The 144,179-nt window shown below is 35.3% G+C and overlaps 1 protein-coding gene and 1 pseudogene across 1 annotated transcript; one reads left to right on the top strand and one right to left on the bottom strand.

The window, feature by feature from the left end:
- Window positions 1-31,683: 31,683 nt before the first annotated feature.
- Window positions 31,684-108,639, bottom strand: Deup1 (deuterosome assembly protein 1). Its single transcript, XM_076843878.2, has 13 exons — window positions 108,602-108,639; window positions 96,824-96,995; window positions 95,321-95,416; window positions 87,860-87,991; window positions 74,598-74,711; window positions 73,596-73,838; window positions 65,204-65,349; window positions 60,038-60,143; window positions 54,519-54,716; window positions 52,801-52,887; window positions 41,692-41,888; window positions 36,886-37,000; window positions 31,684-31,860 (listed from the first exon to the last, which is right to left on the bottom strand). The coding sequence occupies exons 1-13, from the start codon at window positions 108,628-108,630 to the stop codon at window positions 31,684-31,686; spliced, it is 1,812 nt and encodes a 603-aa protein (XP_076699993.1). The 5' UTR covers window positions 108,631-108,639.
- LOC143392096 (fatty acid-binding protein 5 pseudogene) lies at window positions 101,098-101,529 on the top strand (annotated as a pseudogene).
- Window positions 108,640-144,179: the final 35,540 nt, after the last annotated feature.

Consider the following 144,179-nt stretch of genomic DNA (forward strand, 5'->3'; position numbering starts at 1 on the left):
ATATGCACCCAGACTCATCTATAAATCGGAGATGGCAGCACTTGAAATCTGTTGCTGGGAAAATCAAACAGATGATTGTCCCTCTCCGCCCAAAGGATTCATCATCATTTACTTATTAGAGGTAGAAAAATAAGTAAATCTCTTAAAATTGTGGCTCTTAGACTTCTTTGGAGAAATCTACCGTCATATTTATGTGCATTTTCTACAACTCTGCCTTGACACATGTGGTGTGTCTCCTGATCATACGCCTAAGAATAAATGAGGTTTTTTTTTTTTTTCAGGAGCCATGTCTAATTCTGTGTTCTCAGCAGTCTTTGCCACAGACTATTGCTTAAACATTAGAAACAAGATACAGAATCTTTGGATCAAGGAAATATATGAGTAGCTTCTTCTAAATCCTTCTAGAATATAAGCACTAGAATTGAAGAAGGGTTTACACGTCCTTTGGGTTCTTGTCCCTTTACACCTTGCTTTAAATATCAGGCAGAGCAGTTGTGTACGTGAAGCTTGCCTCACCCATTTCTGTTGGGCCCTAGTTTGTTTTTTTTTTTCCTTTATGGGTCTTTGTGTAGTTCAGTAGGCAGTCTATTCTGAGTATTTCCTCATTACTGTTCACGGCAAGTGTCTCTGATTTTAGTGTACTTTAGTGGGATCATCTGTGTTATCTTCCTACCTGCCTGTTCTTTGGAAAAGAACCCGTTCTCTTCAAAAAGCTTTTAATCCCTTTAGCTGTTGAGTAATGGTTTGAGGAACATAGAGCCAAGTAATGTCATGGTTAAGGCTTTCCCCGACCTTGGCATTTATTTCCCCTGGTTTCATGAAGGTTGTCTGTGTTTGAACTCTCCCTGGTAGAAAACTTTTCTCCAATTTTTGAATATCTGTTTTCAAATTGAAACAGAACACAGCTGGTCACATGCTCATCACTTGAGCTCTTTTGGAAAGCATATTAAGTCTTTTGGGATCAGACCTAACTCCCAAGGCACCAACTGGTTTAGAATGGAATAAATTAAGAAAGACCACTCTGAACTCCTTTTGCAAAACCCTCCACCTTGAAGTACTTCTGCCTCCAACTGTATTACTGGCTCCTTTGAAGTCCTGCCCAAGTCTGTTTCATTCATCTGGATTCTAAAGACATTGAAATTTCTGCCTCACACAGTCTTCCCAGATTGGATTTTAAAAGACACAGCAATTGTTTACAAAGACATATTTAAAGCAAAGGTGTACAAAGATTGAAAATAAAAGATGGAAAAAATTATGGCAGGCAAATATGAACAAAAGCCATGGCATCAATTTTAACATTACAAAACAAGGTACAAAGGATGACATACACTAGTAATACAATTTTAAAAATCTATGACTGTGGTTAAGTAGGTTGACAATATGGTAGGTTGTTTATATATATAATATATATACTATATATATAAAATATATAAAGTATATAATATATAAAATATATAAAGTATATAATATATATATATAATATATAAAGTGAAAGACTATTGGCAGAACTATGGGGAAAGTACATTAAGTTTAGTCGGAGTTTGTATGATATACCTTTCAGAAGTTGATAGATCGAGCCAGCTGAAAGGAATAAAGATGCCAAACAATTGAATAATAAAAATTAGCAAGCTTGAACTGGTAGATAAATATAGATCTGTTTCACTTAACTGAGAATGTATATTTTTAAAGAACTCACATGGAACATTAATAAAAGTTGGCTTAATTTTCAAATTTGATGAAAAATATAAATACACAGATCAAGAAATTCAGTAAGCTGTAAGAAGGATGAACAAAGAAAACCACATGTAGGTATCTCAGAGTCACATTTTTAAAAACCAAAAATAAACTGGTAGGTATGGAAATCCAACAGGCTTCAAGCAACACCTACCACATACTGAGGAGAAAAGGCCCAGCTCAACAGCTCTCTTGTGTTTTTCTGTGTTATATTGTTTACTTCAGAGATATTTATGGTGCAGTAATATGTGCCAGGTACTGTTCTTGGCACTGGCATACACCAATGAGAAAACATACAGCATTCCTCTCCTTATGTAGTGTGCATACTAGCAGGGGAAGCGAACACACTAGAAGGTAACACAAGCATTTCTAAATATGGAAAAATTAGGGACTACATTTTTTTGAGTATTTTTTGAAGAAACTAAGAGTATAGAGCCAAATGAGATAAATGGAGCAACAGCCAAAGAATGTGCGTAGCGTTTAGAATGAACCTTTTTATGGTCATATTTCTGAAGTTATGGTTTCAGAAACACTATCACAAGTTGGAGGTGACAAAAGATGGTAGAAGGTGGCATAAATATGCTGATTTCTTACCTTTTTATTACCATCATGTAAAATGTCTAATTTTGGTTTCAACAATTGTATTGAACATATTCAATATCAGTAATCATCGGAGGCATGCAAATTAAACCACAATACATCGTCATACCTGTTACAATAGATATTGTCAAATATTGATAACCATAAGGATAAGACACAATAAAGGAAGCACAAGTTCTGCACAGTCATACATACAAGTCATATGTGTGTGTGCTATAAGTGTGTGTTTTATATATATATATATACATATATATATATATATCTCACAAGCTATATATAGTCATGTGTTGCTTAACAAGGGGATGTGTTCTGAGAAATGTGTCATTAGGTCATTTTGTCCTTGTACAAGCCTTATAAAGTAAACTTACACAATCTAGAAGGACTATGATGTCATGAAGGCAATGTAATCTTATGAGACCACTGTTATACATGGCCCTTTCTTGACCAGACAAATGACAGAAACATCATTATGCAACCCATGAACCTTATAATTTATTTTAAACTATTGATGGAAATAGTATAATGTAACATGATGGAAGAAACAAGATCAAACATAGCTGTCATACTTGTAAGGGTAAATACCCTGTATATACTTATTTAAAGAAAAAGTCAAATTGAATTATAAAAGAAAACCCAGTATATGCATTATTAGAAAGATACACCTTAATGTGAATTGAAAATGAAAGAATGGGCAAAAGTATATCTGTGATGATCTAAGAGGAAAATACCATTAAAGGAGAGCTCAGAAGAAAGTTTACAGCTTTAAATACTTAAATCTGTAAACATGAAAAAATGAAGTTGTCAGGAAAACAAAAAAGCACATGTCATGACCTATCAGATAAAGTTGAATGGGAGCAAAAAGCATAGAAGAGATAAAGGGTGCATTACGATGATAAAGTTATAATGCAGATCTAAACATTTTGAATGTGCACCAGTGAAAAATTTGTTTCTAATAGAGATTACAGGAAATACAAGGAGTGACAGAAACATATTAGTAATGGAGACTTTATATCACCATTTTCAGTCCATGACAGGGCAAGTGAATAAAACATAAGTGTTTAGAAGACGCAAACAATGTAATAAAACACATATGACTCACGTATCAAATTCTGTCCCTTAAAGAAAAGTCTGTGAATTTTTTCAAGTTCCAGAAACATCTACAAAAATTATGGTATTTGTATACTATTTAAAATTATTTTTTATTCTAATTTGTTATATATGACAGCAGAATGCATTACAATTCATATTCCACATGTAGAACACAATTTTTTGTATCTCTGATTATACACAAAGTATACTCACACCATTTGTGTCTTTATACATGTACCTAGGGCAATGATGTCTATCTCATTCCACCATCATTTCTACCCCCATGCTCCCTTCCTTCTCCCCCAACCCCATTATGAATCAGCCTTGTTATAACAGAAAACATTTGGCATTTGTTTTTTTGGAATTGGCTAACAAAGCACTATATTGTCTAACTCCATCCATTTACCTGCAAATGCCATGATTTTATTCTCTTTAATGCTGAATAATATTCCATTGTGTATATATAACACATTTTCTGTATCCATTCATCTACTGAAAGGCATCTAGTTTGGTTCCACAGTTTAGCTTGTATACTTTTTTGATATTAGTCTACTTCCTCTAAATTGTGAGCTCCATGAGATGGGAAGGTCTGTCTTGTGAACTATATTTGTCCAGGAACTGAAAGAAATGTTCAATAAATATTTTTGAATAAGCAAATGAATGGATAAATTAACAAAGGAAAAATATGAATGACCAGTAAGCTCTTGAAAAAAAGCACAACTATATAAACAAAGTTATTCTTGTTCAAATAATAATAGACTACCATTTTGCCCATTAACTTGGCAAAAGTCTTAAGTAACAACATGCTTCAATACCTTTTATACAATTCTTGTATAAAAGAATACCTAGATTGTCAACTCTGAAAGGTGTAGAGAGGAAGAGGAAATGCAAATACTTCTTCCCCCTTCTCATTTCCCTTCTGCAAACATGCAAGGTAAGTTACAGCCTATAAGGAATGACACTACTTCATGTTATGTCAAGTTCTTAACTTCTGTATTTCCCTGGGTGGCATTTCCCCAGGCAGACTGGCATACTCTCTTAATAGACCCACACAGAGGTCAATTGACTCCTGAACTGGGTTCACGGGGCATCTGCTTAACTGCTCTTGTCCATGACTGTCAGTCTGCCTGCCCCACTCTGCTGCTATCCCCCAAGAGACTGTCTCCCCAAGGCTGGTATTTAACTTATTGCTGACAAGTAAATTTGGGACAAGGAACCCAGAGCATATTTTCATTTAAAAATGAAGGTGTATATTTTGTGGTTAGATTTTCAGACTATTCTACAAAAACCTATTCAAATTTTGAAAAGATCCATAGAGAGAACCTGGTTTAGTCTCCTACCTCTTCCTTTAGCACTTGGATAGATTCAGATTATGTATCTAACATCAGGAGAGTCTACAACTGAAGGAGGTAGGCTCCATGTGCTGTGTTAAAAGAACAAAACAGAACAAATAAATGAACCAAAAAAGAATAAAAAGGATTTGAAGATTCTATATCTAAATATGGATATCTTATTCACTGTTTTTTCACCTTCAAGTTATGCTTGAGATTCAAACACTGTCTGATATTCTTTCACCTGAAGTATTGAAATGCACTAATCTCAGCTTCAATCAAAATGGTGATATGCATCCATGCGCAAGAAGTATCCATGAGAGAGGAACCCATAGTCCAGCTCTTAACTGGCTAGGAAGAATGACAAACCCGCATGTCATGTTGAACCCTCATTGCCCCATTAATTCCTGATGCCTTGGTTCAGATTATCATTATTTAATATAAAGACTGAATAAATGTGCTTAATGATGATGACTTGAATACATGCTCCCTCCTAATGATAACAACAGTAAGAGGAGAAAGAGACATAAATTCTCACACTAAAGAGAAAGGAAGCTGAAGAAAGAGCTAAATCATTTGGGAAGATGGAAAGCAAATGGGTGAGTGATAGTTGGCTGAGCAGACCTGAGAACACTGAATTATGAGCTGCAGTGGGAGCACCCACCAATCAACCCAACTTCACTGCAGATCCTCACAAGGCTCAGAAATTGACAGAAGCAGATTCTTTTGGAAGTGATTGTGAAGATGGAGCTAGAAGAAAGAAGATTGATGGAAAGTCCATCTAAAACCTCATTAGAATCCCAGATTCTTTCTCCAACCTTGGCAGAAGGCAGGTGTTCATTTGCAGAAGGTAACACAGGGTCACAGGGTCTTCTGACAGGGCACGAGGTATAGTTGAAGGAGGCAGACTTGTACTAAAATGTGAGGCTTAAATGATGTACATATCAAATACTGAGATTCCTAACCTTTTTTTTTTTTTTTTTTTTTTTCCTTACACCTGGCTCTCAGAATGTGGCTAGAAGTCTTATAGCCTTAGATGGAAAAGTAGAGGCATCTCCTCTGGGGAATTTAACATGCCCAAGAAAAAGGACATAAAGACACTGAAGCTAACCAAAGAAATGATCTGTTTGGGTTAACCTATAGTAATGCCTCTGGTCAGTAAGTTCGGTCAGGCTCACCTGTGAATACAGAGCCTGTCAGTGCCCTAAAAATCAAGCAGACCTCGAGGATAACAATACACTTTTTAAACAACATAAGCAAAATAAGCAAACTAAACAGCAGGAAAAAGGAAATAGAGACCATAATGAATGACTGAATCATGATTGCTGTGTTGGATCAAAGTAGATTTCCTAATGTGAATGTAAATGTATTTTAATATGGTTTTAAAATTATGTTTCTGCTACACAGTGGACAAAACAGGTTGTGAATGGAAGGGCTGAGAAAGTTAAAACTCAATATATACAATTCAAATAGAATTCCTGTTCAAAGGACAATCATAATTACCTAGCCCATTACAGACTGAATAAAACAAGCACCAGCTTCCATGATGTAGTGGGACCCCGGATGCTGGAAAGCAGTGTAGGAGAGGCAAGCAACTGGAGATGAGCTTGCAATGCTGATGCTAAAGCAATGGCATGATCCAGAGGACTGAAGATTCCAATCCCAAAGGAGGTTAGACAGCCACTGCTTTTATCCCCTCCAAGTTAGGCTTGGGAGTGGACACCAGCCCTCCAGAGCACCACAGTAATTCTAAGAACGAGTGACTGTGCATGCATTTTAAGAACTCCGATCATGGTTAGACTTCTGCATTTTTTTAAGTATCTAAAACACCCCATTGAATGAACACATAATGTTTCTTGTTTGCACTAAACGCTGTAATTTAAACTACTACTGCCTGTGGGCCAAATCCAGCCTGCCACCTGCTTTTGAACAGATGGGGAGCTAAGAATAGTTATTTCTTTAAAATTAAACTTTTTATTTTGAAATAACTGTAGATTTACATGAAGTAGTAGGGAATAACACAGAGATGCTATGCACCTCTCCCCTAGTTCCCCCCTTCCCCAAGATTAGCCTCTTTGAACCTATAGTGCAATATCCTAGAATCCCCAGAACATTGGCGCTGATGCAGTTAAGATGCACAGCTAATCATGCAGGGTCTCTCCTGGTTCCCCAGAGCTCCTGATACCCACTAATCTGGAATTTATTTCTACAATGGTGTCATTTGAAGTACATTATTCCAGTGGAATAGTATAGAATGTAACCTTTGGGATGGACTATTTTTTTGTTCAGCATAATTCTTTGGACAGTCCCCCAGGTCTTGCTCATCAGAAGTTTGGGAGTTTTCTATTGCTGAATAGTACTCTATTGTATAGCCATAACACTTTGTTTTTTAATTAATCTCCCATTGAAGGATATCTATATTGTTTTTAGTTTTTGACTGTATTCAATAAAGCTGCTGTGAACATTCACATAAATCCTTCTTTGTGAATGTAAGTCTTCACCTCTCTGGGATAAATGATGAGGGGTACAAACGTTGAGTCATGTGGCAGTTGCATATTTAGTTTTAAGAATTTGACAAGCTACTTTTCAGAGTAGTGGTAGCATTGTACATTCTATCAGCAATGGGATTCCATTTCTCTGTGTTCTTGCCAGCATTTGGTATCATTATTTTTTAAAATTTTAGTTATCCTGGTAATGTGTAGTGATATCTTGGATTATAGTTTAATTTGCATTTCCCTAATGGCTAATAATATTGGACATCTTTCCTTGTGCTTATTTGCCACCTGTATATTTATTCTCTTCAGTGAAATGGGTCTTTACATTCCCTAACCATGTTCTAATTGGATTTATTTATTTATTCCAGGTTTATTCATTATTATTTATTTATTACTGAGTTTTGAGAGATCTTTGTACATTCTAGATGCTAGTCCTTTGTCAGATATGTGGTTTTGCAAACATTTTCTCCCAGTAGTTTTCTTATCATTCTGTTATCAGGGACGTTAGCAAAAAAAAAACCATTTTTTTTTAATTTTGATAGCTTCCAGTTTATCACTTTGCCTTTTTATGGGTTGTGAATTTTTCCCTTGACATCTCAGAACTCTTTGCCTAGCTCTGGACCTCACAGCTTTTATCCTATGTTATTGTCCTAAAATTTTCATAGTGTTTTATATTTACTGTGTAATATATAGTGATAAAATGATTCATTTTATATAACTAGCTAATCTTGTGACTTGTAAGTTATATGAATGTTAATTTTTATATGAAGTATGAGACTTAAGTCAAGATTCACATTTTTGCCTACAGATGTTCAACTGCTCCAGCACAATTGATATTATTCTTTCATTGAATTGTTTGTACTTTTGTAAAAAATCAGTTTGGTATATTTGTGTGCTTCTGTTTCTTAGTCCTTCATCAGTACCACACAGTCTTGATTGCCCTCCTTAAACAGATGGTCCCTGTCTTACCATGATTCAAGTGATGATATTTCAACATTATGATGGCATGAAAACATACTGTACCACTATTGTTTTTTATTTTTGGTAGAGTATCTAATAACTTACATATAGGTCATGTTAGGTGACTTTATTCAACTGTAGGTCATATGTTTTGAGCATATATAAGTTAGGCTATTAAGCTATGAAGTTTGGTAGGTTAGTGTATTACATGCATTTTCAATTTAGGGTATTTCATCTGATCATGGATTAGAACAGAATCCCATCATAAGTAAAGGAGCATCTGTATATTAAGTCTCAAAATTGGGTAGATTAGATCCTTTCATATTACTTCTTTTTTTTCAAAATTGTTGTGACTATTTTAGTTTCTTTAACTTTCTATATAATCTTTAGAATAATCTTATCTGTGTCAATCAAAAATTTTGCTGGTATTATGATAGGAATTGTGTTAAACTGATATATCAATTTTGGGAGAACTGAGATTGTTACTATGTTGAGTTTTCCAGTCCTTGATATGTCTTTATTTTTTCATCAGTTTTTAACAGTTTTATAATATATGAGTACTGCACATGTTTGTTAGGCTTACACCTGGGTGTTTCATTTATTTGAGTGGTTACAAATGGATTATATTTTTAATTTCAATATTCACATATCTGTTACTGATATATAGAAATATAATTGATTTTGTATGATTTTCTTGTATCACGTGGGCTTGTAAGTTTATTTACTAGTTTTAGGAATTTATAAAAATAGATTATTTGTGACTTTCTATGAGACAATCACATCATCTACAAATAGGAAAATTTTTGTTTCTTCCTTTCTGGGCTATGTATCTTTTATTGTTTTTATTCTTCACTTATCACACTGGCTAAAACTTTTAACACTGTGTTGAATAAGGGGTGAGAATGTATACCCTTGCCTTGTTTTTTATTTTAGGGGGTTTCACCATTAAGCAAAATGTTAACCATAAGTTCTTTGTAAATATTCTTTATGAAATTGAGGGAGTTCCCTTCTGTTCCTATATTTTATGAGCGTTTTTATCATGAACAAGTTTAGTTTTATAAAATGCTTTTTCTGAATTAAATGATATAACCATATGATTTTTCTTTTATAGTCTTTTCACATCTTTTGGTGGATTACATTGATTTTTTGTAGTATTGAACCAGCCTTGCAGCTCTGGAATAAATCCTACCTAATCCTGGGATATAATCCTTTTTATATATTACTGAATTGTGTTTGTTAATATTTGTGTTAAGGATTTTTCATCATATTACACTTTATCTTAGCCAAAAGGCCAGGAAGCAAGCAATGGTTTTTGCATACACATGAGGAATTTTGGTTTTTCTCTCTCTCTCTTTCTCTCTCTCTCTTCCCTTATTGTCTTTGTCTGGTTTTGGTATCATGTTAATATTTTTTTTTCATGAATGAATTGGTAAGTTATTCTCCACTATTTTCTGGAAGAGGGTATGTAGAATGTATGTTAATTCTTTTTAAGATTTTGTTAGAATTTTCTTGTGAAACTATTTGGACCTAGGGATTTCTTTTTTGGTAATTTAAGTTTATGAATTTAGTTTCCTCAATATTTTTGGGACTTTTCAAGTTTTCTGTTTCATATTGATTGAGTTGTAGTTATTTGTGTTTTTCAAGGAGTTAGTCCATCTAAACTAAGTTTCCAAATAGGTATTTGTGTTTGGAGCATTCCCTCATCCTTTGCCCTCTGCAGGATCTGCAGTGAGAGTACCTGTTTCACTCCTGACACTGGTAATTTGTGCGGCCTCCTTTTTTCTTTGTCAGTCTTGCTAGAAATTTGTCAATATTATTGATTTTTTTAAAGAGACAGCTCTTTGTTTCATTGATTTTCTCTAGTTTTTCTGCTTTCAATTTCATTGATTTCTACTCTTCATTATTTCCTTCCTTCTGCTTCCTTTAAGTTTATTTTGGTCTTTTTCACCCCTAGATTCTTGAGATGTGAGCTTAAATGATTGGCTTGAGACTTTTCCCATCTTTTTCATATATGCAATTAGGGCATAAATTTCCCTCTTAATACTAGAGGTAGGGTGGGAGGGTCCTCACCACTAAGCCTAAAGGGGACACCTTACCCTTCACTAGGCTTCCTCTGACCCCAACTGGTGGAGAGGGGTAAGGTTCCCTGTTACTCTCCCATGGTCTCCCGCAGGCTGCTGAGGTGGATGCCTCTTCAGTGCCGTGCTGGCCCCTCTCTGATATTTCTGGTGGGTTGGGGAGAGAGTGGAAGTCCAGGTTCCACCTTAGCCTTTGAGGGTTTGTGCATGGCCACAGCTTTTCTGGTGGAGTTTGTCTGTGTTGCAGTGATTCTTATCTAATAGTTTCCTGTCTTTCTTGGTTTTGCCTAGAAAGAAGAATTTTCCTGAGGCTTTTTTGTTTGCTCCTGTTGCCAGCTTTATCAGCTCCAATTCTGGGATGTTTGGGTGTGTTAGTTGCTAGGGCTGCTATAGTAGAGCACCAAAAACTGGGTGGCTTAAGCAACATAAATTTATTGTTCTACCTTAGCCTTTGAGAGTTTTGGAGGTTAGAAGTCTAAAATCAAGGTGTTGGCAGGGTTGGTTCTTTTTGAGTGCTGTGAGGAAGAGTCTACTTCAGATCTCTCTCCTTGCTGCTGATAGTTTGCTGGCAATACTTGGTCTTGCTTGCCTTGTAGTAGCGTCACCTTGATCTCTGTCCTCATCCTCTCATGATACTCTCCTGATGTGCATTTGTGTCCAAATATTCCCTGGTTAGTAAGGACACAATCATTTTGGTTCAGAGGACCATTGTATTTCAATATGATCTCATCTTAACTAATTACATCTATAATGACCCTGTTTCCATGTAAGGTCACATTCCAAGGGACTTGGAGTTAACACTTCAACATATAATTCAATTTATGAATTTTAATCCATAATTATGAAGCAAAAAGAAAATCCAGGAAACTCACTCTCTTCCTGTTTCCTATGTCCTGAGGACTCCAACCGGTCTGCCTTCTTTTTTTTCTACCCTTTGGTCATCTTGAGTGTATTTTTTATATATGTCCAGGGGTTTTTCATTGTACTTAGCAGGTAGAATACATGTGAGGGAAAAGCACAACTTGAGAATGTGTGGCCTAAGATGGAACTCAGAAACACAAGACAAAGGCACTCCTATTAAGAGTCCCATGACCTCTACACATGGCTTCATTCATCTGGAAGATGGCCTGCTTCCCAATCTCACCCTATCCTCAGGAGTAGATACATGACCTTCAGGGGTCAGTACAAGATGAAAATGCAGTGTACTTTCTTCAAAAATTTTTAGGAAGCCTAAGAAAGCAATAGTAGAACATTATACCAAGCATACGCCTTTCTGAGCACCAGCTCTATGTGACTCCATGGTCACATACTTGTAAAGCCATCCCTGCCTGTCCTTCTGGTTGCTGCTAACTCTTACTCATCCTGGAAAACTCAGCTGAGATATTGCTTCCTTTCAGAGGCTTTTGTGCATGCATACCTCCCAAGTAGTGTTATATATCTTCCTTTGGGTTTCCATAATACTGTGCACATGCCTCTAACATTGCATGTATTTTTAAATGATCTGCTTAGGTGTCTGCTATGCATTTGAGAGCTCCTTGAGTGCAGGAAGATTTCTTCCTTACTCAACTTCTTATCTCCCAAATCTAGTTTTAAGATGGATCATTTTATCCGTCAATCTGTAAATGCTTCTGACCTGACTGCTGAACTGAATGAAAGGAATGGCAAACTAGTGAGCTAGCTCAGTTCTCCCGTCTCCTATCTCCTCCACTTCCACCTGGGTGAAAGTGTTCCTTCAATCTATGTGAAAACCTGATAACTCAGGAAAGTCTTTAAAATTTATTTAAAAGTATTTCTTTCCAAGTAAAAGGAAGTCTATAGAGGGGAGGCAAGGGGAGAGGGGAGGGAGGAAAAGAGGGAAAAGGGGGGATCATGAACCAAAGTTGATTTCCATACGTATCTGAGGATGAACCCAATTACTATTTATAAACATAATGCTCCAAAATTTTTTTTAAAAAAAATATTTGTAAAAATAGAGAACAACCATGTTCACTGGTGTGTCAACCAATGAACATAAAATTGAAAAATGCTATCCATGTATATTATTCAGGATTGTGGTCTACTGTCTATTATCTGAGCCAGTGTCTAACCCTGGCAGGGTCTCAGTAAGTGTCTGAAATGAAACACAAATCAGGTAAAAACACATGCAAGCATCTGCATACTTCTCTCCTTCTGATACACCTCTTTCCCAAGTCATGATGGGGACTGGTGAAGGTGGAACTCTAGGTTCTACCTTAGTCTTTGAGAGTGTGAGTTGTTGTGGGTGTGGCCACACCTTTTTAGTGGTGTATGGTCTAGTTGAAATACTGGCTTCTGGGTTAATCTTATCTCATTCAAAACATTCTAATCCCATTGGTTTTTGTGGCACTTTTATCAGTTCTACCTGGTAGTATTCTAATTTATTTTTATCTTTTGGTTGTTCTCCTAGACTTCACTCTCCAATATATTTTATAAATCTTCATGTAGATAAAATTTTATTTCCACAACATTTGGGGTGCATTATAACATTCAGTTTGTCTTCAATAAAATATATAAATTTTCTCCAAAATGAGGATAAACTTGGGACAGTAAGTCTTTTCTTTAGTACTTGTACTTTCAGCATTAAAGACAGTGACTGAACTATGTATGTTTTCCAAGATCTGATATTGTACTTGATTTTTTTCTTTCTTTTTTCTTTTTTTTTTTTAGAAGTGGGTACCAGGGATTGAACTCAGAGGCCCTTGATCCCTGAACCACATCCCCAGCCCTATGAACTCAAGATCCTCCTGCCTCAGCTTCCCAAGCTGATGGGATTACAGGCATGTGCCACTGCACCTGGCTCCTTTCTTATTATAATTATTTTCAGAGTTTTGTGTGTATATGTATACAGGATTACATATATGTATACATAATGTAATGAATATACATGTACTCACACATATAGAGTTATGTATTTGCTCTTCCTAAGTTATTGGGTACAATGCTTGTTAGTATAAAAATCTGTTTGTAAAGTAAGCTTTGTATATAGCAAATATATTTGAAGCCAAAGAACTGTTTTGGTTTGATTACTCATAATTTTAAACATCAAAATTACTTGGGAGTGATTCATCAGATAATTTATTTCAGACAAGAGATATGTTTGGGATTAGAAGAGGTTTTAGATCAATCAATACTGACTTTTGGAAGATTTTCCTCAAGCATGAAAAGGAGGAATTTCAAAGCTGTAATATTCTTGTTTTCAAAAACAAAACAAAAAAAATCAAACCAAATGGGAAGAGTAATAGCTCAATACTTTTCTGTGTTGTCATTTTAATTGTATAAAAATTTGGAACTAAGAGAGATTTGTTGTGCATATTTCAAATACAACATAAGGTATACTTAATATGGGTCCCTTGATTATATCTTATATAATAATTTTAGAGAGGTGCTATCATCAGAATATTTGTGTCCCCCTCTAAGTTCACCCACTGAATTCCAGTCTCCAATGTAATAGTATTAAGAGTTGGAGTGGTTAAGAGATTAGGTGACATAATTAGAAGGGATTTGTGCCTTTACAGAAGAGCCCCAAGGGCCTCTACTATGTGAAAACACGTAATTGGTGCCATCTAAGAGGAATAGGTCCTCATTAGACACCTAACCTGCTGGTTCCTTGATTGTGGATTTCTCAGCTTCTGGGGCTGAGAAAGTACATTTGAGTCATTTATAAGTAATCTGATCTAAGGTATTTTGTTTTTATTTGTTTTTTTTCAGGTATATATGACAGGTATATATTTTGACACATTATACATATATGGACTATAACTTATTCTAATTAGGACCCCATTATTGTGATTGTTCATGATGTGGAGTATTATGGTTTGGATGTGAGGTGTTCCCCAAAAGTTCATGTGTGAGACAATGCAAGTGGTTTAAGGGAGAAACAATTAGGTTCTGAGAGAGTCTTAACCCAATTAATGAATTAATCCCCTGATGGAATTAACCGAATGGTAACTGAAGGCAGGTTGGGTGGGACTGGAGTAGGTAAGTCTCTGGAGGCATGCCTTTGCAATAGGTATTTGGTGTCTGGTGAGTGGAGTCGTTCTCTCTGCTTTCTGATCATCATGTGAGCTGCTTCCCTACACTGCTGTCTTCTGCCCTTATGTTAAACTGCTACAACATTTGATTAAATCAATCAGGGTCACTCCAGGTGAATTTGGGTTGGCACAAAAATAATTACATACATACAGAAAAATACCTTTTTCTTTGGGTTCTATGATGGCTCTTTACCTTAGGGGTTTTTTGGAAAGAGAGAGCACCACCTGAATTCTTTATTCTTATATAGGGGGGACACACAAAGGGAGGTTCCACAGGATGTTCTTTCCAAAAAGGGACAAGGGTAGTATTACAAAGGAATAAGAAAGCAGCCCCCTCCATTAGGTAACACCCACTCCCAAAGCTTTGCTCCTCTGGTAAGTGGAGTTGGGGATCCACCTGCTTCCTGGTCAGGGAAGCAGTTTCCATATTTCCATTGCTCCAAGCCAGGGGGTGCTCAGCTCCTATGTGTCAGCTCCCAACATACTCCCCCTTTCTTAATATATACAGGCAATTGCAGAATTATATCTTCCAGTCACTGAATTCTTGGTCCGAGGTCATCATGACCTACTATTGAGACACAAAAGGAATTAGTAGAAAACATGTCATTCTAATAACAAACCATATAGAATGTTTTAACATATTTTTAATATTAAAGTCATTTAATTAACTTCAAAAGATCCAACTTATTATTATTACTCCGCTAAATACCCATTAGAAGATTTTTAATCTTTTCCCAATATTATTGGGAAGCATTGTGTTTGGTCATAGTAACAGAGACATATTTAATTGGCACAACATTAAGCCTTTCTTCAAACCATAGAGCAGAGGGCTCGTTTATGTTATTCATTACAGTGGCTTCTAGAGTGTTCAACTTAGTTCCAATCCTCCCATCAGCACTTATCTCACTATGGAGGATCTTGGAAGTAATTTAAGTCAAATTATTAAGAAAATTCACATGTTGTAAGTTTTGAGACATAGTCACAAAGGCTGTAATAGTAGAAACAATAAATAATATTTTAAGTAGTCACTTCACAGATCATGAGATCAAGAGCTTGCCTAGGTCTGGTTAATTAGCATGCACCTGTTTCAAAGCCTGGATGTTAATTTCAGCATGCCATAGTTCCAAAATGCTAGCTGACAATAGGACAGTGGAATGTTGATGAAGGATCAATGTCCTTTTCTTCTATTATAATTAGTAATACAATTAGGCAAGTTGCATTTTTTATAGGCTACAGGATATTTATTATCCTTTCTCTCAATTCTCACATTTAAGGAGTGTCTTAGGTCTGTCAGTAATGCAAAAATTCTGGAGGCAGAAGTTAAGCATCAGACATTCTTTTGGATGCCATCTCACTGAGGGTTAAGGCTTGTGCAGTTGTCCTTGTCAATTCTAGGAGATCAGTCTGCAAATAACTGGCCTATAAAGAAAAATTATATTTTAACAATCTTTCTGTTTTGATAATTACACAGATATATAAATATAGTCTTAGTTTCTAAGGACCAGCATAATTGCCTGGTTTAGATTTCTCATATGCTGTCCTTTTTTTTTTTTAAAAAAAAGATACTCCCAGACAGCCTGTTTACATAGGATCAACATATAGGTATAACTGACCATTATAGTCAATTAATCTAGTCACATGGATGGATTTCCAGTCCACATTGTAATGTACATTAAAAGTGGACTTGAAAAATGGGTCCACAGAAGTCTCTTCATAATTTTTACTTACATGACAAGCTCGTGAAGTTTACATGGCTGTAAACTCTGCAGCTGAGAGATCTATCTTCCTGTGTCAGGGTTTTTAGCCTTTCCACGATGACTGGTTTAAACTCTAGCTTTTGAAATTTAATTTAACTTACTAAATCATGTTCAGCAGTAGTAAGACTTTTAATATCACAATTGAAGAAAAATTTTCGAAATATATGTAAGACCTAGTATGTGCATATGGGGTCCTGTTTTCCCCCTTTCTTTATTAAATTTAGTTTAAGTTATAGAAAATAGTACAAGTATTTAAATGATAATAAAAGATTTATCATCTTTAGTTGGTCATGATATTTGACAAAAGTCATTATTGTTAGTTATGTTAACATTAATGATTGGAAAGGGGCCATGTTAAATAGAAACTGAGCCTTTACTAAATGTATGGCTTGATTTTGACTTTAACAGAATTACCAATAATGAAAAATATAATGTTGTATATAAAAATTTGTACTTTAAAATTAGCCCTAGATGAATTTTAAATAATTATCTTAATTTGGAAAGAAGAGAGAGACAGAGTTCTTAATTGGTGCATGCCAATTAACCAGACCTAGAAACCTATTCATTGTTTCTACAGAGCTATAACCTTTACTAAGGACATGAGAAATATGTGTCTAGAGACTCTTTCCAGAATAGAAAATACAAGTTTAATAAGAATAGGAAAGATATTTTGTTTTTTTTACAATTAACAAAAAAAAAGAACTAGAAAAATGAATAGCCTTTATTTACCAAGCTTTGAAAAGCTCTTATTATTGTTATCAAGCTTAATGTTGACCTAAGTATGGGGAATTAGTATCTCAAATATTAATGGGTCAACAGTATTGTTTAAGATAGTGATCTAATTTATATGACATTGAGTTAGTAATGACATTTTGAGGGATTCATGTCAAAATAATCTTTATGTATATAGAAGTGGTTGTATGAACATCTTTAATAACTTAATGTAGCAAGATTAGTTTTAATAATTATGTATAATTTATGACTTTGCTAATTTTTAAAATACCAACATTTGATGTAGGGCATTCCCTTGTTTTTAGTTAAGGTTGAGAATGGACTTATTACATTTTAAGCTTTTTTTTTTTTTTTTAGTTAAACTGTTGGCTGTTGAACCTATTTATTTATGGCTGTCTGGTATTTTAAGGGTAACTATTTTAAGAGTTATTTTCTCAGTGATAAACTGTTGACAGGGGCTTGAAGTAATGCACTGTTTCAATGTTTAGAGGCTTCCAAAATCTGTTTATAACTTAGAAGAGGAGTAAAATTTTTACACAGGAAGCTTATTTTTCTTGGAGCTAGGATTAGCATTTTAATCTCTTTCTGTTTGTATGGGTTTTAATTTTTTTTTTCTATTTGATCTCTGTACAAATTGTGGGGTAACAGCTAAATTTGGTTAGGATCATACCAATTTCTGTAATCCTTTAAAATTGGGTGACCCTCTATAAATTTAGGGTGCTGTGTAATGTCTTTTTCAGTCTCTCTATGAAAATAGTAGGATTTTTCTAAAGTCTTACTAAAATTATTTTTTAGGTATTTTTGTTTATCTGTTGGATATTAATCTGTTTTGGGGAGTTGTCTGTGCTCCAGAGAGACTATTAGTTTTGTCCCTATTCTGTGTTATTGGGACATGATTAAGATAAATCTTTTAAAAATTGTTTTTAGGATGGCCTCTCATTTTAAAGTTTAGCTAAGTAATAGCATAATATCCTTCCAGGTGAGGTGAGACATCTGGCATAAATTTTGAAATATTACAATACACGAATTTGGATCTCTTGAAAATCTCCCTGAATTTGTTCTGGTCTATATCAAGTCTGAGAGGTTCCCTTTGATCTTTCTTTTTAGTAGGCAATTTTTAAGGCCTTCTCTGATAGTAATTGAGGCTAGATATAAAAATTGAGACACATTTTATTAAACCTTGTGATTTCCCAGTATATAGACTAGCTGATATATTTTGATATTATGTGTAAAACCAACCAATTAAAGGAACTTGTAATCCCCTCCTAAGAGAAGGTCTCAAAATATCCTTATACGAGGCTGGGGATTGGCTCAAGCAGTAGTGCGCTCGCCTGGCATGCGTGCGGCCCGGGTTCGATCCTCAGCACCACGTACAAACAAAGATGTTGTGTCCGCCAAGTACTAAAAAAAAATAAATGTTAAAAAATTCTCTCTCTCTCCCTCTCTCTTAAAAAAAAAATCCTTATACTTCAGAATATTATTTTTAAAATGGGTTAGTGTCTCTCAGTTGTCTTTAAAAATGTGATTAAGGCTATCTCCTAGTGTAGTGAGTATCATACAAGTCTTATCATAAAACTGATAGAATAAATCTAATCAGAGAACCCTATATAAGTGAATTTCCAATGAAGTTTACAATTTTATTATTCAACACTAACATATGCAAGAATTAGCAGGAATTATTGGAATCAATTAAATCTTAGTCTTAAGAAGTTTCAAAATTGGAACTCAAGGTAATATTGAAAAACATTTATTGTTTAATCAAGGATGTGAGAATTTTATTCACTAAAAATTTCGTCCTTGTTCAAATAGCAAAAATCATTAGGTAAAATTGTAATGTTTAATAAGCTCTATCATATCAGAAAATGGACAAAAATCTTTGCTTACATGAGGATATTAGTATCAGGGGAATAGCCTGAAATAGCCTAGAATTGATCAGCTTATATAGTTAATCCAGTCATATATAAATGGGTTTCCTAATTATCTCAGTTTTCTATATCACTGTCTAGACAGTAATATAAGGATTTTCTCATTTAGGAAAATGCTTTCATTATTAAAATTTAGAATATATAGACCTTTTCTTTTTACCCAGGGATGGTTTCTTTCTTCCACTTAGGACTCTTCCAATTTTTTTCTCCACAGAAGCATTTCCTTCTGTCTCCTTTTTTTTTTTAATATTTATTTTTTAAGTGTAAATGGACACAACACAATGCCTTTATTTTTATGCGGTGCTGAGGATTGACCCTGGGTCCTGCCCATGCTAGGCTATACTGCTGAGCCACCATCCCAGCCTCTTCTGTCTCCTTATAGAATTTTTTTGGTTATATTTTTAAATAATTCCTGTAAATCTCAGAATCTAAACAATTCTTATAATTTATTAAGAAGAGATAATTTAAAAGAAATTAAAATTTTGACTTCTCTGTTTACAAAATTATGTCTGTCATTTATAGAAGCATAAACAATGATTTAGGAATTAGAGATCATTTGATGGCTATATTTCAACTTTATAATCTAGTGAGTTTCTCTTATCATAAATGTCTCTAATTATAAAAGGCAGAGCATCAGATAAACGTATGTATAGAAAATATAAATTATGTGTTTTGTGTTGAAGGAAAATGATTAGAAGAAAATAGACACATTAATTAAACAAATAGACATATATGTCAATTATCCTATGAATTAAAGAATATAGATTACTTAAGCAACTGGAAAAATATGAATTAAGAATAAAGGTATAGCTTATAATTATGTAAATTTTATGAAACCACATGGTTCTTGAAATATTTGAATCCATTTCAATTTGTTTTCAACTGTGAGAGCACTCTTACATGTGACTTCACGTATGTAGCTAAAATATGATTCTTGTGTACACATATATTTATTTTCTGTATTTATATAATCAGAAATGAGAAGAATAAGAATTTCTTGGTCAACATTGTTAGAAAATCGTCTCAGGTTGCTGGCTTTTGTTCCTGTGACTAGCAAAATGCATCCTCATAATCTCCAAAAATAAAAGGGAAACACAAAGAAGCATATGTATGACACCTCTCATCAATGAAACATTATTTAGTAACACAACCATAGAGAGGAAAAGGAAGGATCTCAAAGGAACCTGTTGAGGGATTAAAAAAATCAGGTTATTTAGATTTGAGCACACATCAGGATTAGAGCGGCAGCATAGAAGCCTATTAAACCCAATTCTGCCTGAAAAAGAAATATCTTTCTTAGTGGGAATGTATTAAAATCATGAAGGAATTTTCTAACAGCTGTGTACAGGTCCTGTAACTGCTGTTGTCAGCCTGTGTGAGAAAGAAGGATATGTTAGTTGCTGGTAGGCAGAGGCCTGCTTGAGTGACAGTTGGAAGGACCAATGGGGAGCCTATGAAGAATGCAGGAAGTGGGACTCATAGCCTTGTTGCTGCCTCCACGTGGCTAGAGAACTCCCTTGTGTAGAAGTATAGAACTAGAACATAACCCAAGGTTTTGTTTGAAATTTTAGGATTTTTACCCCATGCACTGTCTGTTCTGGTTGAGGTTCTACCATGCCCAGCAACACACATCTGTGGTTTGGCACTGTCCAATTTGTGTACCCCCCCCCTCCAACTGAGCAGTTACCATGGTTACAAGAAATTGTCATTGTAGTGGCCCAGGTTTGCTTAGCATTTAGTTGCTGTTTTGGCCACGAGTAACAAAGGACCCTTTGGTTGGCTTCAGCCTGCCTGTCCCACGGAACACAGTTCCCTGTGGAGTCTAGCTCCCAGGCGAGATGGAAAACCGTACTTCCAATTCAAATCTCCTGTGACTGCATTGAGTGGGCATTTTGCCAGTCCTTTGGGGTCTCAAAGGTAGAGAGGGTGGCTCTGTGTTCCCCTGACCTATGGGCCAGCCTACAGGAGGTAGAAGCAAGAAGCCAGTCTGGGTGTCGCAAGTTGCAGTGCCCTCTGTCTTGCTGGGACTGCCCAGGGCCAGCACTCCTGGGATGTCCCCTCAGAACCTCAAATCCAAAGGTGGGCCAACGATCCTGCTTGCATCCCTGCAGGCGGCCATCCAGCGCCTTGCTGCTTCCCACTGCATTGAGTTCCAATTCTGGAGGCTCGGGCAGCTCTAGCTGCACTTCTGACTCTGTGGGCAGGGGCAAGACAGTCAGCTTGGCCTGAGTCTCTTCCAGTTGTGGCCAGCACTTTTGGAGCGGTGGGGTGGAGCAGTCGCACTCCTGTCCCCTCACTGTGTGTGTGTTCCTGTCTCCCACAGCATCTCTCTTCTGAAGCATGTGGACATTTAAAAATTTTTTTCAAACCCAGAAATGGTTTCAGTGGCAGATGCTGGTGCCATTACTAGGTCTTAAGGTGGTTTGTGTTTGGCATTTAGACTGGGTTTTCCAAGGAGTAAAAATATTGCTTGTGTGGACAGTGTCATAGGGAATAGTGGTCAAAGCGTTTCCCTGTCCCAGAAGAGCTAGGTCACAGTCATTTTGATACCAGTAAGACAAAAATGCAGTGAAAAGGTTTAGTATAAATTGTCTGAGTATTTTCAAAAAACAATAGAAAAATAAAATTCACCACTCTATAGGTAAAGAATCCCCAATATCAAGTCTCACCACAAAAAAAAAAAAAAAAAAAAATCTTTCCTTCTTTTTTCTCATTCTCCAAGCAGAGTCCTACCATATAAACCTAAAAAATCTTTACCTAATATTTCAAAATACAAAAAAAAAACAAAAAAACCCATAATCCATAAAAACATCCAAAAAAATCCACAAAAGTGCTTTTCCCATGGGAGAGGACTGAACTTATTTTATCAATCACCTTAATAATCTCTGTGGTACATTCAATTCTCTGATTTTTTGAATTTCAAAAGATAAATTTTTTTCTCTTTCTAAAGACGAAAAATTCCCAGATGTTATCACTTTAGCGTTATAAATATTTCTTCTAATTCAGTTACTTTCCACAAATAAACCCACAATACTCTGAAATCTTAAGTATGCTTAACTTCTGGAGATAAATTCCAAACCCATTAAATTTCTAAAAATCATGCTAGGGTCCCTGTTCAGGCGCCACCTGCCACAACACACAACTAAGTCAGTCAGGGTCACTCCAGGTGAATTTGGGTTGACACAAAATCATTACACATATATAGAAAATACCTTTTTCTTTGGGTTCTGTGATGGCTCTTTACCTTAGGGGTTCATTGGAAAGAGAGAGCACCACCTGCATTCTTTATTCGTATATGGGGGGACACACAAAGGGAGGTTCCATGGAATGTTCTTTCCAAAAAAGGTTAGGGGTAGTATTACAAAGGAATAAGAAAGTAGCCCACTCCATTGGGTAACACCCCCTCCCAATGATTTGTTCCTCTGCTGAGCAGAGATGGGGATCCACCTGCTTCCTGGTCAGGGAAGCCAGTTTCCCCATTTTCATTGCTCTGAGTTTGGGGGTTCTCAGCTCCACTGTGGCAACTCCTGACATTGAACCTCATGTAGAGCCCTGAGGAAGGGAGCCTTCTGTCAATGGACTGAGACTTCTGAAACCGTGAGCCTCCAAATAAACTTTCCCTCCACTATAATTGTTCTGGTCAGGAACAACAGCAAAAAAGCTGACAAAAACAAGGAGTTTTACTGTATATTCATATATGAACATACATAGGAAAGTTATGTCTGATTCATTCTATTCTCTTTCCTATTCTCATTCCCCTTCCCTAACCATCACTCCCCTTTGTGAACATCTATTCTTTCCTCTTGTGCCCCTTATTTTGTGTTAGCATTCACATGTAAGAGAGAACATTCGGCCTTTGGTGTTTTGGGATTGCCTTATTTCACTTAGCATGATAGTCTCCAGTTCCATCCACTTATTGGCAAATGCCATAATTTCATTCTTCTTAGGGGTTTAGTTTCATTTTGTTACATAAAGATTTCCGGTTTTCCCAGCATCATTTGTTGAAGAGGCTATCTTTTCTCCAATGTATGTTTATGGTGCCCTTGTATGGTATGAGATAACTGTAATTATGTGTGTTTGGCTCTGTGTCTTCTATTCTGTACCATTGGTCTACATGTCTGTTTTTGTGCCAATACTATGCTGTTTTGTTACTATGGCTCTGTAGTATAGTTTAAGCTTGGTATTGTGATGTCTCCTGCTTTATTCATCTTGCTAAAGATTGTTTTGGCTATTTTGGGTCTTTTATTTCTCCAAATGAATTTTATGACTGCTTTTTCTATTTTTGTGAAGAATGTCATTGGAATTTTAATAAGAATTGCATTAAATCTGTATAACGCTTTTGGTAGTATGGCCATTTTGACAATATTAATTCTGCCTATCCAGGAGCATGGGAAACCTTTCCATCTTCCAAGGTATTCTTCAATTTCTTTCTTTAGTGTTCTCTAGTTTTCACTGTAGAGGTTTTTCACCTTTTGTCAGATTGATTTCCAAATATTTTTTGAGGCTATTGTGAATGGTATTGTTTTCCTAATTTCTTATTCAGTGGATTCATTGCTGATGTATAGGAATACAGTTGACTTATGAGTGTTGACTTTATATCCTGCTACTTTGCTAAATTCATCTATTGGTTCTAGAAGTTTTCTGGTGGATTTTTAAAAATCTTCTAAATATAGAATTATGTCTTCAGCAAATAATGATAGTTTGAGTTCTTATTTTCCTATTCATATCCCTTTAATTCCTTTCTTCTGTCTAATTGCTCTGGGTGGAGTTTCAAGGACAATGTTGAATAGAAGTGGTGAAAGAGGGCATCTTTGTCTTGTTCCAGTTTTAAGAGGGAATGCTTTAAATTTTTCTCTGTTTAGAATGATGTTGGCCTTGGGTTTAGCATAGATAGCTTTTACAATGTTGAAGTATGTTCCTACTAGCCCTTGTTTTTTCTAGTGTTTTGAACATGAAGGGGTGTTGTATTTTGTCAAATGCTTTTTTCTGCATCTATTGAGATAATCATATGATTCTTATCTATAAGTCTATTGATGTGATGAATTATGTTTATTGATTTCTGTGTGTTGAAACAACCTTGCATCTCTTGGATGGACCTCACTTGATCTTTAAAACACGTTTTTGTATGTTATTTGCCTGAATTTTATTGAGAATATTTGCATCTATACTCATCAGGGATATTGGTGTGATTTTTTTCTTTCCTTGATGTATCTTTATTTTTGCTATTAGGGTGATACTAGCTTTATAGAATGAGTTTGGAAGAGTTCCCTCCTTTTCTATTTCATGGAATAATTAGAGAAATTAATTCTTCTTTGATGGTCTTGTAGAATTAAGCTGAGAATCCATCTAGTCCTCACCTTTTCTTAATTATGTAGGCTTTTGATGGAATCTTTTAATTTCATTGCTTGAAATTGATCTGTTTAAATTGTGATTCAGTTTGGGTAAGTCATGTCTCTAGAAATTTGTTGATGCCTTCAAGATTTTCTATTTTATTGAAGTATAAATTTTCAAAATTATTTGTGATTATCTTCTGTATTTCAGTAGTGTCCATGCTGATATTTCCTTTTTCATCACAAATTTTAGCAATTTGATTTTTCTTTCTCTTCACTTGCTTGGCTAATAGTTTATTGATTTTATTTATTTTTTCAAAGAACCAACTTTTTGTTTTGTCAATTTTTGAATTGAATTGTTTCTTTTGTTTCATTGATTTGAGTTTTGATTTTAATTATTTCCTGTCTTCTGCTTTTGATATTGTTTTTCTTTTTCTATGGCTTTGAGATATAATGTTAGGTTATTTATTTGTTGATTTTCTATTTTTTTAATGAATGAGCTCAATGCAGTGAACTTTCCTCTGAGCACTGCCTTCACAGTATCCCAGAGATTTTGATATGTTTCATTGCTATTCTCATTTACCTCTAAGTATTTTTTTAAAAATTTTATTCCTGGTTTCTTCTGCTATCTATTCATCATTCAATAGCATATTATTTAGTCTCCAGGTATTAGAGTAACTTTTATTCTTTATTTTATCATTGAATTCTAATTTCATTCCATTACAGTCTGATAGAATGTAGAGTAGTATCTCTATTTTTGTGTGTATTGGCTAAGAATTGCTTTGTGGCATAAGATATGTTCTATTTTTAGAGAAGGATCTATGTGCTCCTGAGAAGAAAGTGTATTCACTCATTGATGGATGAAATATTCTATACATGTCTGTTAAGTCTCAATTATTGCATTTTTTAATTATATAGTTTCTTTATTTAGTTTTTGTTTTGAGGATCTATCCAGCAGTGAAAGAGGCATGTTAAAGGCACCATTGTGTTATGGTCTATTTGATTCTTGAAATTTGAGAAGGGTTTATTTGATTTATGTAGTTGCTCTATTGTTTGGGGCATAAATATTTACATTTGTTAGGTCTTGTTGATATATAATTCCCTTAAGCATATGAAATGTCCTTCTCTGTCCCTCTGATTAACTTTGGCTTGAAGTCCACTTTATCTGATATGAGAATAGAAACCCCTGCTTATTTACTTGATCCATGTGAGTGATATATATTTTTTTTCCATCCTTTCACCTTCAATCTGTGGACATCTTTGCCTATGAGGTGAGTCTCTTAGAGACAGAATATTGTTGGGTCTTGGATTTTAATCCAATATGCCAGTCTATTTCTTTTAATTGATGCATTTAACCATTTGCATTCAAGGTTTATTTTGGGATTCCACTAGTATTTTAAAAGTAATAATGCTAGTTCTGTACAGCTTCTCCAGAAATACAGGAATAGAGAAGATTCCCAAATCCATTCTATGAGGCAAGAATTGCCCTGATACCCAAGCAAAGATATGACAAAAAAAGACCAATATTTCTCATGAATACATGTAATTCCTAGTAAAATATTAGCAAGCCAAATCTAGCAATATATAGGAAGAACTATATATCATTGCTGTGGTTTGAGTGTGTCTCCAAGGGTTCATTTGTTGGAAGCTTTGTTTTCAATGCAGCAGAATTAAGAGGTGGTGAAACCTTGAAGGGGGAGCATCTAGTGCAAGATAATTAGGCCAGTGGATGCATTACCCTTCTTAATGACTAATGCTGGACTCAGGGTAAGTTAGTTCTTGTGAGAACAGGTTATTAAAAAAGAGCAAGGCTGACCTCTGAATCCCTCCAGCTTCCTGTCTTGTTATGTAACTTCTCCCTCTTGCTCCTGTTGTGATGCCACCCATCATGTCATGCAACACCCAAAGGGGCCCTCAGGAGAGCCAAGCAGATGTGGGCATCATGCTTTTGAATTCTCCAAACCATAGGTTGAATAAAGTATTTCTGTATAATGTATTCAGCTTCAGGTATTTTGTTATAGTGACAGAAAATGGATTGATGAAATGGTCAAGTAAGATTTATCCCCAAGAATGCAAGATAGGTTTGCCATTTTTAAAAGTTAATATAAAAGTTAATATAAATACCATATTCATAAAGACAAATTCTTGATAGATGCAAAAAAAAAAGCATTAGACAAAGGCATTTAACACCCAATCATAAAAACTTTCAACAAACTAGGAATAGGTGGGAACTTCCTCAACCTGGCAAAAAGCATCTTCAAAAAAATCTATAATTAACATCATACTTAAGTAAAGGATTAAAAGTAAAATCTTAAAAGTAAAATCTTCCTTTTAAGATCAGGAACATGGCAAACACTTCTCACCATTCCTTTTAACATTGTAATATTGTTTCTAGCTAGTGTAATCAGGTGTGAAAAAGAAATACAGTGTACCCACAAATTAAAAAAAAAACCCTGTCTTTATTTAAAGAGAACATGATCTAATATGTAGACAATTATAAAGAACACAAAGAGACAGACATATACACACATACCTACTAAAATAAATGAGCTTAACAAGATCACAGAATATAAGACCAATATACAAAAATCTATTGTTTTGAAATTAATTCCATTTGTAATAGCACTAGATAGAATAAAATACTCAGCAATAAATTTAACAAAAGAAACATAAGACTTGTAACTTGAAGAGCATAAAACATTTCTAAGAAAAATTTAAAAATCTGAATTAATGCAGAAATTTACAGATTCAAAGACAATATTGTTGATATGGCAACTCACCCCAAATTGAGATTCACTATAGATCACTTTGGAAATAATTAATCCCCATTAAAAATCCCATCAGGCAATTTTTTTTTTTTGCAAAAAAAACCCTGACAAGCTAATAAACTGACCCTAAATCTTACATCAAAATGCAAAGCATCCAAAAACCCAAAAAAACCAAATCATCTTGAAATATGGAGGATTTGCATTTCTCAATATCAGAACTTACTGTAAAGCTATGGTAATTAAGATTGTGTGGCAATGGATAAGGAATAACATAAATCAATGGAGAAGATATGAGTGTAAAAATAAATATTCTTGAAGTTGATTTTCAACAAAGATGACAAGACAATTCAAAGAAGGAAAGAAAAGTTTTTTTTTCAACAGATGGCGCTGAGATGATTAAAAAGTTGAATCCAGATGTTTATACCCCGCAAAAGCATTAACTAAAAACGGTTATAGACCTAATTTAAAACCTAGAACTAAAAAAGTTTTAGAAGAAAATAAATGGTAAAATCTTCATAACCTTTGGTCAGACAAATATTTCTTAGATATGAAGCCAAAAGCATAATCCATAAAAGAAAAATATTGATGAATTGCATTTCATCAAAATTAAAAATGTATGTGCTTCAAAAGACAAGATTAAGAAAGTGAAAGAAGCCACAAACTGGGAGAAATTATATTAAATAATATATCCAATAAAGAACTTTTATATGAAAGTTTTATGAAAAAATAAGTTTATATGAAAAATTCTTCAAGTTGAAAAGAGTATTCAATTATAAAATGGGCAAAAGATTTTAATGGATATTTCACCAGAGAATGTATGTGAATGGTTCAAAAACCACACAAAAAGATACTCAACATCATTAGTCATTTGAGAAATGCAAGTTAAGATTGTGATGAAATACCAGTGCACACACACACACACACTGAAATAGCTATAGTAAAAAAAAATTCAAGCTGGGTGTGATGGTGAGCACCTGTAATCCAGTCACTTGGGAGGTTCAGGCAGGGGGATGGCAAGTTTGAGGCCAGTCTCTGCAACTTAGCAAGACCCTGTTTTGAAATAAAAACTAAAAAGGATTGCGGGTGTGGCTCAGTGGTAAAGTGTCCTGAGGTCCAACCCCAGTATTGTAGCAAAGGGGGAAGACTAACAAGTGAGGAAGAGGATTTGGAGAAACTGGAACTCTTACCATAAATGCTGCAGCTACTTTAGAAAGAGTTGGATAGTTTTCTTATGAAACTTAAGCATGAATATACCATGTGACTCAAATTCCATTTCAAGGAAACTATTCAATAGAAATGAAAACATACATTTATACAGAGATTTGTATGTCAATGTTCACAGCAGTTTTATTTGTAATATCCCTAAACTGAAAACAAAGTCCATCAACTATTGAAATGGATAAAAGAAATGTGGTTTATTCATGCAGTGGAATACTATTGAACAATAAGAACAAAATACTGCTATAATATATGAACCACAAAAACATTATGGTGAGAGAAGCCAAATACAAAAAGCCACTTATCATATGAATCCATTTACATGAAATGTCCAGTAAATTTCTATAGCAGTTCAGTGGCTGCCTGAGTTTGGGTGTGGGAATAGTGAGAATGAAAATGGGCCCTAGAGATCTTTTGGGGGTGATGGGAACACTGTAAAAGTGATTTGTGGCAATGATTACACAACTCTTTAAACTTAGTAAAAATCATTAAATTGTACCCCTGAAATGGGTGAATTTTATAATATGTAAAATAGTTCTTAATAACACTATTAATGATTAAAGAAGTTTAACATATAGTGGCATATTGTCCTCAAAAAAATGATAGTATTTTTTAAGGACATTTATATCTTCTGGGCTCAGACCTAATGCTTCAGAAGGAAGGTGGGCACGGGCTCACAGTCGGCCTGTGCTGAACACGAGGCACTCTGTGCATACTATGGCCTTTCATCCTCCTAGACCTCTGACATGGGTAGAGGTATTCCTATTTAAAGATGAAGATATGGAAGCTCTATTAAGGTCACAGGGGCACGGCATGGGAAGCCTGTCTCTAACACATCTAACCTGTGGTACTGATAGCCTTAAAGACCTAAACATTACTGGTCTGGCCCTGGAATCAGTGGTTTGCTCTCAGAATCTCTTTAGTTCTGTGTGTTGCCTTTCTGAAGCCTTCCCTCTTTGAAAACAGGCTGACTTGGCTTTTAAAGTATGTGGGGAGTTGTAACATTATCCATGAAATGGTTTCTGTGGGAAAATGTGTTCTGTGTAAGGTAATGACAGTATCCCTGTTAGTTCCTTCCGTGATAGCATCCATGGAATCCCTTTGGCATACAGAGGGCAGGAGGCTAGAAGAGCTAAGAAGGGCAGGGATAGATAGCAGGGAGCCCTACTCTCTTCCTGTTTTAAAAGCTCAACTAGAAGTCCTTGTTTTTGATCTTGGTTATGTATATGTTGGACTAGGGCATATGATTCATTTTGAACACTGAATCTTGCTGTTGAAGCAAAAGTCATGCAAACCACTGTTTTAAGAAAGCAGGTATTGAGTGGAATGTTGAACTGGTGACTTAAAACAAGTTTTCCTTTGGTCTTCAAGTAATAATCCACAAGGGCAAACTCAACATTAGTCCTGAACACACTCCACATTCGTGCTGTCTTGACCCTACTAACTTCTAAGACCTCTGTAGCCTAAAAGTTTATTTCAGAATTTTCAGCCACGTCTTTATCCTGAAGAGACTGCTTAGATATAGAGGATTACAAAGATACATAGTATAGATATATTTTGCACTTTTTCATTGTTTCAGTTTGCATGAGGGAAACAAAAATTATATCATTTGTTAGAGGAGTGCTGTTTTCCTAAATATACTTTTTCTTCTCATCTTCTTAAGATGACATTGAAAAATGTTTGGTTTTCTTTACATCCAGACTGGAAGAAATTACTAAATTATTTAAAAGTACTACAAGATCCTATTCTTTTCCTCATGTGGGGTTTTTATGGGAATATTAGTGAATTTGTATCCCTGAGATTTTGTCGTCAAACCTGGCTTTGTGTACATAGCTTTGTTCACCGATGCTTGTTTATAAGTAGTAGTACTGACAAGTAATAGAGCTAGGGTCAGGAACCAGAAAGCCAGCATTTCCTTTCTGAGCTTCTTTCTTACCATGATCGAGAGTACTTAATAGTTCTGGTTCACAGGGGCAAGGATAATAGCCTTATTGACTCCACAGGCTTGTTTTAAATTTAAATGAAAAATGCTATATGAAGTTTTATGGGCCCAGTGTTGGTGTCCCCTCAAATTCGTGTGTTAAATACTAACCTTTGATGTGATGGTATTAGGGAATGGGGCCTTTAGGAATTAGTTAGTTCATGAGGGTGGCACCCCATGAATAGAATGGATTAGTGCTCTTATAAGAAGAGACATGATGGCTGGGGTTGTGGCTTAGTGGTAGAGCCCTTGCCTAGCATGCATGAGGCACTGAGTTCAATCCCTGGCACCACATAAAAATAAAACAAATGAAATAAAGGTATTTTTTAAAAGGGCATATTAAAAAAAAAGAGGAGACATGAAAGAGATGATTTTTTTCCCTTCATCATGTGAGATTATAGCAAGTGAGTGGCTGTCCCTAAAAAAGAAACTGGGCTCTCACTGGACATCAGCTCATCTGGTACCTTGACCTTGAACTTTACAGCCTCCAGAGCTATGAGAAATAAATATTTGTTGTTTAAGCCACAGACACCTTGTAGTGTTTTTTGTTATAGCAGCCTGAACTAAGGAGACTGTTTCAAACACCAAGAGCTATACAAATACACGTGGTCATGTCACCTAAAGTGAATAATGCTCTGCATTTTTAACATGAAAATGACATTTGTTATCTATGGACATTTTGACTTCTCATTCAGTATGTTGAGATTGTTTCTTTGAAAAGAAGGAAAACCATAAAAGCTGTAGGACTTAACTTGAATTTTCTTTCTATGTATAGTAGGATATAGAAAGATAAGCTAGAACAGATAATATAACCCATTTTTTTAAGAAAAAAATAGAATATTGGATTATCATTCTTGTATATTTTATTGTTCACTACCATGCTATTACTGTCCAGCATAAACTTGGCATTTGTGTTTTAAGTCCACTGAATTTGAATTTCTTTATTAATTAAAAACAGGCGATTACAAAGGAGAATGTAGAAACAGTATTGATTTATATTTGTTTTTTTTCTTATTCATGTTTATGAAGTAACAGGAAAGCACTGATCTCTGACATATATTTTAAGTGTGTATACTGCACATTCTATGTCCTTTATGGTATTAAACCAGACATTACAAAGGTAAGTGTAAAAACAAAACAGCTATATCTTTTTTTCCCCTAAAAGAAGTCTTACGATGTTTACATAGTTCAAAATATTTACATATTTTTCATTTTTAAAAATCCTTGAGTTCATACCTAGTACAACTGAGCTGCACTTGATTCACTGATATTTGAAATATAGCACTTCCTTTTCTCTCATTTTATGTTGTTAAAGAGGAAATGGGTTTTTAGTATACATGATTCAGGTGGGAAAAATTGAATTTTTAACTCCAAACTATTCCTCAGACTAGAAAAAAATTCTCTTTTGGAGTAGTCATGTTTATTTTATAGCAATTCTATAGCAGAACAATTTAGTATGTTAATGCAGAAATACAAACAGCTTTATCAAACAAAATGCTATTTTCTAGCTGCCTTACAGAAATTATTTACTCAAGAAAATAGAACAAAATTTCTTAGCTCCAATACTCAGCTTTGTAAATATTTTGCCAGAGCTTTTTTTCTTGGGGTTGGGGAGCAAATAAAAAAGTTTAAAAGCTCATATATGTCTATTTTGTTTTAGTTTGGTGTATTTATTAAGAGTAAATTCTGTATGTCTTTGCAGTTCATCAATATGTGTATTTAGAAGTTTTTCAAGTTCTTTTGCTCGCTTCTCTTCTTCCATAAGGAAATGCTGTGCAGCCAAAGAAGCAGGGAAGGAGATATCTGGGGGAGACTAAGGAGAGAAAGAAAGAAAAGTGAGATGAGGAATACAGAGCCTTTTAAAATCTTCATTTTTCTAGGCATGCTCCATTTCTGACATGTTGTCAAATGCTGCAGCAGGTAATGAAATAATACATGTTGGGTTAAAATCCTACTAGTGTAACATTGTCACCATTCATGAATCCTCATGGAACTAGGACACACATCACAGTACCATTACCTTAAAAACTCTAGAAATGTTATAGTGGCCAATTGCAAATGCAGGGGCAATGTAATCACCAGGGAACTGCTTAAAACTTGTTCTACTCATTTAGAAAGCCAATGACTCCCATCTGAAAATAGGCAACTCCAAAAACCTGAAGATTATAACAGAACTGGATAAAGGTTTATGTAGAAAAATAAAAAGGATTAGTATAACACAGGAGCCAACTGATACTTGGGACATCCGGCTGCATGGCATATCTCAGGGGTAAGAGTGGTCCCATGTTAGGGAGGGCCATAGTGCTGAAATGCATCTTATCTGTTCTATTGCAGTTGAGATGCCCCAATTCCATGTTTCTTATTAATGTGGAAATTCTATTTAGGGGCTTGTGATTTGTTTAGTGCTTATTTACATAAAAGAGAAAAAAATCTGTTTATTAAATAAAGGACAATATTAGATACTTTTACACTCCTTCATTATTAAAAAAAAGTTGGAGAAATTTGAACTTTAATTTTCCAATCCTGTGGTTCCTTCACTGGTCTTAGTTTTTATTTTATTAGAAAGAATGAGATATTATGAAAGTGTTTGAAGAGTCAACAATCTGTATGGAGTTGAACCTTTTTATAAGGGGATTTAGTTTATCAATCTGGTCCCTGCCAAAACTAGGGACCTTTGCAGATGGTAGTGGAGTCCTAAAAAATTATCCAAGTGGCTGTTGCAATTATAACTGCTAGTACAGTATCTTTACTAGAGCAGCACATCACAGCCTTGGGTACAAGGCTGCTGTTGATCTGGCAAATGAATTCTTTCTAATATTAAATTTAAAGGAGGATCAGAAGCAATCAGCATTTGTATGGGATAGACAACAGTATACATCCATGGCCTTTGCCCAAACTATGTTAATGATGTTGTCACAGTAAATTCTGAAGGGACCTGGACCATCTGGACCATTCCAAAGACTATCACATATAACTTAGGATATTAACACTAACATCATAAGGATGAGGCCTAATAAGCAAGAAGTGGCAAGTTTGTCAAAGACATGTATACTCCAGATGGTGAAAGATAAATCCAATAAAAAATTCAAGGCCATGACATTGTTTTTAGGTGTCTAGCAGTATGGGGCATGTCAGCACATTTAAGTTAAAGTACAAGTGAATCCATTGTGAAAACGCTCTACTTTCGGGTGGAATAATCTGACCCATTTATTGAGTGACACAGAAGGCCGGTTCTTGTTTTTTGAGCACTCCTAGAACAAGAAAGAGCTCAACAATAGTTTCAGCATAGAGTACAGAAATCCTGCTACTTGTGTCTTGGCAGTTCCCATAATAGAAAAACAATCTCTAGTAGAAAAAATGCCATATGTCTGGTAAGTTTCAGTGGAAAAGTTGTTCCTGCCATTCTATTACGTTGTGACTGAGATAGAGCGCTAGCAAGTGGACAGGATGGCTTGATCTTATTTTGTCCTTGGCCACTCCAATGAAAATCATTTATGGGTCCAACAGCAAGGATTCCCTTTCACCAAAAGTCACCTAACTTCTGTTGCTGTTGAACATCTGAATCTGCTCATAGTAGAAAATGCAGCTGAGCTCCTGAGATGCAGTACTCTTTAAGGGTACCAACCTGCCTCTTGGTGGCAATTTTATCGCATCAAGTACCTTACACCTTGGAAAGAGCAATGTTTTCTCTTTACCAAAACTAATGTGCATTCTATGAGTCTGTCTTTTGCCTTTGCCAGCACCACTATCTGAGAGCTCATAGACTGATGAATATGCTGACGTTGTGATCTGCTTAGTGGTAAAGGAACCCACTGTGCAGAAAACTGATGATCTTCAAATCCTAAATAAACTCACTGGATATTAGAATAATGAAGTAGTTAGCAGCTTATTACTTTTTCCCCCTATTGCTGACCAGATACAAGATTTCTTTAAGTCATTAAAGATCAAAGTTTTTGCACAAGACCCTGGGTTTAATCCCTAGCACCACACACACACACACACACACATACATACACACACACACACACACACACACAAAAGATCAAAATTTTTATTGGTATAGATATTACAAAGTTTTCTTAGAGATTCCCATAATAAGTAAGGAAGTTTGTTTAGTTTATTAGTATGAAAGTCTATTCTTTTTTAAAAGTTGACATTTTATGTTTTTATGAACAAAATATGATGAGGCTTTAGAAATCTCTAAATTTTCAAAAGTTAATAGTTTAAAGCCTTCTCTTTCTACTATAATTGCTTAATTCTCACTTCCAGTCTCTACCAATATGAGGTGACATATTCCAAAAAAAAAAAAAAATAGAAAAATACTCATGGCACACCCTATTCAATTTAAATATTTTCTGTTGTATATTAATTTTTTTGTAATTTGTATGCTATATTAGGATATCATGGAGAGAACTCAACATTTACATAATATACTTTGAATACAAGGGAAGGTGATTGCTAAAAGTACTATTATTTCAGTACTTTATGTACATATATTAAAACAAAAAGTATAAAAATTTCAGTGGAGAATTATAAACTATAAAAAAGTATCAAATAAAAATTCAAGAACCACAAAAAATGTTAAAACTAAAATTAAGGACACTTTCCTCCTACTTGCTTTATGAGGTCAGCATAATATGACACTTGAACCTGATCAGGACAACAAAGGAAATTACAGGTCAATCTGTCTTGTGAACACCAAATAAAAATTCTAAACCAAATATTAAGAGACCAAATTTAGTGACTGAGTTAGGTTTATTCCAAGAACACAAAGCTGGATTAATCTAAAATCAAGATAAAATATAATATAATAAAATACTATATTTTCATAGCAAAGGAGAAAAATTCTATGTTCATTTTAACAGAGATAAAAAAGGCATTTGATAAAATCTTGTATCATGAAAAAGTTAGCAATACAGGAATAAAAGGGAATTTCCCTAATCGTTTAAAAGGGATCTACCACATATCTACAAGAAATGTCATACACAATGGTGAAATGTTGAGAGCTTTCTTCTTGTAATGAGGCACAGGTAAAGGATGTTGGTAATATCATTTCTCAATATTTACTGGAGATACAAGTCAGTACAAGGGAAGGAAAAGGAAAAAATGTATAAAACTGGCATTATTTTGAGTGAATATAGAAAATCCAAAAGAATTGACAGGACTGGAATAAGTGTTTAGGGTTAATTGAACATTTCCAAAAGAAAAAGAGGCTGAGAATTTCCTTTGCATCATATGCAAAAATTAATTACAGTTAGATTATTTATCTAAATTTGAAACATAAATAAAATTTCTAAAAGATAACACTATTTTATAACCTTCTGACAGGTTTAAATAGGAATCTTCAGAAAATGAAAAATAAACTATCAAATATATTAACTACAAAGGACAAGATTCATAAATTTGAGTATATTAAAATTAAGACTTCTGCTCATCAAAATAGAAGAGGCATGTAAGAGTAGAAGAAGGTATTTGCAATATATATGACCAATAAAGGACTTATATTCAGAATATGTTTAAAAAATCCTACTAGCCAACAAGAATAAAGATAATCCAAAAGAAAATTGGGCAAGGACATTTAACAGACATGCCACAAAGGAAGATATAAAAATTACCAGTAAATATATAACAAGATGCTCAACCTCATTTTTAGTAGAGAAATATTTATTAAAACAATCCAGTATTAACTATTGCACAGACCATAATGGTCCAAATACAAAAGACTAATAACTGCAAGTGTTTGAAAAGATATAGAACAAGGAAAGTTCTCATATGCTACTTTATGAGGTATTCATTGGTTCAAATAGTAAACAGTCTGGCAATGTCTCCTATAGCTGACCATAACCATATCATATGATCTAATGATTCTAGATGCATCTTCAATAGAAACAATAGAAATGTGTACACATGTGCATCAAAAGGTATTGTTTTAGCAGCATTATTTGTAATAACCCCAAACTAGAAATAAATGCCCATCAAATGAATGCAGAATTAATTATAGCATCATTGTGTATTTATATACAATGGCATTATATAGAAAAAAATCTATAAACTAAAGTTATATAAAACAATATGGATAATAATTTTGAATCTCAGAAACAATGTTGAGCAAAAGAAGCCAGACCACTTAAAAGGCTTAAGCAACCTAGTGAGACCCTGTCTCAAAATAAAAAATAAAAACAGCTAGGGATGGTTAAATGCCCTTGGATTCAATCCTGTGTGTGTGTGTGTGTGTGTGTGTGTGTGTGTGTGTGTGTGTTTGTATCATACAGTATGATACACTTTCCATAAAATTTAAAAATGGGCAAAACTGATGATGTTAAAAGTCAGGATAGTGGTTATTTTGGAAGAGATACAGGTGGGGCTTCTGAAGTTAATAATACTCTGTATTACCTGGGAGAGTTATATCATATGTTTCATTGCATGATTCAAGCTTCCCGTTTATGATTGGTACATGTATTTGCAAGTGTGCCAGAGTCTGTAAAAATATGCTTTTAAAAAGGAACAAAAGATCACTTACAGTTCTTAAAATATACAGATCTTTGAGGACTCATAGAATACCGAGGATGAATTCCAAACACTTGCATTTTAAAAGAGCATCACCAGTAATTCTGTTCTACACTAGAGGTTAAAAACCACTGACTGAAATACTCAATTAAATATTATGGGTCTCTTTTCCTTCCATATATAGGTATGGCTGAGTGACTCACAGACTCATCTTGGAGTCTATTCAAGAAGTGACATTTTTTTAAACTACTACATATATTAGTATATGGGTATCAGTACAAAAGTAATCACCCCTTAAAGGAAAAAAAAAATCCAGTAACCAGCAACTCACCAGTGGGAATACTTCATCATCACTAACCAAAGGACTTGCCATTTCTTTGGTTCGAAATGTCAAAGGTGGCATTGGAGGCGTGGTACTTCTATTTGGTTCATGATCTTGGCTAAGTCTACAAGAAAAAGAATAGTTGTCCTTATTGCTACCAAGGGTACGTGTTTGTTTATATTGTCAAGGATTTTAATATTCTGATGTCCAGCTAGGGGAAAACATAGCAAAATGTTTATAACTGGGTATTTCTTTGAAAACAATTTTTCTGAATAACAAAACAATTTCTACTTTACATAAAAGACTATGATTGGGGTTAGGAGGATGGGAATCAGTGGTAGAGAGCTTGTCAAAAAAAGACTTAGAAGTACTAATAATCATGCAGAAAACCGAATAATTCCTAAAGACATAATTCCTAATTCTGCTGTCCTTGTCACCTAAATTGCTCTACTCTCTGTGTTCTACTTTTGTATCTCTTGGTCATTTAAATAACTGAAGCTATTTGAAAGAAATCTCAAACAACAACTGCCTTTGACATTTCTAAACAGACACACTTTTTTTATTCTGTTACTTTGATCTTATTGGCTATCTTAATAGAACTATATATATATTTTTAATGTTAAAACAAGTCTTTGTATAATGATAACTCTAATCTCAATAGGGTTTAATAATTTATAGCATGTTTTCAATTTACATATTTCCTAAGTTCCTCCATTTACTAGTTTTGTGTTTTTGAGGAAATGGCTTTATCTTGCTGTGACTTTAATTTTATCACTTATAAGAAAGGGTTGCTATGAGAGTTAGATGATTAATATATGTAAAACATTTAGAACACAATGCCTGACACATACTAAATGCTCATTAAAGATTGGGTGTTTTTATTTTAAACACATTTGATCTTCAAAATAATCCTAACTAGTGAACATTATCCACAGAAGAGGAAAGTAAAATTAAAAACTATATTTTTTTATACAATCATTTATTTTAAAACCAGGTTACATTGCTAGGAAGTGATGATTCTGAATCTTTGACTAATTTCCAGGTTCACCTGATATTAAACTCCACAATTTTGATAAAAAACATAGTATGAAATGTATGGTTTATGCCAAAATACAGGTAGAAGATGAGACTGAAAAAATACTAATAGGTTTTAAATTTTGGTCAGCTAACCAGATAAATGAGTAATAAAACAAAGAAACAAATCAGTTTACCCTAAAAATTTTATTTTAAGAGTCCCAACAATATGGGCTATTTAGGATTAAATTGCTATATTCCATAATAATTTTTGTGGTTTACATTTAATCATCAAAAACAATGAAAATATAAAAATCTATCCAATTTGGAATTATTTATTTTTACTAACATCCAAATTTCCCACAGGTATTAAGCATTTTCAAAGCCTTCATATTTTAATTTGACAAAGTTTAAAAAATCCACATTATATTTCTCTGTTCTTATCCAAAGACCAATTCTACCTAGGCTTGTTTCTTATTATGCAAACATTTTCAAAGCTATGCATACAAATAGCAATAAAAGTTAAGTGAAGCATCTGTAAATTAGTACATAAAAACAAATACAACACGTTTCCCATTTTTACTTATCTTGAAATAAATCTTTCCCCCCATTCTTCCAAACCATAATTACCATGGAAACAGAACAGCAAATTAACTGAAATAACATGGTTTATGATGTGCACAATAAGATGGAACATCTCACAATTCAAACAGAATGATAACAGTTGCATAGTACATCTGCATTTAATCTTAGGCCAGACCTTTTAATTTGAGTGGCTGCCATCTATACTTCAGAGCAGAGTGGAAAAAACAAGATAATCATAGAAGTGATTCAAGAAACCTATATACATATATCTGTATTCTCAATTATACAGAGATTTCAGGCAAAGTATTATTTGTTCTAAATTATCTAAATAATTATCTCAATTATCCATTTTGCTATGGATGTATAGATACAGTTTTATGATGTTAATTACTAAAATTTATATAGGAACATTCTTTTTATAGTAAGATCAATAAAATGTAGAGATTGAAAGGAAAGACTACATTATGAACTAAAGTGTTTCTGTTTTAAATCATCTTTATATCTGACAAGCTCTTCTTCTAGAATATAGCTATTCAAATACTTCATAAAACCACCTTGCATAAAATGCTACATATATCAATTTAAAAGCTATCTTTAAAATTATTTCAGAAGGCTCCTAATATCCCTTCACAAGCTGATCTGTTCAATTAGCTTTCCCATGGATCCTATTCCAAGGCCACAGTCCAATTTTGATAGGACCCAGTTGCTGTGCTAGGGAGCAGAACTCTATCTACTGGAGTTTTGAGTCAGCTTTGCAGTTTTCTGTCCTCTACATGTACAGGCAACCCTGGCTCCAGTGCTTTCCCTTTAGAATATGGGATCATCTCCTAAGCATAAAACAAGATCCCATCACAAACTACGCCAGTGTTTTCCAGCCTCACATAAAACTCCACATGAGCTCCTGATTCTGTGAACTGTTCATTGTTGCCTGGCCTACAACCATTCAGCTGTGTTGCTTCTTTTTGAGCAATAGCATGGTATAAAATTTTCTCAACTTAGTTTTGGCTTCTAAGTGACTATTCATTCCTTGACAGGGAAACATGCAAGTGGTTATGACAAACCTATTGACTTTGTGGCTTTTTAGTATTAGAAACTTTTAATTTATTAGCTAGACTTGAAGCCATTTTAATGATTAATGTTTGTGATACTGAAATATTTCCAGTATATGCTACAACTTTTAAAACCATAAATTCACTTTTAAGTATATATCTCATAGATAGACAAGTTCCGTTTATTATAAAATTGAGTTATTAAAATTAGTTGAAAATTAATAGTTCTGGATACCACTATGCCAAATTTGCTTATAAGTCATTGAAACTTTAAAACTTTTAATTATTACGGACAATACTCAGAACATCCTAACCAAATTCAACTAATTTGATAATTTTTTAAAAAAGTGCTGAGTAACTATCATATTAGAAAGTAAATGCTTTGGACTAGTGAGTGAACATTAAAAACATCACTTTGAAGAAAGTGAAAACCACCAAAGTTGGGTTAAGTATGAATAAAAGATTACTTAATATACATTTTTTTTTTCAGTTAAAAGCAAGGATTTCCCTACACTAAACTTTAAATTTTTTTGGAGCATTATCTTCATAAACCTTTGTCTAAAAGGTTTTTCTTTCCTAAAATAATTCAATAAAAATAGTTCAATAGCATTAACTATTGATATATAATCATGACTTGTATATTTTCTGATCAATTTATGCCTAACAAATATATATCTATAGCATCGACTATCTGACTTCACCAAGCTGTGTTTTGAGGAAAAGAAATATTTCATTTTTTACTTGCTAAAATTAATACAGAGGTTTCTGCTTTACAGTTCTCCACTGGTGAGTTCACAGTGTCCTTGCATCTCAACAACTCTTCCCCATACTGGGTTCTACATGTAATAATTTATTCAGAACATTTGAAATGCTGCTTCTTTTAAAAACGAGGTCACTGGAGAACACTGAAATCAGATGAGGCATTAAAACAAATTTAATGAAACTTTCAACAAATGAAACTGGCAGGACACAAGGCTTTACAGCAGGAACAGTCGTCCAAACTGCTTATTAAGATAATCTCCTGCTGAGCATTTTACCTCTTATGTTACTTTCTCTGTCCCCTACTGTCTTGTTTTTGTTAGGCACTTTTAACACATTCTGTACTGTCTGACAAAGAGAAAGAAAGGGGTACTGAAACAAGAAAAATACTTTTTAGAAATAATAAAAGGCATAGTAACTGTCTTTTTTTCTAAACAACAACACCTGGACCCCTTATCTAAGGCTTTCAAAGTTATTTCCACAAGAAACTATAGGCAGCAGCGTGCTGCACCCAATGGGTGATCAGTACTAGACAGGTGACTAATGGTCACACAGGAAGACCCTTTATGGTATTTTTAGGGGCCTGTCTCTCTTACCTGGAAGTCATCATTTGACCTGAAGAGAACTAAAAGTAGGGTAGCACTTTGAAAAGTGTTTATTTAATATTAGAAAATATATTCTTGTACCCAAATCAAGATTAGCGCCTTTGGATGGGTTTTCAGATAATGCTGGGCAATACACATTAGTATGGTAATACACATGAGCAGTTCTCATCAGAGAAGTGGTCTATGGCTGTGGCCAGTGAGTGGCCTCTTCCATCCTCTCTCTACTGCTTTTATACTGCTGCTGCCACCTTGCCACCACAGCACCCCACCACTGAGAACTCTTTTGGGATAGTGGTCAATCTTCATCACCAGAAGAGGGTTATTAATTTGGCACTTTTGAACAGTTTTATTTCATGTAGCAGACGAATGTCTTTCCTTCTAATACATACATAGGGCTGGCATGGTGAAAAGAGAGAACTGTGCTACACCGATAACAATCTTGAACAGACTTTGTTTTTTTAAAATGTCCCATTAACTTTTGAATTTATCTCCTGTAGATATGTTTAGTTAACAACATGAGCCAAGCATACCTATCCCCCACAGGAGTATATTTGAGGAAATAACAGATCCGGCTATTAGTTTATTCACCAAAATATACAGTTTAGGTCCTGTGTGTTGTTAGAGAAGCACTACTATTATTATAAATACAATTTTGTTAGTAATAATATCAGTAATAACAGCTAACAACTTTTCTTTATCTTAGCCCAAAGACCGAGAAGCAATAATGACTAAACACCTAAATGAATTAAAGACAAATGCCAATGTTTTTAAACTTATGTCCTTATATAATGGAGCTGGCATACCTATCTTCATTTTTTTCCATTTTTATTTGGTTTTGATAGGAGTATCTTCCTGTTTCTTCATAGGTATTTTGATTAGACCATGCTGATTTTCCATTGATTTGAAGTTTTGCAAGATCACTTCGAAGCCTTTCGTTCTCATATTCCAGTTTGTTAATGGATGTATGCCTTGAATATTCCCTGTTAGTGAAGTCCACACTCTAGAGAATGAAATAAACTATCATTGAATAAATTGGTCCTTATAAATGATGCATATTTTCTGTGTTTGGACACATGTGCTTTAAGGGCCTTTCATTTGAGCCAAGTAATGCAGTTTTATTTTGCTCACTTCCTAAATGCTCCTCCTTCCTCTCCTCTCAAGAAGCAGATACTCAGTGAAAATAGCTGCTGAACACATTCGCAATGAAAGCAGGGCACACAGTACTGTCTGTGCTTCAATAGTGACAAGGTTTACTCTGTGCATTATCATTCTCTACAACAAATTGGCCAGAGTTAAAACTTATGTGTTTATAGGCATACCTCCTAGTGTTGATAAATAATGGAAACAAAATATAAAATTCAACTTTAAAGGAATATTTTTTCTGATTAAAATAACTCACATCCTTATATAAAATATGGATGATATTAAGAATAAATGTTCCATACTACCACCACTCAGTGATAACTGGTAATATTATATCTTTCTGCCAACAGAAAATACATATACTCAACAAAAAAGTCAATATAATAATAATGTATGGATACTTATAAAATTATAATAATAATTACAAAATTATAATGTACAAAGAGCAATAAAGTTTTGGAGACTGTTTTTTCCCCATTGAAAATTATATATACTTTAAAAATAAGATTTTTAATGACTGCATCAAAGAGGTATACATGAATTCATTTAATCATTTCTATTACGGAAGATTTAGTTTGCCTTCAAAATTATAAATAACACTCTTTGATTTTCTTATGCATGAATCTTGGTATTTCTTTAGATAGATTCCAAGAGTGGGGATCACTAGGAAAAATTGTTAGAATGTTTCTGAGGAACTTGATTAAGAAGTATGACTTTTTCCCCTATAAATTGGAGAAACCCAAGTATCATAATTTCACACCAGTAATGTATTAGGGGCCTATTTTATCACACTAACAATAATTTAATATTACTAATTTTTAAAATGTGCTACTTTGATACATTAAATAGTAATTTATTAGTGAAGTTGGTTATATTTTCACACTTTTCTGGCAATATCCACTCCATCTTTAGTTGGTTGTCTATTTGTGTTCTTTGCTCAATTTTCCATTAGAGTGTTTATGTTTTTCTAATCTGAAATAATTTTCTAATATTAGGGATAATAATTCATTGTTTAATTGGTGATTTTTTAGTGTATGATGTGTTTTATCTAGAAAGTTTTTTTTAAGTGAAATCTATTGTTTTTTTCCTTTGTGACTTCTTCACTTTTAAATTACAATTTTCTTTTTATCATAAAAGCAATTGTACTATCTTCTATTTGTTCATAATTTAATTCTTTTAATTATTTAGTATACTTGTAATTAATTTGGTATGAGATTAAAAATAAAAAATTATTCTAATTATTCAAACATCCATTTAATCATTAATGGATTATACTAAATCTATATAGAGTGGGGTCTGATTCAGGATTATTATATCCTGCTGATCCTACAGATGTGATTATGCCAGCACCACATCTGGTAGGGGATATTCAATTTTAATGCATCCTCAAGATAGAAAGTGAAGCATGTTTAAATCACAGAAATGCATTTTAGAGTAAGAATAGAGATTTCTGAGGCTTTTAAGTTAAATACTATAAGAAATTTCCTAGTGTCTAAACTTCTCAAAAAGTTTTAAAAGATAGTTTATATTTCAAAACAAAAACTCATAACATGCTTTACATGAAGCTATGTCATCCTCCTTATCCTATGATTTGCATGAGTAGCACAGCTGCTGATAAAATAATTGTTTTCTGATTTCAGAGGTAATATTCTTCCACAAAAAGCATAACTTAAGAAAGCATCTTTTTTGATATTTCAAAGTCTGTAAGACTATAAATGATTAGAGCTTACACCTTTCTTTTTGAAGTTCCTAAGTATAAAGTTTTGAGTGCCGTTCATATAGGCTGCCACCCTGTAAAGTCATTCTAAATTTTCTAAATTTTTGACTAATTGCACATTGAAAATTATCCATATAATCTCATATTAATATCAAGGCTGATAAATATGTGTAGAAATACATACATAGTATATTATGTATTAAATATGTTTGCCTGTTTATCTTTTTATTCAAAGGCCAAGTCTGCTTACTACACTTTCTTTTACTGCCTATTGCATTATGGAACTTTAGTAAATATGTAAGAAGATCTCATTATTGAATGGAAGACGATGTTCCAGGAGAGCAAACTGTAAAATTTTTTTATTAGTCTATTATAGTTCTATATAATATTGTTGTTCATTTTGTCATAATCATACATGCCTGGAATATGATTTGCTCCACTTCAGACCCTAATACTTCCCCTTTCCCGCTCCTCTTCTCTCCCCTGAGCCTCTTCCTCTACTCCACTTGTCTTCTATTTATTTATAGTTTTTGGAAAAAAAATGGTGCTTTATATATAAATGAAGGTGAAATTCACTGTGGTATATTCACATATGTACACAGCATAATTTGGTCAATTTCATTTCATCCTTCTTCCCTTTTCCTTTCTGTCCCTCCTTCCTCTCCTTCTTAATCTATTCCATTGATCTCCCTTCTATTTCACAAAACAATCCTGGGTGGGTTACATGCTTCTTAATCTTCAAACAAGGTAATCTTTGAGAAAAGAGGGGCTTTCTGTTAGGTATTTCTGTTAGGCCTTTGCCTTTAGAATTTTTCAATATTTATTTACTCTTCTGAGATAACAGTGTAGATAAAAGAACCATCTATAATCTTTTGCTTTAAAGGAAGGATTGCTCATTTTAAAATTAGAGTAGATTTGCAGTAAACATAAAGAGGCAGAGTCTTATAAAATTTTGTCCTCCAAGGGGAAAAATTCATAAAGGCAAATCTGATTGAAAAGGTAGACCACAAACTTATCTTTGGATGAGATTAAAAATATGACTCCAGATAAGACGTCTGTCAGTCAAAATATATAATTATTAATGGTTTGTTGCTCAATTGAAACTGTATTCAAGATTTTTCTATAAAATTAGATTTTATCTATGACTATTTTGGGTTCAGTATTGATTTAAAGCAATTAAGAATAATAGCAATGATTTTTAAATACCCTCCAATTTTCTAAATGTACCATAATTAGATAAATGTTATGAACCTAATCTAAAAGAATCAAACAGGTAATATATTTATGTTTTATATTTAAGAACATATTCCATTTTTCTTAACAAGGTTTTCTGAGCTCTCGTTTTGTGTTTTCCTTAATTTTTTTGTAATTTCAGAAATATATCCCCACTAGGTGGTTATCATTTGAAAACACACTTTAATTAAATTACATCTATTTCTTTCTCCACCCTCCCCTCCAAGCCCATTCTCTACCCCCGCTTTTTTGGTAGTGCTGGGGATCTAACCCAGGACCTCATGCATGAAAGACAACTGAGTCAAGTGTTCTCCCACTGAGCCCCACAGGGCTACCTATGTATTTCTGATGGGTTCTTTTATTTAGACCTATTATTCAATTCTCATTTTTTTTTCAAAAATTTAGAGTTCTATAATTTTAATTCATTTCTTTGTTTTTAGAAGGGTTAAACGACCTGGTGCCTATCTATTGGGAAAGGTTAGAATGAGGCAATTGAATTATTGAAATGCCTGAATTTTAGTGTTTTGCATGTACGTTTTTTCTTTTTAGTTATGTATATTTGTTCTGGTTTGGAAGTAAGGTGTCCCTCAAAGTTCATGTGTGAGATAACAAGAAAGTTCAGAGGAGAAATTATTGGGTTGTGAGAGCCCTAACCCAAACAGTGAATCAATCCCCTGATGGGATTCACTGAGTGGTGACTAAAGGCAGGCAGAGTGTGGCTTGAGGAGGTAGGTTATTGTCGTGACTCTGGGGTATATATTTTATATCTTTTAAGTAGAGTCTCTCTCTGCCTTCTGATCATCATGTGAGCTGCTTCCCTCCACATAATCTTCCACCATGACGTCCTGCCTCACCTTAAGCCCCAAGGAGGAATGGAGCCAGCTGTCTATGGACTGAGATCTCTGAAACTGAGAGCCCCTAAGTAAACTTTCCTCCTCTCCAGTTATTCTGGTCAGATCTTTTAGTCACAGCAACAAAATAACTGACTAAAACAATATTCAACAATAATAATTAGGCTCACCAAATATTTCTACAGAAAGAAAGATTTTAGTATACTTTACGGTTAGCATGTTAGTTTACAGTACGTAAATGTATATTTAATCATTAGGAGGGTGCTGATTTTTTTTTATTGGTTGTTCAAAACCTTACAAAGCTCTTGACATATCATATTTCATACATTAGCATACATTAGCTTCAAGTGAGTTATGAACTAAGAGGATGCTAATTTTTATGCTACTACTTTATTTAGCTAACTTATGGATACTGAAAAGCAAACTAGTTTTCTTGTTTTCTTTAAAATTACCATAAATTCTAAGGTCTGATTAATTCAGTAAAACTTAATACAGTTTCCTTAAATCAAAAATTAATAATTACAATGACTGGACCAAGTAAATATAGAATCAAAGAAAATTATCAAGATAAACTTGATTATTTGTTAGCAATTGAGGAGAAGAATAAAAGAAAACCCCTGTTTTTTCTATGCAGTCGAATTTTAACATAAACTCAATGAAAACATCTCTTGCCAAGCCAGGAGCCTCTTGCTAGTTCTCAGATTCTCTTAAGCATCTCACTGAGACCCAAGGGAACTTAAGACACCAGCTGGTTTTCCCAGCAGAACATTCTCTGCCTAAAAACAGGAACTGCATAGCCCTGTCCATACACTGGTGACAACTGAGTGCAGACCACCTGCTCCTTCCACTGGGTGGGGTCCTTTTGATAAACTGTCCCCCCCCCCAAGTGAAAATGAGCAGGGAGCTTCACAGTTAGTAATGTAGAAATATTCTCGAAGCTATAGCTATTTAAATATGACCAATTAGAAGATCAGTAATTTCCCTGTCTAGAAAGGAAAAGGGAATTATTATTTTAATGTTATCCAAATATCACAAGCGTTGAAGGCTTAAAAATAATCATGTAAATATTTTGTTTCTTATTACCTGAGGTGAAATTTCAGTACCAGTTGTTTAAACCCATGTTTATTTTTCCTTTCCGATTATTTCAGAAATAACTACCTTGATATAAATTGTTTATATCAAGTCAGCCCTGCTGACTCCTTAATTTTGGACTTCAAGCCTCCAGAATTCTGAAAAAATAAATATTCTGTTGTTTGAAAGCCACCCTGTTCATGGCCCTTTGTTATGGCAATCCTTATCAAATTAATACAATGACTGAAGATTTACTCCAGGATTCTAATTTGGGTCAATATCAACCATAGTTTATTACGCATTAACCATAGTTATTACACATCAACAAATAAAAGAACAAAACCCATGATGTCATCCATGCTGATAAAAACTAGCAGCAATTCTTAATTAAAATTCTAAGTAAAACAGGAATAGGAGGATTTAATTATCAAATGAGGAAGTAATGTTATACTAAGCAAAAATGTAAATTTAAAATCAGAAACAAGAAAATTTGCCAGCACACACTTTATTACTTAACATTTTCTTGTAAGTTTTAGCAAATGCAGTGTAACACACACACACACACCAAAAAACAAAACAAAACAAAAAAAAAACCTGTTATAAATAGCGGGAAAGAAGTGATACAACCATTTTTGTTAAGATTATATATCTTAAAAACATAAATACCTCTAGTAAAAATGTTATTAGAATTAATAAAATAATTTGGATTTTTTGTATATTGGAATAGGTTTCTAGATATGGAAAAGGGAAAATATTTCCATTTATAATAATAACAAGAATTGTGAAATACCTGGGAAATTTTTTTAAAAGGCACAGAACCAACATAAAGAAAAACTATAAAATATTTTTAAAAACTATATGAAGAAACACAAAACCATGCTCTACTCTTAGATGGAAAAACTAACTATAATAAAATTTCTAGCTGAGCACAGTGGTACACATCTGTAATCCCAGCAACTTGGGAGGCTGAGGCAAAATGATCTCAAGTTTGAGACCAGCCACAGCAACTTAGATCCTAAGCAACTTAGCATACCATATTTCAAAATAAAAGAGGATAAATAAAGGACTAGAGATATGCCTCAGCGGTTAATCACCCCTGGGTTCAATCCGAAAGGAAGGAAGGAAGGAAGGGAGGGAGGGAGGGAGGGAGGGAGGAAGAAAATTAAAATGCCAGATCTTTTAAAATTAATATATAAATATAATTCAATTCCAAATGTAATACAATAGGAAGTTACGAGAATAAACTGGATAAACTGAACACAATGTTGATATAAACAATTAAATTTTGCTATTTTTTATCAATTCAAAATTATAACTCAAATAGATTTAAGAGTTGGATAAAAAAATATAAAAATCTTTGAAAAAACTCTAAAAGGTTATATATTCATGTAGAGGTTGGGAAAACCCTGTTGTTCAAGAAAAGAAACTCCAAAGCAAGAAATTTTGGACAAATAAAAGTTTAAAACTGCATGATGGCAAAAACATATCATAAGCAAAGTTTCAATCAATCAATAGATTTATAAAATTGCTGTTATAAATAAGGAATAAAAAACAAATAACCCAAAATAAAAATGAGAAAAGACTATATTCTCATTCATATAATACAAATTGCCAATAAATGAATAAAACTATGCTCAACTATTCTCAGAGAAGTGAAAATTAAAGTCTATTGAGAAATTATCTTATAACCATCATATTGACTGTGTTAGTCAGCTTTTTATCCCTGTGGCTAATACACCTGACAACAACAACTTAGAGGAGGGAAATTTTATTTTAGATAATTTTTGGAGTTTAGCCAATGGTTAGCCTACTACATTGCTCTAGGCTCAAGATGAGGCAGAACATCATGGTAGAAGGGTATGGTGGAGAGCAGCTTCTCACCTCATGGCAGGCAAGAAGTAGAAAGAGAAAGGGGAAGGGGCTACAGGGAAGATGAACCCTTCCAGAACACAACCCCAATAGCTACACCCCACCTACCTACAGTTATCACCCAGTTAGTCCATTAAAACTAGGTTGTATGAGATTAGGTCACAACTCTCATAATCTAATTTTTCCTCTCAATATTTCTGCATCAACACAGAAGCTTTGAGGAAGAACTCAAAACCATTCCAAGACCGTGTGTGTGTGCGCGTGCGTGTGTGTGTGTGTGTGTATACATATATATGTACATATAAACACATATGTATATACATGTATATATATATACAAATATACACACACATACATGGATTTTTATATTATTCACTTAGGCAAAAAACTGAAAGCAGAGTTAAAATTATTATGAAAAATGTTTAATAAATTTTGATACATTTATATCATGGAATGTTATAAAATATAAATAATGAAAGACTTGAACCAGTTGATTTGGAAGGATTCCAAGGGATATACCTTTTTTCATTAGTGCGTAATAATTGTATAGAATATTGGGTTTGATTGTGGTGCATTCATATATGTCTATAACATACTTTGATCAATTTCATTCCCTAGTCCCTCCCTTACCCATCCTTCCTCCATTATCCTGCTCTCCTTTCCCTACCCTACTGTTGTCTCTTCTGTTTTTTATCAAATCCTTCCCACCAAGACCTTTTTTTTTCTTTCTTTCTAAATTCCACATAGAAGAAAAAAGGTATGACCCTTGACTTTCTGAGTCTGGCTTATTTCACTTAACATGATGTTCCATTAGTTGAGCGAACAAAAACAAGACATACAGAAGTATGTAATTCTTATTTTTGAAAATGATAAAATACATAAATAGGCCCATGACTACACACACACACACATGCATGCACACACACGAAAAAGTACAAAATGATAACATATTTTAACTGGTGAATGGGGTATGATGTGAGTAGAGGAATGAAGGAAAGGGAAAGGGCTAAAGCAAGCAAAAAAATTACTTCTGAAATTACTAGTATGTAAGTTATGAATCAGTTTATAAAAATTATGTGTATTTTACATGAGTATATTTTTTCCTAGAAAATTAGGAAAAATGAAAACATGTTTACTGACTTTTACAAATGTCTATGTAGGGCTGGGGTTGTGTGGCTCAGTGGTAGAGCACTTGCCTAGCATGTGTGAGGCACTGGGTTTAAACCTCAGCACACATAAAAATAAATAAATAAATGTATTGTGTCCATCTACAACTAAAAAAAAAATTTAAATGTCTTTGTATATAGTCAAAGGCAGTTTTGGATAATGCATATATAATATATTTATATCTGTAAAAGAACATCCAACTCACCTTTCTATATGTGTAAGAGAAAAGTGATTGAATACTACACACTGCTTTGTTAGTATTGGATATCTCTGAAGTTCCAGTTGGGATTAGGGATAGAGATATAGATAATTAGCTTCTTCTTTATATACTGTTTGTATGTTTTATTTCTTTTTTTAAATTAAATTATTTATTCTAATTTGTTATACATGATGGCAGAATGCAATTCATTTCATATTACACATATAGAGCACAATTTCTCAAGTCACTGTACACAAAGTATTTTCACGCCATTTGTGCCTTCATACATGTACTTAGGGTATATCCACATCATTCCTACCCTCTGCCCCCTCCTTTTCCCTCCCTCCCCTTTGCCCTATCTAAAGTTCCTCCATTCCTCCCATGCTCCCCTCCCATCGCCATTTTGAGTCAGCATCCTCATAACAAAGAAAACATTTGGCCTTTGGGGGTTTTTTTTTGGATTTGCTTGCTTCACTTAGCATTATATTTTCCAACTCCATCCATTTTCCTGCAAATGCCATGATTTTATTCTCTTTTAATGCTGAGTAATGTTCCACTGTGTATATACACCAAAGTTTCCCTATCCATTCATCTATGGAAGGGTATCTAGGTTGGTTCCATAATTTAGCTATTATTAATTGTGTTGCTATACTCAACTCAAAGTGGATCAAGGACCTAGGAATTGAACCAGAGACCTTGCTTCCACCTAATGGAAGAAACAGTAGGCCCTAACCTACATCATGTTGAATTTGGCACCAATGTTCTTAATAAGACTCCCGTAGAACAAGAATTAAAACCAAGAATCAATAAATCGGAATGGATTCAAACTGAAAAGCTTCTTCTTAGCAAAAGAAACAATCAGTGAGGTAAATAGAGAGCCTACAGAATGGGAGCAAATCTTTACTACAAGCACATCAGATAGAGCACTAATCTCTAGGATATATAAAGAACTCAAAAGTCTTAACATCAAAAAAAAAAAAAAAAAAACAAAAACAAAAACAAATAACCCAATCAATAAATGGGCCAAGGAACTGAACAGACACTTATCAGAAGAGGATATACAATTAATCAACAAACATATGGAAAAATGTTCAACATCTCTAACAATTAGAAAAATACAAATCAAAACTACTCTAAGATATCATCTCACTCCAGTCAGAATGGCAGCTATTATGAAGACAAACAACAATAAGTGTTGGCGAGGATGTGGGGAGAAAGGTATACTCATACACTGCTGGTGGGTCTGCAAATTGGTGTAGCCAAAATTGAAAGCAGTAGGGAGATTCCTTGGAAAACTTGGAATGGAACCACCATTCGACCCAGCTCTCTCTTTCCTCGATTTATATCCAAAGGACTTAAAAACAGCATTCTACAGGGACTCAGCCATATCAATATTCTATGTTTTATTTATTTAAAAAAATGTTCAAAACAAATAAATAAACAAAACAAAATACCTACAGGTGCCAGAATGAAGCAAACTCAGAGAGGGCTGTGATGACCTTGAAAAAACATCTAAAAACATTCAGATTGAATCTTCAAAATAATACAAATACTATTTTAATGATTTAAAAAAATACACCCATAGAGCCAGGACCTTACTTAATTTTTTGTGTGGCTAGAGTTTAGAAATGAAACATCTTAGGTGACAAGCAGCATTTTTCATGTAGCAGATAAAGAAAACATACATGTTTTACTTTTTACCCATTTATACTCCAATTACAGGATCCATAACCATATTCAGAGAAGGTGGCAGAATGTTTCTAGATGCTTCTACTCTGCTAGAATATGGACTATTTTGAGAACAAGAATATCACAGAAATATAGACCCATGGCTTGAGAAGGCAGTGTGGAGAATGCCTAATCCAACTTCCTCACTTTATCACTGAAGAAACTGAGGCCAGGTTAAGCAATTATAATCTCATATCTTATCCTCTTCATTCTTGACTGGCAGAAAAATCATTTTAAAACTTCTCTCAGAGTAAATAAATGATAAACATGGAACACTGCTATATTAGTTCAACGAATTAAAAATTCTCGCATAAAAATCAACCATCAACTGTTAAACAATGGAATTGAGACACAGAACCTGCTTAGGTTGCCTTGTGCAAACCTGTAAAGCCATCAGTTCATTCATTCATTTATTCATGCCTCTTTGTATTCAACCAACATATATCAAAGTCTTACTCTATGCCTGATATTGTGAGGTGCTGCTGATACAAACAATTGAACATGATCCCTGATTGTCATCCAGTGACAGGCTACAAAACAAGTCAGACCAAAACAGAAACCAAATGCTGATGAAATAATTCATTCTAACTGGGTTTTGGGGAGTGGCTTCATTGAGGGGAAGGTTGACACTTAAATCAGGCATGTAGGATGTAGGACTTCAAGGCAACAACAAGAGCAAAACGAGGAAACAGCATGTTTGGTATGTTTTGGGAAATTATCAGAATTGAGCCCAATCCAGGAAAAGAAGAAGGGAGAAAACTAGAAATTAAAATGTTCCAGCCTGAAGATAAAAGTGAATTCAACTGAAGAGTAAGACAATTTGCCACTCCAACTCCTGCATGCCTGATACATAGCAAGTGGTCAATAAACGGTATCTGGGTAAATCCACTGTGTAAACTCTTGTTCAATTTATTGAATGAATTCAGTATATTACCATATATTGCCCAGGGTCTAAATCTCCCATCATTCCTTTTAGATGTGTGTTTTCTGTTCTGATAGCTTTATATCTCATATCTGAGACCTGAAAAATGAGTAAATAAAAGGAAACGTAAAATTCACAGTGAAAACTTGTAATCTTATTAAAATTAAGGATGCACAGAAATATTTTCTAATTGCAGTGAAGGGAAACACGTCTCTTTAGGTTTATCTACTGGGTACTCTTATTCAGCTCTTCTATCTTTGGCCAGCCCCACTGTAACCTCCTCTTATAAATTAAAAGCACATACTTATGATAATGATTCACTTACTTTTCCCTCTTCTAGCCCCAAAATTTCATTTCTCATTGCTATTTTCTATTGTATACAAATTATCACCACAAAAATAGTTTAAAAATCACACTTAAAGTAACACCATCTATTACATTTCTTTAACACCTGATTAAGTTTTCCAATATGTTACACATTTCTTTCATATTTAATTTTGTTCTTTCTGGTATTTCTACCAAGTTTCCTTCCTTGTTTGTAACTCCTTCATTTTGTCTTCTAATTTTTTTTCTTTCCCTGATATTTTCTACTTGAAAATACTTGGATGTGGTACCTGTTCTTTTATTTATTTAGGGATCATTTCTATATAAAACACATGCTTTAAAGATTTACTTTTGTAAATTACTAAGTATATGTGCTCATTGACAACATCTAGAAAATATTTAAGAGTAAAAAGTGAAAGTAAGAATCATTCATAATCCAACTACCCAGATCACTAAACCCAGCTTTAACTATTCCTTTCCCACACAGCTACCACTGATGCTATTATCTTGTTGTTGCTGTTTTCTTGTGTGTTGTATATGTTAATCACAGTTTAAGGCTTATGATTGGGAAAAGGCTGAGTCTCTTCTGTTTCTGTAATATGCAGGACTATTTAATAGTCACTATTTGTGAAGTGATCTTCGTATGCTTAGAAAGTTATTGAATTTTTTTCAATAAATGTTTTGAGCTCTGAAAACATCTAGATTTGGAGTAAAAAAGGCAGATAAATACTGTGTTCTCAATAAGCAGGTTACCAATTTGATTATGAATAAAAGATTGGGAGAATTTAAAAAATAAATAGGAAGGAAGGAGGAAAGCTAGGCAGGCCTGGCAGAGAGGGAGGGAGAGAGAGAATAGAAGTTACTTGTGATATTTCAGTATTGAGGTACTATTGCTGTTTTTCCTCAAGCACTAGGCTATTTACTGAGTGAATGTTCAGTAAATATGAACTGATTTTCATGTTAAAGCACACATTTTTAAAATCCTAAAGGAATTCTTATACATGAAATGATGGGTAGGAAATGTCCCAGAAAAACTGAATAGTTTTTTTTTTTAATAAAAATGTTAGTGAACAGGACATACAGAAAACAACTGAGAAAGAAAAGTTTAATTAGCACGTATGTGGGAGGTGCTCAAAATATGGTTATAGGAAAATGGTAGGATGAGATTTAATGACATTACCTTGCACTGTTGCTTATTTCCCTAATTCTTTATTTTAGGAAACTTTATCTCACAATGGTTTTGTGATTCTACAAAGCATTTCTATGACAACACAGGAATTTCTGTGATGCCAAGTTCCAGAAACAATACCAAGCAATGCAATGCTTTTATGAGTCAATAACAAAGCCCTCCGTGAGCACTGAACAAGAGTGTGCCCTGGAAAAGAGCTTTCTTCTTGCTTGCATACCTGTTGTTTTGCTAACATTTTTTCTTTTATTTCTAACTCCATCTTTAGCTGTCTTTCCAAAAGGGCAGCTTTCTTCATGACAGTTGCTATAGTGATCTCCTTCTGATGAAGCTCCTCTGTTAAGTCAGAGATTTCATTCCTCATTCTTTCCTGCTCAGAGCTGTGGAACTCTTCCTCTGGATAGAGCTGGCTTCTTATCTGCAGCACAGATACCAGAAAACATGAGCAAATCCATTTATTTGTAGAGTAGCTCAAAGCTTTTCTTGGCCGTGTTCAGTTCTCCTATCCTAAAACTTGAAGAGGACCCACTGTATCTTCCTTTTCTGATCCAAGCAAAATTAAAAACAGGTACTTAGGGCTGGGGTTGTAGCTCAGTGATAGAGCTCTTGCGTAGCATGTGTGAGGCACCAGATTTGATTCTCAGCACCACATATAAATAAATAATAAATATCCATTGACCACTAAAAAATATTTTAAAAAAGGTACTTACATGATTCATCTACTTTTTTCCTTCCTATTTCAACATTTCATTTATCATTTCTATTTCCTACTATATACAAATCATTATCTACTACTGACATTACTTTGGAAGGAACAGAAAGAATTATCAAGTGCTTTTTTATGGAAAAAAAATTGGCTTAAAGAGGTTAAATGACTTGCTTAAAATCATAAAACTAGTAACTGATAGAGTTGGGACTGGAACTTACAGCTTTTGGCTTTTAATTTGTTGTTTTTTTTTTAAACTAAATTATGCTGTACTATTTGTCACTAAATGCTGAGATTTTCAGAACCAATTTATAAAACATTTTAAGCTTAATGTGTTCATGAAAATGCATTACCTCCTCCCTGTGAACTCCGTTATATCCTTAATCTTGGCTATCTTTCTAAGCTCATCTGGAACTTCTCTTGTCCTTCCAAACCCAAGCAGGCAGCAAATTCTATCTATTCTATTTCAAGCTCTCCTAAATCTTGCCTCTGCTCTCCATTCCTATTGCTACTATCTTGACCCAGCCTCCTAGCGTCTTTCTAGAAACTACTCATGGTTTCTAATTCTTGAGATTCAGAGATAAAATAAATGATCATCAATCTCAAAAAAAAAAAAAAATCGTCCATGGGGGAAACAGAAAAATAGACAATTCCAGCAGAGTGAAATAATCAATTTCAGTATGTAGTGGATAGTGCTTAACAGCCTGGGGATGGATTCAGGACAGGATTCCCAGAGGAGAGGGCTTCGGACCAAATACTGATGAATGAATGAAAACCAGTCAGAAGACGGAGATGGAGAAGGACTCCCAGAAAACAATGAAGTGAAAACATGGGCGTAAATGAGTAATGCACACTTAGTGGACTAAAAGGAGTTTGGAGTGGCCTAGACCAAGTACATTATGAGGAATAAGGCTGCAGAGGCTAAGTGGAGTTGAGTCACAAGGAGATTTGTAGGAATTTACCCCAAGGCATTTACTAAGAGGTTTTTTTTTTTTTATTTAATATTGAAACTTTTTAGTCTATAATCTCTAAAAGAATAGAAACTCTTGTTTCTCTCTTAACATAGCTAGAAAACATAATAACATATAAAACTTAATTCCTTTACATCATTCACATCATCAAATATCCATGAAGAATTCAAATTTAAAATTGTATTAAAAATGTATCAAGTGTTCTTTAAGTTTTATTTAATTGACTTAGGCTCTAAATATGGTCCACCCCTTGAAACTGGTGCATACATCTTTTTAAATCCTCTCTTTATGTGTGTTCTAAACACTTTTCATGCTTCATTTTTGTTTTCAATTTCCACAATCTTTTTCTGGTTTGTAGATCAAACCAGATAAGGTGCATGACTTTTTAATCACATTCCTGGTGAAAGACAGTTGATACCCAGACCTGTTGTTGTCTTGCCTGTTGTGCTCAGCAGCATGAAAGGGGCTTTTAAGATGGTTCACATGTTGGAAAAAGCTGGGTTCTAGGGAATGATACCTAGAATAGAACGACCTGACATGGAAAGTACACATGTCCAGAGGCAAATCTAATACATCACCAGGTTTTATACCATCCATCTTGTTTTAGTCAGCTTTTGTACTGCTGTGACTAAAAAGAACTGACAAGAACAATTTTTGAAGAGGAAAGTTTTTTGGGGGCTCACAATTTCAGAAGTCTCAGTCCATAGACAGCTGGTTCTATTCCTTGGGGCAATAGGTGAGGCAGAACACCATGGTGGAAGAGTGTGGTAGAGGAAAGTGGCTCAGTAAGTTACCAGGAAGCAGAGATAAGCCAACAGAGAGACCATATGGGCTGCAATCAGCAAAGCCATAGAGGCAGAACTAATTACACAAGCCCTTTGGAGAGAGCATCATGATGCCATGTGCCCACATGCTGGACATGGAGCTACAAGGTTTGTTTGCCTAGCTATACTTAGGTCTTGCTTTAGTTCCATTCCTTCTTTCTATGCCCTAATTTCTCCTTTATGAGATGGAAATGTTTACTCTGTACCTGTACATATTGGATATATGCAACTTGTTTTTGACTTTTACAGGGGCTCACACTTAAAAGAGTTTGCCTTGAGTCTCAGTGGAGGTTTTGGACTTGTACTTTTGCATTGTGAGATAAGCATGAGGTTTTGTGTATCAGGGACAAATATTATGGTTTGGACGTTAGCTGTCCCCTACAAATTTATGTGTAAGACAATGCAAGAAGGTTTAGAGGTGAAATGATTGGGTTATGAGAGCCTTAACCCAATCAGTGAATTTATCCCCTGAAAGGGATTAAGTGAGTGGTGACTGAAGGCAGGTAGGGGGTGTGGCTGGAAGAGGTGGGTCATTAGTGGGGGGTGTCTTGGGGGTATATATTTTTATCTGTTGAGTAATCTCTCTCTGCTTCCTGATCTTCATGTCTTGATCCACTTCCCTCCACCACACCATTCCACCAGGATGATCTGCCTCACCTGGAGCCCTGAGGAAAAGAGGCAGCTGTCTAGGGACTGAGACCTCTGAAGCCTTAAGCCCCCAAATAAATTTTTCCTCTTCTAAAATTGCTCTTGTCAAGTCTTTTAGTCTCAGCAGTGAAAAAGCTGATGAAAACACCTCACTTGTCAGATTCCATTCTTATTAATAACATTTTTAGAGTTTCAAAGTTGGACATGACCTTAGAAATCACATGGCCTTAACCATAACATTTAACAGAAGGTAAAGAAAAAAAGACTGAAAGGGAAGAAAACTGACTGGGCCTAATTCACGCAGCTCCTGAAAGCAAGTGAGGAGAGTAGGAGACTGGACTACAAACATGCTAACCCCAGGACAATGTAACAAATCTCCTTTCATTTCTTCTGTCTTCAGTTTTCTCCCCTTATAGTTTATTTGATAAAACAACAGCATTATTCTGGTGTTTGTCCCCATTTGGATTTTGCTGAGTACATTCCTGTGGTATAGTTTAACATGTTCTCCTTAAAATGGAATTTTGAAAATGGAAAAAATTAACACATTATGAAAAAGCAGTGAACACTTTTTATTATTTTTACAATGTTTAGATATTAAAACAACATGCAATACTGCAAAGCTTCCTTATAAATAAGATTAATTTACCTGAGCTTCAAACGACTTTTGGTTTATTAAAAATGTGAATTTTATCACAAAACAAATGGCTAAAAATAGTTTTGTATTGGAAAAAGAAAACACTTGCAGGATTCATAATACATGGCTCTTGTTGGTTTTATTGCAAGAGAATGAAAATGCTCTCCTCAAACACTTCCTGGAAGCTATAGCTATTTATATACAATTCATTTTATCTTTTCAGTATAGTATTGAACTATCTATTGGTCTCCAAGAGCTCATAGAGACCTGAGCCTTATATTCTCTTCCTCCATGTCAAAACTGTGTGAAATCAGTAGGTTCTTCATATTATTAAAAATTTCATTACTACCAAATAATCTATAATGCTAAGAAGGGTATATCTATACAAGGCTTTAATCAATTTTTTATCATAATGCATTAACTAGAGACACATCAGTAAAGAACAGTTTCCTAAAGTTATATTCTTAAAATAAACAAAATCAGTTTCATGGGATTATATGTCATTACATATGAAAAATATAACAGAAATGATCATTAAGTTTTGGGCTAGGGTTGTGGTTCAGGGATAGAGTGCTTGCCTAGCATGTGTGAGGCATTGGGTTCAATTCTCAGCACCACATATAAATAAATAAAAAATAAAGATTCATTGACAACTAATAAATGTGTTAACAAAAAAGAGAAATGATAATTAATTTGTAACTTTTCCTACATTGAACTTATATTTGTTCTCTGATAGTCAACTCTGTCATATAAGATCTTTCACATAATTTTATTTTCTATGGAAATTAACAGAATAGTTATAGTCCTACTAGATACTCAAAAAATGTTGACTTTACACAAAGAGCAACTGAATTTATGGCTTTATGCATTTACAGGATAACTTAGTCTTAATTCATTCTCTAAATGTTTATTTTCATTTACTATGTGTCAAGCCATGTGCAGATGCTAACATTTGTTTAACTTTTAACAGTTGTTTAGATTTTATAGTATTGTGTATTCTGTCTGATCCTCAAACCTAAAGACAAGAGAAATGAATAGCAGCTATGATAAATTCATGGAAAGAAAGACACTACTAAATCTTACTAGAAAACAGAAGAGAAGAACATGCTTTTTGTAGGAGACTAGAGAATGACAGACGACTCTTTAAGAACAATGCCCAGGCCTTCCTCATTTTGTGAAAGAGTGCTTGACACACATCATGCACTCAATGGAAAATGTGGTGTAACCCAAAATACTAACAGCCAACATTTACTAGGTGCTTACTCTTAGCTAGGCCCTTGTTCTAAGCACTTCCCAGGCATTATCTCACGGATTTTAACTTAAGGTAAGAGTATGGAGTCTGGATGCAGGTTGACTAGATTCAAATTGAGCCTCACCTACTGATTAGTTGTGTAAATTTGGGGAAAGTTACCTCGCTGTTCTTAGTTTCCTCACATGTACAAAAGAGATAATTTTAGGACCTATCATATAAGATGGATGTGAAGAATAAATGAATTAGGATTTGTTAAATCCTCAGAACAGTTGCTGGCACATGGTAAGGGCAATAAGTAGTAGTTGTTATTGGCTTTTTCTGTCCCCATCACGTACATCTCCTTATGAGTAGGTACAGATCATTCCCATTCTAGAAATGAGGATCTTGAGCAGTGTGCATAGGCAACCTTCCAAGGCTTGTACACATGGCCAAGCCCCAGAGTCTGTGCTACCAATCTTCTTGCTATAAACCATGTCTCACTGAGCCACTAGTCCTCCATATTTCATGGGCAATCTCCCACTGGCAGAGTGACAATCCAAGGTTTGTGTACATACAGAACAATGTCAGAATTATCAGATTGACAGATTTTTAATTTAGGAAAAAATACAGAAGAAAAAAGAAAGGAGTTAGAAGGAAGTTGTTGTTTTAACTGTTCATATTCAAAGACTTCTTCCTGGAAGAATAGAGCTCAATAGTTTCCATACCTTAGTTAATTCTTTTTCATGATTTGATTGATCTGGGACCACTGGAAACATCTCTTTCCTTTTCCTTTCTGGTTCTTTAGTAGAAGGTGAATAAGATGGTTCAAGTCTACAAATTAAAAATAATAGGCTAAAATTAAGCTTAACTGGCCGAGCATGGAGGCAGATGCCTTTACTCCCAAGAATCAGGAGGCTGAGACAGGAGGATTGCAAGTCTAAGGCCATCTTCAGCAATTTAGCAAGGCCCTGTCTCAAAAATAAAAAATAAAAAGGATTGGGAGATGTAGCTTAGTACTAAAGCACGCATGGGTCCAATCCCCAGACCTCCCCTCAAAAAAATTAAGCTCAACTTAATAAATTGTTTTGATTATGTTATTAATTTAGACCATTGTAGGCTGCTTAGATAGATAGATCATTACTTTGTTGGAAACATTTCTAGTTATATAAATTGCAAGTGCTAATACATTCAGATCCCATAAGTATTTACATCTTTAACCGAGTACAAATAGTTTTAATGGGGAACAAGTGTAGTAATTAGTATGAAATTTCAATTATTCATTAGAATTGCCAGAATACTGGAATTGCATTGGTAGATACGATTTTTGGATAAGAAGAAAAGCCTGCTTCCTGTGATAAAACAGCCCAGAAACCCATGCCCCCAAAAAGGAAACAACCCAACTTGCTAATGCATTGCAGGGAGCATCTATATCATGAGTAGTATGAGGGAAACAACTACTCCATAAATATGCTTAAAAATGATTACATATGGCAGTCTAGTCAGAAAAAAGGCAATTACCCTTTGATGACTCATTTATAAAACGGAATTGTAACCATGTATTAATACTAGAGAGGAGAAGCTGAGACTAGTATAAAAAGCACAATACCCAAAAAGAAGGTTGGAGAAGTATAAGCAAATAACGATCACTTCCATGTAAGGCAGGTTTATAAGATAAAAATTAGTAAAAAAAAAAAAAATTAAAAAATAAAGATACCAGGTGGCAAAAACATCAGCGTTCTTTTAGAAGTCAGGCTTGATTATGCCTGTGGAGTCTGGTGTTTGAGGAATACACCCATATGTAAGTAAAATTTTATATTGCCCAGAGTTTTTGGAAAGGTTCCACACATCAAAAACACAAACCACACAAATAAAACAAGAAACCAACATCTGAGTAATGATGTAGAAATAACTAATTAAAAGATTAAAAATAAAGGATCTCTCAAAAGGTAAAAATTATTAGTGATATTCCTGAAGTATAGATCAATTCTTTCTGATTATTGAGTATGTGTGTGTGTGTGTGTATGCGTGCGTGTGTGTGCATGTGTATTCATTCCACACAGTGTAGAAAACAGAGCATATGAGAATATCACAGAAAGTTATCATCCAAGAAAAACTGTTGCTAACATTTTTGTGTATATTGCCTTTTTCCTTATGCATATGTGTGAATAAATAATATACATTTCCCCTATAATTAAAATACACTGTACACATTGATTTTCAATTTCTTTATTTTACACTTAATAATATTTTGTGAGCATTTTTCATTTTGTCTGATGTTCTTCTAAAAGATCATTTCAGGATTAGTTTTAAAATTTTCTTATTTGGTATGATTTGTAAAAAGTGAAAAATGAAATTTCCTATTTTTCAATTCTTCCTGTGTGATTTCAGGGGGAGCAATGCTGAACTGAATGCTAAAATCCTCATGGTAAACTTGCAAAGTTTATTGAGTGAGGGGAAAAAATATCAAACTCCAATTTAGAAAGGTGATAAAAAACCAATAATTATGCTAATATAAGATGCTAATATGAATATGTAAAAAAGGATGTGGGAAAAGGATATTTGAATTATTTTATGAATTCAAAATATGTCCATGCAAGGTGCTTCTACATCTAAGAAAAGAAAAGGAAAAGCTAATGAAAATCAGCATTATTGACTAAGGTTTTGAAAAAGAAATGAAGACATTAGTGTACTATTTATATAAAGCTAGTGTGCATCTGCTCTCAGTAATCTGGGCTGCTTCACCTTAATACAAACACAAAAAGGAAACAAAGTCCAAATAAGAAACCAAAACAACAAAACAGAACAACATTTATATGAGAATAAACTAGAAGGATTCAAAAACTTGCAGTGGGAAGGATGGAGACTGAGAAGTCTAAAAGACAATGGAAACTGGAAATTTACATATATACCATTTCATCAAATCTCAGAATACTACAACTGAGGGATGCCCTCCAAATGAGAAAGAATTGACTTGAAGACCAAAATAAATACCAAATGACATGAAGGATGGCAAGGCAGAGCAAAAGTTTGTACTGACCAAATATGTGCATAAGTACAAGACTTTGGATCCAATTATTTGAAGGAAAGCGGGCAACATTTACAGTTTAGCATTGGCCCTGCAAGAGTGCCACAGAAACTGCCTACAATATTCTTCACAAAACCAGAGGTAGACACTCGTTGAATGGTGTGCTTTTCTACAATTTTTTTTTTTTTAATGTTTCTGGGTACATACATTTGTTTCTTTGTGTGAAGACATTTCTCACTGACTCACCACACTGGAACAGCAGCTTATACATAATAAATAGCCAAAAGATTTATTAGTCATCAGGGATGATGATGTATAGCTTGTATACAGAGCACTCAATAATGCTGACTGGCTAATAGGCAGTCTGCCATCCTTGGTGAGGCATACAATAGGTCACTTTGGGGGATCTTAATTTGCCATTAGTTGTTAAGGATAGACCTCAAAGAAGTGCTAACATAACCCACAACTTTGAAGAAATTGAAACAATAATTATATTTCAATAAAATATCCCTCACCATTTGGCTATTCAATTTTTTTTTTATTGGTTGTTCAAAACATTACAAAGCTCATGGCATATCATCTTCCATACATTTGATTCAAATGGGTTATCAGCTCCCATTTTTACCCCAATTACAAGTTGCAGAATGACATCGGTTACACATCCACATTTTTACATAATGCCATAATAGTAACTGTTGTATTCTGCTACCTTTTCTATCCTCTACTATCCCCCCTCCCCTCCCCTCCCATCTTCTCTCTCTAACCCTTCTACTTTAATTCATTTCTCTCCTTATTTTTTTCCCTTCCCCCTCAAATTCTCTTATATGTAATTTTGCATATCAATGAGGGTCTCCTTCCATTTCCATGCAATTTCCCTTTTCTCTCCCTTTCCCTCCCACCTCATGACTCTATTTAATGTTAATCTTTTCCTCCTGCTCTTCCTCCCTGCTCTGTTCTTGGTTGCTCTCATTATATCAAAGAAGACATTTGGCATTTGTTTTTTAGGGATTGGCTAGCTTCACTTAGCATTATCTGCTCTAATGTCATCCATTTCCCTGCAAATTCCATGATTTTGTCATTTTTTAGTGCTGTGTAGTACTCCATTGTGTATAAATGCCACATTTTTTTTATCCATTCATCTATTGAGGGGCATCGGGGCTGGTTCCACAGTCTAGCTATTGTGAATTGTGCTGCTATGAACATCGATGTGGCAGTATCCCTGTAGTACGCTCTTTTAAGGTCTTCAGGGAATAGTCCGAGAAGGGCAATAGCTGGGTCAAATGGTGGTTCCATTCCCAGCTTTCCCAGGAATCTCCATACTGCTTTCCATATTGGCCGCACCAATTTGCAGTCCCACCAGCAATGTACAAGAGTACCCTTTTCCCCACATCCTCACCAGCACTTCTTGTTGTTTGACTTCATAATGGCTGCCAATCTTACTGGAGTGAGATGGTATCTTAGGGTGGTTTTGATTTGCATTTCTCTGACTGCTAGAGATGGTGAGCATTTTTTCATGTACTTGTTGATTGACTGTATGTCCTCCTCTGAGAAATATCTGTTCAGGTCTTTGGCCCATTTGTTAGTTGGGTTATTTGTTTTCTTATTGTTTAATTTTTTGAGTTCTTTGTATACTCTGGTTATTAGGGCTCTATCTGAAGTGTGAGGAGTAAACATTTGTTCCCATGATGTAGGCTCCCTGTTTACCTCTCTTATTGTTTCTCTTGCTGAGAAAAAACTTTTTAGTTTAAGTAAGTCCCATTTGTTGATTCTAGTTATTAACTCTTGTGCTATGGGTGTCCTATTAAGGAATTTGGAGCCTGACCCCACTATATGTAGATCGGAGCCAACTTTTTCTTCTATCAGACGCAGAGTCTCTGATTTGATATCAAGGTCCTTGATCCAATTTTTAAAATCCTATCTCTGGTCTAGCATTAGTTTTTTGATCATGAGGAATAAAGTTCTATGCCAATGAACTATTAAAGCATTCAAACTGTCTATTCATAAGCAAAAACACTTAATGATCCTCAGCAGTCCCATTTTCTTTGTGGTTATGGAGTACACAATATCTGATTTCAAAGTGGAAAAATTTCTGTTTAAAAAAAACCTTAATGGAATTGACAAGGTGGTGAGTAAGGAGGCAAAATTACTACATTTACAAGTGAGAAAGCTAACATCAGGCTTATGGGCAATAGAAACGAAAAGCATTTGGAAAAATCTTATTCTTTGCAAATATGTAATTGAATACCAGCTCTATACTATTGTTTTTTTAATCAGTGCATTTTAATTACATGGAGTAATGGGCTTTATTGTGGCATATTCATACATGTATATAAACATACTGTAATCATATTTACCCCTCCCCATATGTTCTCTTATGTACTATTGTTTTTATAATATGTATACTTTTTTCTTGGATTGAACCCAGGGTCACTTAACCACTGAGCCACATCCCTATCCCTTTTTATTTTTTATTTTGAGACAGGGTCTCACTAACTTGCTTAGGGCCTCACTAAATTGCTGAGGCTGACTTTGAACTTGCAATTCTCCTGCCTCAAGCCTCCCACGTTGCTGGGATTATAGGCGGGTGTCATGATGCCCAGCTATGATATGTTGAAGAACAAAAGTTCTAAGAAAATTTCTGACTCAATGTCACAAATGCATCCACAGATCAGAATATGATATATGTTTCTTGGTAAATATTGAAAGGTAAAATAGCCATTATTTTTGTTTTAATATTTAATACTATCTACTAATAAATAGCATGTTAATTTTTTATTATTTTACTAGAAAATATGAAACTCTTAAAAATATACAAACATCATGTTTTAAATAGTTTCTCTTAGAGTATCAAATATTAAAACTGTACCTTTTTTTATTTTCTTGAGCATTTTGGCATTCTCCTATTTTTAATAATTCTCTGTGTAACTGCAATCGTTCCATTTCTATAATCCTCAAGAGATCATCACGTGACTGTAACTCATTTTTCACTTCTGAGAGTCCTGCTTCCATGGCCTGAATAAAAACATAAAAATTTTTGATGCCTACTTTTTACTGGTGCACTATGGTTATACATGATAGTGGAGTTAATTTTGACATGCTCATAAATGCATATAACATAGTTTGTTCCATTTCAATCCTCAATACTTCCTCTTTCCCTCCTCTCCTCTCTCCCCCTGCTCCTCTTCCTCTGGTCTATTGATCTTCCTTTAATTTATTTATAATTGGTTCATTATAGTTATATATAAAATTAAAATACATCGTGATATATTCATACAAGCACATAGCATAATTTGGTCAACTTAATTCCCCAGTTTTTCACCTTTCTCCCCCTTCCTTCTTCCCCATTGGTTCCCTTTTTTTTTACTCTACCAATCTCTCTTCTATTTTTTCGAAATTCTCTTTTTTTATTCTTTTTTTTTTCTCCAGTTTCTATGTAGAAGAATAAACATTTGACCTTTTACTTTTTGAGTCTGGCTTATTTCTCTTAGCATGATGTTCTCCAGTTCCATCCATTTACCAGCAAGTGCCATAATTTCATTCTTCTTTATCAATGAGTAGAACTACATTGTGTAAATATATCACATTTACTTTATCTGTTCTGCTTTTGATGAATTCCATAACTTGACTCTTATGGGTTGTTCTGCTATAAACATTGGTGTGTATGTATTAAAATAACATGCTATTTTAGTTCTTTTGGAAAAAAAAACAATGAGTGGGATAGATGGGTCTTATTGTGTTTCCATTCCTGTAATTCCAGTTACTCGGGAGACGGAGGCAGGAGGATCACAAGTTCAAGGCCAGCCTCAGCAACTTAATTAGACCTTCAGCAATTTAGTGAGACCCTGTCTCAAAATAATAAAAAAAAAAAAATAGAAAGGACTAGGGATGTAGCTCAGTGGTAAAGTACCCCTGGGTTCAATGTCCAGTACCAAAAACCAAACAAGAAACATAACTGATCTTTAGAGAGTAGGCTGTATAGTCTCCATATCCAGTCCTCGATGTTAATTTTTATATCATAATATAAATATTTAAAAATATTTAACATATGTAAACAGCCTACTTTTAAAAAAACTGATATTTAGTCTTTGTTTGGTCTTATAGAATTCCATTCCATCATTTATTTATTCAATAAATATTTAGAGAGCTCTTATTATTTGCTCTTGGGATGCAGATACAAACTGTCCTTTATGAGCTTACTGTCTAATGATAAAGACAATAGTAATCATACTTCTAATCAGTAACCAGAAATAACAGCAATCCTGTGGGTCCAATATTTTATATTGTTAAAGGGAGAGCCTTTCAAAAGTGCAAAAGCTATTGGGAAGGATCCAGTTAGGAACAAAGGCAGAGGTGGGGCAGTAAGAGTGGTGTTAAATTCCTGAGCAGGTAGTGGGATGAGCCCCAAAGCTCATCAGGCAAATAGAAGAAATGCCTGAAGCAAAGGAGAATCCTTCCTCTCTTGTAACAAAAAGGAAGGAAAATGTAATATAAACAGGTTTATGCATTTGGATATGGGAGATTAAGACTGGCTATCTGTTGGCTTCTATTTTTTTCTGTGAAACAAAAGGTGACATGATGTGCTGCCAGTGGAAGGGAGGTGGAGGTCAGGTGTGGAAGTGATTCAGAGTGAAGGTTTGAAATGGTTTACAGTGGAAATGGGAGCATTTGAATGGAGCAGCAGTAGGATAGCCAGGCAGTGCTGAATACCTATTTCAGGTTTATGGTCATAGCCTAATAATGTTTCTGAGAAGTGTTTGGCTATTCTTTAGGAGAAAACAAATGGTATCATTCAATATATGGCTTCTGTGGCTGCTTTCACTTAGCATGTTTTCAAGGTTCATACATATTATAGAATATATCAGTGAATATATACAATAATATGGACCCATCATATTCATCACTTGATGGATATTTGAGTTGTTCTTACTTTTGTATATAATGAATAATTCTGCTATGAAAATTAATGTACAGGCTTTTAATAGACATATTTTCTTATTCAGTAATTCTTATCCAAAAATTCACAATGTCTGGAAGAATAATTATGTAGGTGGTATAGCACATCTGAGTTCCCAGACAATTTCTCCCCCAAACCTCGAGTATACACTGTTTCCCAGGAGTCCTAGAAGCTTGGGTCCAGTGAAGGGTCTAATGGCAATCAACACTTAAGCCCCAGAAATTACTGGTTGACTTGAAAATAAACATAAAAACAGATTCAAAATGCTGATTTAAGAGACTTGTTTGGAGAAGTCTGTTTTGAACAATAGGTATTTTTCAGAAGGGGCTAAAATTCGAAAAATAAGAAAAGAGACGTGAAACAACAGATTATGTAGTAAACAAGCAATTCAATTTGTTGTCAGTGTTGAGTTGAAGAAGGCATGATCTGGACTCCCTGGTTTACAAATTTGCCACCAGGAAATAGGAAACTGTGTATAAAAAGTGGGCTTACTTTACTTGGGGGGGAGAGGTACATGAATAGCTCTAATTCCAGGCCAATAAAATGTAGTGTCATCACAGGCCATAGTTACCTTAAACTCTGAAATGTCATCATAAAAGAGTATTTGTTTGTTGTTAGTAGTATATAATATCTACGAGTCATCATGTTTAGAAAATAATATTTATGATGAAGGCATCATTGAGGAGGGCAAAACTCCTTGATGACTTAAATATACAGGTACAATAATGTATATGTTGAAATTAAAACTTTTTGTAATACAAATTGATAATAATGATTTGACAGATGAATGAATATTCAAGAAATTTTGATTATAATGGATTATATTATGTAAATTGACTGTGAAAGCATAAGAAAAATTTGAAGGATTTGTCAATATTGGTATATTTAGGTGGTTGGGATTGTGGTAGTGTTTGCCTAGCACTGTGAGGCACTGGGTTTGATCCTCAGCACCGCATAAAAATAAAGTTTCTGTGTCCATCTACAATTATATTTATTCATATACACACAAATACACACACACACACACACACACACATTTATTTGTTTGCTGTTTTTGTCATTGTTGGTGCTAGGGATTGAACACAGAGGCACTTTACCACTGAGCTATAACCCCAGGCCTTTTTATTTTTGAAAATTATTGCTTGGTACTTGATTCAGTTATTGGAATACTTCAACTTAGCTTGCAACAACTAAAGTATATAAATCTATTTTTTTTTTTTTTTTGGTGCTGGGATTGAACCCAGGAGTGCTTTGCCACTAGCTACATCCCCGGACATTTTTATTTTTTGAGACACATCTTGCTAAGTTGTTGAGGCTGGCCTCAAACTTACGATCCTCCTGCCTCAACCTCCTGAGTAGCTGGGATTACAAGCATGCACCACCATTCCCAGCTGTAAATCTTTCTAACTGTAAAATTTTATGAAATTTAGATGTCAATCAGATATTTCCAATGAATATTTAGCAACTAGATTTAAATAAGTTGTAAGTATAAAGTATACACCAGATTTGAAAGAATATATGAAAATGTCAATATATGATTAACAATTTTTATATGTTGATTACATGTTGAAAAAATAACAGTTTGGATCTATATATTGGAGTGAATAATGTATATCACTATTATATTAATTTTACTTATTTTTCTTTACTTCCTTAATGTGACTGATAGTAAAATTTAAAATTATTTTTGTGGCTTGCATTATACTTTTTTTGGACAGTGTTGTTTTCATACCTTAATGACACATTAACTATTAACAAGCAAACAAACAAACAAAAAAAAAGATTGACTGATTTGGCATGGACATTTGATAAATGCAGAAAATTTATTTTTTGTCATTAACCTCCAATGAGAAGTACTACATGTTAACAAACATGAATGTTGTGTAGCACAGAAAATAAATATACACAATTGAATTAATATGTATTTTGACACATTTCAAGGTTGTAGAAAAAAAGAGGAGATGTGATTTATATGACCATTCAGATGCATCTGACATTGAAATGTGTTGTAAACTAAAGAGAACTTGATATATAATAAATGATAATAATTCAAATTGAAATGGTTGTGTTTTTGCATTTATATGTAAGATGCTGAATATTCTGTCATGACAGTTTTGCAAAAGAGAAGATAAATTTCTTTCCAAATACATATCCTGGTTGTAGTATTATTTACCTCTAATCATTCCCGTTTGGTGAAATATAAATTTTGTAAAACAAGTTTAAGGCCCATCTATTTAGTTAGGAATCTGCCTAATGATTTGAGAGGAGCAGTGATCTTAAACCTTCAAATTAACTAACAAATATAAATAACTGATATCTTCTCATTTAGTATTTATCCTAAAGCCAAAAAATGAAACATTAGTAAAATTTGGGAATAAAACAGGGGAAAAGGCTAAATAAAAACATTATTTTCAGCATCTTTTCCCATATGGATAAAAAATACTTAGTATTTTCCTGAGAGCAAAAATCTTTTCTTTTAGAAATCTTGAATTTTTTGAACTGAATTACTTTTCGAAATTCTTTTCATTAGAACTATAAGCAATAGTCCTGATATTTTATTTTTATATATATACCATGCTCCAGAATAATATAGTTTGCTTTTTAATATGTGCGATTATTTTGAAAAAATGTAAAATGGAGATTCTGTGTTTAAATTTAGTAGTGTCCCCATACCCAAAGATAAATTATTTTTAAATGAATAAAAATTTATAAAAATATAATATGGAAAAACTTCCTCATAAATCAGTATAGATATCAGTCACAATAAATTTTATGGAAAACATCACAACAAGTAACATTAGAGAAAAAAATAAGAAAAATAATTTTTTCAGAATTTGAAGAAGCATGTTTCAACCTCAGCACTATTGACAGTCTGGGCTGGGGAATTCCTTGTGGTGGAGCTGTCTTATACACTGTAGGATGTTTGGAAGCATCTCTGGCCTCTACCCACTAGACACTGATAGCTCCCTTCCCTTTGTTCTAGCAAGCAAAATATTTCCAGGCATGGCCAAATATCATCTGGGGAGCAAATAAATACAAATACCAATCAAGAGCCACTCTGACTTACAGGGAAGTCATACTAATTAGGCAAAAAATACTAACTTTGAGATAATGTTAATAAAAACTCTAATATTAATAAAACTTTTTATAAACTTTGGGATAATATTAATAAAAATATTCATAATTACATTGACTTCCATGGATAGCTGGGTTTGAATCCTGTTCATGTATATTTAAGAATATTAATAAATTATTAAGAACATTAAGATACGCATACATAAGGAAAAATCAACGTGGTTTGCGTGGACTTTCTTTTGTGCAACCTAGAGACAGTTTTCAGGAGTGTGTGTAAGTCACTTGACGTTTATAAAATTTTGGGTCAGGAAGGCTAATAAGTGAAGTCCTGTTGGACTGAGTCAGGATAAGCCAGATACAGTAAAGGACAGGCTGACAGGCCAGCAGCTGGCTCACATATCCTGGCTTCCTGCTACACCTCCGGACTCACAGGTTTCATGCTTGCTCTCTTCTTGCCAGCAGGAGTGTTGATGTGAAAAGTGTCAGAAACGCAAACTGAGACATTTATGTGAGAGAGGGTAGAAATGGTGATTTGAACTAGGAAGGTTAATTTATTAATTGTTCCTTAATGTATACTCTTCCTCTATTTGCAAGTTTTTTTCTCTTTTAACAGAATTGTCCATCCTGCTTAGATAAAGTCCTGAGAAGGAGAAAGGTGGGTTTGTCAAGGAAAGAATTTTGGAAAATCAGCCATCTGTCAAGAAAGGGAAACAGGTTCTTTTTGACCTAGAATGTAGGTGCAAGACTAGCCATTAAGTATGTCACATGTGAGCCCAAGACAAAGGCTGAACTTCAGCTCATAGAAGATGGTACTCTTGGACACTGTAAATAGAGACCCAAACAGAATTCTTTGGGGGAAGATTAAAAATAATTCAGGATGGCGAAGAAACCAAATCTCACTGAAGGATGAAACCAGACTTGATGGCTGGACTTGTGGGGCACACCTGTAATCCCAGTGGCTCAGAGGCAGAGGCAAGAGGATCATGAGTTCAAAGCCAGCCTCAGCAAATTAGCGAGGTGCTAAGCAACTCAGTGAGACCCTGTCTCTAATAAAATACAAAACAGGGCTCAGGATGTGGCTCAGTGGTTGGTTGAGTGCCTCTGAGTTCAATCCCTGGTAACCCCCCGCCCCCACCTAAAAAAAAAATCAAAGTAAACAGAACAGAGAAAGAAGACCTTCACAGAGTAGATTTATAGGGACCAGAGCCAAAAATAACTCAAAAAGGATCAGAGCCATCTGTACAGGATAAATTGAAGCCCACAGAAGAATATTTGAGAAGTATCTAGAAAAATAGTCTCGTTATTCACTGAATGCGAGTCTCCAGCAACACCAAGACAGCTGTAACATGTAAGTTTAAGTTGTCTTTAATCAGAAGACAGGGCCAGTTGTTCTATACCCAGGGAATGAATGGGGAGCAGCCACTAAGAAAAGAAAACAGCGCAAACAGAATAGGTGGTCTGAGGAGCAAACTAAACTCTAGAAGCTCTCCCTGGACAACCTCAGAGCAGAAAAGTAAGGGCTATGTTCATTTAGGTTGTAATGGAGGCAGAGGAAACAGTATTAATACCTCTTCTGTTTCAAGAAAATTTCTGGCTTCCTCAGTGTTAAGTATTGGCAGTTTATCTTGGTTTGTTTGTTTACATCTGTATTTTAATTTGTATTAGAATAACACCATCCTTCTCAAATAATGCTGGGTTTGAGATGGGGAACATATCACTAAAAGAAGCTGGGAGCCTTGTGTTTCCATCCCCTCCCAAACGTGGGGAAAGAGGCGCACAGGAGAAGAGCAGAGGCTGGCAGACAAAGAAGTCACAGGACTAATGCAACATATGACCCCACATACAATGTGGCAGGTAGAGGGATGAGCAGTTGGCCCAGGACTATAAAATGATTCTGGAATTTGAAGTGGCAGAAAATACTGGCATGCAATATCTTAGGGAAGAAGTAGTTTGCTCAGATAGTGACTTCAAAAAGTGTATTTTAGGATGGGAAAGGAATAGAGAGGAGCATAGAGGTAGACCAATTAATTGCATGGAGGAAATGGTAAAAAGCAGCTGAATGTTTACAGTGAGAGAGAAAAAAAAACATAAAATGTTTCACTAGATGGATATTTGTGAATAAGAAATGCACATTTAGTAAGAAACTCAGTAATAACCAATTTTGATGAATGCTATTTAATAACAATTACAAGAAGAAAAGACAAAAGGTTCAAGATTGTTGGATTAAGAAAAAACGCTTGAATAAATAAATCATCAATCACATCTAATAAAATACAAAATAGGGCTTGGAAGTTACTTCTTTGGTAAATGGTTATGATAAGGTACGATGGTTTGGGTGTTTAAAATCCCACACACAAGTTTGGTCCCTCAGCTTTCTGTCACTGTAACAAAATACCTGAGACAATCAACTTATAAAGGACAAGGTTTATTTTGGCTCTTAGTTTTGGAGGTTCCAGTCCAAAATTGGTTGGCCCTCACCTGGGGGCACTACTGGGAGGTAGTTAAACCTTCAAAAGGTGGTACCTGTGAGAGACTTTAAAGTCATAGGAGGTATGCCCTGGAAGGGTATTGTGGGATCCAACCCTTTCCTCATTCTCTCTTTTGCTCCCTGGCCATGAAATGAGTGGTTTTGCTCTACCATGCAGTCCTACCATTATGTTCCACCTAACCACAGGCCCAAAGTGAGGGTCAACCAATTATGGTCTGGAACCTCCAAAACTATGAGCCAAAATAAACCTTGTCTCTTTATAAGTTGATTGTCTCAGATATTTTGGCATAGTGACAGAAAGCTAATACTTCAAGTCACCAGTGATAAATCTCAAGACTAACCCCCATGTCTCATACTGAGGTTACCAAATCATTTAATCTTTCATGATCTCCCATGTTTCTCATCCAGGATTTCTGTTAATTAAAGAGGCACAGGTTCAGAGAAAATAATGAGGACAGAGGATGGTAGGTAACTAATAGGCCATGATTTTTAGGCACAGAGGTCTTTAAGTGACACTGTTATATGCACTGGTAATATATTCTTGTCAGAACCAAAGTGCACTCCAGTGGGGTAAGGCACCTCTAGGATTACTCATCAAGTAATAATTAATTACTAGAAAGAAATATTAATTGAATTTCATATATAATAGAAAACTAGATTTCTAGAGCCTATTCCCGTTCAATCGACATGTATACAATTCAAAGGCAATATCAGTTGGAAAATGAAAAAATAAACCTTCACCTGGCACTGTCTTTGGTACATTTTCAGTTCTTGTAAGAGCTTCTGATTTTCATCTTGTAATTTATTCCTGCTTAATGCTATTTCACTCACAGCTGATTTTAGTTTTTCAATAATGAATTCATCTCTTTCAGTGGTCTCACAACTGGTATCTGATTCACATAACAAGTCAGGAATTTCAGAGCTGCTGCCTTCTATGCCCTGTTTTTTACCATTTAGTTGAGTTTGGTAATTTTGTGCCTGTTTCTGAAAAATATGAAAACTGAGTAAATTAAGTGAAGAATATTATATTTAAGTTTACATAAAGTTAAAGAGTGAAAGAGAAGAACTAGTAAAATATCTGTAAATACATTACTAGACAGTGATGCTTGACTTGTATAATGCAGTATTTAAGGTTGTTCTAAAATCTTAATTTCAGATGGTATACACAGAAAGTAGATTTGTATAAACTTGAGACAAAATTGTAGAGTAGAAAAGGAGCTAGAGTAGAGAATTCTTAAGCATGAAAAACACTAAATAAAACAAAAATGGGATAATAGAATAAAATTATCAATGCCTATAACAAAGTTTAATGATCTCTAATATATAAAATTCTACACATATTGATAAGGAAAAGACAACATTAAAAAAATGAACCAAGCAAGAATAGGTATTCCAGAAGAGAAAGTTTTAAAACCTATGATATAAATGAAGAGATGCTCATCCTTACACGTATCTAGGGAAATGCTAAACAAATCAAACAGTCTTAGATACTCTTAAGTACCTGCCCATATGCATTTGAGATATGCCATTTTATGATATAATTAAATGGAATTTTTATTAGCATCATTCTTTCAGACATGTAGACTAAACTCACCATTATAACTAGTTCATGTACTGTTGCTATAGTCACTATTAGATTTAATCTGGTTATATCTCTTTGGTTCTATATGTAAATAGATCACATGCTGAGTGGCACAGGTACCAATATTTAGTCTCAAATATCTTCTAATTTAGATAATTTACCTGAAATTGATTACACTTCTCAGATAATAATTTTTGTTGAGCATCTAAAGAAACCAGATGAGTCTGATACAATATCTCTTGCTTGTCCCATTCTCTTGACTTTGCTCTGAATTCCTTTAAAAAAAGGTAAGAGAAAAATCATAAATTGAAGAATATGATTCATTTATAGCACAAAAATGAGTAGAACTTCTTTCATTTGTACATCTTAATTCTGAGAAAAAAAAAGTTAAGTCTGCTCTTTATCTATTAGAAATGGAGGAGGAGGAGGAGGAGGAGGAGGAGGAGAAACAGTAACAAATCACTGATGATGTTGGATTTATTATTACAGGTTAAGTATTCCTTATCTGAAAATGCTTGGGTCCATAGTGTTTCAGATTTAAGATTTTGGAATATTTGTATATATTTAAAGAGATATATTGGGGATGAGACCCAAGTTGAAACACCAAATTCATTTGTTTCATATATACCTTATCTAAATAGCCTGAGGGTAATTTAATACCCTTGGTATGCCTGTGCTCTGACTGCAACTTATCATAAGACATCAGGCATGGAATTTTCCACTTGTGGTATCATGACGGTGCTCATGAAGTTTTGGGTTTTAGAGCACTGGAGATTTAAGATTTTCAGATTAGGGATGCTCAACCTTTATCTCATAATTTTTGCTAAGAAAATATGGAATCTGTAACAATCCTTGTATAAAAACATTAAACATTTTATTTATTAAAATATAAATCTCTCTGACATGATGATTTTTAATAAGGAAGTTTCCAACAACTTTTTGCATCAACTAGTACTTTCTGACACAGTAAGTTTTTTCCTTCTTTCATCCCCTAAACTCAGTCCCTGAATGGACCTTGTTGTTTAATAGTGTGCAGCTTGGGCTTAGTGACTGCCATGGACTGAATATTTGTGTCCTCAAATCTATATGTTAAAACCTAATGTGCACACTGTAATGAAATATGGAGGTGGGGGCTTATGGAGGTAATTAAGTTATGATGTTGAAGTCAACATGAATGGGATTAATTTCCTTGTAATAAGAGATATGAAAAACTGCCTTTCTTTCTTCTACACCAGTAGAGAGCCATTTCTGAGCCAGAAGGAGGGTCCTTACCAGAATTTGACCATGCTAGCACTTAGCAAATTAGGATTGTTACAAATTCCATACTTTCTTAGCAAATTTGACCATGACCTTGGGCTTCTAGTTTTCAAGAACTGTGAGATACAGGTTTGTTGTTTAAACAATCTAGTGTATGGGATTCTTTTATAGCAGCCTGAACTTAGACTGTGACTTTATCCCTTTATAACTTCCAAATCTACTGTTCAAGGTGAAGCCAAAATCAACTCATTCTTGGGGACAGAAAAACCATTTCAGGCCTTAGACAATACCAACTGGGCTACCTGGAAAAGTAATAGTGGAACTAGTTTGATAAACAAAAAGTAATGCATAATTATCTGTTCACAACATGAGCAAAGGATAAGACTTTGGAACTGCCATGACTTTTCAACTTTACCTAGGACTGGCCATTATATCTTATCTTTCTTTCTGGCTTTTAGACAACTTAAGGCTAAGGACTGTGTATTTTATTACTTTTGTGCTTCTCACAGTGCCAGGTATCATTTATATTTCATAATGTACAAACAAAAGCATAGTAGTAACATTTCCTAGAACTAAACATTTCTCACTAAGAGTTGCAAAGAAAATAAGATGGTTGAAAACAAACTCTAGAACTACTAAGGCCATGGCTATATATTTTTGCATGTATACCTGGCATGAGTGTGTATTAATGTTCCCAACCATCGATATTTGTTAACAAATATCAGTAATATTTGTTAAGCACCTAACATCTATCTACCAGGTACTATGGAGAGAAGAGAATTGAAACTATTTTATGATTAAATTTTTTTTGAAGAAAAAAGACAAGAAATGGTAAGGTAAGAAAATGTACACTTAAGCAAGTGATTTTACAGTATGACAAGTACAATTAATATTGTCACATAAAAGCTATCCCTTAATATGTAAAATTGGAACATAGCTCATTTAGGCATAGTAATCTGTACTGTTCTAAAGATGGCTGAATTTATTGGATTGGCTATGCTGGAAAATAAACATGCTAATTCTGAGAATGAGAGCTATATCTTACTGAAAATAAAAATATGGCAATTCGTATTTTTCTACATAGAAATTATTTAAAAGAACATTTGAGGACATTTTTATTTTATAAATTCATAAGCCCCAAAATAATCAGTTAAAGAAACCTACAAGTTAAGAAGCTTTTACAATAGTTAAAGGTGATCTGAAATTAAGTGATGGTATAAGGCCTGAGAAATATGAATAGATACCCCCTCCTAAATATGTAGAAATGCCTTATGAGCATAGACTGTCTTACTAGGTTAAAGGGAGAAAGTTTATTTAGAGCTTTTGACTTTGATTCTGATACTCAACAATATAAAAATTCAGTCCAGGAAAACAAGAGTCTTCAGTAATAGTGACCGATTTCCAAAATTAGGTGCTAGTAGAATATAGGTAACATTTTCAAATCAATGCAATCTAGGTTTTAAATTTTTTTCTTGGTTTTAACTTAAAAAGGCATCTTTGGGGTAACCATTGATCAAGGTTGACTTAAGCAGGTTGACTTTAAGATAATATAAAGACTTAACATGGCCTACCCAATCTCAAGTAATGTTGAGAATAAAGATTCCCAACATGCTTGAGGGAGAGGCAGGGGCATTAATTTTAATTCCTTATGAATGGTACAAAATGCAAAAATTGAGCCTAAGAATGGCTATAAAAGTATGTTACTGATGTATGAGCGGGTTCCTTCGTCATACAGATGTGTTGCTTTCAGCCAACAATATAAACAATGGTGTAAAATCATGCAGAGCCCTAGAGAACTTTCCTCAGGTTTTTGTAGAGATGGGAGATGCTGCTGTCGGCTTAAAAACATCTGTAGCCTTGCCTAGACATTCATGGTCAGTTTTCCATGGGTCTTTATGGTTGAAGATGGGTCAGGGTCATTAAATTAGTTTCTAGAGATAGCTATGTTATTACATTTTTAAAAGCCCTCTATGAGATGGTTAATAGTGATTACTACTTGTCAGGGACTTTATAAACCTCCATCTGTAAGATGGTTTTTACCTTTTATTAGAATTTTTTTTGTACTGGGGGTTGAATATAGGGGCACTTAACCACCAAGTCACATCCCAGCCCTTTTTAAAATGGTTTATTTTGAGACAGGGTCTCACCAAGTTGTTTATGGCCTTGCTAAGTTACTAAGGCTGGCTTTGAACTCATAATCATCCTGCCTCAGCCTCCAAAGCCACTGGAATTATAGGCATGTGCCCCAACTCCAGGCAAAGGAAAATTTTCATGTTCACATAAAAGTAGAGAGTAAAACAAACTGCTCTGTAGTCTTCACCCAGTTTAACTACCACCGACATGCTCTATATTTCTACAATTTCTCCACCTTTTCCTTGTGAGTGTTTTAAGGCAACTTTATAACCTCATGTATTTTAACTCCTAAAAGCTTCAGTGTACATCTAAATATATATGCGGATGTATATTTATATTTATATGTGTGTATATATGCATATACATATATATATATTTATATTTATATTTACAATGACCATAATATCACCTATCATGTATTTTTAAGCCTCATTTGTTGATGAAACAATAGAATCTCCATGAGGCTAATAACTTGTGAACTCATAGGTGAATAAATGAGTTGGTCTGGCATGATTTAAGTTATAAACTAACATATTCCTCCACTAGTACATGCTGCTCTCTATTGATATTACTATAGCAATGTATAAATCTTTATCCTAAAGGAATAACAGGCTTACTATAGACTAAAACTGAAATAGCCCATATCCTACCTGTTAATTTTTCAAATGGCTACTAGTAAAAGCATCTATATGAATTGTTTTTGTAATTATGTAAGTTAAACTATATCTACATAGTATGCTTAAAATTTTTATATAAGTATAAACATATCAAAAGATATTTTGCTATTAATTTCCACTATAATTTCATGAGATTTAGTTTATTATATAATCTAGTAAATATAAAATGAGTGTACAAAAAGTACTTGATATTAATGTAATGCTTTTTTTTGTCAAAATGGATAAGAATGTAGTTCTCTACCAAAGCCCATGAAAAGTCAGTCAAATGCATAATCAGTGACTTGATCTCCATTTTCAGTGAAAGAACATATGTATTAAAGAGCATATCTTTGGGTATCTTCTATGAGACCATCTGGCTATACCTGTATTAGAGCCATAGAATAAGTATTACATTGTACTTTTTCCTAGAGGGATAACTCACTTAGTGATAGTAATTTTATATTTGAAGAACTGTATATTATCCAATAAGATATGAAATTTGCAGGAATTTTAAGGACGAAATCCAGAACTTTCTACAAAGTTCTTGCAACAGGCAAAGCTTTTAGGCTGTGATCACAGACCTTATTTTTCTTTGCTCTTGAAGCTATGCTGGCGATTTAGAGGAAGGCTGTATTTATACTTGTTCCATGACTTAGGATTCAAGTAGCAGGAGTAATGCTCCTTGGTAGGTAGGTGAAAGAGGGATTTCATGAAAATTCAATATTAGAGTATCTGAGAGAATCCAAATTTTGTTTACATTATACAAAAAAGAAAGAGTACACTGGAGCCGAGCTGATTACAGCACTGGCAGCTGTAGCAGTGCTGGTTCACCACAGAGGGAGGGTAAACAGACAGAAAATAAGATTTGGTACAGAAAAATCTGACACCAGAAAAGAGGTTGAACTTAACAGACTCAGAGGCTACACCGTGCACTGGTGCCTTAAAAGTGTTCTCTTTCCCAAGTGACCATGGAGAGTGAGGTGGGAGACACCTTGAAGCAGCCACACTGCACCTGCTGCTGCTGTCGGGCCAGGGCAATCATAGCAAACACTATCATATTGTCCTGGCAAGTACCTAACATGTGGCCTAGGGTGTACCTAACAAAAGCAGGAGTCAAATAGGCACAGAGATTGTACCCAAGGGAGATTCTAGTTAGAAAGTTGAAAGGGAGCCCAACTGGCTTCTCCTTTGAGTTCGGCGGTTCACATGACTGGATGAAGTAGGTTGAGACTCTGAACAGGTGGGTTTGAATACTCTCAGGAACTAAGTTCAGGAAGGCTACATTCCTGGGCAGAAGAGTATATGGAAGATTGGTGTCCCTTCTGTAAGAGCAGAATTCTTGAGAGGCTCCTAAGATTCAGACTCCAGACAGATCTGCAACTGCCAGGCCCTAGGGGTGTATTGATTTAATCTCTCCAGAGCAGATACTACCTAACAACCTGCCTAAGGTCTGATTAGACCTAAGCCCCACCCACTGGAACTCCCTCTTAGAACTCTGCAGCAGCTCCACCCTGGGAATGTACCAATCTGGTCTGTGCAGACAAAACTCCAACTGACAAAACATTCCACTCCATTCTACCTCATACTGGTGAGAAGGGAAGCTGAGAATTATTCAACCAGTTTCAAGCTTAGGCCACTCCAACTAGCAGCTCAGAGAGCAAAACAGAAAGAGGAAAGTGTTAACAACCCCCAGCCCTTGCTTTTACTCTCATAGCTCAAGAAGAAACAGAAAGAGAATTGGTCCATCCATTCTCATGCACTATGGTGGCCATCTCAGTGGAAATAATTCTATCATTTTTCATTAAGAATCTTTTTCTTCCTTTCTTCTTGTATTTTTTTCTTTGTTTTGTTTGTGTGTGTGTGTGTGTGTGTGTGTGTGAGAGAGAGAGAGAGAGAGAGAGAGAGAGAGAGAGAGAGAGAGAGAGTTGATGTTCTGATTGGTTCAGGGACATGTATACATATATGTATTTCTTTTTCTCATTTTAGCAGTTTTTAATGTAGTTATTTTTCCTTGCATTGTCTTTTGAGGGTTAGGGTTTTGGGTTTGTACATTTTGGTTTAGTTTTGTATTGTCTTCATTTGTTTGCTTCTCTTGTTTCTCTTTCTCTCTTCTAATGTTAACAACCAAATTCTATTGTTCTCTATCTCTCTCTCCCTTCACTTTGTTTCTCCTATTTTTTCTCCTCCTTCCTTATAACCATCACCAGATACATCTCTTCTGCATCCTCTCTGTTCACTTTTTGAAATTCTAAGCTCTTTCATGCCATGATAGAACATGTTCTTTTCCCTTAATTAACTATATTTTTATCATCTTTTAAAATTGGTTTATATTACTCCTGCCCCTACCATTAATGCTGATTAACTTATTATTACTGTGGATGACATAGCTGACACCTGCCATTTGCTTTAAAGCAAGATAAATTCATAGTTATTGTTTTTACTGTTGACAACTGCTGACCCCACCATTCCTGTTTTCTGTGGTGATTAATATTGATGTCATAATAGGAAGTGGTTGTTTATTTTAATGTTATATATTGTTTGCATCTGTTGTTGCTACTATTTGTTTTCACACTATTCTGTGAGGTGCTGGGAACCTACTGGGACAAGTTCACAGGGTAGAGACTCTGTTGTTGAACCAAACTCAACCAAAAGACAGTGCACCCTGATCCACACACAAATTAATGACACTTAATCTTCAGGTATACGTTAAAACAAAGAATTCAAGACACAAAAATCCAAACTAATGACTAGGCCCAATTAGAAACATATAGGGATGGATACACGGGTTATATCTATACAGACATCCACTGCCATAGCAAAAACAGAATTAAAACAAAGGCTTGAGGATACCATACATATGAGGGATATCTCAATCTAGATCACTCTGGGACAAGTAAAGACTGTGCTCTAAAATGGCCCATATATAGAAGCATATGAGAAATACCTCCAAAAAGATGCATAAAACCCAACACAGAAATACAAGAAACATGAAAAAAGATACCTATGATACTACCCCAAGGTAGGAGCCAGCAACTGACCCCAAAGATATTGAAGTGGCTGAAATATCAGATAAAGAACTCAAAAGAATAATAATAAAAATGATCAATGAATTTCAAGAGAACACAGAAAAGCACAATAAATCAATTAAATATTCAGTTGAAAGATAGTAGGCCATGAAGACAGAATTTCAGAAATCTAAGACAAAGTAGCCAGTCTTGAACAATTATACAACATGAAAGAAAATAAAATAAGTAACCATGGTCAGAATATACAAGAATTCTGGTACATTAAGAGACCAAATTTAAGAATCATTGGAATTGAGGAGGGTTGTGAGATGCAGACCAAGGAAATTGATAACTTCTTCAAGGAAAAAAATTACAAAAATTTCCAAAAATTAGAATAAGATGAACATCCAGTTTCAGGAGGCACTCAGAACCCTAAATAGACAAGATCAAAAAAGAACCTCTCCATGACACATTACAATTAAAATACCTAATATACAGAAAGGGATAGAATTTCAAAAGCCTAAAGAGAAAAATGTCAGGTCACATTTAGAGGTAAAGTGATTGACTTAAAGGTTAAGTGATTCCTATCAGAATCATTTCCAATTTCTTAGCACAAACTCTAAAAGCCAGAAGGACTTGTAATTATGTGTTCCAAGAGTCCTGAAAGAAAATAACTGTCAACGAAGACTGCTATTTCCAGCAAAGTTATCCTTCAAAATTAAAAAGGAAATACAAACCTTCAAAGATAAGCAGAAACTGTAAGAATTCAAGACAAACTTACACCACAGAACTTCCTTAACAAAATACTCCACACAGAAGCATTCAAAACAAACCTCAGAATTCACAAATGAACAAATCTCACATAAGACTAGCTAAGCAAATGAGGAGCATGACCAAATTAAACATCAAAAGTAAATCTAAAAGGCAGGAATTAATAAACATCTCTTGGTAATACCATTGAATCTAAATGGTCTCAACTCTACAGTTGAGACATAGGCTGGCAGAATGGATTTAAAAACAAAACACAACTACATGTTGTTTGCATGTAGGCTGAATGGATAGAAATTGATATACAATGTGATTAGAACATGAAAACAAGCAGGAATAGCTACTCTCATATCTGAAAAAGCAGACTTCAAACCAAAATTAATCAGAAGAGACAAATAATTACATATAAGAGAAACTACTCCAATGGAAGCCTCAGATAGACCCAAGTACAATAATACTGGGTGATTTCAACACACCTCTTTCACCATTACATAAGTCATCCAGACAGACCCTCAATAAAGACTCTTTGGACTGGAAAATATTATAAATCAAATGGGATCTAAGAGAAATCTATAGACTATTTCATCCCAAACAGTTGAATACACATTCTTCTCAGTGACTCATGGTACCTTTTCCAAACTTTAGCCAAACTAACAAAATACAACATATTTTAGGTCATTAACATGACAAAACCCTACTTTAAAAAATTATTCTTTTTAGATATACATGAGAGTGGAATATATTTTGACATATACATACATGGAGGATAACTTATTCTAATTAGGATCTCATTCTTATGATTATATATGATATGGGGTTTAACTGGTCATGTATTATTAATAAGTGAACATAAGAAAGTTATGGACATGACTTATTCTGTCTTTCCTATTTTCATCCCTCTTCCCTTCCCTTCTGTCTAATCCAACAAACTTGTATTCTTCCCCGCCTTGCCCCTTATTGTGTGTCAGAGAACATTTGGCCTTTGTTTTTTTGGGATAGCCTTATTTCACTTAGAATGATAGTCTCCAGTTCCATCCATTTACCAGCAAATTCCACAATTTCATTCTTCCTTTATGCCTGAGTAATATTCCATTGTGTATATACCATATTTTCTTTACCCATTCATCTGTTGAGGGGCATCTACTTTGGTTCCATAGCTTGGCTATTGTGAATTTAGCTGCTATAAACACTGATGTGGCTGCATCATTATAGTATGCTGATTTTAAATCCTTTGGGTATAAGCCAAGTAGTGGGATAACTGGGTCAAATGGTGGTTCTATTTCAAGTTATCTGAGGAATCTCCATACTACTTTCCAAAAGTGGTTGCACCATTTGCAGTCCCACCAGCAATGTATGAGTGTACCTTTTCCCCCACATCCTTGCCTACATTTATGGTTTTTTGTGAACAATACACCTTTGAATGATAAATGAGTGATAGAAGAAATCAAGGGAGAAATTCAACAATTCTTCAACTAAAAGGAGAATAGTGATACAACATACCAGAACCTCTGGGACACTATGAACACAGTTCTAAGAGGCAGGTTTATAGCTATGAGTGCCTATGTAAGAAAATCAGAAAAATTCCAAATGATCAACCTAATGATGCATCTCAAGGCCCTTGAAAAAGAGAAACAAACCAATTCCAAACCCCATAGAAGAAAGGAAATAATTAAAATTGGAGACACAATAAATGAAATTGAAAATTTAAAAAAGGATTGATAAACAAAGAGTTGTTTTTTTAAAAGATAAACAAAATGAACAAAAGAAAAAGAGAGAAAACCCAAATTAATAAAATTAGAGATAAAAAAGAGAAATCACCACAGATATCACAGAATCTAGTGGGACCCTAGGGAATATTTTGAAAATTTATATTCCAATAAACTGGAACGCCTAGAGGAAATGTATACATTTCTAGACAAATCTGATCTGCCAAAACTGAATCAAGATGACATAGAAACCTAAACAGATCAATAATTAATAATGAGGTAGAAACAGCAATAAAAAGCTTTCCAACACAGAAAATCCCCGGATCAGATGGATTCTCAGGTGAATGCTTCCAAACTTTTAAAGAAATGATGCCAATACTCCTCAAATTATTCTATGAAATAGAAAAGGATGGAACACTTCCAGATTCATTCTCTGAAGCCAATATCACACTCATACCAAACCAGATAAGGACATCAAGAAAATTATAGACCAATATCCCTGATAAACTTAGATGAAAAAAGTACTTAATAAAATATTAGCAACAACATATTAAGAAGATTACATACCACGGCCAAGTTGGTTTTATTCCAGAGATGCAAGAATGGTATAATAAATGCAAATTAATAAATGTAATTAATCACATAAATAGAATTTAGGACAAAAAATCACTTAGTCATCTCAATAAATACAAAGAAAGCCTTTGACAAAATTCAGCACCCATTCATGATAAAAAACACTGAAGAAATTAGGGATAGAAGGAACCTACCTCAACATCATAGAGGCTACATGAAAAACCCAAAGAAGACCTCATAGTAAATGAGGGAAAATTGAAAGCTTTTCCTTTAAAATATAGGACAAGACAAGAATGCTTACTCTCACTACTTCTACTTAATATAGTGCTAGAAATTCTAGCAGCACAATTAGGTAAGAGGAGGAAGTGAAAGGAATAAAAATAGGAAAGGAAGATGTCAAATTTCACTATTTTAGACAATATGGTCTTGTATCTAGAAGATCAAAAAACTTCACCAAAATACTGCTAGAGCTAATAAACAAATTTGTTAAAAACAGCAGTTTACAAAATCAATATGTAAAAATCATTAGCTTCCTACATACCAACAATGAAGCTGCTGAGAAAGAAATCCAGAAAATAATTTCATTCACAATAGCATCAAACCAACCAACCAACAAACAAAAACCAACCCAAGAATAAATCTAACCAAGGAGGTAAAAGACCTCTACAATAAAAACCATAGAACATTGAAGAATGAAATTGAAAAAGACCTCAGAAGATGAGAAGACCTACCATGTTCATAGACAGGCAGAATTAACATTGTTAAAATGGCCAGACTACCAAAAACAATATACAGATTCAGTGCAATTCTCATCAAAATACCAATTACATTCTTCAAAAAACTAGAAAAAACAGTTCTAAAATTTATTTGGAAGAATAAAAGACCCAGAATTGCCAATACAATTCTAAGCCAAAAAGATAATGTTGGAGGCATCACAATATCTGACTTCAAATTATCCTACAGAGCTATAGTAACAAAAACTGCATGGTACTGGCATAAAAATAGACACATAGACCAATAGTACAGAATAGAAGACACAGAGACAAACCCACACATCTTTAGTCATCTTGTCTTTGACAAAAACATACATTGGAGAAAAGACAGCCTTTTAAACAAATGGTGCTGAGAAAACAGGTTATCCATATGTAGAAGAATAAAACTAGACTCTTATCTCTCACCCTACATAAAAATCAACTCAAAATGGATTAAAGACCTAGGAATTAGAGCAGAAGCTATACAATTCTTAGAAGAAAGCATAGAGTCAACACTCTAGCATGTAGGCACAGGCAACATTTTCTAAATAGGACCCTTAAATCTCAGGAAATATTGCCAAGAGTTAATAAATGGGATGGCATCAAATTCAAAAACTTCTGCACAGCAAAGGAAACAATAAGGAATATGAATAGAGAACGTAAATAATGGGAGAAAAATCTTTTCTAGCTACTCTCTGACATAGGATTAATATATAGAATATATAAAGAACTTAAAAAACCTTACACCAAAAATCAAATAACTCAATTAATAAATGGACAACATGAATAAATGAGATACTTATCAAAAAAACTACAAATAATAGTCAACAAATACAAGAAAAATCTCAGCATTATTAGCAATTAGTGAAATTCAAATAAAAACTACACTGAAATTGCATGTGACATCAGTCAGAATGTTAGTCATCAAGAAAACATATAATAAAAAATACTAGAGATAATCTGGAGAAAAAGGAACACCTTTTTACACTGTTATTGGATTATAAATTAGTAAAACCACTATGGAAATCAGTATGAAGTTTCCTCAAAAGGCTAGCATCAAACTATCATATGACCCAGCAGTACCACTCCTCAGTATTTATCCTAGAATTAAAGTCGTTGTATCTCTACAGTGATACATGCATCCCCGAGTTTATAGCAGCACAATTCACAATACCCAAACTATGGAACCAATCTAGATATCCATCAGCAGATGAATGGATAAAGAAATTGTTTCATGTATACACAATGACATTTTATTCATCCATAAAGAAAAATGAATTGATGTCATTTTCAGGAAAATGGAACTAGAGATCATTATGTTAAGCAAAATAAGTCAACCTCAGAAGGTTAACGGTTGTATGTTTTCTCTCATGTGTAGAAGCAAGAAAGGGAAAGTAAAAAAAAAAATGGGGGGGGGGGTCTCATGGAAATCAAAGGGAGAAGGGTAGTGGAAAGGGACCAAGGGGTGGAAGGTGGGGACAGAAGGGAAAAGTGCTGGGGGTGATATTGGCCAGAACATTGTTATATTGGTACTGAGTGTATATACAAATGTGTAACAACAAATCCCATCAGTATGTACAACTACAATGCACCAATAAAAATATGGGGGAAGAAATCTTGGAGCAGAAGGATTGTTAATTCAAGGGTAAGATGATGGCTTATGAAAGAGGGCAATGACAACCAGATAGGAAGAAAGGCAAGGGGGGCAAATATGGGCTAAAGTATGAAGAATAAATTAAAAAAAAAAAAAGAGATTCCACAAAGTTATCTAACCTTGATGTTTGGGAGGTTCAGGATTATCATCAATCAATGAGTTGGAAAATGAGATCATTGGCTAGGGGTGGGGATGCTGAGGTTTAGGACTTGGGAAAAATGAAATAAACTGAGTGAGATAATGTGAGGGTCAGCTTGAGGCCATTAAAAATAATTGAGCAGCACTGGGAACATAGCTCATGTCATGTGATAGAAATGTACAGTAGAATCTACGGGCTCTTACATTACTTGTAGCAGGAACACTCAAGAGCATAAAGAAACAAAATAACTGGTTTGTGTTTTTAAGGTTGGAAAGCGCAAAGAGGGAGAACGAGTACAACTGTAGCCTGAGTCATTTTAGAGACTGAGAGTTTAGAAGTCCTGGGTGATGTGGGGTGACTTAATTAGAGTGGTGCTTTACCTTTAAGGAAAAAACCCTGAAACTTCAAGCCCTGCTCTGAAACTGTTTTGAGGTTTCATTGGGATTTAAGTACCTAATAGTTAAATGGCCACTAAAAGATTTATTAGATATTCGCTTTAACTGACCCCAGGGGTGTCCTTCAATTTCATTCAACAGCTGCAGTTTCTTTGAACTTTTTTCTTTTTTTGGCTCTCCCACAATGCTGATCTATATAAATGATACATAAATCAAAGTGATGTTTTAATTCACTAAGTGCTTGAGGGGAAGGTGCACTGGAAATACAGATATTCCTCGAGAGTTGATTTGTTACCCCAGCTGTACATGCCACTCTGTGCTCTACACACAGCCACATGGAAACCAATCCTAATACACACAAAGAAACTAAGGAAAGATCTCTTACCTCTAATTTTTGGTTTAAATTGCTCAGTTCAAAGGGCACTTCTTCTTTATGAGGTATTTCTTTTCGGTGGACTTTGTTTTGTTTCATCTGATGTAATCTCAGTTTCTCAAAGCTATTTGTTAGTTTGGAAAACTGTAAATTATAGAAAACACTAACATTTTACTATTCACAGTTATTTCTAGCTTGATTTCACAATATTTCTTTTCTTGTGTACCTCTTCAAAAATTTAAGTCATGATTTGAAAGTGCAGTAAAGCTTAAATGTTCCAATTAGTGGAGATAGAACCAGTTATTAAAACTCAATTATTGAAGCTGAACATGATTCATCTTTGATGTAAATTTGGGAATTAATTAACTGCACAATTAAACAATGATTCATTTGATAAATGTTTTGTTCAGATTTGTTTTAACCATATGTAGTAAAGCCCACAATTTTGAAAAACTAAGTTTTTTCTTACTTTTATTTAGTGCCATCTTGTGTTGACAGTTTTAATTTCAGTAACTCAATCTACAAAATAAACAGCTTATGCTTCATTCATAAAAATCTAATATTTAATTTAAAATAATACTTCCTATAGGCAGCATCAACTTCTGGGAGGAAATTTCTATTTTTTTTAGTGAAATAATTACAGGTTCACAGGAAGTTGCAAAGTTATTACAGAGAGGTTCTGGTTTTAAAAAACTGTTTCGCCTAGTTTATCCAAATATCTACACCTTATTGAACTACAGTAAAACATCGATCCCAGGAAGGTAAAGCTGGTCCAGTATGTGTGTGTGACTTAATGCCACTTATCACATGTGGGGATTTGAGAGACCACAAGTATAAATGATATTCAGGACTAGGACTTAAGGGTATAGATCAGTGGTTACACATAAAGTTCTGGGTTCAAACCCCAAAGCCACCCCCACCCAAAGAAAACAAACAAACAAAAAAAAACCCAAAACAGAATTATTTAATCTTCACAAAGATCTCATTCATGGTACCCCTTTAGAGTCTCACTTATTTCCCTCATTTCTTATCCTGCCAACTACTAATCTGTTTTCCATCTATATAATTTGTTACTTTAACTATTATAAAATGAAATCATATAATACATGACTATTGAAATTGAATTTTTTTTACTCAATTTAATGTCCTTGAGATTCATGTGTATTTCATAGATTTTCATTTTCATTGCTGAGTAGTATTCCATGATATGAATGTATAACAGTTTGTTTAACCATTCACGTAGATTGAATTTTTTTTTATATTTTCTAGTTTGGGGCTGGTACAAATAAAACTGTAAACAACTATGTCTATATTTTCTGATATTGAAGTAACCATTTCTGGGTTTTTTCCTCATAAAATTCTACTGAGGTATATTCCTATTACATAGCTATACCCCATTTTGTTTACCATTCATCAATTGATGGACATTTGAGTTATTTTTACTTTTGAATATTATGAACAATGCTGCTATGAACACTGGTATATAAGTTCTTGTGTGGATATATGTTTTCATTTCTCTTGGGTGTACACTTAGGAGTGAAATTGCTGGCTCCTAAAGTAAGCTAAGTTTGACTTTTTGAGGAATAACCTGTTTTCCAAAGTGGCTGCACCATTGTCCATTCTCACTCAAAATGTATAGAGTTCCAATTTTTCCATATCTCACCAACACTTGTTATTGTCTGTATTATTAATATTATTTATTATTATTCCTAGTCATGTGAAGGGGTATCTTATTGTGTTTTTTTTGTTGTTGTTGTTCTTCTTTTTAGATATACATGACAGTACAGAGTATTTTGACATATATACATGGAGTTTAACTTATCCAAATTAGGATCCCAATCTTGTGGTTGTACATGACATAGAGTTACACTGGTCATGTATTCATATATAAGGGTAGAAAAATTATGTCCAATTCATTCTACTCTCTTTCCAATTCCCATCCCTCCTCCCTTCTTTTCATTTAAGTTTGTGTAATCAAATGAACTTCTAATCTTCCTCCTTGTCCTCTCCCTTGTTGTGGGTTAGCATCCACATATCAGATATTTGACCTTTGGTTTTTTTGGGACTGGCTTATTTCACTTAGCATGATAGCCTCCAGTTCCATCCATTTACCAGCGAATGCCATAATTTCTTTCTCCTTTATGCCTGAATAAATAATATTCTATTGAGTATATATACCATATTTTCTTTATCCATTCATCTGTTGAATGGTTTTTTTTCTCATAAAATTTTACTGAGGTATATATACCTACTTTAGTTCCATAGCATAACTATTGTGAGTTGAGCTGCCATAAACACTGATGCGGCTGCACCGCTAAAGTATGCTGATTTTAAGTCCTTTGGGTATAGAGGGAGGAGTGGGATGGCTGGGTCAAGTGGTGGTTCCATTCCAGGTTTTCTGAGGAATCTTCACCCTGCTTTCCAAAGTGTTTGCACCAATTTGCAGTCCCACCAGCAATGTGTGAGTGTTCCTTTTTCCTTACAATATCACCAACATTTATTATTGCTTGTATTCTTGATAATTGCCATTCTGACTGGAGTGAGATGAAATCTGTGTACTTTCAGTTTGCATTTCTCTGATTGCTAGAGATGTTGAACATTTTTTTTCATGTATTTGTTGACCATTCATGTTTCTTCTTCTGTGAAGTACCTGTCCACTTCCTTTGCCCATTTGTTGATTGGGTTTTTTGTTGTTATTTTGACTTGGTATTAAGTTTTTTGAGTTCTTCATATATCCTAAAGATTAATTCTCTATGTGAGATGCAGGTGGCAAAGATTTTCTCCTATTCTGTAGGTTCTCTCTTCATATTCCTGTTTTCTTTGCTGTGAAGAAGCCTTTTAGTTTGATACCATACTATTTATTGATTCTTGATTTTATTTCTTGTGCTTTAGTAGTCTTATTGAGGAAGTTAGTCACTAAGTCAACATAATGGAGAGTTGGGCCTACTTTTTCTTCTAATAAGTGTAGGGTCTCTGGTATAATGCCTGGGTCCTTGATCCACTTTGAGTTGACTTTTGTGCAGGATGAGAGATAAGTGTTCATTTCATTCTATTATATATGGATTTCCAGTTTCCCCAGCACCATTTATTGAAAGGGCTATCTTTCCCACAATGTATGTTATGGCACCTTTGTCTAGTGTGAGATAACTGTATTTATGTGGGTTTGTCTCTGTGTCTTCTATTCTTTACCTATGGTCTCATGTCTATTTTGGTGCCAATACCATGCTGTTTTTGTTACCAAAGCTCTGTAGTATAATTTAAGGTCTGGTATTGTGATGACTCCTGCTTCACTTTTTTAGTAAGGATTACTTTGTCTATTCTGGGTCTTTCATTTTTCCAAATGAATTTCATGACTTTTTTTTTCTATTTCTAAGAAGAACATCATTGGAATTTTAATAGGAATTGCATTATATCTGTATAGCATTTTTGGTAGTATAGCCATTTTGAAAATGTTAATTCTGCCTATCCAAGAACGTGGGAGATCTTTCCATCTTCAAAGGTCTTCTTCCATTTCTTTCTTTAGTGTTCTATAGTTTTCATTTTAGAGGCCTTTCACCTCCTTGGTTAGATTTATTTCTTGTTTTTTTTTTTTTTTGATGCTATTGTGAATAAAATTGTTTTCCTGATTTCTTTCTTGGCAGCTTTATTTTTGGTATGAAGGAAGGTAATGATTTTTGCATGTTAATTTTGTACATCTGCTACTTTGCCAAATTTGTTTATTTGCTCTGGAAGTTTTTTGATGGAGTTTGATTGACAGTTCCTTAATGACTAATGATGTTGAACATTTTTTTTAATGTGAATATTGTTCATTTGTATACATTCTTTGGAGAAATGTCTATTTATCTTTGTCCACTTTAAAATTTTGTCATTTGTCTTTTTATTATTGACTAGCATTATGGGGTGGATATGGTCTGAGTGTGTCCCCCAAAGGTTCATGTGCTGAATTGGTTCTTAGCCTGATGATGCTGACAGATGGTGGAACCTTTAGGAAGTGATGCTTAGTGGAAGGTGATGAGGTTGTTAGGGCTACTTTCCTTGAAGGGATTAATGTAGTTCTTACAGGACCCTGCTTAATTCCTAATAGAGTTATTATAAAAAGAACAAGTCTAGCTTCTGAATCTCTCTGGCTTTCTATTTTTCCAGGTGATCACTCTCAGGGGCAGACTTCCACCATTGTGATGCCATCCACCATGTTTTGACACAGCCAAGGGAGCCCTTCCTTATCAGAGGCCATAAGAGGGGCAATGGGGTTGCCTGAATTTGGATTTTCAGCTTCTAAAACTGAACTATATAAACCACTTGTAAAATTTCCAGTCTCATGTATTTTGTTATAGAGATGGGTAATGAAATAATAAAACATCATGTTCTTTTATTCTGCCCCATTTACAATATAATTTTCTTAAGTGTTTCCTCTATATCCTCCATATTAAGAAATACCTTAAATATCACTGTGATTTTTTTATAATCAAACAACAGGAAACTCAAAAGAAGAAAAAAGTATATTGCTATTTTCCTATTTTTTTTTTCTTCTAATGTTTTCCCTTCCTGATGCCTTCAGAATTATTTATTATTTTTCTTCTGCAAAGAGAAAACCCTTAAGCCATTCTTTTAGGGTAGGTCTACTAACGACAAATGCTCCGAGTTTTCCTTCATTTGACAATGTCTTGATCTCCCTTCATTTCTGAAGGATATTTTCACTGAGCATACAATTCTGTGCTCTTTCAGCATTTGAAATAAGTTGTCCCAACTTGCTTCTGGCCTCCGTGGTTTCTGATGAGAGATCTATTATGTGAATTTGTTTTAAGGTGTCATTTCCTTCTTGTTGCTTCCAAATTTTTTGTTGTGGTTTGTTTCTTTCTTTCATGATTTTCAGAACTTTGACTATGATATGTCTTGCTATTGATTCCCCTGGGTTTATCCTGTGTGAAGTTTACTCAATTTCTTGAAAATCTGGAACTTTCCAGGTACTATTTTTTTTTTAATACTTTCCCACCTTTTCCTCTCCTTCTGAAATTCTGATGATGTGAACTTTCAGTCTTTTGTCATAATATTGCATGTCCCCTAAGGGTTTATTTTCTTTTAGTCTTTCTGCTGTTCACATGGGGTAATTCCTATGTACTTATAGCCTATCTTTCCTACTGACCATTCCCTTTGTCTTCAACATTTTAAACCCCTCCACTAATTTTTTTAGTTTGATTATATTTTATTTTTCAGCTATAAAATTTCTAACTAGTTTTTTAGATTTAAATTTATTTGCTACAACTTTCTAATTTTTTATTCATTTCAAGCTTGTTTGTAATTGCTCATTAAAACATTTTTAATAGCTACTTTCAAATCCTTGTCAGATAATTCTAATATCTGTATGATCTTGACATTGGCATCTATTGATTATGTTTTCTTATTCAAGTTGAGATTTTCCTGTTTTTTGCTATCATGAAGCATTTTCTATCGAAACTTGGAAATTTGGGGTATTGTATCAAGAGACTCTGAATTTTATTTAAATATTGTGTTTTAGCCATTCTAGTCTGACAATGTTCCTTCAGGGACCACCTTGTTATTGCCAGGTGGTAGTAGAAGTCCAGGTCTTGAGCTACTTCCACTGGTACCCAGAGGGAGATGCTCCTTATTCCTGCTGAGTGGGATTGAGAGTTTAGGGACCTCTAGCCTTTAGCTGAGGGAGGGTCATGAGTTCCTTCCTACTGCTTCTCATATGGCCATCTGTGCAGTGATACTCTAGTGGTGGTGGTGGACTTGTTAGCACTAAGCAGTAACTGATCACAAGGTTCCTTGTCATACTATGAGAATGACGGGGAGGGACACCATATTACCATGGAGTGGGGGTAGAGACTAGGCTCCATATGGTTTCCAGTGACACGACTGGTTCGGGAAGGCCATGACTGCTGGTGATGAAAATCCAGGCCTCCCACTCAGTCTGCTCCCACCTCCCAGGCAAGGGCTCAGGCCATTTTGTTAGAGCCTGGAGAGGCGGAAGTCTAGGTTTTCCACTCAGCTCTTGTTGGTGGGCGTTGGGGTGGGGCTGTCTTACCTGTGGTGTTTGGCTGGAGTGGAGCAGTAAATGCATAAGAGTGTTTGATGTTGCCTCTTTCCTGGTCTTTTGGCTAAAGACAACAGGCTTCTGCTAGGCTTGTTTGCACCCACTGGTGTGTCTAATTTGCTAGCTTCTCTATCACCTAGTCTGGAGTAGATAAGGGAAAAAGAAATCCTAGGGAATTCACTGCTGTGTCATTCTTTGGGTCCCAGGGTTTTCAACCAATCTATCTTTTCTCCCACTTCTCAGAGTCTTATGTTGTTTTTAACTGTATTCAGGAGGATGATAGGAAAAGTACTTATAGCCTATCTTTCCAGAAACAAAAGTCTCAAATAGTGATTTGATGTTTATGTTGTTATAGTCATAGAAAAAACCCAGTTGGTTTACTTAAGGTTTAAATCTTAGGGTTTTAGCTGGGAAAAACTATGCATAATTTTATAACTCGGACACAATTAGTGGCTGTTACTTAAATTATAGGCAAAATGTCCAGGTAGATTATCTAATAAATGTCATATAAGATTAAGTCTGATACAAGCATACCAGTTAAGTGATATCAAATTGTTTCATATTCCAGTATTAATGGCCAAATAAGGAGAAGCATTAAATACTTTGGGCTCTATTGACAAGATTATCATATATGAAATCTTTGTACTTCAAGAAAAGTTAGTTATAAAGTGAAATTTCACAATCAAACATATTTCCCATTGATTCATTTCCTAGTTTAAGCAAGGACGTAGCTAGCATCTGCTAGATTTGAGATGTCCAGATGACTACTGCCCTATGTGATACCTGTGGTAAGGAAAGAACACTTTTACTTGCCAGTACAGTAGGAAAGAATTTGGTACCCTCTCATGACATATGAAGAAGCACTATCACTTATGAAATAGCCTTACCAGTAATAAAGACCAGTTTTATTCTTTCAATTATCGATTTCATTATAGCAAGCTTCCACATTACAAATTTTCATAGAATTTAAGACATCCCTATTAGGTAGTAATAACCATGAAAGATAGTTTTGGTTTTTTGCTTCCCATTCACACAGCTAATAATTCTAATTTAATTAATCAACAAGCCTCTGTAGACCTAGAAAGCTATTTGTTTAGCACTGTGCTAACAGTTAAAGGACACAGAAGGTATACAAAACTGACAATTTAGTAAAAGAGACAAAATCAGTATATAAACAATGACAGGGGCAAACATAATTAAACAGGTAATTAAAATATACGAACAGTCAGCTTTAATAAAATTAACACACTTTTATAGGAAAAACATATCAGAGTGATACTGGCCAAATTATATTGTTATATTGTATGCCTGTATGAATATAGCAAATCCCATGATTATGTACAATTATAATATAGGGCACAAAAATGTGGGAAAAAATATCAAAATGTTTAACACTAAATTGTAACAAGTTTTCTTACTTGAGCTTTTAGGGTTTGTAGTTGTCCTTCATAATTCTGAGTCATTGCTAAATTACATTTTTCCAGACTGTCCAACTTCTGTCGAAGTAATCCCACCTGCAGTAAGAATAAATTTTAATTTTGCTTTCTCTAAATTTTGTCTGACAAAATCAGAAAATATGCAAAAGAGAAGCATAATTTAAATAAAACTGCTGTACCAGACAAAGAATAAATATTTGTACTGCAGTTCTTAAAATAGCTATTAATAATTAAATTCACAAAACCCAAACATTGCCAGCACTATTCCACCAGATATAGATTATGACAGTGCAATATGGATATTTAACAAAAGATCCTTATCACCATCACATTTTAAACTAAGATTTAGAACTTACTTATTTTGCCTTATCTTTTTGGGAAATTATATCATCAATACTTAGGCAAAACCTCTACTAGCATAATTCATTTTTTTCCTGCCTGCAAAGTGAGCTCTGCTTTAGTGGTGCTATAAATAGCTGTAACATCTTTATAAGAATGAACATATTAAAAAGAAAAATGGCTATGGACAGTTGTTAAGGATTTGGCTTATTAAATTTGTCTGCTTAAAATGTAGGTAAGGCAACTGTTTACATATCTGTGTTCTTACAGGTATAGAGAAGTAAGAGAATAATCCCTTGCATATGCCAGGACTGATAACTTCCTCTTAGGAGAAAGGAAACTAGATCCCCAAAACTAAGGTAACCATGCCAAAGATAATATAGTTAACTATGCAAATAACAAGATCTATTGAAAGGCCAATAAAGGTAGAAAAGTAGCCAATGAATAAATTAGCTGATGAAGTTTTAATATATGATTAGTAAACATTTCTCTTATGCTTCATTCACCAACCTCACCCCCTTGCCAAATACAGACACACACAAGTCAGTGCTAGGTAAGGCATATGTTTTCCTGAACTTCCCAGGCCTGAGAACTCTCTCACATTCTCTGACCACCAGTTTGGCAATGAGCAGCCCAGCAGGGTCTGAGGGAGCTCCTCGAGGGTGGGTGCTCAGCTGCACACACATCTTAACCATACTCTATTCTTCTTTGTCCTACCACAATCAATTCTTACACCTAATTTTCAGGAAGTATTTTTCTCCCAGATTAGAGGAGGCAAATGCTCTTGAACTCTGCCTTGAAGAAAGACACAGTTTTGATAGCCACTTCTTTGTTTCTATAGTAGCAAGCATTTACATCTTTGTTTGGAAACAATATTTATTTCACATATACAGTAATTTTTTTTTTACTTTTATAGATGGCATTGACACTATATGACCATCTTCATCAGTAAGTATCTATGGATTTATTCTCTATGCTTGTTTCTTAGAGTACATTAAGCATAGTATTTGTTGGCAGAATGTCAAGTAATAAATGCCATTGCAGATGCCTGAGTAAAAGTATCTATAATGAAAAATGTTATAATAGAATAAATATTATTTGTAAGAGTCTGATGAATTATGATTTATTAATACACGCATTAAGTACCTCTTGACCTTTCTGATCCAAACAAGTTTGTGCATTTGCCAACTCTTGATCCCGAAGATCTAATCGTGTCTCCAAAGCCCTCATCTTTCTTTCCCAATCCAATTTCTTGTTGCTTACCATGATGTCAATTTGTTCCATTAATTCCTGAAGCTCAGCCTCACAAGGAGAAGCTCTGGCAATTGTAGAAAAGTAAAATACATTTTAAAAGATTGAATTGTGGGGGCAAGAAAAATTATTAATTACTTGGCCTAGCTTGATCATTTCCTCAAATTATTCAATTATTTAAATAGGAAGAAGTCTAAAAGCTAGAGGTTAATTTTTTAAATTAAAACTAAAAGCTAATTTCAGAGCTAGTAGTATATATACACTTAATTTTTTAAAATAATGTTTCTAGAGTGGACTAATTATGAAAACTGGTAAGATTTACCTGAAGGATTGTTACAAGTAAGTATATATGTATCTCTGTCTCATGTGTGTATGTGTGTGTGTGTGTGTGTGTGTGTGTGTGTGTGTATCTGTCCACACACCTTGGGAAGAGTTTAGAGGCAAATTGGGACATCAAAAGAGCAAACCTGAGCTAGAGAGGACCAGATTCATGAGTACTAACTATGCTGTCATACTGCTCCTCCAAAAGGGGGAACCTGGGCATGATGTCTATTTGGAAGAAATTTGATCAGACAGGTGTGAACAGTGTAGCATAAGTCTTTAGACAATGGGAATACTAAAAGTGATATAGATGGCATTGTATTTGGTCTAGAAAGGTCTATTGAGGTTGAAACTTGGTAACAGTGAATATTATAGACACTGAAATCTGGGAAGAAGACAGATTGCTAGGTCTTCTCAGTACTGGGTTCTTTTTCTAGAAAGTTGAATCTTCCCAGAGAGTCCAGTCTCTTAGACTGGATAAGCAGGTGGATATTAAGACCTCAGACTTCAGTTGAGGGCAACAAAAATATCCTTATTAGGAAAGTGAATTATTTCATCATTCATTTCAATGGTGTTGATCAAGCTTCTAATACATTATTGCAGTAGAGAGGAGGGCAGGAGGAGAGGCAAGTGTGAAATAACAGTTCCCCATTTAGTTTAACCAAATCAGAATTTTAGGGCTAATTAAGGATTATTTAACATTTTGGAAAAAAATAAAAATAAAAATGAGACCCACAGAGGCCCAAGGTCACACACAGCTAATTGTTCAAAGAGCTGGATCCTAGGCAGCTATTTCTTACCTTTCATGCCTTCCTGTATATCACACAGCAGAAGACATGGTGTTATGGACAAGAACATGTTTAAAAAATACAGCAGAAATTCATTTCATTGCAATAGGTTTAGAAACAGGTGTCAGAACCTAATGGATTCAGAATCCGAAATCATTTCCTAAAATACCCAGAATGATCCTGGTTTATTTAACAATGTATTTACTGATTTTGATATCAGAGAGGTTTTAAGTACAAAGTGCCATTTGAAGTCTCATAGTAGTCCTGGAATAAGGCCCCAAAGCTTTTTCAACTTTTACTTAACACCTAAACCAAATCTGAGGAAATACAGCATACTAATTCCTCTATAAATAATTTGATTGATTTGAATTTAAATTATGATGTAGAGCAAAAGTACAGAACTGTCCTGGTGTTCTCACAACTTGTTGTTGTTGTTGTTATCAGGTATCATCATTTCCTACACATACATTTTGTATATTTCTTTTACTAGTTTAAGCTCTGGAAAAAGGGGACTTTATCAGTTTGGTTCATCTCTATCTCACCAGAGCCTAGTGCAATACCCTAGCACATATTAGATACTCAATAAAACTTTGAAAAAAGAATAAATGAGCTGTTTTTTCATTACTGTCTCCTTGGAATATAGGAATGCCCCATGCTAATACATAAAAATGAAGGCCTAGAGTGTGGACATAATGTAATCTACCCAATTAATTTTATTAAATAATTTATTTATTAAATAATTAATTATTAAATAAGTGAATGAGTGGCTTACTTCCTGGTTATGACAATGGTATAAAAAAGTTAGAATATTAGACTCTCAGGTGGAAGGACTCTTAAAACCATCTAGTCCAATTGCTTTTTACAGTGTGAGCATTCCTTCTACAAATACTTCTTGAGAAAATCATCTGGCATACAACATGAATCAGATTCATCAGATCTAGGACAGAGTCCAAAATTCTGCATTACTAACAAAAGTATCAAGTGATTCAATGCCTGCTGAAGTTTGTGATTTATTTTGCAACATCACTGCAAAGAACTCACCCAGCCTATATCTGGATTCTTCCCTTAACTAATAGTTCCTATCTGAGATTGCTTCTAGATGACAATAAGTTAGATTTTTTTTTTATATTGAACAACTTTTCCATGCACAGGTCCTAATTTGATCCATTGAGACCATTCAAAACTTTTCAACACAGAATGTTGAAGGTTAACATACTTGAATATAGTCATCAATGTACTGAATGCAGTTTTCAGTGTTCCCTGTCTTCTCAATGTTAAATATTAGAGACTGAATATACAGATGAATGATGGCCAGACCACATGATAGACTATGACTTGCAACTTCTGCAACAACTAGTTTGCAGCAATTGTGCCAGAAAGGTCAGAACTTGGTCACTGACTGCCAGCTTCCCCAATTTTTGCTTCCACTTCCAACTCACAACCAACTGAAGAAGGCCACATAGAATCTCCAAACTAGTCACATAGAAAGCCCTGCTTCTAGTTATTCTGTTCTTAGCTTCTCCATGCCACTAGTCTCCAGTCACAGCAGACCTGAAGCCTCCTGGGCCACTTTTTTCCCACTATAAAGCTTTCTCATTTCCCTTCCTGCCTTTGAGTCTGCCAAGTAGTGATCATGGGTGATCACCTTGGTGATACAGCAAACTCGAAATAAATAGCTTTTGCTTGTTCTCATCTGGGTTATCTTGCTTATCCAAAAAATACCTTTGTTTCTTTTGATTGATACTAGACATTTTTCTCCACTGCTCTATACTCTTTACCCAGTTGCCCAGAAAATATTACATATTTAGAATAAATTTTTTAAATTAATGAAAAAATTAATAACTATTGTAATATTTTTAGCTTCTTCAAAATCCTAGTGATTTGCCTTTGAACAAGTTGTTTTTTTATTTCCTACTTGAAATGTACCACTCAAGACTTTAACATAACACCATAGGTATGTCTCTTCAGCTCAGACAGGGACTCACATCTGTTGTTTTAGGTATCATATACTTTCATTCAACTTGATAGAAGTCACAATAGTTTAGAATTTTGGAGGGGAAAGGAAAAAGTGATATCTACTATTACAGGGTGGGTTTACTCTTTTTTAAAATATTTTTTTAAGTTGTAGACAGACACAATACCATTATTTATTTAGTTTTATGTGGTGCTGAGGATTGAACCTAGTGCCTCACATGTGCTAGGCAAGTACTCTAGCACTGAGTCAAAACCCCAGCCCACCAGGTGCCATCTTATCTAAATTTATTTATTCTTATCTAAATTTATCTTTCTTTTTCCATGCAAACTCTGAGTAAGCCACTTATTCACTATCTTCTGCTTGTTTAGTTTCTTAAGGGGGATCCAAGGGCAGGGCTTTACAGTCATCCCTATTGAATTTCAGTTTCACAGTTTCAGGTTTTCAGCCTGGGTCACTGGTTCATTAACCACTGTATAAGATACTGGGAAAATTGACAGGAAGCCAACCACTACCTGTGCATAGAAAGGGACATTCAAGGAAGGCAGAAGAAAAGACTGATGAATACGTACAGGTATCTTAGAAAGGAGGAGTCCTGAACACAGACCTAGAACAGAGATTGGACTATCTCAGGTGTCCTAAATGAGGTGATATCTGAGCTTATATTTGGGATCCTGCTTCCATCAGAGAATGTCTTTACTAAACCATCCAGTTTGGGGTCAGCTGCAGATTAGCTATTTTATATAGAGACATTCACAACATTTACATATTAAAGAAATAGGGATATATAAAATATATACTTTCATGTACTACATGTGTATATAAAAGCTATTAATAAAGTGCCATCAAGAATAAAATAGAGGACAGAGCCTTGTGACATTCTACTATCAAGCCCTTCATGGTGACAGTGATCCATTGATTACTCCCCTTTATTATTATCAGATACTAATCCATTTAATTAACTTTGCAACTTTTTCTTTCTTTCCTACAAAAATGAAAAGCCCTGTAAAATAAGATGGTAAAACTCAAATACAACAGCAAACTGCCCACATTCCTGTTCTACTGACACAGCAGCACCAGCACCCACCATGGCCACCATTCAGCATCTGGAAGGAAGATGGCACCTGGTGGACTATAAAGGCTTTGATGGCTACACGAATGAATTAAGAGAGGAACTTACTATGAGGAAAATGGGTGCAATGGCTAAGTCAGATTGTATCATCACTCTTGAAAACCAGAAATTCATACAGAAATGGAAAGCACCTTGAAAACAACATAGTTTTTTTTTTTTTTTTTTTGTACCCTGGGAGAGAAGAAACTGTAGCTGATGGCATAAAAACTCAGATGTTTTGCAGCTTTGTAGACAGCACATTGGTTCAGCATCAGGAGTGGGATGGGAAGGAAAGCACAATTATATGAAAATTGAAAGATGGGAAACTAGTGTCATGAAAAATGTCACCTGTACTTGGTTCTATGAAAAATCAGACAAAATTTCTATCATCACTGTGGACAGGAATTAACTGTAAGAATGAAGAACTTAGTTCAATGAGCAAATCTCCCTACTGCTGCTGCTTTTTTTTTCATTGCTGTGTTCAATTATCTCTTTATCATAAACATTTTACATGCAACTTTCAAAGTGTTGGTGTAACTAGTATAATCCCTTCAGTTAGTAAATATTGAATGTATTTGTGGTGAAAAAAACAAAAACAAAAAAATTCAAATACAACTCTTATTTCCTTGAGGTACCAACATATTAATCCTATAAACTGGGACCCGTCCAGTGTGTGGAATTTAACTTGCTTAACATCCCTTCATGTGTCTGCTAAAGGATCAACCCCACCCCAGTTTATGATGCAACTCCTAAGCAGCTTATGAAATTCCTTGTGCGGGCTATAAAGCTGCTCTGTGAGTGCTCTCCGGCTGCTGCTCTCCTCTGAGAAACAGCCTTGTCGGTTTGCCTCATGCTACTGACAATAAATCTCTTGTGAGAGACTCTGGCTTGTGGTGTGGTCTTTGGACTTTGTGTGGACTCTGCGAGTGTCTTTTCACACTGCTCTTTCTCCATTGTATACTCCTTTGTTAAAAATCAGTTGGCTGAAAGTAATGCTTTGCTGTATTGTTTACTGTTGTCTTAGCATCATCCCTGCTCTATGTATACCTTGTTCAATCACCTACTATCTGCTATGTGGACCTCTGGACTGCTCTGATGCTGAATGCCCTTAACTGTTCTGTCCACATCCCACCTGATAACAACAAGGACTTGGGGTTACTTCCCCCAACTTTACCCTCTTGAAGCAGGAAGCAGCTTGGAGATGTTATCACCCATTTTTCCACAGAAACCAGATGTAGAAATTGACTGTGCGAAAATGTAACAGTGGTTCATTTTATGCTTTCAACATAGCCCTTGCTGCTCTGCCACTGCAACTTATTTTTTAAAAGCACATGTTTCTTTCTCTTCTTGTCTCCTTGCTCTTTCCTAATCTCTCCTCCTCCCTAATCTTGGGGGGAAGCAGGATTACCTTTCTTCCTTATTTTAGGCAGATTCATCTGTCCATGAGTACACACCCCTACCATAAGAATGAAGTAATCCAGACTTTGGAATGGTACTAGAAGATCTCAGAAATGATTATCTCCCAAATTAACAAGTTAATTACAACTCCAACAGAGAACATGTAGAATGTAATCTTTGAATTACCTCTTTAAAAGCCCCCTGTGTTTCTGCTGATGGACAGATTCACAGCCTCTGGGACAGGAGTCCCCTCTGTTTCTCCTTTGTTAGCAAAGCAAAACAACTTTCTTCCTTTTCCTCAAAAAAAAAAAAAAAAAAAAAAATCTGTTGGCTGTAAATGTGTGGGGTTATCTCTGGGCTCTTTGTTCTCTTCCACTGGTCTGGTCTGTGTGTTTTTATGCCAGTAATGCTGTTTTGATTACTCTTGTTTTGTAGTGTATTTTGAAGTGAGTTGGTATATTGCTTCTTGATTTGTTTTTCATTGTTGTTTTTGTTTTTGCTCAGCATTGTATTAGCTATTCAGGGTCTCACTGCAGTAAGAATGGCTATTTTCAAAGAGAAAATAAGAAGTGCTGGTGTAACAGGGGTTCACTTGATGTTTTGACTATATCCCTTGTGGCTTTGAAATTTAAATTTTTTTTTCTTTTTCCCAATCTCCTTTTCCCTAAAATTCTCCTCCCTGATCATCTTTTTCTCTCTAATCTCATTTTCTCTGAATCACTTCTATAAAAGCCCCCTATATTCTTCCAGATGGGAAGAATCACAGCTTTGGGACAGGACTCCCCTATGTTTCTCCCTTGCTAGCAAAGCAATAAACCTTCTTTTTCCTTTTTCTCAAAACTGTATCTTCATTAATGGATTGGCATTGGGGACAGGACTGAGCTTTCAGCAATACTGGCAAGGATATGAAGAAAGACAAACCCTTTTCAATGTTGCTGAAAATTTAGTAGAGTCATTATAGAGATCAGTATAGAGTTTTGTTTTGTTTTGTTTTTTAACCTGAAAACGGAATACCATATAATCCAGAAGTCCCATATGCGCAATGGAAATGAACTTGTTGAAAAGACACCTGAAATCCCATGTTTAATACTATTCACAATAGCCAGGGTATATAATCAACTAAATGTCTACCAGGAGATGAATGGATAAAGGAAATGTGGTTTATATACATAATAGAATTCTACTGAGCCACAAAAAGCATGAAATCCTGTTATTAGCTACAACATGGATGGACCTGGAGGACAGTGCAAAGCTAAATAAGTACAGAAATATAAGCAGTATGAATAGAGAGCCTATAGAATGGGAGCAAATTTTTAATATACGTACATCAGATAGAGCACTAATCTCTAGGATATATACAGAACTCAAAAATCTTAACACCAAAATAACAAATAGCCCAATCAAGAAATGGGCCAAGGAACTGAACAGACACTTCTCAGAAAAGGATATACAATCAATCAACAAATATTGGAAAAAATGTTCAACATCTCTAGCAATTAGAAAAATGCAAATCAAAACTACTCTAAGATTTCATCTCACTCCAGTCAGAATGTCAGCTACTAAGAATACAAACAACAATAGGTGTTGGCGAGAATGTGGGGGAAAAGACACACTCATACATTGCTGGTGGGACTGCAAATTGGTGCAGCCAATCTGGAAAACAGTATGGAGATTCCTTGGAAAGCTTTGAATGGAGCTACCATTTCACCCAGCTATTCCACTCCTCAGTTTATACCCAAAGGGCTTAAAAACAGCATACTACAGAGACACAGCCACCTCAATGTTTATAGCAGCACAATTCACAATAGCTAAATTGTGGAGCCAATTTAGTGCCCCTCAGTAGATGTATGGATAAAGAAAATGTGGAACATATACAAAATGGAATATTACTCAGCATAAAAGAGAATAAAATCATGACATTTGCAGGTAAGTGCTAAGTGAAGTAAACCAATCCCAAAAAACCAAATGTCAAATGTTTTTTCTGATATAAGGATGTGATTCATTAATGGGGATGGGAGGGGAAGCATGGGAGGAATAGACAAACTTTAGATAGGGCAAAGGGGAGGGAGGGGAAGGGAGGGGGCATGGGGGTAGGAAAGACAGTGGAATGAGATAGACATCATTACCCTAGGTACATGTATGAAGACATGCGTGGTGTCCCTCTACTTTGTGTACAACCAGAGACATGATAAATTTTGCTCTCTATGTGTAATATGAATTGAATTGCATTCTGCTGTCATATGTAACAAATTAGATTAAATAAAGTAAACAAAAATTAAAAATAAGCACTATATGATCTCATTCATGTGGAATTTAAAAAAGGTTAATCTTAGAGCAGTTGACAGCAGAATGAGGGTTTCCAGATACTGGAGGAGCAGTGAGAAGTGCAGAAGAGAAGAGATTCATCATCCAGCACAATGCTATTGTTGTTTGATAGGAAGAATAAGATTTTAATTTGTTCTTTTTAGATAGACATAACAGTAGAGTATATTTTGACATATTATACATACATGGACCATATCTTATTCTAATTAGGATCCATTCTTGTGGTTTTATATGATATGAAGATTCGTTGTAGTATATTCATACATGAACATAGAAAAGTTCTATCTGATTCATTCCATTGTCTTTCCTATTCCTACCCCTCTCCCTTCCCTTCATTTCCTTTTGTCTAATCCACTGAACTTCATTTCTCCCCCACCCTTTAATGTGTGTTAGCATCCATATATTAAAGAGAATATTCAATCTTTTGTTTCTTGAACTTGGCTTATTTCACTTAGCATGATAGTCTCCAGATCTATTCATTTACCAGCAAAAGTCAATATTATGGAAATATTCCATTGTGTATTTATACCAAATTTTCTTTATCCATTCATCTATTGAAGGGCACCTATGTTAGTTCCATAGGTTAGCTATTTATTGTGAGTTGAGTTGCTATAAACATTGATGTGGCTGTGTCACTGAAGTATGCTGATTTTAAGTCCTTTGGGTATATGTTGAGGAGTGGGATAACTGGATCAAATGGTGGTTCTGTTCCATGTTTCTGAGGAATCTCCATACTGCTTTCCATAGTAGTTGTATCAATTTTTAGTCCCACCAGCAATGTATGAATGTACCCTTTTTCCCATATCAGGAGAAATAAGTTTTGGTATTCCAGGGCACAGCAGGGTCAATATGATCAACAAAAAAACACTATATGTCTTAAAACACAGGAAAGGAATTTAAATGTACTACTCATAAAGAAATGATAAAAGTTTAAGGTGATAGATACATTAATTACCTTGAGTTGATCATTATATGACGTACACATAAATCAAAACATCATATTATATCTCATTGGCTTGGCTAATGAATTTCCCCAGGGACAGTTATGCTGCATGTTTGTACTTGAGTATGGCATGTATGAAATGTATTTTTCCTCATTCTATAACGCTTCCTATTATAAGAAACAATAACAACTTAATAATTGCTTTTAGAAGAAAATGAGAATAATAACATACAAGGTTAAGTCTACGAGGACAAAAATAATGGGAATAATGGGAGCTGGTGGTAGAGAAAAACAAGAAGCAACCCAAGTAGGTACTTCTGGAAGCAGGGCATGAGTGTAAACCTGAAGTTAGGAGGAATGAATAAGAAGGAGTTGGGCTCCTAGGTCTTCTCACTGGCATTAGACTCAAGGCATATTCTCTGGGAAAAGGAAAAATACAGAGGCTCTGGACTGAGGGACTACCAGGCACAGTGGGGGCAGGGCCACTATGCTGGAAACTGGGGGAGAGGGTTAAGTTAAAGTCTCACAGTGTAAGTCTAAATTTCCAGCCTCTTCCTCTTCCTCAGCTCCCAGAATGCTAGCAACCCAATGTATGTCCTCTAGGAAGGAGGATGAAGATCTGATCAGCCTGACATTAAATCCTGCAAACAAATAGCCTACCTCAAATGGCCACACCATGATGACCACTGTTATTAAGCCCCTCCATGTGTACCTGATTTCTTCCCACCTACTTTCTACTCTATTATTATTATTATTATTTTGGTACTAAAGATTGAACTTGGGGGCACTCGACCACTAATCCACATCCTCGGCCCTACTTTGTATTTTATTTAGAGACAGGGTCTCAATTGAGTTGCTTAGGGCATCACTTTTGTTGAGGCTGGCTTTGAACTTGGGATCCTCCTGCCTCAGTCTCCCAGGCCACTGGGATTACAGGTGCATGCCACTGTGCCTGGCTACTCTATCATTCTTAAATAAGAGAAAGCAGAGGGATCCCAGGGTTATGTGAAGAAAGCCACTAACCTGAAAAAGAAGGTAGGTCAAATACAAACAGACATTTTTGAAGATACATAATCTGTGTCTTAGTTCTTAATGCCATCAGCATTCCAGAGAGCCAACATGTAATCAATCCAGAATTCTAACACTTGGCTCTGCTATGGATCATAGAGTATTCCCTGAATCTCACTGCCATTAATTTCCAACACAGAGGGAATCAGAGCCAGACATATCTGAATTCAATTGTATATTCTGGGTAGAAATTTGTGTTTTCTTTTCTGTTTCTGAGCCTCAATGTGGCAGAGTAATACTCATTCTTTTATAGATGCTCCTTGACTTAAAGTGGGGTTACATCTGGATATGCTGAAAATATCATAAGTTGAAAATGCTTGATACACTAACCTATTGAATATTGTAGTTTAGCAATACAGTACACTGTGTGTAGTATCAGTATCTACTCGCTAGCTGCTGCTGTGCAGCACTGTCAAATACAATTATACCATGTATTAGGAAGAGATACAGACTCCAAATTTGAACTATGGTTTCTATTGAATGTATATCTCTTCAGTACCGTCATGAAGCTGATCATAAGTCAAACCATCACACGTAGGGGATGTCTCTATTATACAGCATTTAAGTTTAGACATATGGTTGCCTGGTAAGAGACCAAATTTCCTAGTGTTCTCACCTCTACCTGGGACTAAGTTCTGACGAATGGATAATAAAACCTTAGTGAGGCCTGCCACTTCCAGGTCATACTCTCAGAAGGAAAAGTCTTGTTCTTTGCTCTTGCCCTTACCCTTCTCTCCATTAAGAGCACAGTCGTGATTGTGGGAGCTTATTTCCAGAGATGGAAATAAGGTAATGAGATGGCAAAGCTGCCCTACCAGTTCTGGTCTGCTTATCTCTGGACTAACGTATAAAATAGAAATGAACTGTAATCTTACTTAAGGCACTATATTTGGGGAGTCTATTATAAGAACTCAGATTACATAATAATATATTCTATTTTCTTACTGTAAAATGAGAATGATACCTAGCAGGACTGTTTTAAGGAGAAGGAATGGAAAGAGTGATAGTTGTTACTATGCACCATCCAGACTTGTAAAGCTTTCCTTCAGAGCCATATGTCAAAGTTATGGTCTGAGCAGAACTGAAAGTGGGACACCTGGAGTTGTGTGACTAGTGCCAAAGTTCATCACAATGAAGATTGAGTGCTATAGTACACCTTCCAGATCTGAGGTCAGTTAGGGGCAAGTTAGTTAATAAAACAAAAGGAAGAAAAACCTTTGTGGCACTGGTGGCAGCGAGGGATATGGACATATTTATGAAAAAGAATTTGGTTCATTTTGCAAGCTGTTTTTTCTTGAAACTTTTGACAAAATATCCAGCTATTACTGTTTGAGAATCTGGATCTATTTTGAGACTGTGTTTAAGTGTTGAGTTTAGTTTTAAGAGCAAAAGTAGAGGTAAACTAGGGACACTCAATGCAGTTAGAAAGGGGAAAGCTGTCTAGGAGTTGCTGTACTGTGGAAATGGAGAGCATCTCAGGCCAGCCTGGGCATCATCACCATACTAGACATTGGACAAAGTCATTAAAAGTTGAAAAATAGTGATTTTCAAGTACAAGACTGAGTTGAAATTGGAAAGACTTACACTAATGAATTTTAATAAGTCTCTTGAATTTTCCCCAAGTCTCCTTACCAAAAATAATTGGCACATCCTTCTATTAATAATACATTTCAAAATTCATGTTTCATCAAGGTGGTATGGCATAATTAAATATTAATTTATTAAATAGAAATTTCTCAGCACTTACCCCACTGTAGTATGGGCTTGGTTCTCCATGTCAAGAAACTGCTACATCTGGTTTATATTTCTTGGTTTTGGATCTGTTGGGGGAAAATGATCTAGATTCCTAAAATGCTTACATTTTTTAACCTACAAAACATGAAAATTTGCTATTGGCAAATTTAGTTGTTAGTTTTTCTGAGTATGGTAGCTCTTAGTATTATAAAATGTAGAAATTGGGATTTTTTTTGTTGTTCTTTTATTTTCCTTCTTTTTTTTTTTTTTTTTTTTAAAAAAAAGCGCTCCTGTACACTTATGATGGGTGTTTCTGACAGAAACGAGCATTAATTTACTATTCAATGATCAATAGCTTGGTACCAGGTCCTTTTCAAAGTGCTCAGTACAGGTTGATGAGTAAAACAGAATTCCTGTTTCAGAGGAGGTACAGCTAGAGGTTTTGAAGCTTTCCATCCAGGTAGATCGCCTAAAGTTTTCCCTTTATTTGAATACATTCATTCTTTATTCCTTTCTGCATTTTGTTAGAAAGACTGTATCATGAGATTTAGGACAAAAAAATAGTCTTAAGAAATGCCTTGAGATACAAAGAAAATGGATTTAAAATAAAACAAAAAGGATTTTGTGGGTACCGTCTTACCTTTTGCCCAAAGTAAACTAATGTTCGTCCCAGCAACAAAGTTTTAGTTAAAAAATAGTCTACGAGGATAAGTGGACAAAGTATTGAAAGACGCGACAACTCCTCTGAATCACTACATAAAAGTCAATTAAAGAGTATTTGGGGTGGCGGAGGAGGAAGACGACTTTGGGGATCCTATCACATCAAAGGAATCGGACCTGTGTGGAATTGTGGGGGGGCGGGCAAGGATGGTGAATGAAAACCGGCCGCAGGTAGAGATGAGTAAATGATTCTGCAGGTTTTCCGGGAAAGAGGCCCTGACGAGGTGCGTGACCTGCCCAGGTCCACACAGCTAGCTCCTAGACCTTCCAGCCTGGGCAGAACCTTGCGCTCTGGGTTCCGCAAGGCGGGTCCAGGCATCCCGGTCGCCGTCCACCCGCCGCGCGCCCCGTCCGGCCCCGCGCAGGGGTCCAGCCGGCCTCCCGCCGGGCGACCGCGCAGTTGAGCCGCTCGCCGCTGTCCCGGGGCAGCGCCAGCCCGAGCAGTCCGGCCGGCGAGGGAGAGGGCGAGGCCCGGGGACGAGGGGGCCTGGGAGCCCCGGGGCGGGTTACCTGCGTCCCGCCGCGCCGCGCCGCGCTAGAGGTCTGAGGACCGACCGCCCAGGTCAGCGCCGCCCGCCTGGGCCCGCCCCGTGGGGGCCGGCCACCTGCCTTCAGCGCCCACCGCCGCGCTCCCGCCGCTCAGGCCCGCCTGCAGTGGCTTGGCCGTTAGGGCCTCTCCCTCCCCGCCTGCCGGCCGCCAGGGGTTGCCATGGAGACGCGGCCCGGCTGGCCGCCGCGGGAAGGGGGATGGGCGCGGAGGGCGCAGCCCCGCTTTCTGCGGGCTCCGGGCCGCTGCAAACTTCCCCAGAGCCCGCGCCACTCTCTGTCACTCTCTGCCTGGTGTCTGCCCCCTAGACAGAGACCGCCTTCTGGTCCTTTGCTCTTTGTAGTGGAGCAACCAAGGGCGCCTTAGAAATATTTGAGTGTCTGAATCAAGGAGATAACCAAGGAACCGAGTAAAGGGCTGGGAAATTCTGCACCCAAGTTTCTTAAATCCCCCGGCCCTCTTGCCTCCTACCCAGATTTGAAATGGTGTGGAAGAAGAAAAAAAAAATGATTGTGGGTAAAGAGGTCTGCCTTTCTCTTTTCATCAAAGTGTCTTCTAGCTGGGAAGAGCTGGATTTCTTTTAACCTCTCAGTCCTCAGTTACTCCGACGGTGTTAACAGCAGCATCTGTACCTGTCTTTCCCATAAGGCACATTGATTGGGTCCCTGGAAATCTGCCAGTTAGGCAATAGTCTGTATTTTTAGGGAAGAGGAAATTGCTTCTCAGTGGGGGGAACGGGAACAGAACTGAAGTGACTGATTCTAAATTCTACTTTTTTTCACCAAATTCTAAGACTAATTGATGACAGAATCTGTCTCATCCTCTTGATTTCACAGAGAAAATGACAGGGGAGGTGTGTGTACATACACACACACACACACACACACACGTGGTTTATATTTGTATATATGATTATACTCATATATATGATTATATATTATATGATTATATATGATTATATGATTTACTTCTACTGGTTTGTAGAACGATTTTTTTAAACTAGCACTTGAATTTTGTGTGTGAGAAACATTGCTACAATTAAAGAACAGAATTTCTTCCCAATACAACCAGTTAATTTCTAATTCTTTTATTTACACTCTACTTACATGACTTTAACATCAATTTACTACTTTAATATAGCTATCATTCTTAAACCAATCTATATCCCTCCAACTAGATTCCATATGAATTTCATAAAACCATTTCTGTTTCCTGAAAAATCAGGTTTCATAGATGAATTGTGTACAGTTGCCCAGAATATTAGCTCTAAATAGTGCTTCGCAGCTTTTACATTTCATTCTGAAAACCTTAGTCATGTTCATTATTGTCTAAATTGAATGGGTCAGTGTATTTTTCCTGACTCAAGAAGGGACAATGAACTAGGAAGGAAATTTTAAAATTTCAGGATGGCCAAGAAGATCATTTATACAGTGTAGTGCTTTACCGTTGGTAAGGACTTTCACCTGCTCATTATTTCAGGCTCAGAAATATCCTTTCAGGCAAGTGTAACCCGAGACATTAATAGTTCCTTTTAGTAGATTACAAAATCTAGGCTTAGAGAGAATAAAGGATTTTTCCAAGATGATACATCTAGATCAAGTGCAACTACGGTATGAACCTAGGTCATCTTACTCCAAATCCAGTGCTCTTCAAATTCCAACCAAATATTAGACTTTGAATAGGTGTCTTCAAGTCTTGTATAGGTAAATGTAGAATTCACATTTTCAGAAGAAGGAATGGTTGTGGAAAAGGCTAGCCAAACCTGTGAGAAGATGTAGTGTAATGGATTTTAGGAAAATTTAAACAGACAAGACTCCTGATACGGTTTGGATCTGGAATGTCCCCTGAAAACCTCATGTTTTGAAAACATTAATTCTTGTGCTGTGGCATGATTCAGACATAGGACTTCTAGGCAAGGAAAAGAGCTGTAACTTTACCCATGATCCATTTGAGAGATTAATAATTTGAATGTGTGGCAACTGTAGGCAGGTGGAGTAGGAGGAAGTAGGTTACTAGTGTGTCTTTGGGGTTTCTGTCCCCCTCCCTCACTCCTTGTGTTGTGGGGGACAGACGAGGCAAGGCACCTAAGATAGTAGGAAACAGTTTTATTTGACTGCAGCCAGGTTCAGAGGGTACAGCTTTCACTGTAATCAATTAATCCCCTGAACCCTGAGTTCAGGTAGTTTCAGAACTTTATACCCAGTGTGTAAGGGGAGGGGCTCAGAAGTTCACAGTCTGCAGAAGTTTACACAAAAGCAGCTTTTTCTTCCACTGTTTGGGCAAGTTAGCCCTTCAAGGATAACACCCCAGAAGGGGAGAGCTTCTTCTCCCCTTTCTTTCCTCCCCCTGCCAGCTGTTACCATGGAGCCCAATTGGTAACTTCTCTTACATTAGAAATGTGGACATCTCTATGAAGCTCCAGCTCAAGGCCAAAGGCCTTATTAAAGGATTTGTCTTTTTTTTTTTTTTTAATCACATTTTGCATTTGTAAACACACTTCTACAAACTACTATACTGGATAAATGTTTATGGAAAACTAGTAAAGGGGCATTCAGCACCTGGAGTCCAGATTTCTTTCAGGCCAGTGGCCAAGTAAAAATAGAGCAACAGGGAAATAGGAAGTTTACCTACATTGAACTCTATTGTAGAGACTCTGTTGCTGGTAGTTCCAAAATCAATTATGGTAAAGATTTCTGGAGAAGCTTAGTTAAGATTTTCTGGGGAGGAGTGGGTGCCATTACCCTTGAGTTCTCTCTCTCTGCTCTAGGGCTGCCATGAGTTGATAGGTTTCCTCCTTCATGCCCTTCTGCTAGAAGGTATTGCCTTACTTCAGCTCCAGAACAATGGAGTCTGTGGACCATACACTGAACTTCTGAAACTGTAAGCCCCAAATAAACTTTTCTTCCTTTAAGTTGTTCTTTCAGGTATTTTGATCACAGCAACAAAAAGCTGATGAATGCAACCTCCTTTCCGTTTGATTTAATAGTATAATGATTTTCATTTAATCCCAAGTGCAAAGACTTGAATTTGCACCGAAATATACCCATTATTAGATCCTTTCACATGAATTTATTTGAAAGGGGTGAGGAGAGTAGGAAGGCCTCAAGAGTAAAGGAGAGGAAGAGGGTGCTGAGCATGGAAAACTTCCTAAAGGTAGCTGGTAAGAGGTGGTAAAAGAGCTGAGTCCTGAAGGAGTACTGGAGGACACAGCCCAGAGTAAGGTATGAAATATAACCAGAATATTCAGAAGTGGAGGCAATAGCTGAAGGACAAGGATGAACTATGGAAGAAAAGTTAATGGCACATTTATAGAAATAAATAATAATCATAGCAACAGTCTGAATTTCTTTTCTTCTTTTTCTCCTGTCATGAGCCATTGTGGGCTGTATGTGTGAACTATGCACATAGTTGCCATATGAGGGGATAGGACTGGCATTGCACGATGATTGGGCTGCACATGCAAGTGCGCCTTCCATTTAGCTCTGCCTGTGATCCCACATAGCACCTGAGATGGGTGTGACTTGCCATGATGTCAATCAATCTGCTGACCACAGGACATCATGAAACAAGATTCCACCCTTGAAACCTTATACCCTGCCTTATTTGGTGAAGAATATTCTATTGAAACTCCTTTGTGAGTCCCCCTATAAAAATAAAGAGATTCCAGCACATGCTCTCTTTCCAGCATGGAAGCTGACCTTTGAGGCTGCAGAGTAGTCCTGCCCTCGGTATGAAAATTACTTCTGTGTCCTATGCTTTTTTGCCATTTTCTTAGCTCAGTGTTGCAGCCAGCTCTTTTAAGCCCAGTTCATCTTGTCAGCACGGGTCACTGGCAAGATTCCCCCTAGAATAGACTGAATCTTAACAATTGAAAACCTTCTTAACAAAACTATTTTCATGGGAAAATTTTCAATAGAAATATAGAAAATGAATGTGCAGCCTTAATATGCACAGCTATGTAGAATAATTTGATGTGGGTTTTGTATCCATATGTGAAATACAGGTTTATTGTTATTTTGTTTCTGAAAACAAGTTCAAAAATTATATGGGAAGATATTTATGTATAAACTAAGTATATCTTATGCATGGAAGATAATTTAGAAAAAGACTTAATACTACCAAATAATCATATAACTATGTAGAGGGGACATAATCTAATTTTTACATAACGAAATTCAAACCCAAAGAATAATAATTATTTTACTAGTCTCACTGCTAGCTAATGACAAGAATAAAAATTATAAACCAGATTTTTTTTTCTTATTATACCATACTACTAAAATGGCAGCTAGTTTAAGGAACTTTCTGGAAATGCTTCAATAATATTTAAAAAAATCAGCATGCAACAAAAGGAGATTTAGCATTCAGAACCAAGATCACCCTACTGCAATGATGTCCAACAGAAAAATAATGCAAATCCATTGTGTAATTTTTAAATATCCTAGAAATCAAATTAAAAAGGTTAAAAAATCCATATGAAGTAAATTGTAATAATAGATTTAACCCAATATGTCTAAAATGTTATATCAACATGTAATCAGAATAAAAGTTGTTGAGATATTTTATTTTTTATACTAGGTCCTCAGAGTCTAATGTATAGTTCATATTTATAGCTCAGTCATTTCAAACATGTTCAAATCCTCAGTGGTCACACATGACTAGTGGCTAACATGGACTCATGGCTAATATATTAGGCAGGAAAGCCCAAGAATTTTGGTGTCTGGTCAACATACTAAAGCCCTTTGTTAAATGTGAATGGCTATACAAGAAGAAGGATTCTAAATTATTTGAGTGTGATTTGGGAAGGTCTATGAAAATATCCCACCTCAAAATCTTCCCTAATCTCTTTCCCATCTCAAAATCCTCACTATCATCTTCTAGATTGAGAAAATGATTGGATATCAAAAGAGAAATGTATCAATTGGTGCCCTTAGCCAGGCAGGGTTGACCTTTTATTCATAATGCCGTTCTATATGTCTCTTGTCTCTATTCAGGGATGATTTTCAAAAGAGAATTCAGACTAGATGGGAGGACCTTACCTCTTGGTCTTTATTGTCCGGGACTTACGTACCAAGGGAACATGTCCTCCTAATAGGAATTAGAAACACCAGGTCTCGTTTTAGGTTCAGAAAATGGCTATTGTGACTTTTTCACCCTATACTTTTCCTTTTTATGGACCCATAGTATTTTGTAACCATGGTTTTGAAAAAGGTAAATATTTCTCCAAATATTAGGGGACATGAGTGAGATTTTTATGCAATAATAAGCTAAAGTTTTATATATGTAATATTTATTTCCAGGAGCTGGGCATGGCATGGACATTGGCAAAGTGAAAGTTCCTAATGGGGAAAATAGATTTGTAACTAGCAAGGAAAGTTGTGTTTGTCTGTTTTTGTTTGTTCGTTTTTGATTTTGGGTTTTTTTTTTTTTTTTGGCATGAATCATAATTTATTTAATAATTTGTCTTACTGGTTTAAAATGTCACTTTGAGATTCTAGATACATCCAAGAGGGCAGGATAGTGGAGGTTGCGTTCCTGGATGGTATGTGGCATGAAACCAAAAAAGCAAACATGCAGCTTCTCTGCAAAGTGGGTGGACAAAATAAAAGGGTGGGGGGGCTTTATTGGAATTTAAAACTGGACATTCAAAGCAGATTGGGGACAAAGGAGGCTGGATAAAATAAGGAAAATATCCCCAGAGGCATAGCCACTACTGTCAGGCAGAAAGCACCAGCCGGAGGGTCCCTCTGTGAGCATAGTAGAGGGATAAGGGAATTAAAGGAATCTTCATTTTGGAGAGCCATGAGGCCTGTCTGGGTACAGAGCATTTAGAGACCAAGACATTGCCCAGAAAACCTAAAAGACCTGCTCCAGGATATCCATGTGCAGTGAAAGAAGACATCATCTCTCCAGGTGGCCTGCAGAGGACAAGAGGAGGAACAATTTTGCAATCATGAGGCTGGAGTCCAGCAGCTGAGGGGGCTAATTCCTGGAAAGCCCAAGTTTGGCCCAAAATACAGGCCTGGTAAGCATGACATAGAGTGTGCTTAAGTGACCAGGAGAAAAATCAAAACAGGAGAGAGGTTTACACAGGGGACAACTAGTCGCCAAAACTCTACCCCTTCACCTTCAATCAGATTGCTTGTAGAACCTGCTGGGAGAGATTCATTTGGCAGGGAACTTGGAAGAGTAGGGGTGGGAGAAATTGTTTGGAGACTGAAAGGAAAGTGAGAAAGCAAGAGATGGGATATCGAGAAGTGAAGGACCAGGCAGAGATCCACACAAAGGTTTATTTGTCAGAGCTGACAAATAAAGGCTATCTCTTTATAGGAGAGAGAGCCCCTGAGATGATCAGGTGTTCAGCCGTTGTGAGGTAGGGGTTTGGAATTGTAGCTGTGGCGCTATGGGAGAGGCTTAGGGGTGCTTGCATCAGAACTAGGCAGGTGAGAATAGCATTGGATTGGCTTAGGTCGATGGCACCATGGGGCTTTCCAGAGTCAAGAGATCATGTCCTTCTGGGATTGGCTTAGGGTTATGGTACCATGGGGTAGGTCACTAATGGTGATGGAGGCAGTTTGGGTAAAAGGAAATACAGGAAAGCAGAACTTATAAGATGGCAATTAACATTTAAGATGGCTGCTCGTATGTTAAATCAATACCTATAGAGACTGAATCCAAGACCAAGAACAAATCAACAACAAAAGCAGTAAGAAAGCAGAAAATAATTTAAAATCAATGAAATTGAAATTAAAAGAAACAATTCAAAAAATTGTCAAAACAGGGGCTGGAATTGTAGTAGAGTGCTTGCCTAGCATGCATGAGGCACTAGGTTTGATCCTCAGTACCACGTAAATGTAAAATAAAGATATTGTGTCCACCTAAAACTAAAAAATAAATATCAAAAAATTGACAAAACAAAAAAATGGTTCTTTGAAAAAATAAATAAAATTGATGAACCCTTAGCCATGCTAACAAAGAGAAAGAAAGTGAAAACTCAAATTACTTAAATTCATTGTGAAAAAGAAACTACCAGGACAGACACTATTGAAACATACAAGATAAACAGAAACTATTTTAAAAAATTATTCTCCAATAAAATAGAAAATATTGAAGACATCAACAAATTTCTAGACATGTATGACCAACCCAAACTGAATCAGGAAGACATACACAATAGAAACAGATAAATTCCAAGCAATGAAATAGAAGACACCATCAAAAGCCCACCAACTAATTAAAGCCCAGAACCAGATGGATTCTCAGCAGAGTCCTAAAAGAACTTCAAAGAAAAATTAACACCAATACTTCTCAAATTATTCCATGAAATAGAAAAGGAGGGAACCCTTCCAAACTCATTCTATGAAGCAAGCATCACCCTGATACCAAAACCAGACAAAGAAATATCAATGAAAAAAAACTTCAGAACAATATCCCTGATGAGCATAGATGCAAAAATTCTCAATAAAATTCTGGCAAATCACATACAAAAACATATTAAAAACATATTAAAAAGAGTATACTACAATCAAGTGAGATTCATCCCAGGAATGCAAGGTTGGCTTAGCATATGGAATTAATAAACATAATTCAGCACATCAATAAACTTAGAGACAAGAATCACATGAATATCTCAATAGATGCTGATAAAGCATTTAACAAAATATAGCACCCCTTCATATTCAAAACACTAGAAATACTATGGATAGTAGGGATATACCTCAACATTATAAAAGCTATCTATGCTAAACCCAAGGCCAACATCATTCTAAATGGAGAACAATTGAAAGCATTCCCTCTAAGAACTAGAAAAAGAAAAGGATGCCCTCTTTCACCACTTTTAGTCAAAATAGTCCTTGAAACTCTACCAGAGCAATTAGACAGAAGAAAGAAATTAAAGGGATATGAATAGGAAAATAACTCTATTTGCCAATGACATAATTCTACACTTAGAAGATCTAAAAACTTCTACCAGAAAACTTCTAGAACTCAAATGAATTCAGCAAAGTAAGAGGATATACAATTAACAACCATAATTCAAATGTGTTCCTATACATCATTGATGAGACAGTGAAAGAGAAATTGGAAAACTACCCCATTCACAATAGCTTAAAAAACAATATTTGAGCCAGACACAGTGGCACACTCCTATAATTTCAGCAGCTCGGGAGGCTGATACAGGAGAATTTTGAGTTCAAAGTCAGCTTCAGCAACCAGAGGCCCTAAGCAACTCAGTGAGACCCTGTCTCGAAATAAAATAAAATACAGGGCTAGGGATGTGCCTCAATGGTTAAGTGCCCCTGAGTTCAATAACAAGTACCCTCCCCCCAGGAAAAAAAAAGCAATATTTGGGAATCAATCTAACAAAAGAGGTGAAAGACCTCTACAATGAAAACTACAGAACCCTAAAGAAAAAAATAAAGAAGACCTTTGAAGATGGAAAGATCTCCCAAGTCTTGGATAGACAGACTTAACATTCTCAAAAAGGCCATATTAGCAAAAGTGTTATACAGATTTAATGTAATCCCTGTTAAAATGTTCTTCATAGAAATAGAAAAGGCAGTCATGAAATTCATTTGTAGAAATAAGAAAACCAGAATAGTCAAAACAATCCTTAGCAAGAAAAGTGAAGCAGGAGGCATCACAACATCAGAACTTAAATTATACTACAGAGCCCTAATAACAAAAATCACATGAGATAGGCACCAAAACAGATACATAGACCAATGGTACAGAATAGAAGACATAGAGACATATCCACATAATTACAGTTATCTCATACTAGACAAAGTCATCAAAAATATACATTGGAGAAAAAAATTGCCTCTTTAACAAATGGTGCTGAGAAAACTGAAAATTCACATGTATAAAAATTAAATTAAACCCCTCTCTCTCACTCATGACAAAAATCAACTCAAAGTGGATCAAGGTCATAAGTTCTAGAACAGAGACCCTGCACCTAATAGAAGAAAAAGTAGGCCCAAATCTTGTTGACTTATGAAGTCACTTCCTTAAAAGATCACTAAAGCATAAGAAGTAAAATGAAGAATCAACAAATGGGATGGAATCAAACTAAAAACTTCTTCACAGAAAAGGAAACAATAATGTTGAAAGAGAGCCTACAGAATAGGAGAAAATCTTTAATATACGTACCTCATATGGAGCATTAATCTCTGGGATACATAAAGAACTAAAAAACCTTAACACCAAAAAGAAAAAAAAAAATCCAACCAATAAATGGGCAAAGGAACCGAACAGACACTTCACAGAAGAAGAAATACAACTAGTCAACTATATGAGAAAATGTTCAGCATCTCTAGCAATTAGAGAAATGCAAATCAAAACTACTCTAAGATTTCATCTCACTCCAGTCAGAATGGCAGCTATTAAGAATACAAACAACAAGTGTTGGCAAGGATGTGGGGAAAAAGGCACACTCCTGCATTGCTGGTGGGACTGCAAATTGGTGCAGTCAATCTGGAAAGTAGTATAGAGATTCCTTGGAAAGTTTGAATGGAACCACCATTTAACCCAACTATCCCACTCCTTGGTTTATACCCAAAAGACTTGAAATCAGCATACTATAGTAATGCAGCCACATCCATATTTATAGCAGCTCAACTCACAATAGCTAAACTATGGAACCAACCTAGGTACCCTTCAACAGATGAATGGATAAAGAAAATATGGTATATATATATATATATATATATATATATATATATATATATATATATATATATATACACACAAAAAAAAAAACATTACTCACCCTCAAAGAAAAATGAAATTATGGCATTTTCCTGTAAATGGATGGAACTGGAGAATATTATGCTAAAGTGAAACAAGCCAATCCCCCCCAAAAAACAAAGTCCTAATGTTTTATCTGATATGCAGATGCTAATTCACAATGTTGGGGGACAGATAGAGGGTTAGACAGAGGGGAGTGAAGGAAGAGGAGTAGGTATGGGTGTAGGAAGGATAGTAGAATGAGTTAAGCATTATTGCCCTATGTGCTTATATGATTACATGACATGTACACCAGAAGAATGAGAAGTTATACTTCATATATGTATGATGTGTCCAAATGCACTCTGCTCTCATATATAGCTAATTAGAACAAATGACAAAAATAAAATAAATGCCAGTTTCACATGCCTATCTGGTTAATGACCTCTTTTTACTTGGGCCAGTTTCTTCCAAGAGCTTATCTTTGTTAAAACAGTCCATGTTCCTAGCTAACATGATAGTGAAAAAGTGTTGGGTCAAAATCTGGGAAAAGATAAGAACTTAGTGAAGTAAGTCTAGCCTTCAATGCTGATTTTTTTTTTTTTTTTTTTTTTGCCTCCAAGGCATTTGATGCTCAGGAAGTAGTTAGTAGCTGCACAACTAAGCAGGGCAAGTTTTGGTAGTTTTATGAAGCAATAGGGACAAAAGACAAAGCCCAGTTCACCCAAGGTTGTAAATCAATAAATAAAATTCTGTCTTCAAGCTGGACATTTATATGATGAAGTAAAAATAGCTCAATATTTTCATTGTTTGCAGTCCTGGTTTGGATCACCTAGATAATTTGGAACAACTTTAATAATTAAACTTGAAGTGGGTGGTTCTGGACTGGTAGATTAAGACCAGATTAAGAATCAAACAAAAATTCTCTCTGGTGAGGATAAAATCTTTCTTGGCTTCAGAATAATTTACTTTTATTCCTAAAAATAATTTTTCAAATCCAATGACCAGAATAAACATGTACTACAGGACCAGGAAATGAGACACTGTAATGGAAAACTAGTGGAACAGATCACAGAAACAGAACCACCAAAGCTTCAGATACTGGAATCAGACAAATTATTTTAAAATGTGGATATTTAAAGAACTAAAAGACAAGATTGAAAAAATCTTCAGGGAACATTGAATGTAAAATGTGATTTAACATGTTTGAAAAGAAACTGAATAGAAATTCTAAGACTAAAAATTATTAATAGCAAAATCATAAGAATATGATATATATATATTATTTATATATACAATGGTAGATTTTATATAGTTGGAGGAGAATTTGTAAAATGGAAAATAGATCAGAAGAAAGTATTCAGATTGTAGGTAAAGAAAAATAATGAAAAATATTTTCATATGAAGTGTTTATAATACTAGTATTTATTAATAAAAATATTTACTGTTATTAAAATAAAATAGAAAACATATTGGGAAGTATTTAAAACAAGCTGTGGCATGTAGAAAGTACTCAAGAAGGACTTGTTTTGAAATAATTAAGTTATTTTGCAAATCATCTGTATCATTTCTTATAACTTCAATTTTTCTGTCAAAATGTTTCTTTTAATTTCTAAATTCTAATTTAAAAACATATTAATAATAAGCATATTCTGTTTTGTGTCTTATAATCCTAACCTCTAAAATATGTGGACTCTATTATTGCTCCCACTTACACTCTCTTGCTTTCTCGTTTCTGACTGTGAGATCCTCTGCTGAGAGAGCCTTCTTGGGGGACAAGTTGGAGGCCAGGATTAAAGTCTGATTCCTCCAGAGAGGATTTACATTTGTTTTTGACAGTTGCCTGTGGGCATGACCAACTCCACATCACTTTATCATATTAAAATTTTCAGACAACACAGGTAATATGAATAAATGAAAAAAAGTGTTAGCCTCGTTTTATGATCTAGATTTCAAAGGATTTCCCCCATTCCTTTTCTTTGTTTTCCCTCACCCAGTGCTAAAATCAAAATAGGCATAATTTTGCTGTTTCATTTTGGGCCTTTTTTTTTCAATGAACTTTTTGCTTTAGAAGGGTTGTACATTTACAGAAAAAAAAAATTGGAAATAGTACAGAGAGTTACCACATACCTCACATCCAGTAGCCCCTATTATTAACATTTTATATTAGTATGGCTTATTTATCCCAAATAATTATTACTATCAATTAAAGTCCATGATTTATTCAGATTTCCTTAGTTTTTATATATACATCTTTTGTGTTATGGGATCCTGTGACTACATTTAGTCATCATGTCTCCTTAGGCATCTGTTGGCTGTGCCAGTTTCCAATAAGTTATTTTTTAAAATGATTTTGATGATGTTTTTGATGATCCTGGCAGTTTTGAAGAGTGCTAGCCAGGTATTTTGTAGACTGTTCCTCAAATGGAATTTGTGTATTTTTCTCAGGATTAAACCGGGAAGAAGACCTGAGAAGTAAATGGTTATTTTCAGTCATGTTATATCAAGTGCACCTACTATAAATATAATTTATTTCTGTTGATGTTGACCTTGGTCATCTGTTTGGGACAGTGTTCATCATGTCTCTCACTGTGAAGTTACTCATTTTTCCCTCCTTCCAAGCTGAAATCTTTAGACAGCAGTCATTATGTGCTCACACTTAAGGAGTGAGGAGTCATGCTCTACAGTTTATACAGAGTATCTGCATAAATCACTTGGAATCCTTCTGCATTCAAGACTTGTCTCTTCACTTCCGTGGTTTATATCAATATGGACTCATGGATATTTATTGTGTGCTTTAAATTATAATCCAAAGGTACTTTTCTTTTTCTCTCTCAAGTTATGCCATCTTTGGTCATTGAGAACTCTTTCAGTTGCTCCTCTACTGTGTTTGCATACCCTCATCATTGTGGAATTTTTGTTTTGGCTTGGAAATTTTTTAAAAGATTGATTGTTTCAGAGAACTTCAATATTTTCTACATTATAAGATGTTCCAGAATAATTATAAATATGTACATGCCCTATTCCAGTCCTATAATCAGCTATTTTTCCAATAAACCCTGGTTCCTTTAATTAAAAATGCAACTAGAAAACAATATCTGAGCACTAAATGTGCTCATGGCTAGTGTGTTATTGCTTCTAGGTCTTCTCAGATGACAGAGCAATAAAATATTTGCATAATGTATGCAAATATCTATGAGTATGTCCATATGTAAACATCTATGAGTATGTCCGTATGTAACCATTTGTATCTTTATTGAGCTAAACATGAGCATACCCAGATCTCCATTTCTATTATTTAAGTGGATCACTCTAGCCTCTTCTGACTTATTGTAAACTCCTATTTAACAGTGAAAAATTGGCTCTCATCATTTGCCACCTATTTCTTTAACTGTGCAACTGTAGCATGTATGTATTCAATACCAGAATTGTTAGATGATTCTTTATGAGGAACAGTGCTATGTACAGTTAATCTTGCCTTTACTCTTACAGATTCCACTCATTCCCAGAGATACTTACCATCAGTACCTTTTCCCTCCACTTCTTTCAGAGAGGTTGTTTCACACATTTGTTATATAATTAGATTATTTTGTCACATTATGCATTCTATCCTAGGATCTTCCAACGTCCTAAATATTTTTTAAGTGTTTGCATACATTAAGGCCCATCATTTGTGCCTCACTTACTTCTATTGTGAAGGTGGATTTTGCAATTCCAATTTTATGCAGAAGTCTTGTATTGAAGTTATCACCTAAGCTAATTCTGGACTTTATGTCCTTCTTCATGTAGAAATCACAGTGTAAGCAGAGCACACACGACAAAAGCTATTCTTAGCACTCACTCCTTTGTTAGGGTAGCTGTTTTTTTTTTTTCTTTTATTGGTGCATCATAGATGTACATAACAGTTGGGTTCATTTTGACATAATCATACATGCTTGGAATTCAGTGTACTCCATTTCAGTCCCCAGTGTTCCCCTCTTTTCCTCTTTCCTCCTCAGTTTCCTCCTCTACTCTGCTCTACTGATCTACTTTCTGCTCATTTGTATATTTTTTAAAAACATATTTTTAGTTGTAGATCACTTGTATATTTTTAATTGGTACTTTAAATATGGAATTCATTGTGGTATATTTATATATGCACAAGTGTAATTTTTTCAAATTCATTCTTCATTTTCTCCCCTTTTGCATCCATCTCTCTCCCCCCAATCTTCCTCTACTCCAATGTTGATCTTCCTCTATCTTTATATCTTACCCCTCCATCCGTCCTACTTTGCTCTAATTTCTGCAGATAAGAGAGAACCTTCAAACCTTGATTTTTGGAGTTTAGATTTGGAAATCTATAGATATCTTTTTTTTTCATATCAACTAAGCACTACTTTTATATTTTGTGTATTATTTCACTTGTTTCAATTAGGATGGTTATTCAAGGAACGAATCCAACATGCTGTCAGAAAAAAGAAAGTCTTTTCTACACACTCTTAAAGTTTTTAAATATTTTGTTACACATAAATATATTTTAAGTTTCCTCTGCTTTTTATTTTTGGAAGCAGGGTGGTAAAATTATGCATGGGTTAAATAATGACTCAAGATCAGATTCCATTTGTTATAAATACAAATGTTAGGGAAACACTAATGATTAACAATGTATTAGTTATAAAATGAGAGACTGTGTCTTTAAAATATATTTGGTACATAAAATGTGTATTAGAAAATCCATTTCTTTTGTTGCTATTTAATTTTATTGAGATGATTTCCATGAATTGAGAATTACTTTCTTTGTATATCCGAATGTCATGTTTTCTGGTTTCCCTGTAAATAATAGTTAACATGCAGCTGGCTGAATGGAACTGAGCTAGAGATACATGAGCAAGTCCTTCAAGTAATATTAATGAATAAACATTCTGTCGTTACCAGGAGAGACTGCAGCACCTGTTTTAGAGAGATACCAGTGTTTTATCCATGTTAGTGTCACCCTTCAGTTTTCACATGCAGGCTCAAAAAAAAAAAAAAAAAAAAAGACGCCCAGCGCCCTTGTCTCTTAGGTTTGTGCTGCAGACTCCTCACCGTGCCCTCACCATCACTCCTCTCTTTGTTTCTCCTTTTGTCCCTGGTTCCAATGTTATTGTTGTTGTTGCTGCTGCTGCTAGGCCTCTAATAAAACATTATTCTAGGACACATCTGAGATCAGCCTTGAGGGAATGAGTTTGCCCCACTCAAAAGGAAAAAAGAAAACAGCAACAATTTTCTTTTGTCCTTTTTCTGGATTAAATTTATGAAAACTCTGAAAAGGAAGCAGAGAAATGCTCAAACATGAAATCTAATTCATAGTGCCCTCACGTACAGGACCGCTTACTCTCTCCTTGGTTGCTTTTCATCATGCTATGATCTGTTAGGAAACAACTTTGACCATTAGGGGAGTTATCTCCTCTAAAAAACAAATTTACATAATTCTGATGGAATACTTTAGAACTTCACCTGAAATATATACTCACCTTTAGTCTGAGGTGACCTCAGCATCCAGAAACCCAAATCATCTCTGAAAGTTTGCAAATTGCTTTCTAAAGAAAGAATCAGTCTCATTTTCATGACGTTGTGTTAAAATTCATTATTCAGTCTTATTTCTGATCTAACTGGGAGAATTTTCACAGTCTGACACACATCCTTAAATGGTAAAGACTGATCATTTTGAGAAGAAACCACATTTTATTTTTTTTTCTCCTTTCACAGTTAAATGTTTCAACTACATTTTCTCATTTGTAACCGGGTACAAGTCACACTATGGTTTGGATATAGTTTGTTACCCAAAGGTTCATATGCTGGAACCTGTCTCCAATGGAACGATGTTGAGAGGTGGTGGAACCCTTAGGGGTTGGGGCCTGTTGGAAGATAATGAGGTGATGGAGGCACTGTCTTCAGAAGGGATGAATGCTCATTTCCTGAGAGTAGATTAGGTCTTGCAGGACTGGTAGGTCTTGCAGGACTGGTTTAGTTTGCATGAGGACAGGTTCTTTATTAATTTGGCCTTGTCTGCCATGCCTCTTGCGTCTCTCACACACAATACTGTCATGTGATCCTGTCTACCATGTTATGAGGCAGCATGAGCTCAGGTCAGATAAGGCTACCTGAGCTTGGATTTTTCAACTTCCTAAATCATAAGTCGAAATAGGTCTCTTCTTACAAAGCATTCAGCCTCGGCTATTTTGTCATAGCAACACAAAATGGATTAAGACAAGTCACTTGCCCACTGGTGGCTAAATTGTTTGTAAACTATGAAAGAAAGGAAATAGTCATTCTTCTTACTTAATCTTTTTTATTATTATTTCTAGTAATTGTTTTGAAAAGAATCAATAGCAGTAAGCAACTTCACTTCCAGGCAGAAAAAATATACAATTTTAATGCTCACTATTTTAAATCATGGAATTTTTTCTTCAAACTCCCCTTTTTCTTTCATCATACGGTATGACAAAACAATGATATAAGTGCCTTATTTCTAAGAAAATCTGCTGAGAATTATAGAAAGAATATTGAATTTGAATTCATGAAAATAAGACTTTGAATTCCGACTCTATCATTTAAAGCTATATGACCATAGCTAATTTATTTGACCTCATCATATGTTAGTTTTCTTATTCTTATAGTGGAGAATAACAATATTTATAGGCTGTAGTAAAGATTAAATTAGGTCAGTTATGTATACAATGCACTTGTCATGTAGCAACTACTCAAGAATAGTTGAAAGTGTATCATTGTTGTTACTATTATTACCCATCATATAATTACTCCATTTTGTTTTTTGTATTCTGTTATTTTAAAATTATTCAGAAAGAAGTGGTATATGGCTACTTTTAGAAACAGGCTAGCCTGAATAAGTTGTAAAAAGATAAAGAGCTTGATCAGAGGAACACTTGAATGATAAGTGAATAGTGATCAAGGGGAAGTGAAAAGATGATCAATTAGTTGAATATGTTTTTACTAATTATAAGTCAACTCCACAGGAATAAATGAAGACTTTCTGCTTGCCTGAATTTCATTTATTCAATCTCTTATCCACTCAAAATCTGAAAATTTATGTAATATAAACTTCCAAGCCATAAACACGCAAAAAGCCCTCACCAAGAATTAAAGAAAAAAAATCAACAAAATTATGAACTACTTTCTCTCATTGGATTGGGAAAAATTTTAAAAACTAATAACATTTAAAATGTTATTTACTGTTGGAAATATGTAATTTTTATAATTATTTTGTGGAATATTTGGGTAATTTAACAATAGTTTTCTAACTTTTAGATGTGCATAACCAGAAATTCCAGTTTTAAAAATTCGTCCTACAGAAACAATCACAAATATGAAGAGACAGCCTTCAGAATGGGAGAAAATCTTTACCACATGCACTTCAGAAAAGCATTAATCTTCAGGATATATAAAGAACTCAAAAGAACTTAATATGAAAAAACCACAATCAATAAATGGGGAAAAGAACTGAACAGGCACTTCACAGAAGAAATACAATTGATCAACAAATATATGAAAAAATGTTCAACATATCTAGCAGTTAGAGAAATGCAAACTAAAACTACACTGAGATTCCATATCACTCCAGTTGGAATGGCAATTATCAAGAATTCAAGTAACAATGAATGTTGGCCAGGATGTGGAGAAAAGGGCATACAGTTATTGGTGGGACTGCAAATCGGTGCAACCATTATGGAAAGCAGTATGAAGATTCTTCAGAAAACTTGGAATGGAAATACCAGTTGTCCCAGTTATCCCACTCCTCGTTATATACCCAAAGGACTTAAAATCAGCATACAATAGTGATGCAGCCACATCAATATTTACAGCAGCTCAATTCATAATAGCTAAATTTTGGAACCAATCTAGGTGCCCTCCAACAGATAAATAGATAAAGAAAGTGTAAATATACACAATGCAATATTACTCAGCCATAAAGAATAGTGAAATTATGGCATTTGCCAGTAAATGAGTGGAACTATCATGCTAAGTGAAATAAGCCAATCCCCCCCAAATCAAAGGCCAAATGTTTTCTCTGATATGTGGACGCTAACTCACAATAATGGGGGTGGATAGGGAAGAATAGAATTACTTTGGATTAGACAAAGGGGAATGAAGGGGAAGGAGAGGAAATGGGATTAAGAAAGATAGTAGAATGAATCAGGCATTACTATCCTATGTGCATAAATGATTACATGACCAATGTATTTCTATATCATGTATAACCAGAAGAATGAGAAGTTATACTCCATGTGTATATGTCAAAGTACATTCTATTGTCACGTATAACTAGTAAGAACAAATAAAAATTTTTAAAAATTTGTCTTACAGAAATAATATCATGAGAACATAAAGATTCTATATAAAGATGTTTGTTATAACATTGTTCCTAATTGTATAAAAGTGAGAGGGAAAAACAATAGTGTACACTTACATTATTTATCTATTTCTGTGTAACAAATTTTACCAGTAATTAGTTCAAAACAACAATCATTTATTATCTCAGTGTTTATTGGTCAGAAATCTGGGAGTGTTTATGGAACAGGCATAAGATAGTCAATCTTGTTATTTCTGGTTAAAAGAGAAAAATGGTGGTGGGGGAGGAAAAGCAATCACTGGTCCATAGTAGTTCTTAATCCACCAGGCACAAAGGCTGGAAGTTTCTTGTTTCTAACTCCAGGAACTTCCCAGGAATGATTCTTCCTGGCTCTTGGTTCCACCCTCTGAACTCTTGTTTTCCTCCTTCAATACATAATTCCTTCTCCCTGAAAAGTAGCTTGTTTTGGAACTGTATAGTTTCTTCAGCCAAATTTGGGATTCCAAGTGACTAATTTCACTGTGTACTATCTGTCCTCTGTACTCTGTGCTGATGATATTTGTGTCAACCTTATTATTTTAGAAACTTTGTTAGTCTCCTATGTATCCTATTGGAGTTCACATCACTAGATGAAAATCACATCCATAAATCTTTTCCAGGTAAGTTCTTCTCTACTTTGGGATTCTGCTGAACTGTGGAAGGACAATACTCACAAGCTTCTTCAAAGCCATGTTGTTTGAATGGTTCTTTTTCATCTTTCTGAGGTTGTAAACAAAGTATTTTTCTCAGCTTCATCTCTGGCTCATGTTTTCCTGGAAGTGCCCTGGATTTGATCTTTTCTGGGCAGTCATTCCTTAATTTTAGGTTTGTTTGTCATCTGAAGAAGGTAAGAATTTTTAAAACCATTCAATTCTGGCTTCTCTTGTTAACATGTATTCCTTTAATTTCTCTCTTTCTTCTCACATTTCACAATAAACAGCAAGAAGAAATCAGGTAAAACCTTCAACATTTTGCCTGGAAATCTCCTTGGCTAGATTCCCTAGATCATTAGGTATATTTTCCACATTACCACAGGGGATGGTGTTGCTCACTTTCCATTACTTTATAACCAGAATCCCCCTTTCTCCAATAGGTTTTTTTTCTCAATTTCCTCTAAGCCCCCACTGTCAACCTATCAATGGCCAGGAGTCTTCTACTAATACTTTTTCTCAAAGCCCTTAAACTGTTACTCACTACCTGGTTCCAAAGCTACTTTCACATTTTTAGATATTATGACAACATCTCATTTCCAAGTACCAAAATCTATAGTCATCTACCATCAGGCAATGAATTACTCTAAAATATACCAACTTGTAACAACCATTTGTTATACCAGAATTTCTCATATCTGTACAGAATTTCTGTCGATCAGAAATTGGGAGCTGCTTAAATGGGTGGATTGGGCTCAAGGTCTCTCATGAGACTACATTCAACGCATCAGTTAGGGCTGCAGTGATCTGAAGGCTTGCCTAGGGCTGGAGTATCCACTTCCAAGGTGGCTCACTCAAATAAACTTTGGCAGAGGCCAAAGGTCTTCATGGGCTGTTAGCAGAAGTCCTTTGTTCCTTGCCATATAGGCTATTCCTTAGGGCTACTTAAGTGATTATATGACACAGAAGTTGTACCAAGCCAAAAGAAGAGTACCAAGCCAAAATAAGTTGGCTTCTATCAGAATGAGTGAACTCAGAGAGGGACTGGGGAGAGGAGAAGGAAGAGTGTGTCAGAGAGTACACAAGCAAAGGGGAATCTACAATGCCCTCTATGGTTTAGTGTCAGAGCCACACTCGTTTACTATATAATATCCATTAGAGGTGAGACACAAAGTTCAGCCCACACTTAGGAAGGGGAATCAGACTCTATTTTTTGGAGGGTGGAGTATCAAGAATTAGTGGACTTATTTTATTTTGTGGATATATTTTTAAAACCTCTTCACTACTCATTAAAAAGAATGAGATATAGATAAAAATTATTCACTTAGGAAAAACATTAATGTATGTACAGCATGATCCTATATTTTGTAAGAAAGAAACTTAACCTTACTTATGTAGGCAAAAAACATAAACATTTCAAGAAGCCTTAGTTAAAATGTTGCTCAAGATTAGAGATATATGGCATGTGGCAGGTCATTGGAAATGAACCTAACAGTTTTATATATCACCTTGAAAAATAAATAGAATTTATGCTTTTTTGTTTTTTAGTTTCTTCTTGTGTTTTTCCGTGCTTTTCAAATTGTCTAAAACTTGCAGTATACTCAAGTTAACAATTGTGTTAACGGAGAGACATTTAACATTTAGCTATTAACTTTGAATTGGGACTGAAAAAGAATGGAGATGAAGGCATAACTCACCTCAAGTCTCAAAAGAACAATTTGTTAGAAATTGAGAGAAGCATAGCTTCATTTCTATTTGACATACTACAGGTAGTGTTGACAAGATTTTAAGGTACAATATAAAACAAAAGACTTCTCATGAAAACAGATACATGACAGAATGAAACATGCTTTAACCTATTCTTCCCTCTTGAAACTCCACAGTTATGTCCATAAAACCTTGTGCAAGACACACACACACACACACACAGAGAGAGAGAGAGAGAGAGAGAGAGAGAGAAGATACAATTGGTCCATTTTGATAGTTGGAAAGCTGAAGGATGACTGGTAATTGACTTCACAGATTGGAGGAAGATAAACTTTAAGCCCACAAGGGCTACTGTTAGAAGCCTATCAACTTGTTTAAGCCCTTGTGGGCTTAAAGTTTATCTAAAACTGGCGATATTACCAAAAGTTCTCTATAGGTTTAATGCAATGCCAATCAAAATCCCAATGGCATTTCTTGTAGAAATAGATAAAGCAATCATGAAATTCATATGGAAAAATAAAAGACCCAGAATAGCAAAAGCAATTCTAAGCAGGAAGTGTGAATCAGGTGGTATAGTGATACCAGATTTCAAACTATATTACAGAGCAATAGTAACAAAAACAGCATGGTACTGGTACCAAAACAGGCAGGTGGACCAATGGTACAGAATAGAGGACACAGAGACTAATCCACAAAGTTACAACTATCTTATATTTGATAAAGGGGCTAAAAGCATGCAATGGAGGAAGGATAGCATCTTCAACAAATGGTGCTGGGAAAACTGGAAATCCATATGCAACAAAATGAAACTGAATCCCCTCCTCTCGCCATGCACAAAAGTTAACTCAAAATGGATCAAGGAGCGTGATATCAAATCAGAGACACGGCGTCTGATAGAAGAAAAAGTTGGCTCCGATCTACATATTGTGGGGTCAGGCTCCAAATTCCTTAATAGGATACCCATAGCACAAGAGTTAATAACAAGAATCAACAAATGGGACTTACTTAAACTGAAAAGTTTTTTTCTCAGCAAGAGAAACAATAAGAGAGGTAAATAGGGAGCCTACATCCTGGGAACAAATTTTTACTCCCCACACTTCAGATAGAGCCCTAATATCCAGAGTATACAAAGAACTCAAAAAATTAGACAATAAGATAACAAATAACCCAATCAACAAATGGGCCAAGGACCTGAACAGACACTTCTCAAAGGAGGACATACAATCAATCAACAAGTACATGAAAAAATGCTCACCATCTCTAGCAGTCAGAGAAATGCAAATCAAAACCACCCTAAGATACCATCTCACTCCAGTAAGATTGGCAGCCATTATGAAGTCAAACAACAACAAGTGCTGGCGAGGATGTGGGGAAAAGGGTACTCTTGTACATTGCTGGTGGGACTGCAAATTGGTGTGGCCAATTTGGAAAGCAGTATGGAGATTCCTGGGAAAGCTGGGAATGGAACCACCATTTGACCCAGCTATTGCCCTTTTCGGAATATTCCCTGAAGACCTTAAAAGAGCGTACTACAGGGATACTGCCACATCGATGTTCATAGCAGCACAATTCACAATAGCTAGACTGTGGAACCAACCCAGATGCCCTTCAATAGATGAATGGATAAAAAAAAAATGTGGCATTTATAAACCATGGAGTATTACGCAGCACTAAAAAATGACAAAATCATGGAATTTGCAGGGAAATGGATGGCACTAGAGCAGATTATGCTTAGTGAAGCTAGCCAATCCCTAAAAAACAAATACCAAATGTCTTCTTTGATATAATGAGAGCAACTAAGAACAGAGCAGGGAGGAAGAGCAGGAAGAAAAGATTAACATTAAACAGAGACATGAGGTGGGAGGGAAAGGGAGAGAGAAGGGAAATTGCATGGAAATGGAGGGAGACCCTCATTGTTATACAAAATTACGTATACGAGGTTGTGAGGGGAATGGGAAAATAAACAAGGAGAGAAATGAATTACAGTAGATGGGGTAGGGAGAGAAGATGGGAGGGGAGGGGAGGGGGGATAGTAGAGGATAGGAAAGGTAGCAGAATACAACAGTTACTAATAGGGCATTATGTAAAAATGTGGATGTGTAACCGATGTGATTCTGCAATCTGTATTTATGGTAAAAATGGGAGTTCATACCCACTTGAATCTAATGTATAAAATATGATATGTCAAGAGCTTTGTAATGTTTTGAACAACCAATAAAAATAAATAAATAAATAAATAAAAAGAAGCCTATCAACTCATGCCAGGGATTTCAAAATGTTTTAGAAATTGAATCTTCTATAATCAGTATATAGGAGGCACAGGTAGAGAAGAAAACAAGAAGGTTGGTTGAGAGTTGACATCAGATGTCATTTGTGTTTCAAATCCTTCTCTAGCACCAGTCCACAGTTGGGCAACACCTACTTCTTTACCTTAGCCAAGAAATTTAAAGTTTATTCCCTGGAAATTTAAACCAGAGGACTCTGGACTTAAGGCATCAGGCAGAAAGGAGGATAAGAGTACCAAACCAAAAACAGGGCAACTGAATGAAAGTCTCTATTCTGAACAACCTTTTTCATGACTGTAGAATGTTAGCACCCATGTTTAAAGTTAGGGGATTGAAGGGCTCCTTGCTGGCCAAGTGATCAGCTCAGGAGAAAAGCAGAAAACAAAACAAAATACTGGCAGATGGTTAGTCCTCTAATGAAGTGATGTGTTCTCCTCAATTATTCTTAAGTGAAGTGTTAATAAGCCCTACTTTATCTCTCTCTCTCTCTTCCCCCCTCCTCTTCTCCCCCCTCCCCCTCACACACACATTTTAGGACTTCTAAAAGGCATAACTCACCTCAAGTCTCAAAAGAACAATTTGTTAAAAATTGAGAGAAGCATAGCTTCATTTCTATTTGACATACTACAGGTAGTGTTGACAAGATTTTAAGGTACAATATAAAACAAAGACTTCTCATTAAAACAGATACATGACAGAATGAAACATGCTTTAACCTATTCTTCCCTCTTGAAACTCCACAATTATGTCCACAAAACCTTGTGCAAGACACACACACACACACACACACACACACATTTTAGGACTTCTCTCTTAATATGTGCCAAAATAAGAATGATAAGAGATTTGGAGAAAACTGTTAATATTAATTAGCAGGAAATACCTGAATAGCTAAAGAACTTCACAATAGTTGCCTTTGGGAGTGAACAGAGGTGGGAAGAGGTTGATCAAGTTAACTACTGGTTTTCATTTTAAATCTTTGAAAGCTATTTGACTATTTAACTATATACATATATAAAGTTGATAAAAATTAAAATTGAACAAGAAGAAAGCAAACAAAGAGGTGATAAGAATCATCTTTTGGAGAGTGTAATGCACTGGAAATGCTATTTTTGACTACCGATTGATAACAACTCTCCTTTTTCCCATGCCTCGAGACAGACTCACTCATATGGATTAACTGAGTGGTAACTGGGCAGGTAGGGTGTATCTGGAAGGAGCAGGTCACTGGGGATGTGCTTTTGGGGTTCATATTTTGTCCCTGGTCCTGGCAGCTCTCTCTCTCTCTCTCTCTCTCTCTCTCTCTCTCTCTCTCTCTCCCTCTCCCTCTCCCTCTCCCTCTCCCTCTCCCTCTCCCTCTCTGCTTCCTGTCTGTCATGTCCTAAGCCACTTTCTTACTTTCTTCCTCCACATCCTTCTGCCATGATGTTCTGCCTCACTTTAGGCAGAACAGAGCTGTGGAGTCAGTGGATAATGGACTGAACCTTTGAAACTGTGAGCCAAAGTAAACTTTTCCTCCTCTATATTGCTGTTGTCAGGTACTTGGGTCACAGTCATGAAAAACTAAAACACCATTCTTGGTCCAAGAAAAAATTCTCAATATCATATAGGCTCAGCTTTCATTGCTGGACCAAGTGAAACCAAGCCCAGAATGTTCTATGGTATGCCAAACAAGAGCCTATATATATTAATTCTGAAGAATACCTTAATTAGAGAGTGGTCGTCACTACTTCAGAACTCTATCATTACAGTGAAATTGCTACAACTGAAAAAAAAATCATCTAGGATTTTTAAACATCTTTTTATGCATATTAACATGAAGATATTTTTTGAAGCTTTACAGCACTATGATTAATAGAATTTTATTACTGAGGGTTTTCAAAGGAGTGCAGATCTCTTCACTAGCTATATTCATAGTATTTCATAAGAAAACCATGTTTCTTCAGGTCAACATATGGTTAATTCACATTTGAAGATGAAACTACCATGACAATATGACAATTTAATGAGAGTTGGACAACTTTAGAAGAGGAATTATTAAAAGAAAGAGAAAAAAAACATGTCTCGTGATAGAAAAGTAGAATACTTGAATTATCTGGACAGTGTTTAATAGTCATTTGCAAGGACTTATTGTCACTCTTTCATCATGTTTTTTTTCCTTCTTTTTTTTTTCATTTTTGCTACCATAGCATTGGGATTCTTTATTCTATGATGACAATGAGTTTCTCTACATAATCCAAGAAGCACACTCAGATACATCAAGCACAGAATCTGTTAAGATCTCTAAACATTTTTCAATATACTTTTACATTCCCTGGAATTTGGTTGTGACTGCCTCATCTTTATATTGTCACATGGCTGGTGTACAAGGGGCCCACAGTGGCTCAGAGGAGATTGTCCCCAGGTCTTAGAGGGGAAGACTTAAGTAGTGCCTGGCAAATGAAACATGGTAGGTGCAACGTTAGAAAATTCACCAGAAGTCCTACAGGCTCAAATTCTGCCAAATTAATTATGTGACAGTGGACAAATACCTTAACCTCTGAATTTCATTTCTCTTCTCTATAAAATAAGATGGTTGAGTTCAATAATCTCTAAGGTCTTTCTTTGCCCCTAACTTTTAATGTTGATGTGACACTTAATATTTTTTGAAATTCCTATGGACAGGTGTTTAAACATAGAAAGTATGTGGGTAGGGAAGTATGTGGGTTTCTTAGGGAAACCAAGAAGCATGCCCAGTGTTAAGAACTCTGCCATGATGGGTACAGAGTATTCTGGAATCTGTTTGGGTAATTTAAAGCTGGTTCAAGTATGTCTAGTTGGAGAGAGATACTAATAAGCTGAGCACCATTTAGAAAATATCTTTGCTGAGACTATATAAAAAATAAAGCTTCAAGAAAAATTAAATAACAAAATTCCTAAAGGCATGAAGGGATTTACATCTGATTATTCATGGGCAATATTTGGAAAGGAAAAGTTTATTTTTCTTGGTAAGGAGATTTAACTAGATTGGGAAGGACATGGGATGGCAATTCAGGCTATAACCTTAGCCATAGATCACAAATTTGGATAAATTAATATTTTCTTTATTTTAGTTTCATTATCAGTTAAATTCTTAGTGTTTATTTTTCAGTGCTGCATAAAGAAACAGGCCTCACAGAGTGTTAAGGGATGAAGTTTCTCAAGTCAGACAGAGCTGGACTTGAATTTCAGCACATCATTAACCTTTTGTATATCCTTGTAGAAATTAAGTCATATCTCTGAACTTTCTTTATTCAAATGATCATATCTGTGGTGGGATTTTCAATTTTTTCTTCCTGGTGTTTTCTCACCTTCTTCTGGAACCCCTCTTTCCTGCATGGACATTCTTTCCGTGTGGATAGTTCAGGTAGGGGCTGAATTCACCTTGTCCTATTCACAAGGTGGAGCATGAACTCCTGGATAACCTTTTTCTGTTCAGGGATAAAAAAACAATAATGACCCAGTGCAACCAGTCAGTTTGAGTATGTTGATGTCTACCAGGATTGCTGTAAAGGGAGACTCTAAATGAAGTAGGAATAAGGATAAAAACAGAGATGGAGATACGGGTGAGGTTAGAGATTGAGATGAGAGGTGGGATAAAGGAAGAGATAGGAGTGGAGTTAAGAGAGAAGGGTAGAGATAACACCTTAATAGCATGACTTGAACCCTGGATCAAGCTGGACCACTGCCTTTAGATCTTTTGGCTACATGAACCAAGGAATTCCTGTTGTATAAACCAGGTTGACTTTGTTTCTTATCACTTAACACTGAAAGTGTCCTGATACAATATTTATTTCATAGGGTTAAAGCAAAAATCAAGTAAGACAAAACATATAAAGTACTTGGTGCCAAATTGCTGCTGTAAGAAGCTGAATACACAATAGCTATTTTTTCCCAGTTATATTTATTTATTTATTTATTTGTTCTAATCAGTTTTGCATGACATTAGAATGCTCTTCCATTCATTGTACACAAATGGAGCACAACTTTTCACTTCTCTGGTTGTACACGAAATAGAGTCATACCATGTGTACAATCATATATGTACCTAGAGTAATGATGTCTGTTTCATCCCACCATCTTGCCTACCCCCGTGTCCCCTCCCCTCCTCTCACTCCCTTCTGCCCAATCCAAAGTTCCTCCATTCTTCCTATGCCCCCTCCTCCCCTTATGGATCAGCATCTACTTATTAGAGAGAACATTCGGCCTTTGGTTTTTTGGGATTGGCTTACTTAGCATGATATTCTCCAACTCCAACCATTTTCCTGCAAATGTTATAATTTAATTCTCTTTTCACAATAGCCATTATTAAAGGTAATCAAGTATAAAATGTACTTATATCTACATTTATGTCATTTTACTCACCCTAGAAGATTCAAGATGAAGAAGACAAAACATAAGAAAAACTAGTATACTATAGTTCTAGTATTTAAAAAATATCATCGAAGCCTATTGTCACCTATGCAACTAAAAAATTAAAGCCAGGTTAGGTAAAGGGCAAGGGTGTACTTTTTAATGAAATGGGTTCCTAGTAGAATCACTCATGGTTCATTCAGTGTTTTTCATTCAGCATGGATACATTGAATGGCTATAATGTGCATTTTTGTAAGATGTACAAGGAAGAAATAACTGAGTCCCTGATTTTTAGAAACTCATTGTTTAACACAGAGGAAGACATACAAAGATTTCAATGCAATTAGATTATTGCTGTCATGTGAGTGTGTATCCAGCACAGAGGCACCTAAGAGAAAGGACACATGTCTAGGGGAATTTTGGAAAGTTTCTAAGAGCGTGAATGTTTTATCTGAGACTTGAGTTTCCCGGGCTGTTGAGCACAGAGAGGACTTTCTAGACAGAATGAACAAACACAAATCTGAAATGAGAGGAACAGAGGCAGTATTGCGGAAACATGGAGTTTGAAGGTCAGAAGGAATGGCAGACTTGAAGCTGGACAGGGAAACAGTCACCACATCATGGCAGACCTCAGTGGTCAGTTGGGGGTATTAGACAGGCACAAGGGGCTCCCAGGGGAGCAGTGAATAACAAGGATGGCAGGGCTCAGAGCAGTAGACATCTGTGGAGCAGTGGTTCTGCAGCGCCCAGGGCAGCTGCAGGAGCACTACCAGGGCATTTTCATCCTTTAGGACTCAGCTTGCCTGCACATACAACCACAGCAGAAGAAACAGTGCTTCAGAAAAGAAAGAGGTTTGTTTCTCTCTTATATAAAATAATAAGATCGGCAGCCAGAGACTGGTGAGATCCACAGTTGTCAGAGAACAAGCCTCCTTCTAGCTCAGTGTATGAACTTCACTTGATATCTGCACAATGTGGCTGCTAGTGCCCAAGTCATTGAGTTGGTGATCCAGGCAGCAAATTGATGGAAGGAGTCAAAGAAGTAAAGTGCATGCATTTCACATAAGTCTGTTTATGTCTTATTGTCTAAAATGAGATCACTTGGCCATACCCAGTTACAAGAAAGATGGGAAAGTACTAGTTGGGTGGAGAACAATTATTTAGCTGAAAACCAAGTTTATTACCATAGAGATGATAAAAGGGATATTAGGAAGAAATTACGAGTCCCTGACAGTTCTGAAGGACTGAAGCAGGATGGCTGGGTTGGGGCTAAGAGCAAAGCTATCTGTCATTGATTAAAGGGAGGGAGCAAGAACTGAGTTGACTTCTGCAGACAATGATCACAGCAACAGGCTATGCTCAGGCATTCACTAGTATATTTGCTTTGTTTCATAAAGATCTGAGCACATAGGCACACATACATGTACTTAAATGTACACACTACATAATAAGGTCAAAAATATAGTTTAGCTCTGAATAGTTCTGTCACCCAGAGTAATGATACGCATGAAGCAGCCCTGTTAATTGTAAAATTCAGATGATTTATCTTTCTCTTTAATAATAAAAGCAGAAATATTCAATAATTTTAAACATGAACTCCTGTGCTATGCTCTCTACAAAAGTTTTCAAGCTTGGGGGAACTCTGAATATTCTATGATGTGAAAAGATTTTTAGAAATTTGGGGATATTTTAAGAGCTAAGATTTAAATATTTGAGGTGATAGTCAAACTAAGTTTAGCCATTAAACTACTATTTTGTACACTGTGTGTATCTGTCAGTCAGAGACTGGTTTTCAGAGTCCCAAGAGAACAGATCATTAAAATAAATATTCCAGGGGGTAAGCATCAGCAAAGAACAAACTTAAGAAATCCATGACACTGTTAGATTTCCATCTGTTCCGGGAGCCACTGACAATACGTGTGGGGTTATCCAGGCACTAATTCAAAATGAAGTGAGTAGTAGGGACCGTTAATAATCTGCAGACTCACTTTGGGGGAAGAACATGGTGCCAGGTGCAGTAAAAGCAGATGCTGTCCCCAATTTACCAGTATCATGTCACAATTCATTCACATTATGGCAGTCTGGTGTTCAAAATCTGCTTGCAACTAGGCAAACATATGCTGGATGACTGCTAGGTAAGCATGTATCTCAGAGTAATATATTATACCTAGCAAGTTGCTGGATCAATTAATTTATTCTGGATCTACAGGAATCATTTGGAATTGTCTTTGGATACCCATGTCAAAAACCTTAAAGTTCTGGAAAATAGAGTAGGATGAAACCCACAGGCTTGCCAAGACCATGACAGAGTATTTCACATTTGATGCTAATATATTGTAAAGTATGTGCTAATGAATTACAAATGGTGCCACACAGTCTTTGCACGTTGTCATATTAATTCAAAATTTCAGAATTTTAAAATGCATTTTCAATATGACTCAAGTACATAAATATTAAGGAGGCATTAACCTTTATCAAAATGATTTTTTCTTGTGTTAAAAAGATCAAAATTTAGCATAACAGGGCATGCAATTTGACTTTGCTGTAGTGTGGTTGATGAGAAGAACAGTATCTGTCCCCAAATTATTCATGTAGAAACTGTGAAACCTTTCATTTACACTTCTTTGGGAATGGCAGGAGTGGGGATGGGAGTTGGAGGAGAAAAGGGAATATTGCAAATAGTGAGAAAAAAGTACATTGAAGGATGTCAGTTCTTTAATTAACATGCTGCTTGTCACCCTTTAGCAGAGAGAATAACAAAACCCTGGCAGGCACTAAATAAAATGAGCCTTAGAGAGTTTTCTCATTCCAGGCAACCTTCAGGGCTTGTGTCAGTTTGGAGTCAGTGATGCAAACATTTTGTGCAAATGCTTTATTTGTTTTCTACCTACATGGCATCAACAAGAATGTTTTCAAGGTCAAATGAATATTTTGATAAGTTAGAATGTGAAATTCTGTGAACCGGTCTCCTTGAGGCTGATCAGGGACCTTGGTGAAGCAAATCGAGGTTTAAGCTCATCCTCAGACCAGTGATTCACTTACACAGCTATCAATTCCCTTAAAAAGAAAGAAAAAGAAAAAGAAGAACGCATTTTCTATCACCAACTGGATTTGCTACAAATTTTCAGCCTTGAGGAAACTCAGACCATGAAAAAATAAAACAACAAAATGACTCATTTTTGCTCTATTTTGTCAGAATCTTCAAATCTGGGGGCAACACTTTTAGGCAGCATTAGGGATACCACATTATTTCTCACACCATGAAGGCAGCAATCACATCAGACTTGTCCCCATCATCTGGACTAGTACCTGGTACAAAGCAGGTATTCAATAAATATTTATTGGACAAAAAAATAATCAGTGTTAAGGGTCAAAGAAGGAAAACCACCTCTTTGAATTAATCTAGGAAACATCCCAAGGAGTAGTAAGTTGTAATTAAAATCTTATATTATGATCATGTCCCAGATGCTTCTAAGGGATTTGTCAATTTCTAACATACTAAATTCTTATTTTAAGAACTTAAAATTACTGTATAAAGAAATCTCTGTTTATACATCTTATTTTATAAAGAAATCTGTTTATATTTCTGCACTCATGCACAATAAATAACTGGATTATTTATTAACTCTAAATTATAAAAAATAAGCCCAAGTTATAGGCTTCCTATACTAAACAGGAATTATATAGATTGTGGTGCATTTTTAATTGTGGTTACAAAAATAATTTTAATAGTATGCTACCCCATGACAAATAATATGTTTTCCCCAACTACTTTCATCTCTTGCATTTTTAAGGGAAGAAGTCCTTTTCATAAAAGCAGCCCACACAAACATTTGTGGCAGGGAACCATTAATGTGGTCATGGCATTGGGGCCTCTGTTCCCCATCATACTGACGACTAACACCTTAGTTTGGGCATCTTGAGTTGAACGCTAATTAGAATGACACTGGATTACTATGTTTGCCATGGATTTATTTGGAAGAGAATGGCGAGAAAGAATGGAGATTTCATTTCTGAATAAAAACATAGTGGGACATCTAGGCTGACTTTATATATCATCATTATTTGAGCCAACAATTGCCTCCCTGAATCCCCATTCCCAAGTACTGCCATCACCAATCACATTACTTCTTCCCTTCATAGTTCATAATTCTAAAGGATAAGTCTTGTCATTTGCTGAAGTACCTCCTAAATTGTGGATGTTTAATACTTATTTGTGAATGGTTACTGTAGCAATGAATGTTTGTTATCTCTCAATGTGTTATATAAATGAGCCAAAAGTGTTCTCTGTGTATGGGATTGTTTATTCCTTTCCTTCACACAGAGACCTGTTAGTTCAAAAGCTGACTATGCCAAACTCAAATTTTTACACACTCAAATTATTTACAAAATGCCTAAGCAAGCAAAGTTTTAGTCATTTATAGCCTATTGCTTTGCATACTCCATGAAACCTCACCCCACATCTGTTTGTCATTGGTGATAGGATCTTGTTATAATCCCCCAAGTTGCTATGATTCCTGACCAGAGATTCCCCACTACACTGCAGAGCAGCTTCACCTAGACACAGAGGTCTCCTTTCCTTCCTAAGTTTCCCTGCTCTCCTTCTCTTTAGGCTGGTGACACTGAAGCCTTTGGACAGTCTTCAGCTGTGAAGGACTTCCCCTTTCATGCAGCCCTGTCCAAGAGCTAGCCAATAAAATCAGTGTGTTATGCTCTCTTGCATTCACGTCTTTTTCCTTGATCAGCTTCCAAATTCCTTGAGCCCCCCGCCCCCTCAAAATATCATTCTTACCTCCTCCTATAGGAAGAGAAACTTGTTTTTCCTTAAACTCAGTGCCATCTAGAATAAAGACTAAACTTTACAACTGTCTAAATGCCACATTTTTTTTAATCCATTCATCTATTGAAGGGCATCTAGGTTGGTTCCAAAGTCTAGCTATTTTGAATTGTGCTGCTATGAACATTAATGTGGCTGTGTCCCTGTAGTATCCTCTTTTTAGTATACTAAAATTTTGGGTATAGTTCTAGAAGGGGAATAGCTGGGTCAAACGGTGGTTCCATTCCCAACTTTCCAAGGAATCTCCATACTGCTTTCCAAATTGGCTGCACCAATTTGCAGTCCCACCAGCAGTGTATGAGTGTATCTTTTTCCCTGCATCCTCGCCAGCACTTCTTGTTGTTTGACTTCATAATGGCTGCCATTCTTATTGGAGTGAGATGGTATCTTAGAGTGGTTTTAATTTGCATTTCTCTGATTACTAGAGATGGAGAGCATTTTTTCATGTATTTGTTGATTGATTGTGTATACTCTGCATTTGTTGGGATAAACCTAACTAACATGCAAAACTACAAAGTGCTAATTAAAAAATTTAAAAAGACTATTAGAATCCACCTTTGTCCTTTTTCCTTTTTCCACCCTTCTCTCTCTCTCTCTCTCTCTCTCTCTCTCTCTCTCTCTCTCTCTCTCTCTCTCTGTTTTTACTGGTTATAATGTAGACAAGATGATTGGAGTGGAAGCAGCCAACCTGGAATATAAAATAACCTTGGGAACACAAGTCATGCAAAGATGAGGAACATAGGAAAACTCTGGTTCCTTGAAGACTTTTTTGGAGCTGATCTGCCATATCAGACCCAGAAGGCTTAGAAGAAAGAGACTCCTAATTTTTTTTAAGCCATTGTTATTTTAGATCTCTTTACTTCCAGCTAAGATGAAAATGATCTGGTGTTATTGGATTACATGGTAGTGTTAGGTAAGTGGAAAAGTCAAGGGGGAAAGTAGAGAAGTCCTCTATGAGTAAGATGAAGGTAAATAATGATAGAAGAAAATCTAGCAATAATAGCACAAATGTGATCACTCAGCTGCTAGATGGTGAAGGCAAGATGCACACACAAGTCTGTCTGACTGCAAATTCTATGTTCTTCATTACTATATTCAGTTCCACACCTGTAAAATTGAATTATTGTAATGATTAAGTCAGGTAACAAAGCAACTTCTTTGCACGACGTTCGGAGCATGAACCATTTGATATATACTGGCTCTTTCTTCTTCTTTTAAATTATCTTTATGCACACATTTTCCAATCTATCTGGGATGTCCTTTCTTCCCTCTTTATCAGGAATCAACTTAAGCACTTCTCCCATGAACCTTACAATGACTACTACTGTCCCTCTACCACTTCTTTATCTTCTAGAATCCTTAATTCACTGTACTATCATCATTTCCTTAGCAAGGATACCAATGTATTATCACTTGGGATGTACTAGAAACTCATTTAATCATAGAAGATGGATGTTTAAAATGCTAATTTTCAAGTTTTCTCTGGAGATTCCAATTTGGTGGGTCTGAGGTGATGCCTAGGAATCTCTGTACCTTTTTAGCAAGCCCCTTAGGTGATATTTATATATATATATCTCCTCACTTTTGCAACTGGTCATGTAGTTATATCTGGTATTTTTACTTACCTTCTCCTATGTATTCCGTATTCCTTTCTCTCTCAGCAAGCACATCAGCTTGTGATAGTTCTTTACCTGGTAGGGTTACCCAAACCTTTAGTCCTAAAGTCTCTGGCCATTAGTGGTCCTGTCTGAATTGGGATCCTGTAGTTTTCCATTGACTTCAAGCACAGGCTATGGTAATATGCTCTGATGGAACTCTGGTATTTCACTTCTGTGCTTCCTTAGCTCCTTTGCATAGTAGACATCCAGCTTCCCTTCCCATTGGATCAATCACTTGAGCCACTTCTGACTTGCTGGTTCAGAAGCACAAGGAGCCCCAATGTGGACAAGTGGTTGTTTTGACTTCTTATTCATTGGAATTATTGTTGCATTACCTAGTGAAAGCATTCCTCCTTTTGAAGTTAAGATCTCTGGACCATTGAAATACACAGTTTCAGGAACAGTGTCTTAGTCAGATTCCTGTCAATATAATAATAATCAAGCTATAAAGATAAAAGATTTTTTTTTCTGTTGTTGTGTTTTTTTTTTCTCTCACTATTTTAGAGGTTATTGTCTATGATTGGATAGAGCCTCTCTTTTGGGCCTCTGGTAGGTACTAGATGATGATAGCAGGGAGTATGTGGTAGATAAACTGCTCACCCCTGGTCAGGAAGCAAAAGAGGAAGAGGCTGGGGTCTCACACTCTCTTCCAAGGACATGCCTCCAATTACATAAGTACTTCCCACTAGGGGTCACCTACAAAAGATTCAATACCTCCCAAT

Source organism: Callospermophilus lateralis, chromosome 2 (assembly GCF_048772815.1).
Source record: "Callospermophilus lateralis isolate mCalLat2 chromosome 2, mCalLat2.hap1, whole genome shotgun sequence".
NCBI classification, from domain to species: Eukaryota; Metazoa; Chordata; class Mammalia; order Rodentia; family Sciuridae; genus Callospermophilus; species Callospermophilus lateralis.

Excerpts from the sequence above, each read along its gene's own strand:
- Deup1 (XM_076843878.2), bottom strand. The coding sequence starts at position 108,630 with ATGGAGAACCAAGCCCATACTACAGTGGG. Across the intron at positions 65,350-73,595 it reads TGTACCAAAGACAGTGCCAG|GCCATGGAAGCAGGACTCTC; the intron begins GTGAAGGTTTAT and ends GTTTTTATTCAG. Across the intron at positions 52,888-54,518 it reads AAATGTTAGCAAAACAACAG|GTCTCAGATATGAGATATAA; the intron begins GTATGCAAGCAA and ends CTCATTTTTCAG.